Genomic DNA, 144179 nt, shown 5'->3' with positions numbered 1-144179 from the left:
AGTGCTTTTGCTAATGTTAGCTGCTAAAGGAGGATGTTGCTGCCCCCGCGGCTCCGTTCTTTGACTCAGGGCCGGTGTGCTTTGCTTCTGCTGAATGTGGTGCAGTCAGAGAGCCACTCCATGGATTTGGATGTGCCAGTTTTCCACACGGATTCCAGATAGACTTGACAAAAGAAACGTAAGGGGCCCCTAACTAACCAAAAACACCTAAACCTTGTATAAGAATGACCCTACTCTACAGCTAAAGAGGAAATTATTAAGAAGTGTCAGAATACACTTGAGTCAGGACTTTATGTACCCGAGTACAGTAATTTAAGGTTACATTTTTTGTGTTGAATTTACAGAACTCCGCAAGGAAGAGGTACATTTAGTTTCACTTGGATATATTCTTATGTGCTTTATTATTTTGCCTAAGCATAACAGAAGGGGGATCCAGCACAGCTCTCAGGGAAGTGTTTTTTGTGAATAAATAACCCCATTAGCATATAAAATCATTGTTTTGTTTTGCTTAACATCCTCCCATCAGAACCTGGATTCTAGATATTGTTGTATTACTGTCCTCCAGGTGTTTAACCTCCCTCACAACTAGCGTCACAGTGATTAAATTTATAATTACCACATCTGTATCTCTGGCCCTTGGTTTTCAATTTCAGAAAATGAATGTAGTAGAAACAGATAGTTTGGCATTTTGCAGCCCTGATTGATGGTCATTACATAGAAAATACCACCAGCGTTTCCAGGTAATCATTATGTCTCTTGGTGTTTGGTTTAATCTGATATTACCATGAAATTAAATAGAAACAGGTAGTTTAGCATTTTGCAACCCTGATTCATGGTTATTACAGAGAAATTACCATGGGTGTTTCCAGGTAACAAGTCTTAGTATTAAACATATCATTTGTGCAGTTTTACCTTAAAAAAAAGGGAATGTTTGGAACATAAGGGAAGAGGATTTTCAGCATTATAATATGGTAATTACCAATTCTGACTTCCAAGAATTTCCATGTGATTTTGAAAGTGTTACGCTGATAGTAGCTTACAATATTGTAAAAACATCAACCTATATTACCTCATTATTAACAGGTTATTACTGATATTAATGCCACCATATTATAATTTTTAATCCAAATATTTATTGCGGTAGATTTCAGTCCAATATTACCCAGATATACCCATTGTTAATACCAAGCTATTATCTGGTTATTACTTTGGTAATTACATGGTGTTACCTAACTATTACCTCATTATTACCACACTATTACCATGTTATTACTGTGCTGTATTGTGAAGTGCTACCTGTTGTTGTATGTAATGATTCTGCACAGTGTTTGTGGTGAGTTGAGGTACCTAAACAACTGCAATTCTCATCAGCAGGTGCAAAAAGGAAGAAGGAAAAACTGTGCAGAGCAGTGTGAATGGAGTTCCTCCTCTGCAGCACTAAATAACTGGAAGTGTTATTTGTGTTAACTGTCCGAAAGTCATGAATTTATTGGATGCGTATGCCCTCTGTGGAAAGAAGGGTTATTTTCTCATCAATAAACAAGACAAAAATCCTTTAAACAATCACACATTGAAGTTATTGGGGTTTTTCAGTGTAAAGCTGCCTGTAGGCTATAACAATAAATTTGCTGCACATGATGAATGCATATGCAATTTGTCAAACAAAATCAGCAACATTTATACTGTAGGACACAAAATTCTAAATTATGCAGACAATTTCAGAAGGGTAATTAGCCAAAGTGACTGTCGGTGAGGCAAATGTAACCAATGTGCTTCAGAGAACAGAATGAAATCTATGTCCTCAGTTTGGACACATTTTTATGATTAACATGCTTGACAATCCAACACCAATCTGCCTTATGCTCTTGAAAAAGAGAGCCAGCTCCTTGGAATGATTTCCTTTTCCCTACCAATCTTTAAAAAAAAAAACTAAATTATGTTAGCTAAAAAGGTTACATCCTGTGTCTTGCTGGTTGCAGCACATCTTTGAAGCTACATCACATTGATCATGTTTTAAGTGCAATAATGGCGATTCGCTGTTACATCAGTATTTGTTGAGGAGTGGTTTGAGCTGGATTGAATGAGGCGTTTTTGTCTTAAATGTTAGACAGGTAGATAGGAAGTTGTCCTGTGTTCTCAATGTCAAGCACTGGACACTGGAGCATGGAGAGACTGTGGAGGTTAAAGAGGCATTGAAGGGTACAGAGGCACATGGACCTGCTAACTCACATTTCTCCACATGCCTCAAAAATAGATTTTGCTGGGTTTTAAGGCTTGCACAATAGCATCTGTACATTTTATACCTTACAAACAAAGAGAAATCCAGCTTACAAACTACTCATACATATTTTATTCTTAAGGCAGTTTTCAAAATGAGAACTGTGTACAAATTAACAGTGGAATACAATGCTTTACATTACTGGTGGACAATTTGTTCATTTTACAAAATCTGCAACTTTTATTTAAAGGTGCAATATGCTGCTCAGTGTAGCTCCCATTAGCTAGGTAGCTCAGTTAGCAGTATGTCTAGCAGCCCAGACCGGGATGTGTTGGTGTTTTATGCTTGAGCTTTGGACTGGTTTGGGCTAGGGCTAACTGGTTAGCATGCTAGGTTGGTTAGCATGATATCTCTGCAACACAATACATGGATGTTATTGTGTTTTTTCACATTGTATTGATCATTTTAGTTAATTTAATGTTTTCAACTCAAATTCTGTTTAGTTGTAAAATCGACATATGCATATGTCACAGCATAAGCATATTCGCCCACCTTCCTACAGAACTACCGTTTTGTAGTTTGGGTACTTGTAATCTACCTTCGCTACAAACTGTCGAGAGAAGCTACAGTAGAAGCAAAAAAAGGGGGGGATTCTTAGTTTTACACACATTAAAAACAACTTAATAATTTCCAAAAGAGTCATGTTTTCTCCCGATGAGTGATACAACCACATACCAAACAAAAAAACAAAACTACAGCAGATGCTTTCACTGACACTCACCCTGGTTTCACTGTCTTTGCTGGCCAATATTTCTGCATTGGTTCTCCTACTCCTGCACTGATCCACCTACCATCTTATGAAAATAGTCCTTCACATCTGAGCATGAGTTGAGAGTATTATGGGCCTTAAGGCCATCTTTACCCCATACTCAAACGGTTTCATCATCTTAAATGGCTGCCAGATGATAAAATATGATATACATTCTTCAACTGCCTGAGTTTACTCACCAGACTGGAGTTTTCCAGTCCTCCTGTCCAACAGGTATCCCTTAGCACCTGCAGGACTCTGGATCTGATGTCAGCCTCCAGCTTTAATAAAATGCTTGGGGGATTAAACTTCAGTCTGATATTCACATAGGATGATTACAAACGCAGGGTCTTTATTTTCTGACTGTTAATTCTAATATTGTGAGATTTGGACCATGATGAGCGGTACTTGGAAAGACAAAAACCCGGTCCTTTTCATGTTTTGTGAAATGCTATAAGGTTTATAGGTTTGTATATTTCGGACGTCTTGAAACCATTAACACATGGTGCGGGAATGATCGGCATCTCCATTCAAAACAGCAACAGCAAAACAGAGTCAAACAATACAGTATGTGATCCTTATGTTGAAAAATCTCATCTGCTTTTACTTAAATAATATGTGGGAAACATTAGAGATACATTCGAGATCCTCAAGTGACTGATCTGCTGTCAGTGCCGACAAAGAGCTGTGGAGGTAACAAAATTGAATCCTCTTCGATGTCGGGAAGATTCAGTATTGCCCGCTTCATAGCTCAGTGATATGCATGTTTTCCATTGTAAACTCTTTACTTGCTGCTGTTTTTTTATTGCTCCTCTGAGCTTGATTATCACTTCAGAGACAGGAGACAGAATGGATAACTGTGCCATATCCTTGTAGTATTGTGAGCGCTGTTGACTCTTTGCCTCTCTGGCTTGAATGGAGGGACACACACCGGTCAGCAACTAACCAGAACAAGCTGTTTTCCATCTCCTCTGCCCAGGCCAGCACATCATTATTTTTGTTTGGATGCAGGCTGTGTCACATGTGTATCACTCTCTCTGGATGTTTCATCCCCACTATAGCCACCACTGCACTCTCTGCCCAGACAGTTCGCTATTTGTGATTAAATGCTCCCGTGACACAAAGGGGGGGTCATTTGGTATATGAATGTATCTGTGATCGCCACCATCAGATTTGTATTAATTGTGTTCAGGCTTGAGATATTTTTTACAGCGGATGCCTCATTTCTTTTGACGAACAGGCGTCGTGCTGACTCAAACAGTCGGTCTGAAAGGCTGGTGTGACCTGACATCAGACTGAAGAATTTGATGTCGGCAGCATCACCATTCAATTACAAAATCTGCATGAAATAACAATTACATCAAAGGGCGGATGGGAACATAAACAACACAGTTTTACCTTACAGGCAGAGGGACGGATCATTGGTTTGCGTCAAAAGCACATTTTTTTACAGTGAAACAGGGCGAAGTGGTTACAACAACAGAGAGATGTAAGGATCAGAGGGCTGTTTCAAGCAGCTTGGTCTATGAGATCCATGTGGGCAAAACCAAGTGAAAGCATATGGATCCTGTGAGGACAACGCATTGAAAAATGTTATGATTCTTCAGTCAAAACATCGTGGTAATGTCATGAGAGCAATTTCAGAATCATGCTGTGCCATGTCATGGTCAATAGTGAAGAAATTACAATTAATAAATGACAGGAAACAGGCAAAAAAGCTAAACAATAAGGCAATCCTGATTAAAAATACGATAGCAATCTGTTTTCCTCTTCGGCATAAAACTGAAATAATGAATGAACAAAAGGTTAGAGGAGCAATTTTACCAGGGGACACATTTTAACATCAAAATCATTTCATCTTAATCGTTATATGAATAATAAATAATCCTCCAGGCTTCATTCAACACGGCAGCATTTGATTATCTCTAAATCCAAAGTGCTCGACTGTGCATGTCACAAGAGGTTAAATGTCCCCGCTGAATGAGTCACATCCTCGTCACAAATTCATGACGTCGATGAGTCAGTCAACAACCGAGCACTGCTGGCAACAAAAGACGTCACTCGGGGAGTCAAAGGTCAAGAGAGGGGAATTAATAAGTGCAGGCTTGTATCAGAGATATGCAACCCGTGGCTCGACACTGTCAGCCAAAGATCAGCCCTTATAACGTCTGTTTATGGGCATGAATCACAGCACAGTGCCATATTATACACTACAGCCAGCTGGAGAGTCTGAAATATTCTTGAACAGAGAACAGATCAGTCATTTGAATGTGTTCGTGTGAGAGCCAAAGCTTGTCGGGTGATTTTTTAGGGTAATTAATGCTGCAACGAGCAACTGTGAGGGGATGAGAGTAAGAAAAGATGTAACACTTGGGAATCTATCTGCGTCTCAGTGTGTTCACTCCCTACCGAGACATTTTGCCCTGAGTTCAGTCCCTCAGATAACGATTCTCTCTAGGCTTTGTATCACTCAAAACACCTCAACCAATTGAATGCTTTACCACCTCTGGGGATTGTGCTAGCTGTCTAACCTTGTCCAATTTAAATTAATTAACTGGTGTTGTGATCCACTTGTTAAATTTGTTGCGAGAAGTGGGCTACTGTGTGTGTGTGAAAGTGGTGGACTTGGACCAACTTATGAAGTGAAGTCACTAGTAAAGGCAATATCCCAGACTCCTGCACAAAGCATGTGATTTTAAGAGTTGTTGAGTGGGGATAAACTTAACAAATGTTGTGAAACAGCTACAGCACATTGTAAATAATAAAAGCCAGCATTAAATACTTTGCATTACGATGTTTCTTTCCTTGTAAAAAAGTTTGTCACCTCGTCGCTGTAAAAGCCGTCAGTTTTTTGTGTCATCCCGTCTGCCTCCGTGTCTGAAGTGCGTCTAACCTCCCAGCAGATGCTTAAACACAGTTTTAACTGATTTCATCATTTACACCAAATTTATTTTGCAAGAATTTTTATTTTCAAATGCAGTCAACATTAATGTACGCTACTTCTAGTCGTCCCTGTAGAAAGTCACCAGACTCCCGTAAAAAAACACTCAATTTTGAGACTCGTCGCGTTAGGAGAAACTGTATACTTGTCTACAAACTGTCTACAACACATTTTTAACTATTTAGGCCTACTTGTTAATTCGGCAAATGTTATACATGAATGTATGTCTTTATTTATGTAACAAACATTGTATGTGTTTGTCCCGGTGATGTAGGTGTATATTTGCATATAGAGCGGGATTTGCATTTTTATTTAGGGTTGTGTTTCCGACCTCGCTATCTAGTCTCCACTAAAGCAGAAATATATCTGGCTCTTTAGCTGCTAAAAATCCACCATGTTGGTGCTGGGTAGGCCTACTGTGACTGTAAACAAGGTTGACGAGAGCCAGGTAACAGGAAGTGAAGCAAAATCAAAACAAAAACAATGAACTGAAAGACACTAAAATGCTCTTTAAAGCTGAGAGGAACTGCAGAGTCACAGCTTTTAAAAAATTACAAAAAGATTCAAAAGGTAACAAAAACATAAATGCTGAATTACTGGACAGTGTATTATAAATAGAGACAATACATTTGAGTGTTTTTTAAATCGAAAACTTTTGAAAACAGTTTTTTGAGACAGACGCAGTGTTGAGACGATAATACAGAATTTTAACACAGGCTGATGAGATGGCTGCATGTTTACATTAAAATCAGGTCTCATACAAACCATACCCAATTATAAGCAATCAGAATCCTACCATCTCCTGGGACTGCGTCTGTCTTGAAATCCCATTTGCGGCAGCGCAAATTGTCATTGCCTTCCACATACTGTCCATCTGCAACTTCTGCAGTGCAACGTTTTGGTCAGATTCCATGGAAAAACATCAATAGTAATTAGGGGTTACATCAGCGTGGGGTGGATGTCGTTCTCCTTCACATGGGAACCCAATTTATGGTCGAATTCTGAGGTTGACATCACAGAGAAAGTGAAGGCGCAGCTGTCACTCTTGTTCAGCCAGGACGGCATGGATGGAACAAGGAACACACAGGGAGGTACGTTCGTGAGGTTTCGCCATAGCGTTGTCTTGGGCTGCTGCCTGCGTACGTAATCATACCGGGAGGGCCGAGAAGAAGTTCAAGGCCCATTTTTAACACAGTGTGTGGGATCAGCCACTGTTGGCACGTCACTTTGTGGCAGGTCATTACGGTAAAACCAGGCTTTTCTTCTTGTTTTTACCTGCTTGCCTCGTAACACAAGTATAATATACAGAGGATGTAGCACATGGTTGCATATAGTTCAATGCAAAACAGGAAACAGAGCTATATACAGTTTATAATCTTGGGGATTTTGGGAATGGAGTTAAATGATAGGTTGCATTTCTGTATCGAGGAGGGAAGATGACACCAAAACCTCTCATGATATAGTGCCATGCAGTTTCCATTCATCCAAGCATCTTGAAAATCTGATGAGCCAAAGATGACACACAGATGTATCTTTACTACATCTGTGGAGGAAAATCATATGCTGAACTGTGGGGGTGTGGCAAGCTGTGTGTAGGTCAGTGTCCACACCAGTGATACTGTGATTATGACTGACCAGGGTAAATATTTTACATGGCAGAAATGGGAAATGGGGTGAATAAAAAAAAAGGAGGATAAAAACAACTCCAGTGAATGTGCAATTACATCAGTTCAATTACATACAATCATATTGTGTTGATGAAGGTTCTCAGTCATCCAGGTCATCATAATTCTAGGTGCTGTATCGTAGGCAACTGGACGTGTTTCAGTTTCTTGAAGACGTTTCACCTCTCATCGAAGAGGCTTCTTCAATTCCAACTAACTAGAGGGGAGTTTGCAGGCTTTAAACTTTGTGTGGGAGTGTTCTTACAGAGTCGTTAAGGATACCAGTGAGCTCTGAGTTTCAGAGTCGTTAGGGCCAATTGTGGGTCGTTGATCCAACCAGCCTTCATGTAGGTTGCTAGGGCTAGGTGAGCCCAGGTGTGAATGGTTGTTAAGCTGTCTGGGGAGAGAACTCAGTACTGTATTGTAGGTGGGTGATAAGTAATGTCGTAGGCCACCTCCTCTGTTTAAAGACAGTCGTTCCAGTTTGACATAGATGGATTCTTTTACTCTTCCTTTAAACCATCTTTCTTCTCTGGACTAGATGTTTACATTGTTGTCCTCAAAGGAAGGATTTTTCTTGACCTGTGTTGTGCCATTCGTTTATGGAGAGGTTGTTTTGTCATGTTTTCTTGTCTCTTTCACTTGTAATAGTCCGACGTCTTGTTAAAAACACACGGTTATGTTGGCACAGACACAACTGGAAATCTTCCCGATGTCCCCTTAGAAATATTCAGTGGTTTCACGCTTACAAATATTGAAAAGCAATCTCGAACTGTGGTCACTGGCTTGCCAACCCTGCCGCCTGTAACTCCACCACCATCCCCTCCACCTCCAGACTGCAAAAAAACTGTAAAAAATAAATAAATAAATAAATGATAATGCTATAGCAACTGGAGTGCCATAAAAATAGTGTGAAATACAGTAAATTTTGGTAATTGAAATACCTTTAAATATGGCTGAATGAAGAGTTCTGTTATTAGTTGGGTTTTATCATATAACTTTGAGTAAAAAAACAAACTTGTAGTTTGTATAGTATACAATCTATATTTAATCTATATTTAATGTAATAAAATGATATACGACCTGTAAAATATCAGATTTGCATTCTAAAAAATGTCATAATACTGTTCTACCCATCGTGGTTTTGGTTTTTGGTTAGTTATTTCCTGTTTTACTTAGTTGTTATATCCTCTTGTGTCTTTTTATCACCTTCTACCTGCTGCTCACCTGTGTTCTCAGTGTTCTGTTTCCCTCCTGCCTCACATCAGCCTCTTCAGCACTGTCCTGTTCCCAGTGTCTCTCCACCTGCACCTCATCCCCTCGTTAGTTTAGTTTGTATTTAAGCCTGTGTTGTCCCCTCTGTTTTTTTTTTGTGCTGGCGTCTGCATGGTGCCTGTTCTCCGGTCCTCGTGTGTTCCAAGTGTTCCTGATTTGTTCACTGTGGTTTCCTGGTTTGTCCTCAGTCTTTATATTACTTTAGTGTTTCCTTTGTCTGCCTTTTGGTGCCAGTTTTTGTCACCTGCCATTTTATAGTTCACACATTTGGATTTTTGGATACTGGACTTAAGCTCATAAAAGCTCACCTTATGTTTTCAAATTGCCTGCCACTGAATGCATTTGGGTCATTTTATGGAAATTGTGATGGTAACAAGTTATCGGCATACATTGATACATCAGTATCAATACTTCTTTTACTCTGATTTGTTGCTCATTTTATAAATATAATTACAGTATCAAACTTGAATGAAATAGTTTCATCTTCATAATTACATTTTTGGCCACAGGTGATATGTTTTGTTGAAATGTCAATATAGTACGTAGCCTATGACATGTACAAATGTGACATATTAGTTTTTCCAGGAGCCTTCACTGCCAACATTTTATCATGGCGTCTGGGCTGGAGATCACATAAGGACACATTCTTAATATAGCGTGCCAGTGCACAGCACGGTGCCATTCAGGGTCACACAATAATTTAAGGAATGAACAATCCACAGGCAAAAACAGCCTGGTAGTAATGGCTGGTGTTCATCTCCAAACATCTGTGAATTAACAACTTGGGGCTACAGCTCAGCATCCAGTTAAACAACAGCAAAGTAAAATACCGTCTTCATATCTTTCTCCAATTGATCTCAGAGTGAAGCGCTTCCTGTGGGACGTAAAAATGGAAGGCGATGGCGTGTCTCGCAGGCCGTCTGGTGAGTAATAGGAATGAATGATACACACTGAGTCACAATACCTGCCGCAACTGTGTACGCCTCCTGTTACTCTGTGCTACATACGCTCAGGGTAAAAAAAAAAATGCTTTAATTTTAAAAACATGTCTGTCAGAATATATACAGCAGTCGCACAGGATGGATTGGACACAAGGGAACGCCAATTTATGAGCGCAATGAAGCTAATGTGATAATAACGATTCCCGCTGCAATTTGAGGCCGAAGCGAGACAGTTTGTAAGTCAGGGATCAAGCATCTGTGGTTTCACATTTTCCTCTGTTGCTGTCTTTAATTTGTGACCTCACAGGTTAATCATCCTGCCAAGAGCTTTATTCTCAACTGATACTGTACCCTACTCTGCTGCTGCAGCTGGAGGGATCAGGAAACAGATCTAAATCTTAGCTGCAAATTCTCACAGACCTACAGCACTGGATTATTCCCTGGGTCCTACCTGTACTCTTAATCTTAACGACTGCTTGGCATGCAGATGCCGGAATGTGGTGAGGATCAATTAAGGGAAACTTGAGAGAGTTTTAGGAGAGGGAGGCGCACACAAATCAATGAGAAGTTCAAGGAAAGAAGCTATAAAACTAAATCATACAGTCTGTTAAAAATATTTTCACATTATCCTCTCAGCTGGCGGTAAAGACTGAGCTCTAAGAATATTTGAAAGCTGTATTTTTCTTTCCCCTCCATTATTGCATAAACCATTTTAGGATATCAGGCTCTGAACAGCGGCTCTGTTAAGATTATTACTGGGACTGTATGTCACCACAAAATCAATCCATCAATCACACTACACGTGTGTGTGGTCCCCTCTCGTGTAGCTACAGCATGTGAACGTGTGCGAGAGAGTAAATGTCAAAACTTCTTTTTTTTTTTAATTTGGAGAATGAAAAGAATCTCCTTTGATCTAAAAATAAGTTGCATTTTCATGTAGACCCTGTAAACAGTGAGCGAGTTGGAGGAAGTTTGAAGGCAAGCAGAAGACAGAGGAGGACAGGGTGGATAGACAAAGCACTGGGTTGAAAAGGCAGCGTGGCTCAGCTGTATTTAGCCATGTGTCAAACAGGGAATGTGAAGATGAGAAACAGCCTCCAGTGCAAAGTAACCCTGATGAATGGGTGGATAAACACACAAACACAAAGGCAAACACAAACAAAGTGGCAGTCAGACAGAGGGGACAGACAGGAGACGCAAAACAGATATCAGTGAGATTAATTCATGAACCAGAGTGAACGTGGACCTTAAAGATACATCATGTAACATTTCTATATGACAGAAACCATTGAAACTTTTCATATATATTTTGTTGAGCTGTGTGATTACATATCTGAACATTGTTCAAACCCAGAGAAATCCATGAGTAACTGAAAGTAATGGTCTGTTTCATTTTGTCGCCTGTTGCTAAAACTTCCAGGAAAACATCAGATGATACGCCAGAATGTGAGGAAGTAAGTCAATGAGCGTGACTAAAATGTGAACAAAGAGCGACTTTAGTCATGTCAAGATCGAGGTAACAGTGCCAGTGATTTCTGCACCAGCAGTGGTTTTACAGCCTGCCAAACAGATGACATGTAGGAGATCATGCAGCAAGTGGATGCCAGTAGAGCCAACAAACAGTGTCAGGCTCAATAAGTAACAATACCAATCAGTTACATAGATTGTGACATTGTTTTCCTCAGAGTTTCTGTAGTAATACAAATTACCCCATTTTAATTATCTAGTTCTAATTACCTCATTCTTCCAAGCAAACGGTTCCCATGCTGAAGGGCGGAGGGACATGTTACTGTTGCAAGGTCTAGGATGCCATTACAGATGGTGAGCCACATGAGTTTGATTTCCACTGGGGATAGGTAAGATATCACCATTCAAAAATCTTACTTTTTGTTCAAAAGGCTTTAATAGTTTCAGTTTGATGTCTTCACTTAAAGCTCTTGTAATCCTGATGAGAGAAGGGAGGAGTCGTTCACCATGCTGAAATGTTCATCTAGGTCGCCTTCGATTATTGCCATGCTCTTGCAGAGATTTAGGTTTAGCCCACTGTCACACATACGCAAAATCACCATTCGTGCACTTCCATTCTATGCGGGCAAAGGGGGACTGACCAGCGAAGTCACAGCCCACAACCAATAGCAAAGATGTGTGTGGTTGACCAAACAAACGGACTACAAACCAGTAAACTTAGTTCTGTGTGCCTCACATCCTGGACTGGCCGCATTCAGCACCGTCAGGCCACTTTTATTTGCCTGAGTTTGCGCATATTTGACCGCTGCCTTATGAAGACCAGTGATCTGTGAACTATTGTTGCCCCGTTTTTTGCCTGTCAGGAAACTATATGTGATTTAAGCGTATTAATACCACAATTGACATACATTAGCATTTTAATTTATTTTATTAGGCTTCCATGATTTATTTGTTTTTGTTATTTTCTTTTGGTTGAAGAACTTCATCTGACCTAAACATCACCCTTAGTGAGCCCATAAATGGAATTCAGCTTCATCCATTTTATTATTTACACATGTGATATTTCCTACTGAGACAAGCCAAGAATTCCTGTGTGAAAACACCTGACGCACATTTTAACATATCAAACACAGGCATAATTAATGAAGCTCACTCAGGAAGTCTATGGTCATGGGTACTCTTTTTATTCAGTTTTTCCTCTTTGCTGCTTCCAACGCAATCAGCCCAGGTTGTTCATACCTTTCAGTTTAACCGGTCAGCTTTTGTCACGCTCTCTGTGAGCCAAACATCTCGCTTCTGCCAAACTTTTAAAATTGTTCCTTCCTCTGCTGCTGTCAACTGTGTATGACAAATACGACCCACCTCTAGTGGCCAAATGGTTCCTTCCAGTGAGCTCAGTGGGATATTTCTATTCCCGTTGTGCACACTATGCCAAATAAATCCATGTAATTACTCTACTACTTACTAATTGCTTCTTTCAATTAGTCTCCCCTGATTGAAATAACATATCTAATAGCAGCATTGTATTGTGGTTACTGCTGCAACGGAGCTGTTAATAATGTTAATCGTTTCACCTGTGCTTTTCCTGCTTTGACTGTCAGTAAACTGAATTTCTTTTTGGAATGATAATGAATGTTCAGAGAGCTAGATGCCATGTATTAATCATGAGATGGACAGACTGTTGACACAGAAGAGGAGCAGATTGGGCTCATCATCAAGCTTTATTCTTGACTTCTAAAAGAAAGAATTATTGAAAAAGTTTAGAGACTAATCAACCGGCTGTTACAAAGCAACAACTGTTGTGCACCGGTTGATTTTTTTTTCCTGGAAAGATACCAGTGTGGAATGTTTACAAGATCAAATGAACTGGCTGGGTTATGTTGATTGCTAATACAAATTAGGAATGATAATAAATAACACAATGCACACTCGGGACTCAATAAACATTTCGAGCGCATGATCTTTTTTAAAGGTAAAAAAAAGGAAGAGCATCAAAATGGATAGCCATGTCATCCATATGAAAATGACATCAGCACACGTGCGAGAAGCTAAACTCCACGAGAACACGGAGTTAAAATAATGTTACTCCTCATCCGGTCCTGCCAACATGTGTCGACACCGTCAGCTCGCTTCAAAAGCCACCCGAGAACTCTAAATCTGTGATGTCATGACATGTGAAGTAATTTGATGATAGCAAATGAGCTTTATTTGATGGTGCTGTGCGTGTGTGCCCATTCCCCCCTCAGGTCGGGACTCTCTTTCATCACGGGAACATTATAACCATATTACATTTAAATTATCATGTTACAGTTAACTGAGCATGCAGAAAGCTTTCATTTCTTCATGTGACAACTGACTAATGGCTTGAATTTATTTTGAATCTATCATTGTAATCTGATAATGTATCGTAAGAAAGTTTGTGTCCGCTTTGAAAGCTTTTTTAACTTACTGTAATAATGTATTCATGTTACAGGGACAGGGACGCAACAGATATATATTACATAAAATATATTACAAAAATGCAACAGATGCAATATATTATAATTAAACCATCTAGCTGCAACTAATTAGCGGAGCCATGTGCCTCGTTACATAGAGCTCACATGTCCTAATTCTCATCTGCTGTTTCTTTTTCCATTCTTTCAGCACCTCGAGCTTTGAACTGGCGAGCTTTGCTTTGCCCTGGTTCAGCCAATTTCTCATCTTTCATGTAGGAAAGCCAAACAAGCTATACTCAAGAGGCGCTCTTACTCATAAGTCCAACTGGCGAGCATCTCCAGAGACACTGGACTGAACTGTCCTTGGAGTCTTTGTTAGGGGAAACCCTGAAACCCAAGTTCCATGAACAGATCCCTACGGTGAAGAGATTATCATACAGTCATGCTTGTCTGTGTTCTAGTTCTGTCCTCACTTGGAGAGTAGTGGACTAGAACATCTGCTATTCTTGCTCCTGTAGTGTATATGCAAAAAAACCCAAAGATCTAGCCTGAGGGTGATGATAAAGTGATTTGCATCCCATAAATGCTGAGGCCTAGCTTGCGAAGTTTGGCATGGTAGCATGTTGCTACCATGCCAACATTAGTATGGTAAAGTATCAGTACAGTTTGGTCATTGGCTTTGAGGTTATTGTTGCTACTGTTAAACAGGTAAAATGATGAAGCCATTGGTGGAAACAATTGGGAAGACACTGAGAGAAAATATCGCTAACTTTGATATCACTAGTGACACAAAAATGTAAGCAAAACAAAATTAAAGTCGGAGTGTCAGGCTGGATCCATCTTATTGTTATTATCTACTTTAATTGGATTCGGCTGTTTGTCCTCAGCTGCACTTTCCCCTTAGCTCTATGTGTGTGTATGAATGCAAGTCAACCAGAAAACCATTCATTTCTATGGGAACCTCCCTGGTAATGCATTTTCAAAGCTAAAAGTTTGACAGCATAATATTTGTAACATTGCTAGCATGCTAGCTGTGCAACATGCAAAGTGCATGCACAGTGGTTTATACATCTTTTAGTAAAACTGGCTAAAGCCTCCTCACTTAAAGCCGCTGTAAGTGCTGTCGTAGTTTTAGCTAACTTTCTGTCCGATTAGCAGTTAGCAGTCCCCTCCCCCCTCTCTATGTCTCCATGAACGCGTAATTGCCTGACATAGAAGCAAACGTGAGGATCCTCCTCGCTACGTGTTCACGAGCAGACAGGACCGCCTCTTTATGGAGTTCTCTGTCCTGATTGGATAAAGTGGGCAGGGATACCAGAAAATGTCTTTTCTCTTATACTGCATGAGCAGGAGGGGGAGAGACATGGGTTACTGACCAAATATTATTAAAGTGATTACTGTTGGAATATATTTAACACTTATTTTAATGAAAATCACATACAGCAGCTTTAATTGTTGCCTTGCATTTTCGGTCCTGCTTTTGTCTCGATAATGCTCCGTATAAAAAAATGATAAAATTAGCTACTCTCACGTGTTTGCGGTCACTTTTGTTTTAAGAAATGCATTCCCTTGCATTAGACAATATGTAGGGGCGTATGTCTGTAATCAGGGAGAATTTGGTTAGTGCAAAATTAGCATTGTAATACAGTATGTGTGTCTGCTTACACATGCTTGGAAAGTCAGGTATTCACCTAGTCATTACAGGTCTGTGCCAACTTTCATTGAAATTTAACCCTTTTATGGAGTTTAGGAGGTAAAAATGCTCTTTAATTATGTTCAAAGCACATTAATTTTCATAATCTGAGCCAGGCAGGCAGATTGACTGTCAAATAAGAGAACCTGGATTAATAGAACCATTTTGCATCTGAACAACATAATACAGCAGGTGTCTGTTTTTAGCCTGTAGCCCACCATTCAATTTCCCTTTTGGTCTTCCAAGGGAAAAAGTTTGGCCACCCCTGCTCTAGGTATTAGGCCAACGGACTGCTGGCCTATTCCACACCTCCATTCGTCATAGTCATAATATCATGCATAAAAACTCTGGTTGTAAGATTCAGCAAGTAAGGGATTTTTCATTTCCACCACACAGTTTCTTATCATTATTGTAATAATATAATAATGTGTCTCATAACTGATTATCTTGCAGATTACAGTGAGGCGATCCCTCTGGAGGGGCTGGGTTCACAGTTAGAATAACATTAGAGTTTGGGATGAAGGAATGTCTAGAAGAAAGTTCTCACAAGTGTAGAAATACAAACGCATGCATGTGTGTGTGCATTTGTGTGTTTATAACACAGGGTTCATTGCTATTTCCCCAAATATTTGCCTTGGGTGTAGGGCTGCTCGGTGGCTGGGTGTCGGGGTCGTGAGAGAGAGGGTGTGTCTGGAGCGAGTCGGTGGCTTTGAAAGGAGATCAGAGCGAGTTCTGGCCTAATTGCTGCCATGTTTACACCTACACATCTGGGCCACGCCGCCATCTGCTGAGTGACGGGAACACAGAGAATATAATGGGAACTGGTCAGCACGGACAAATTCATTCAGTCAAGGTTGAAAGCACATGTAGACAAAAAGGTTTAGCAGCAGCCAATGAACGTGGTAACACTGGAGGTGTTTAAAGATAGTTGACTTGGAATAAAGTGTACAGTTTTCATTTTAATATCACAATTATTGAACAAGGAAATGCTTCAGCTTTGGGTTTAAAAACAGTCCATTCTTACATGGAAGATGATCGGTCTGGATGACGACTATATATCCCTGTGCAGATGAACAGTTCAGGTAAGTTGACGGTCTCATTCAGGATTGTGTTGCCGCAATCTTTCAAGATCTTTGAACGGTGCTGGTTCGATGAACCTTTCCTTCAATCGGGATCTAGTGCCTTCCCTTTCCATCAACAATTCATTTTTTTAGCATCGACATATCAGTTTGTCCACCACTTTGGTCCTATACAATACAATTGAGATTGATTGCCATGAAATGTTGTACAGTCATTTGTGGTTTCAGGGTCCCCAGAGGATGAAACCGACTGCCTTTAGTGATCCCCTGGCCTCCTTTACTATCACCATGAAGTTGACTTTTTTGTCTTTTTGATAAATCTCTCAACAACTACAAGTTTGATTGTCGTGAAATTTAGTGAACACATTCGTACACCCTCATGAGGAATAGGGTTAGCACCATCATCAGGAAATTTTGTGGATGAAAAGAGGGTAGCGCCTGGACACTTACGCCATGCCACAGGAGTTTAATTAAACATTTTGATCCCACTTGGATTTTCATCAGGTCAGACAAGGCGGACAAGCTCTATGATGGCAGCTGTGGCTATAAATCCAAACTGTCCGGGGTTAATACCAAGTCCAAGTCCAGTCTCAAGTCTCTCCTGGTTGTAATGAGCGTGCTATCATCTGCTGCATGCCATCCGGTCTGCTTAGAACACTGCATAGTTATATCTGAGGAATTCAAAGCATGTACTGTGTTATCATCACTCCTTTATTTATTCACCTAGAGTACTATCAGCACTGATTAGTTGTTTGGTATATGATCACTTTAAACAGGCTACTACAATGCAATATGAAAAAAACACACAATGAAAGCTTTCCTTAAAATTAATAACTGTATTTTGCTTTGCAATATAAATACACAGCGACAGTAGCTGAATGCAAAACACTGTTGCTGCCAAATTATCTGAAAAAGTCAATAAACTGGTGATATTAAAACAGTTTTGTTGCTCTTGTAAGAGATACAGTATCTACCATTTGTGAAAATTGACACCTTTCTTTGTGTGACAAAAAATGATTCCTTGCATGAATATAAAACTCATGGTGAAATGTCATTGGAGTTATTGGCTATCTTCACTCCTTTTCTTACAGAACAGAACATTTTTGTGGATACAGTTGTCTGCGTTGTCACATCATCAGCTGACTTCTATTCCTGAAAGAAATGTTTGTGTTTTGGAATGAAACCCATTAAAACCATGCTTTTCTCTAAGATGTTTTGCTTGTTGTCAGTTCTAGGTTTACATGTCAGTAGCACACTGTACTAAAACTGTGTAGCAGGCGCTGGGGTTACTTTCACAGTGCCAAGTGACTGACTTATCCGGGTGTGTGTTCAGGTACCTGTTTGATGTGGTCGATCCAGCATCCTTTATATTCATTCCGCAAACGTTGCATTTTGGAGATTCTTTTATTTGCACCTTGTGTGTAGTTCCTATAGGTATATAGGAATATATAGGATAGGATATATATATTGATGTCATCTGTGGCCACGCACAGCACGCACCAGATGTGTAAGGTTATGCATGAGGGAATGACATTCAGCTAGTCAGACATTTTCTTGATGTTGATGCGCCACAAAATAACAAAATAAAGATCGTTCATGTGTCCTAAATCTCGAGTACGAGTCATGCCTCATGTCTTTTGGGTGAGTCTCAAGTCACTGAGTGTGCAGCTTAGGTGCGACTTGAGTTCAAGTCGAGTCCTCATATCTGGATAAAACACATCCAAAACATCCCAAACAATGACATAATCAGAAAAAAGGACGTATGAAAAAGTGCGTTTGGAACAACACTCATACAAGGTCATACATCAAAACATCAAACATACATCTTATACATAAATGTTTTATGAATAGGCCTGTCGGCCCATTGGTGTCCATCATGTGTAAATATGGGTGTTGTTTTCCATTTTTCAGTCTGACCCCTGATGAAGATCCAAGTGGGATCAAAACGTTGTCTTCATTAAACTTGTGTGGCACGGAGCAGTGTGCAAGCATTATCTTCTTTTCAAATCTACTCACTATCCCATCAACACCAGCTATACTTTATTCAGTTCTGATTATATAATGCTAACATGCTAACACACTGATAAGGATGAGTATAGCAAACATTACACCTGCTTAACAAAAGAACGTCGGCGTTGTCATTGTGAGCCACCAACTAGCTGTCAATGCCTTTCCAAGTTCTTATAAAGTAGCACTAACACAGTGACTGCTGACCTTTTCTTTAAGACGTTCTGGGACATCTGAGGCAGCCTAATAAATTTCCTTTAAGACGTACAGGTCCATGCTGACTCCCTGAGAAATACTCCTCATTTCTTTGGAATACTCTCCAGGAGGTTATCAACACTGAGTGAGCAATCATTGCCTCATTCCTTTATCACTTCTCACATCCCAAAAGCACATGATTATTTATTTTTTTTATGTCTTTTAGATCCAGTATACCTTTTTTTTTCTTGATGGAGTAATTTTCCAACAAACTCCTGTCGGAAAAACTAAAAAGAAATACGAGATATACGCTAGCGCGTTTTTGGCCCGATGAGCCGAAGCTGTGGGAAACTGCTCAGTGAAGAGCAGTGTTGTCATGCTGCCACCTCCACATTGTTATTTTGACACCCTTTTATTTCAGGGTGAAACCTAAGCCCTCACTTGGGGTATCATTTACTGCACAGCTGCCATACAGTTTTCAGGAAAATTAAAATTTATGTGAATTAATTTCCCAAATTATAGTGCAGCAGAAGTGGAGTCCCCTACTGCTTACTCATTTGTGAACCGCAGACAAGTGAATGTTTGGAGGCTTTGATTCAAGTTTCACTTTTTAAAGGAGTCTCAGTGGGGAGCCAAGGGGAAATGTCTGCCGGCCGCACCCACACTTCCTGCACGAGCTTGCCTCCATGGAGGACACGAACCCAAAACAGCTATCAGTATTAAGACACAGCTCCGTCTTATCAACACTTCTCCACAGGGAGATTAAAATAGTTTGTTCCTAAACGTCTATTATTATGCCTTAAATCACCCATGTCACCCATGATTAGGGAGAACAAACACTTGTCTTAATTACAAGCAGCCACAATATTCATCATTTAAACCATGATTCATTATTATTTATGGAACCAATGTGCCAAACACATTTGCTTTAGCTAAATCTTTACCAGACAGGGTACCACAGCTATTCACAATGTGTGTAAAAACCCAGCAGTACAACAATCAATTCCCTGTCACTGAAGAAAATAAAACTAGTTTTAAGCCTCTGCAATGAGTGGGTTGTTTTACAGTATCTCAATTTGAACCGGACTGTCACATTGAAGAGATCTGCACCCAGTCAGTGCTGTGAAGACCTTGCCTGCTGCAGGCGGCCATTGTTTCCTCCATTGTTCTCCCTGGTGACTTAAATAAAGAGAGTCTCCAAAGCCACACAGCTCTAAATATGTATTTCTGCTGTGCTAATTAGAGACTGTCTGTCGAGCGGGCACCGAGCCCAGGACGAGGAATGGCTAAATATACCAAAACAAAAACAAAGCTTCCAAACGGAAAATTATAAACATTTAGACAGAAAGTCATGGAAAAAACTGCAAATATAACTGGAAAGGTGACTTTTTGTGTGTGTTTGTTTTATTGAAGGAGGAGCGCGGCGGTGACAAGAGTCGGTGGTTTTTGGTCACAAGCCTTGAGAATGTGACTGCGGAGCTATTAGTGGCAGAAAGGTCACACTGTCAACGAAGCAGAGGAAGCAGTTTGGAGAGATTAGACACAGGAACAGTTGTTTTACAACGGCTCAATTTAGATGGTCAGATTGCAGATTTTGGCCGCGCTGCAACAATGTGACCTGATTTAATTAATTAAGCACGTTTTCAGTGGAAGTAAGTGCAACAAATAATTTGCACTGTAAAAATTGTGATCATGTGTATGATTTTAAAGAAGGATCAGTTTTTTGGTAACAGCAGAACAGTCTCTTCTCACCTTTGCTATAGCGAACATATTAGCAAACAGTTGCATATACACACATCCAGCAGATGCTTAGCAACATTATTTGGAGCTGTTTCTTGCCATCTGATTGAAAGTACAGTAAGTTCAGTATTCAGTGTGGTTTTAGCTCTTTTTTGGTCTCCATCAACTTCTGAGAGAAATATCTGCCTCTTTAACTGCTAAACATTTCACTGTCTCGATATGCTGTTTGCTAAGTACAGTATGTCTGCCTTGTGGTGTTGGGCAGTTGTGTTTATGATATGTATAACATATGTGTATGAGTTATTTTGCTGAAAACATGAGCGCGGTGAGACTAAAGCCAATCTTGTTTGTGGTGACCAGACCAGATATTTTAATGTAAGCCAAAACATGATATATTCCTAACCCTAACCAAACCTTACCAGATTATAATCACTGGACCAAAAGAAATGTGAAGTGTACAGTATCTATGGTTTGCAGAAATGTACAACGATGAGCGGAAAGACACTGCAGTCCGCCCTCTGGTGCTGTGCAGCTAGCGTACAGTGTTTATCACAGCTTTGTTTTCTGACAACAGCTGCCTGCTGCATGCTGGAATCAGGCTAATGAGAACCAAAACAGTTACTGTAAGTTGCAGGTCCTCGAACCAAAATAATAGGCTGAAAGACACTAAAACACACTGCAAAGCTGAGGGGAACTGCAGAGTTGGATGATGATCTGTGGGTTCATCTCTGTGACCTTTTCACATTGTATATCTTCATTTGATCTATTGGTGATATAAATATATTGATTCATGCACCTTTAAGGGTCCAGCGTGTAGGATTTAGTGCCATCTAGTGTTGAGGTTGCAGATCGAAAACCAGCTGAATACTCCTCCACTCACCCTCAATCCAAGTGTGAAGGAGAATCTATGGTGGCCTTCAGGTGACATAATAAAAGCAAGAGGCCCTCTCTAGAGTCAGTGTTTGGTTTGTCCGTTGTGGGCTACTGCAGGAACATGGCGGTGCAACATTGCAGACTCTGTGGAAGAGGACCTGCTTCCTCTGTAGATATAAAAGGCTCATTCTAAAGTAATGAAAACACAAAGATTTCTAGTTTTAGGTGATTATAAACTCAGAAAACATAATTATGGAGATCTCCCTAAATCCCACACACTGGACCTTTAAAGGCTGCTGAATCTAAATAGTGCTACTGAATGAAATGAGTTTAACATCCATATATTATTTTGCAGTGACCTGACATTACCGAACTATTCAAATGGAATTATTCTTGAGCTATCATGTATTATGAGATTTTACTATTCCTTTGTGCAGGATATACTCCTGTAAACCAGTGCCAGATTTAAATTCATATGACATGCCTCTGCGGAAAGTTGGCGCTGCTGCATAATAAAGACGTTCTTAGCAGGAGCGTACCAAAGCATGTCTGGGGTTGACAGATTGGTTCAACTAAATTGAATTTCCGAACAAATATATTATTCAAGTGAAAGCTCCACATTTCTAAATAAAATATCTGCAAACATCTGAAAGTCTTCTCACCTAAACAACAGCTATATGTGGATTTCTCTGCTACACCCAGAATCCAGCAACAGTCCTTGCATCTCAAACAGCAAAGGCATGTAAGTCTCCAGTTTGTCTCCTAAGGAATCTCGCTCACATTTCTCTCTGTGAGTAGCAGCACAAGGTAATGATCTCATTTAGTCCTGCAGTGTGATCTCAGCGGTGTCACGGTGTCAGTCGATTGCCATCACTTTCACCATCATTTCTCCAGTCCTCCTTAGCCCTGCCTCGCTCCCAGCGCGGACACATGCGCTCTGACTCAGCCTCCAGGAAGGTGAAATGTTCTACTGTTCACACATTTCCCCCTCGCTGACCTCAAATGGCTCCTCTATTCCCTCCCTGCAAAATAGCGTTCCTTGAGATCCTTCAGCACCGCCGCTCAACAGCAGATCTGACACATCTGGGAACTGAGAGCGGATTAAGTGCTCTGTGTCTACAAGTGTTTCTGAAAAGTGAGAGCGCGTCAAGAGTTTGAAGAATGGGAAGCGTGCCACAAGCCCCGACTGGCATGTTCGTTCTGTGGAAAAAAGCAACCAGCAAAAATTTGTAAGCATAACAGCATATTTATGAGCTTGACTAAACCGGAGTCAAGTGTCGATATCAAGCTGTGTTACTGGTTTGGTGAAGCTGCCATTGAAAGCTACTGTTTGACTAAAATAATATCAAATGTTGCTATAATAAATTGTCTGAATGGATGGGTGCTGGGCATTGTTAAATCTCTCATAAAAATTTACAATGCAAAAACAAAGTTGCATGGAGCGACAACATCTGCACACGGATAACAGGATGAAATAAAATAAAATAAGACGGATGGTTTGAATAGCAATGTAAATCGAACTTTCCTACTCCACCGTTTCCCCTCGTGTAGATAATGTCCGAGCTGATTAACTGCACACTCAGAATGAGTCAGTGTCCCTGAGGAGGATCTTCATCTTCCGGAATGCTGACGGAAAACAAAAAAAAGGAAGAAAAAGATGCAGCTCATCATCCTCAAACATGCAACTGAAATCCAAATGTTTTGTGACGAATGATTTGAGCGGTTTACACTTGTCCTTCTCAGTGTGAGCATTTCCACAGATGGACATCAAAGTGTTGGATGGAGATGAAGCGTAAGAGATGCAGTTGATTGAGCATGTCTACACTCTTACTTATCTTGAACTTCCCTCCGGCCAGCTGCTGAGCAGAGTCAGCACCGGCTGATCACACACAGCAGACAGAATGGAACTGTATACACACATAAAAGATAATATACTTTAAAACTGGCAACGCCTCATTAACAGACACTACATTCTTTCCATAACTCCTACATGCAACCCTGGACCCAAACACTTTACAGATTTTTTACAGTTGAATCCCAAAGGTGTTCTCATACAGGACCCCCAATCTGTCATTTTACTGAGTTTAGTGCTTCAATCACCCAAAGAGGAAACGATGGAATCATCTGCACTGTAAGTCCTGGTAGACCCATTATGTGCCTAATAAAAATGATGGAAGAAGCCAGAAAAAAGTAAGAATGTGGGAAGAACTGACAGATTTAAAGGTGCAATATAGTATATAAGAATTTTAGTTGAAAACATTCAAAAACAGACTGAAATTATCAACGAAATGTGGAAAAAATAACAGTTCTGATGTTATGTCAAAGACATCTACCCCGCGTACCGTGTTACAGAGATGTCTATTGAAGTTAGCATGCTAACCAGTCATACCCAGCCCGTCCTGTCTCATAATACCACTTTCTACCTCAAGGGGCGATAGTGAGTCACTGCAGCATCCAGTCTTCCCTCAGTCCTACATAAGAGGGTGAACAAGTAGCATTACCCCGAAAAGGCATATTCTAACCTCTTGTCAATCATGTTGAAGGTACTGCCCCCGGTTAGACCGTTTAAGGACAGGTTGTCAATGAATGGAGCAGTAAACGCATTGATAGCTAATTGCTCTTGGCAAGCGACCATTATTATCCCCATCAACACCTGCTCCCGTCAAGAAACCACATGCCGTGGCAAAGAAAAGAGGTGATAGAAATAGAAGCAGTGGTGGTCAGCTCCATGTAAAATGAGCCGAGTGCTCTGTACATCCCTTCTTGCTAATAAAAGGAGGGTAAGAGATTAGTGAACACTGGAGCTTCAGGGACTTTAGGTATTTTTTGACAACCATGGACCACAGAGTAGAATTGGCTATGGAAAATGAACCCTGCTAGTTTCCAACCAAGGCATGACAGCTCTGTTGACACACCAAAGAGTTTTGATCTTTGGAGTGTGTGATGGGATATCTTAAAGACATGGTATCTGACATCACTCCAACTTCCACAGGCGGTCAAAAAGCTACGGTATACCAAGTGGAAAACACCAACTGTGCTGTGTGTGTCAAGGCTTGTGTGCCCATTCTTCTTACACTGTGATGACTTTTTCTCCACACTAACTCAAGAATATGGACTAGACTTAGGAACACTCCCAATACAACTCTTGCCTTTGAGCTGTGGTTCAATTCCCAACCCCTGCAGTGTTCTTGAGCAAGATACTGAATTTGCTCCCATCTGTGTTATTGCCTATGAATGCTTATCACTCCAGATGAGCAGGCGGCACCTCGCATGATAGCCTTTAAAGGTGCAGTTGGTAACTTTGAGGAGAGAGAGGACTTAGCACTCCCCCTCCCTCTCCGCTGCACTCCTGCCCTGCCTCCAAAGTCTCTCCCCCAGAGGAGGCTGGCGTGTACGCGACGGCACGACTGAAGAGGCCAGGTAAACAACATGGCGCATGAATCGGTAGTAACGTAACATGAACTACACTCCACACAGTTTGAACAAGCTGCACCCAGCGTGAGATCCAGAAAGCAGCGGAAGATTTTACAATTTCACATTATGAAAACGGCCAAGTTGCCGAGGCTAGACATTACTGCTGGCCAACAAACGAGCAGAAATAAATCATGTCAACATGAAAAGTAATCTACAGCAATATGTATTCAGTAAAAACCCAGCACACACTGATTTCAGTAAGTTACTTCGATGTTTTTTTTATAACCGAAACTGTCGTGAATATTGCTAAATGGCCAGTAAACCACGTATGACAACATTTAGCTGTGAGAGCACAGAAACGTTCCACATAATTGAGAACAAAAACAAAACCAATAAGACTGCAAGGTCACTTCATTAAGATATTTTCTGCTACTTTCTAATAAAACAACGCCAACCAGTAACGTTAACCCATCGGAAACAAGCTAACGTTAGCCCGACTGTAACATCACAGTAACATCACATGCACTACGGAGTACTAGTGGAACAATTACAATTAGCTTTTCAGCCCCGCCGAAAATCATATCAAACATTATGTAAATCAAGCAGGGGTGAGTGAAATGAGCCGTATTTCATAGGCCTAATGATGAAGCCTAATCCTCTGTGAACACTTGAAGTTATGCCCATGCAGTCCTTGTTCTGTGGACTAAAATAAGAAGAGATTTTTGTCTTGTCGTGTCATTATAGGCTACATCATAGAAGGTATAGGTCTATTGTGTTTCATATGAATAATGAATGAATTATATCAGAATTTGATCCTTTGTCTGCCTGCTCATCCCTGTGTACAAGGCCAGTCGTTTATTTAAAAAGATCTCGGCTTTTTAATGGTTCTATTATATATAGTGGCCAGGTAATGAAGCAGCGTTCTTTTATATTTGATGACTTGATTTGAGTGTGATGTTTTGCATGCTTTTCTATCTTTTCTATCTCTATCAGATAAATGACAAATGGCATTGTGATAACACCAGGATTGCCACAGTAACGCAAGAGAAATCACCACAGGCAGCATATTGAAAGTGTCCAGTGACGTCTGTTTCTGTAAGCCCCATAGACGACCGCTGATGACGTACAGTATGAGGGTCGCAAAGAGTTGTCCCATGTCCTTGGGGAAGCTTTTCCACTACTACCCCTTTGAAACTCTGTTTTGAGGGGCACACAAAAATGAGGGGTTGGGGTAAAAAAAATTGAAATGTGATTGAGCTTTAGGCTTTACTAACCATATAGATTTATGAAGTTAAATGCCTGGGGAAGGGAAAAGATAAAGTAACTTTGCTTGAAAAGGTTGCTCTCAAGACGTAATCAGTCAGAGGCTTTGCATGTGTTTCCTTTGTACTGTAGGTATTGTATACAAGAAGTCTCCTGGCAGCTCATCTATTAATTATCTGTCCCAAAGGACCCAGTTCAGAAATAGAACCAAATCTGTTTCTATTGCAACCAGTGATGACATAATCTCACCAATAACTATGATTTTTCCTTCAACAAAAGCCTCTTGGGTCAGCAAAAGCCAACTCAGAGCTTTACAAACATTGTGTTCCGTTCAAAGTCAGTCAGACTTGGACAGATGGTACACATTTGTGTCGTATCAACTTTCGCAGACAATGATGTGCTGCTCCCTCCCCGAGCTAGAGAATAGAAATGCTGCCCATGTTTTATGGGGAACAAAGTATCATCCCCGAGTCAGAAACAGACTCCCTGTTTGCCATGGAGGGTGTAAAGCGTGTGAGCCTGACATGCAACGCTCCCTCAATTAGGGCTGGAAATTATTTCGTTGCCACACAAACTAGAAGCGCTTACGTCAGATGAGACTGAACTACCCTCTGTGTCTAACAGGATGTCATTGGTACACAAACACCACGTCGAGCCCAGAGCCAGGCAAAATTACCTCCGCTGGACCAAGAGTGTTTTTGTCTCTCCCCCCACCCTCTCCCCTTAGCAACCATTTGTCAGCCCCAACAGTCAGAATTAAAACCAACCCTGGCCTCATTTTGTATTTAAAGAAACGGATGCTGATCATGAAAGAAGACAAAATGTAAAATATCCTGCTCATTTGTGTCTGAGGGGAAAGGTCTGATAGTCAGACGGGCAGATGTACATGTGTTTTGTGTTTTAGTGCTGTTGTGAGTGCTCTATTTGGGGCTTAAAGAGGCAGTGGACCACAGCATGGAAACCCAAACAGTATACGCTGTGCAGTTAACCACATTCAATCTCACGGCACCGGTGAGCTAATGTACAGTGCATAGTTTGTGTAAGTGTGGGTGAACTCGTGAAAGCACACTGCTTGGAGGTAAATGTTTGATGGGGTAATGAAGCTTTGGATAAATGGAACAAAAACAGCTGGTGTTCTCCATCCGTCCCTTGTGATTCTAGTGGGCAAACACTGCGGTCTGTGTTTTTAAAGGAAAATACACATTTCATACAAGAGCAGTAGTTAATTCAAGGTATGCCTTACTATTCGCTATGATATAGGCCTCAATTCTGCCCTTAAAGTTTGGTTTTGTATCAGTACAACATCATAATCTTTTCTATAAAACACAACACAATATGAAGAATTAACCACAAAACAACTGAACTCAAAAGCCCTTTTCCAAAGTCATTAGCATCATTTTGCCCCATCACAAGGAAGTAATAATAATAATGTCCTCACTCGGTGTTCCAAGAACATCTGACTTCAGTGATCCTGTTCAGATCCGAACTGGATGGTAGGAACACAAGACACAGTGACCACAAGTGTCTTTGGGAGAAAACAAAGCACAGTGCTCTGCCCGTTCCATCAGTGTGCCAGACTACTCATTATTACATGACACCATGCTTATCTTTGAACTTGGCCTTCATTTTACAGATGGACATATAAACACCTGGAAAAATCCTCAAAACCGCCTCTATGTTAGTTTGTGCTACGAACTTGTCCCCAGGACCGCATTTTGCCATGTTGACACACGCACACACAGACACACACACAGACTCACAAAGTGAAACATTACCAGCTGACGCTGTCACGGCTGGTAACAATAATAAAATAATATGATCCTGTTTAGCATTAGTATGTCCTTACTTTGTTTTTCAAGAACTGAACTCAATGATCCTGTTCAGATCTGAACTAGATGATTGGAGCCCAGATAATGTGGCAACAAGTCTCTTTAGGAGGATACACAGCACAGAACTCAGGCTGATGGATCAGGCTGGAGCCAGACTCCAGTTTTATATGAGACAAATCAGCTACTTTCAGTACGAAAACAAGAGAACATGTGTACTTAAGGTGGAAAGGTTATGAGCGGCCCCTGTAGGGCTGCACGTGCCGTTCCTAAACCCAGCGGTTGAAAGTTGATCCGACTCCCTTCACTTGTGACGGGCGACAGCTTTCTACGCTGGGTGAGACAGTTGTTCGAGGTAACCGTCAGATCAACTGTGGGAGTTAGCGCTGAGTGCAGTGGTGTGCCGATGAGACACACTTCCTTAACCCCCAAGCCCCAACCATAACGGTTAATGATATGTGTCATTTGGGTAGACATCACCCAACCCTGGTCACCTTCATGATCCAAGTGAGGAGTGGCAACTTGTAGTCGAGGAAGTACAAGAGGATCATAGAGACACACTGCTGCCTGTAGTTTTCCTATAATGTTCCTTTTCTATGACCACTACTGTAAGTAGCACCTGTGCTGCTTAGAATACACATGATAGTTCTTTCTCATGATAGGATTAGATTTAGGGCCATCCCCCCTGTTGAAAGATTAAAAAAATCACCTGGTGTCTGAATCCATTAATACGTTTCCATGTAAAGTCCTAAATTATTAGTAACTACACCAGCTGGTTTCAAACAAGTGGTTTCGTAAATTGAGCTAATTAATCCTTAATTAATTTTAGGTAGTCACGTTTTTAGCAATGTGTAAATTGGTTGCAAGGATACGTCTGTAGTGCTCTGCAGTCAAAAGCAATCAACAGAAAGACATGGCGGCATCACGCACTGTAGCTTAACTTCAAACTGTAGTTTCATGTCGGAAGAATGATGCATTACACTGAACTGCTAATCCTTAAACCTAAATGTCGGTATGAATGAGTTTTCATGCAGAAATGTTGTGAGTTGATATTAACGCAGTTTAGAACGAGTAGAAAATATCAGATTATGCTAACCTAACTAGCATTGGGTCATTTAGCAACGTATTTGCATAGCGTTCTGGTATTTGAAGTATGTTGTTTTATATTTGTGAAATGTTATTAACTTTCTAGTTCACAACAATACTGAACATCATTTTATCAAGTACTGGGTCGGCTGTGTCGACCTCACTCCAAACCGTCTCCTCTGCAGTCTACGCTAAAATGGGTCGTGTTTTAGCTAACAAGCTAAAGATGCCACACAACAGTCAAACGAGGCACTTAGCAGAAATATTTAGTAACGAGTTTCTATCAAAGAGCTAGTATTTGTTGTGTAACATGTTTTCATTTAGTGATGCATAACTTTGAAAACACATACAAATAAATTAGCTTATTTGGAATTTACGAGGAGCAGATGGTGCGGCTTACTGAGGATTTCTCTGCCACGCTAACGAGAGGTGACTTTTTGATTTGAAACGAGTGACAAAGCCGGCGCCAGCAGTCATTACTGCAGGCATGTCCAACATGAATTTTGTCATGTAAACCTGAACGGTCAAAAGCTGTGTCTGTGATATGGTGTTTGCCGTTTCCCCAGTTTTTCTTATCTGTGAAAATGAGCATGTTTGTCAGGAATGAGTTTCTAATTCAATTATTGCAACAATGTAAGAAAAGGGCAAGCAACCTTCAGTGATGCTGAGCTGAAATGAACTGATCCGGTATCAAACGAGCATTTTTGTGTCCGCCACGCATCATTTAATTTACCGTCGTCATAATTTTAACCTCAGGACAAACTCTCCCAGGCTGTATTATTATAATTAGCTATCAAAATAAAATATTCAAAGGATGTTTTATAAAATCATAGCAGGGCCACATTACAGGCCAAGCGGTTCTATAATCTTCAGTAATCTTTGGTTGTATGGTTCAACATCCACCAGAGATTCCTCACCCCCTGTAGCTTCACGTCGTGACCTACCACCCCTGATTTTAGCGTTTCATGTAAATATAGTGTGTAATGACACACTGTCAGAGCACAGATGCTATTATGGCCTTCCTACCAAGCAGAGGTCATCCTTGCCACCCCGCCCAAAAGAGGGGCCGCCTCACCACCGTGGTTAAAGGCCCTGCTTTCACCCAGACCAAAATGACAGACGGGACTTTATCTTTACATTTCGACGAGGGTTTGCGGTGGAGAGCGCTGAGAATCCTATCTGAAACTTTACAAGGATGTAGCAGATACTCGCCGATTAGTGGAATTGTTTCAATTTTTTCTTCACAGGCTAAACCATCTGAGTCTTTGCCCTCTTTGGCTTGTGACTGCTGATCGTGGGTGCTGTAAACTGCCCAAATGTTACGATAGGTGAGATGGAGTCCAACATATCATTTGTATACGATTATGAGAAGCGGGGAGAGAGCGTTTGGTGCAGAGGCATGCATCTAATACATTCCACCTTTGAGCCAGTCCATAAAAGACATTTACAAAAGCCTCCCTTTGAAAGTTCAGATGTTGGTCGGCTGTTTATGCACTGCAGAAAAGAGGCCTGCTCATTGTTACTGTCAAGTACAACAGTTCAGTTATATCACAACCGTTCCAAATGTATTTATTATTACAAGCCACACGTCAAAATACATGCTGCCAACTGGTTTCATTTAGCAGCAGAGTGTATTATTTGGATAACACGAAAAGTTTTCTTCAACTGCACACAAAGCTGTTTCCATCACTTTCACAAATTGTTTAGAAAGCGACATATTGGAAGCAGTTGCACCAAAAAATGGGCACGTCGCGCACACTGCAGCACACATCTTGATCTCTATACTTTAAAAATGTTTCCAAATAACACAAAGAAATAGCCAAAAGTACAAACTGTGTAATGTTCGTGATTTTATCAGAAGATGATCCAGATGGCTGCGTTACATCAAAAGCATAGGACTCTCTGGTGTCCAGATACTGTCAGGACACATTTGCACTGTACTCTGCTCTTCAAAAGCCCAGCGTGTGTCACAGGGGAAACATCGCTCTGTTCATTTATTAGTCCCACTTTGAAGTCCTTCTTACCTTTCTCCTAAACTCCACTGATGGGTTGAGTTCAGTGCTTCAGACAAATTAAAAGCAAAGACCTTGAGGCACGGGGCCATGCTAGTCTAGCTAGTCCGTCTTTTGCCTCCACTGTAAACGTTTCATTAGCGAGCTGATTATTCTTTCCCCACAGGCTTAAACCTGCGTGAAGAGTGATTGACCATCAGGCAGCAAACACAGTACACAGTGAGGGTAAGCAATGAGAGGGCTGTCAAAACTACATCAACAACAACTAGTGTGCTTGTTTGTGGGTTGTCAAATGAACATGTGAGAAATGACTGACACATGGAGAAAATAAGCAAAACCACAATAAGTCCTCTTAGGTTTACATTTCACAAGATGGCACTTTACACTTGTTTATGTTTTCTTGTATGCAGTCAGTGTGTGGTTAAAAATGTGCAGGAGACCCCAGAAGAAGAATGACATGCCGGTAATACTTAGTGGGTTGAGGTGATTGGATGATTTTCCAGTAAGATGAACCAGCACAGAAAAGAAAAAGATGAGTATGGGAATAAACAATAGTTGTTAAAACAGTAATTGTAAAGCTAATCTGTAAGTGTAAACGTTTAAATTAAAGTCATTTGGATGTGATAGATCCTAATTCTACCACATTACACATGCATTAAAGCTGCAGTAATCAATGTTTTTACATCATCAATGGATCAAATCACTGTGTTCAGTGTTAAAGGGGTCTATCATAGTGATAAGCCCACAAAGAATTACTTCCATTTCTGAAGTTCCCCTCAGCTCTACAGAGCGTTTGGTGTCTTTTGGCTTGTTTTTTTGGTTTTATTGCTGGCAACTTTATTGTTTTTCGAGCCTGCAGCTATTTTTAATAAAAAAAGCTCTGATAAACTGACTATATGCCAACTATCCAGCACCAAACAGCACTAGTGGAGCATTTCGAAAGATAAAGGGCCAAACATTTCTCTCAGGCATTAGTGGACTGAAGAAGAGTTCAAATGACGTTGAATACGTGTCCAGAAACACAAAGTTCAAATGCATGCTAACGTTGCTTTGTATGTGCCGGATCTGTACTCGGGCAACAGTCTTCTAACGTTAGCCATGAGAACCTTGTAAAGTGATAATATCTTACAACAATGTTGTGTTTACAGCTTGTGTTGCTGTTTTTTTTTACATGTTAACACTAACTGAAATTATTAAACGCAAAATAAAACCCAGCTCTATTAAGCTTTTATCCCCTCTTGCAACACCTACAGATAAAATTGTGAACTTTGTAAACACATTATAAAATGGTTCTGTTAAAATGAGTGGACATTCATGGACCCAGAGGATAAACCCTGATGAGCCTACCATAGATAACTGCGTGTACATGCTTTATAACAGAATCCAAGATTACAGAATACAGAAAGATTATGACATTTGTTTTGCTTTACACTTTTCATGCTCCCCAGAAGAACTCTGTCAAGTTTGATGATCAGCCTAAATTCTGAAGGCACTATGCAAGATAAGTAACTCATGTCCGACGGTTCTTAACGGCCGTTTAGCTTCAACTTTGCTGTAAATTATCATGATCCAAACAGGATCAACCTCTACCAAATTTGGGTATTTTGGACCACCCCTCTTACAGGTTTGCTGAGACATTTGAGAGCACATTCGTAGTGCTTTGGAGGATTTTTTGGATTCTATGACTCTCTGAGGTCAAACTTAAAATGTTTTGCCCCTTCTAAGATTATCATAGCTGTCAGTATTTACCCAATCCATCTAATTCTGCCACATTGTGAGGAACGCTGCAGCCTCAAGAGGTTAGCATGCTTTACACTTTTATTCTTGGGTTTTCCCTGCACTAACGAGCTGTCAGAGTGGTGGAGCAGTTATGGATGCCATCGTTTCTCGCCAGTGTCTCCTAATGGAGGCCTGGGCAGATCGCCAACTCCTGACAGGCAGTTTTCAATATCATTTAGGTAATAGTTACCTAGGATTCATTATTCTCAGGAACGTGCAATAAAAGGACACGGGGCTCCAACAATGGCCCTGATTGAATCCATGGCTCTCCATATCAAAATTTTAGATGGCAAAAGATGGACAAGAAGTTTAACAAGGAACGACAGTTTCTGATGGAAGCACTGATAAAATGGAAAGGTCTTAAAACTTTACAATAGGACAAAAGTTCATACAGTGGCCATGATGTAAAATTCTATTATTTTTCCGCAGTTGTACGATTTTACATCTTTAGATCAAAGTGCTTTTGTAACTGAGATAAGTTCTTCTGTTTGGCCTTCAGAATGCACAGGGTGAGCAGCTGGCCAAGAAATCAAAAGTGAATGTAATAAATGTGTTCAACAAGTTGTAAAAGTTGTCTTGGAACTGTAAAATTCCCAGACTTCATCAGAAGACTTATCAAATGTGCAGACTTTGCCAGTCCGGTATACATTTCTCTTGATCCCATGACCAGCTGTAACCCCCTGGGTAGCGTTTTGCTGGCAAAATAACACAGTAAAATACAAACAAATTCAAAGTAATGCAAATCACCAAACATAAAGTTTTCACCAATTCTAGTTTATTTTCCTTAAAAACCAAAGGTCCATTATATTAGTACAATACGGGCCAGTTCATGTCAAACTAAATAAAGATTAGAGCAGGGCTAAACACAGTCAATCAAAAGTAACAGCACAGAAAGGCAGACAGTCATAAATTCAACCAAATAATCCCCACAGTATCCACCTCTTACCTCAGAGGAAATGAAATTATGTGCGTTATGTTGATTCTAAAGTAGATTTTCACCACAGAGAGCAGATGAAGTTATTTTCCCCTTGCAACAGAATGAAGTTCCCTGATCCAGAGGTACTGTAACAGTCTTTTAGCTGGGGGACACAGGGACATGGAGCCCATCTGGATACTGCTTCCTGATTGGATGGTCAACAAAGTGTCTTTTCCTGGCTGTTCTCCACTGATTGGATGAATGGAGAGGAAAAGGAGCGAGTTTGGAGCTCAGGGCGACCAGAAGTTGGCTCTGGAAGAGGAGAGAGGTTCAATAAGTCAACTTCCACAGTGGATGGCAGATGAGGAGGAAAAGTAGAGCTGGATGGAGATGGTGTTTTATGTATTTTATTATTGACTGTTCGCATTTTATTAACCCATGCCAACATCTTAATGGTCATTACTCAGGACAACACTGACAAAGTGATCTTTGGTGCAAAGGCTCAGAGACAGAAAACTGCAGCTCAGCTCAGCTCTCTGTCTCTGTTGAGAGAAAGTGAAGCCAGAAATCTGGGTGTAATCATCGATGGTTATCTAAATTTTAAAACCGCATCAATCATTTCACAAGATCAGCTTTCTCTCAAAACTGAGAGGCCTTCTATCAAAATCACACTTGCAGAAATTAATCCATGCATTCATAACAGAGATTAGACTACTGTAATGGTGTGTTCACGGCCCACCCAAGTTCAATGAATTCAAAATGTGGCTGCATGCTTTGTCACCAGAACTAAAAAGTCAGAACACATTACACCTGCTCTTAGATCTCTGCATCGACTCCCTGTCAAAACTAGAAACGACTTTAAGATTCTGCTCACGGCCTACAAAGCCTCGCACTTCATTATATAAGAGACATGCTATTTAAATACAAAACGGCAAGAACTCTCCGGTCCACAGGCAGTGGTCTCTTAACCATCACCACCTGATGATATGCATATTTATCCACTGCACTTGCACTTCTATAAATGTATTGTCACTTCATTTAAAGCACTTTGTGTTGCCACGTGTATGAAATGTGCTTTATAAAGTATAAAGTTTCGCTTGACTTGACAATTCAAAAGAGATTTCATAAGAGTCTGAAACACTGACTGTGCCATCTCAAAGGATTATTCAACACCTCTGCACCCAATGAAAGACAATAACAAGCCTCCAGAGTGAGATAGCAGTATGAGGTTACACAATCTAATGGGGCATATCCGTGACATGTTGGCCCTGTTAACACTTGGCACTAAAAATCAGTCTTGGGTGGTCTGATTACAAGTCGGCAGCTCTAAATGCAGGTGTGAATCCACCCAAAACAGATGCTGTGGAATCCTCTGAACACTCAGGCTTTACATTCAGAGGCTATAGCATAGGTGAAGCATGTAAACATAAACACATCCCCTCTAGGCTCACTGAAGGCTTTATAGGTTTGAGTGATATATGAAAACTTTATTAGGGCTCATGTCACTGTGAAGAACTGATCGAGGGTGGCAACAAAAAATTTGATCATTTACCTGACAAATCTATATAAAAAAAGTGATCATAACTTGCTTTTTTTCTGCCAACGGTTTACTGTCAGAGGACAAAAACAAACAAACCAAAAATAAAGCCACAACAGCTCTAGATCCTCGGCTTGAGTCATTACCCAGTCACACTCCAGTTACACCTGAGCAAGGTATCTAGCCAACATTAATTCCAATCTGCATTTAGGTGGAAAGCTAGCTTAGCTGATCTTATATTTTGCAGAAGTAAGATGGACAGGTATGTTAGACATGTAGGTTCATGTTAAATCAAAACACTGGTAACAGCCTTGTTTCCACTGTGAACTTGTAGTCCCAGAAACTACTTTTAAAAAGGAAGCAAAAAATCCCTTCAGTCTGTTGTTGTTGGTGGTGGTGGCTGCGACTACACAACAACAATGATATTGATCTTTGTTAGTCCATCCGGAGGTCCCTGCAGTTCCTTCAAAGTTTCCTCGTCCAAGAGGAAAGTTCCTGCAGTGTAAATCTGGCTGAAGTTTGTAACTGATATGGACTCAATTATGACATAATGATGGTTTAAATATGTACTCTTCAGTTTATTTTGCGTTATTTGACAACATGTTGCAGAATCCTGAATCATTATTATATTATTCACTGCAGGCGGCTGAACAGAAAGTCAATGTCAGTAAATTTTTTTAAAGCATTTACAGTTTTAAGTCTATATACAAGTGCAAAAGTGCATTATCTTCGATATATAGAGTGTGTATTACCCTGTGATGTGTGAATAAGATTAAACTATATGTCTGATGGAGGTTACATTAAACTCAAGTAACACAGTCTGTAGGAAAAGAAAACACAAAATGCGATTAAATTGTCTCTCTAATGATGACTGTTACTGATGGCAGGTTATATTTTTCATGTCTTCACACCTTCATTACTGGAATATATAATGCAGATTACAGGGGAATTGTTGACAGGCCTTAATATACATTAGGTGTTTGGAAATTACACAATGTCTCTCCTTCAATTTCCTTCAAGGGAAGGTGTCACATCTTTCCTACCTGACAGGGGCTCAGTAGTTGATCATCCTCTTGATTGCATCAAAGCACTTCCACTTGTCTGGGATGTAGAAGGGTTCAAAGATGTGAGGGAAGGGGGTGTCGTAACCACAGACCCTACTGATGGGAGCCTCCAGGTTAAGGAAGCACTCCTCCTGTAAGGATAAAGAAAAACGCAGAAAAGGACAAACAGTCATTATAGGTTGAATGCTCTCAGTTCTCAAACGTCATTTACTGAACAGGGAAGCCACGCTAACATGTTTGGACTGCGAAAGCCCTGATCCTTAAATTTTTGATACTTTTATAAAAACAGACGGCTTCACATAGACTGCTGCCTGTCAGTATGTTCAGACAAGATATGATTTATTGGAGGAAACAAGTACAAAACTGTTTCTTCAGAACAGATTAAACAACATGTCAAATCAATTCTATTTTTAATGCCAAATATGATTTATATGCTTAAAGCCCAAATGGTTCATTCAGGGTTATCAGTGCAGGCCAGTGTTCAGGCAATCTGAGTTCAAAACAAGCCGTGACTTGTGTCTCTATGTTGGCTTGTGACCTCTTCCCATGGAGACAAAGCAGAATGAAGTTGGCCAAAACACTCCAAATGGGACAAACCCCCTGATGAGTTAAATGAACACACTTGGACGCGTGCACACAGATTTGCAGAAACAGACCTGAAGTACCCTCTTTCAGATTAAATGGACCTGCAAACAACTCAAGCAACCAAAACAAAAGCACCCCTCGTTGACACCAAGGAAGTTGCAACAGCACCCCCTTTGTGCACTGCCTGCAGGCACAGAATGGATTTTGACCTGGATTTTGTGACACCGACAGCATCACCATCCATGTAATCACACAATACCAATGTGCCAACTGGCTGCCATGAAGCATTTTGGCGTTTGGCAGGGCAGGACTTGTATGTTTCACACTATGTTTTTCATTTCTTATAAAACCTCTGGCAGAGTCCAGGAGGAATGTCAGACTTGATGAGGAGCCTTTTGTGCTTTGGTACTTTTACAGCCTGTAAAAATGCAACACAACAAGACTGTGAGGCTTTATTTAGGCACAGTGGTGCTGTGAGATAAATGGGAATGTCAGCATGCTAACACGCTCACAATGACAATGCTGATGTTGATGTTTGGTAGGTATAATGTTTGCCATACGCACCATCTTAGTTTGTGTGTTAGCATGCTGACATTAGTCAATTCCTCATTCACCAAAGTAATCCTTTCAGTAGATGTTGAGATGTTTCACTATGAAGTGAAAAATGAGAACTTTTGGTGGCAAAAGATGTAAAGTCAGAGAATCAACAAAGTTATTAGGATTAATTCTCTGGGCATTGTGACAATCTGTACCAAATTTCATGAAAATCCAGTTTTTGAGACATGTCAGTGGTTAGCTTGTGAGGGAGCTGGATGCGCAAGATGACGGATCTCGTAAAGACATTTTGCCAGGCATCGTTCAGCCGCTGGGTGTTTTTTTTTTTTTACGTGTTTCCCCCAGTTTCCACCTGTTAATCTAAACATGTATTTGCCAACTATTTATAATCATATTGATACTAATATTAAGCCTTGTGATTGAGATCCTGACCCACCATGCATCGTGGAAAGTTTTTTGCTCTACATTACATCACATTATCGCCATCAGTCAATAGCGGCCCTGTTTGGCTCTCACTCGCGGAGTGATGCTATTTTCCGGGAGGAAGTTCACAGTAATTACAACAACACAATTGTTGAAGGTGACAGGGACATGGTGAGTTTAAAGTTTTTGCTCGAAAATTACATCACATCATCACCCGAGTAAACAATGGGGGCCGCCTGGCTCTTGCTGCCTGGGACAGACGCTGTTTTCTGGGCTGAAATGTGTCGAAAATTCGGCAGGACAGACAGGGTGACAGTATAAATTTGGTACTTTTTTCCTCAAGTAAGACGCCAAAGACACAACCTGCTACCACATGACTGTTGTTTGGTCTTGTAACGTTGCTTTGTGGGTTGAAGTCAGGGACATTTCTTCTTTATTTGATGAGTGAAGGATCTGTTTAGTTGTCAGACTGTAAACGCCATCAGACCATCACACCCCTGTCACGCACTGCCCGCTTACCCTTTAACACAGACGCTGTTTCACCTCTGTTACTACCTACGCTGGTGGATCAGAGGCCGAACGAAACTGAGCCCCCGTTTCACCTCTAACTTTCAAACAGACGGCCAGGCAGAATATTGGCACAAAATACCCACCATGAAATGGCAGTGGGAATGGGGCTTCAGATTAGTTGAAGTTGGCCTGTGATGGGGGGTGATGGACAGATGGTTCATCCAATCACATGCCAATTATTATTCTGAAAGTGCCTGCCCTTGCCAGGTTAGAAAAGTAGTGTACAAAAATCAACCAACATTGCCATCAATAGCACCACGTCTTTAGCATGGCTAAAATATCAAGCACATAATAGTAAGACCACCATTTAACAGAGTGCTCAAATTGTTGCCCTTTTGCACACATAATGATGACTAAAACAAGGTTAAAATCGGTCAAATCATCATTCAAATCCTAAAAGCCACAAAAAGCCAGTGAAAAAAGGCCAGCCCAGTAGTCTCGAGGTCTTTCATTTTGGTGCCAGAGAGAATGAAACCCAAAAAAACTGTTGCTCTACGCTGCTGGCACTGTTATCTGACTGGCAGCTTGACTCCTTTCCCCCACCCGCTTGCAGTCTGCTCCACCCGCATAATTAACTGTGATTAGCTTTAATGAATGTACACTGAATGGAGACAACTAGTTCAACAAACCCTCCTTTCCTCTTCACTGCTCTGTTTCCCCTTTCCTTGTGGACTTCAGAACAACCTGAGAGATAGAGATTCTCTCCAACAGGCTGCGGCACATCCTGACAACAGACACTTGTACTACTGATGACGTGAAAGCCAAATCTTGGCTTTATCCATTTTTTTCTCCTTTTTTTCCTTAAGCAGATTGCATTCATGTGCTGACAAATGTCCATGGCCTTAGGGTCTATGAAGCTCATTCAAAGTCAGTTGCGTATCAAAAAATGTGTATGTGAGCAGAGAAAAAAAGAGGTTCTGAATTGTGAAAAGCTCATTCTTTGAAAACATGAAGGTTTAACTGAAGGGTTTAACTTACAGTATGCTGTGGACTGCTGGCATGTACTGAGGTTCTGCTCACATAGCCTCTAGCGAGCTACACCATGACTATGTCAAAGGTTTCTTTGGGTCATGATCTTCAGCAGTGGATAGTGATTGAAAGACTGAGTACGCTCACGAGGTCACAAAAAACTTTCAGTCTTGTTTTAACAATCGTTTAAACACCATTAATGCATGCCACCTAGCTTACAAAGGTAACTGGTGTTTTCTTGGCCAAAGTTCAGTCTCATCTACTGAAAACATACAAACTTGGGAATGTTGAAGTTGGACAGGAGTGTACATGAATAGATGAAGCCTGGAGCAAAGCTGTATATGGATGTCATCCTCTTTGATTTGACAGGCAGTTGAAAGGCCCAGGCATTACACTAACAGATCAACACATGATCACAGCATCTCTAAAAGTTTGCTTCTGTGCAGGCTTGACTTTTTTTTATGGCATTCATTTGACAGCATGATGGTGATGGTGAACATTTCTGCAGGAGAACAAAGAGGAAAAAATCCTTCCAATGACCCCAAATAATGTGAAATGGTCTTGCTTTCTTTTTATCTCAGCGTATTTTTGAAAGTGACAATGTGATTATCCATGTCCAGAGATTACAACCTCAAAGATCTATTCTCTGCCCAACTACAGACAACCAGTCAGACAGTACCAGGGAGTTTGCTCTTTTGTCTGGATCACATCTGTAATCTCCTCTAAATACATTTACTGGAAGTGGGAGAAAAAGTACAGCAGTCTGCCTGCCTGCCACCACAGCTGGACGGAAAATGGCCACACAACTCAGATTTCATTCAAATCAGTGTTTATCTTTCAAGAAGTGCATCATTATATGTAATATCCTTGAATGTCAGAATGAAAATATGTCAAACAGGGAGTGCCAAAACGCCTGCATCCTGCAGTGGCACAGGATTCCAAAATACTTCTCAGCAGGGGCTCAGAGTCGCAGATGATAGTGTCTCCTGTCACACAAGAACCAGTTTGTCAGAAACACCCGCAGATTGGGGGTTGTAGTCAGACAGGGGTAGGAAAGTGCCAATAACACTTGCTATATCAGCTAAGAAAGAAAACGCCAGGCCTCCAAACCAGCTTGATTTCAAACTGAGAATAGACTGAAACAGGATTTAATTCTTCAACATGTTTTTAAACCTCTCAAAATGATGTTAAGATCAAACAGCACTCATCACCACCTCGCGACCTCTCCAATTTAATGTAGGCCTACCTGTGCCGTTGTTTTGTACAGACTTGTAAGTGCACCTGGTTGTTGCGATGTCATTATGTTAATGTTAATTTTGATTGGCTACACAATTAACAATGAGTTTCATCCACAAGACGCTCAACTGCTGTTATGACAACGAAATTACTAACAAAACGAGAGGGGTGTTTTTTGGCCGATTCTATCAAACACGCTGCTGAAAGCAGATAGCACTGCTGGGAGGGAGAAAACAGAAAGGACAAAGAAACAGAGGTAATGCAAGCCAGTGTGTGTTCATTAAGGTGGGTGATTAAAACAACTCTATGTAATGTAGGCTAACTCTTAAAGCCATTCTGAAGAAAGATGAGTTTCATTCGCAGGTCGTTAATTTACTACTAAGAGAAATCGAACATTTCCTACAGCTGCAGCTTCACATTAAAAGCATTTAACTGGTGAAACATGAGTTGACTTTTATTTTGAAGTAGGCTAATCACAGGAAATGCTATGTTTTCAGCTAGCACCACTATGTTTAATCAAAAATGCATCTACAGAGCAAAACAACAGCCATTTTTGACATTTTTTGACAGCAGATCAGGGAGCAGTTTTATACCTTTGGGAGTAATGGCACAAGACAGAGCAGTTAGATGGAGTGCTGCAGACGACAGGCTTCACCAACAACTTCTCAGGTAACCAACTCCTTTTCCCTTATTAACGTTATGAAGTTCCCTATTGGCATTGGGTTTTATTCCCAAATATTGCTGAATAGGAGGTTTTGCTTTTGACAACAAATCCTCTGCCATCGTCTTGTCCGTCAACTGTCCTTACTCTCACCATGTTGAAAGTTAAATGTGTCTCCAGCTACTCTGTGCTGTGACACTGCTGTTGGTCCTGCTGCTGCACGGAGTCTGGACTCCTGTGGGAGATTGTAATCGCAGCGTCCGTCGTCCAACTAAGTATTGATTTTTTAAAATAGCAAAAACATATAGGGTTTGGTGGCCAAGTAATGTTATTAGTGTATATCCAACCACAGTGTAACAGAGGGAACATTGAGTACCGCGGCATGCCTAATTGATTTGATTTCATGTTCATCTTGAGGATCATAACTTTAGCATTAATGAAGCTATCTCTCCAATTGTCATGCAGTCAGTAATCTTTTCTGACGTGTGATGAGCTCTTATTGGCGTGATAGTGCCATTAGAATGAAGTGTTTTTTCACATTCAGATGTGTTTCAAGGCCATTTTTGCAGAACATGAAGTCCAGACAAAAGATCTGCATTTCTCTATCTTAGACATTCAGTATGTTACAAGACTTTGAGTGAAAATGACATTGAACTCAACAGATAAAATGCCATCGACTTGCATTAGCAATTTTAGTTTCGAAGTTAAGAAATGACTACACAACACCCTGCAGTTATATGAAGGTAAGACATTGCTAATGAGTCAATCAGGCTTGAGGCTACTGAGCAACTGATGGGAACAAGCATTAGCAGACCACCATTATATAACCTCCATAACCCCCTTCCCCAAGGTGGTGGTACCTGTATCCAATTCTCCAGTCTTTTAAAGGAGTCCTCGTATATAAATACTGTCCTTTGAAGGAAGTTTAGTGTATCCCCGATGGAGAAGGACTTTAACAGTTAAGCATGAGGCCCCAGGCCTCGAACCTACTCTGCTTCTCATTTAGACAAGCCTGACAGGCAACCTGTAGTCTGATTCTGATTCAGAGGGCATTTATGGCAGAAAACATGCAAGTCTTTATCTTAAGCTAACACTAACTTGGCCAGAGTGGAGTCGGTAGTCTTTGAACCATGTCCTAGATCAGTACCACAACTCAGTGGGGCGTGCTGGGTTGGATGTTGGTTTAAATTACACACAAATAATGGAAAGTGCTACCAGTGAAATTAGAACCAGCCAATCCAAGGGCACCACAGACAACTCTGAGACCCGCTGAGTTACAGAGCTATATGATTCAATGCAGTGTGATTATATGGCTGTGTGCAAAAAAACTGTAGTTAAGGAGTCTTTAGTTACAAAACCACCATTTTTAATATTGTGCTGTACATTGAGTACGTTATCGGCACTTTTTTCTAATTGTTCTCAGCAGGCAAGGCTTTCTGTAAAACACGAATGGAAAAAATCTTCTCTAAAAGCAAATTGTCAGCTAAAGTGTGTACTTTTTGGAATCTGAATCAACTACAGTCGAGCTTGGACTTGTTGGACTCACCATTTCGCTCTGTGCATCCCTGAGGTCCATGAAGCATTGTCTTCAGCCACATCTTATTCTGCTCTTTCCTAGCAGCCTAACACTTGAAAAAAGGCCAGCCGATGACACATTATTAAATCACTAAGGCAGAAGCCAAAGCTTGACAAAGGAAATTTGCCAAGTCTCACCAAACTCTCCTCTGTTCTTTCACCAACAGAGAAAATCAAATCCATAAATGGATTTTTCATGGATGGATTGTATCTGAAGCAATCATCTACAGATGCAATGAAAGTACACTAGTACCTAGAATATGACAGCTAAACTGACAGTTTATCTGTTTGTCCCTTTACTTGGTGCCTGGGATGGGTGCACTAGTTAACAAGGATGTGTGGTATAAATAAGATCCACACTGCTGTGGATTGGTATGAATCTGATATCCTGAAACCTGAGATGCTATTGTAGTTGATGAGGACCCGTGACTCAGAATCTCCGTGCTGACAGCTGTACTTTTACCAGCGTCATTTCCCATGATCAAAGCCGATTAGGAATGCACGATCAACTTATTCTTAGCATTTTCTTTCATTTGTTCTCCGAGTTAGCAACATGAGCTGCGTCAAACCAGGCATTCATGACTTGACCTAAAGCTGCGTTGCACCAGAGGTTCCCAACGTAGGTGCCTTCAGGGAAGGTTAAGGGTGGCACAAGATTTATCATATTATTCTTCTTTCAATGAGTTTTTATAAATGTTTCACCACATTCAAATCTGCTTCATTCACATTGACTAAGTGTTTAAACTAGTACATCTCAACCCTCAACAAAGTCTAACAGTACTGAATCCAAGCCCACCACACAAAACAAAAAAAACATTAATAAAGCTTCTCATTTTCCACTTTGTTGACACTAAATTAAAAAGGTGTGGATTCTAGGTCTGAAACAATTAGTCTATCAACAAACAATTATCAAAACAGTTGCCAGTTAAGTAACTTTTTAACCAGTGAGTTCAATAGATAGGACTTCTCCATCGCAAGGATTTGCTTTTCCTTGTCCTATGTGATCTTAATGAATATCTTTGGGTTTAGCACTGTGGGTTTGCTAGAACATGTGAACATCACCTTGAGCATTTTTCACTATTTTCTGACATTTTACAGCCGAAATGATTAATTGATTATTGGTCACAATCATATTCTATGTTGTGCTGTCTGTATCAAGACAAAAGATTCAATAAATGTTTTCTTCTTCCTTCAGAGCGGTGAGACAAAATCCTGACCATGATATTCTCCTGGGAGAGAAACTGATGATTCCCTTTTTCTCTCCAGAAACGTGCAACCCTTAAGAGCAGCCCACACCACATCCCAGTTATTTTCTGGCAAGTCACTGAAATTGCAACCTCACTCTACTATCTGGAAAGAGTTAAAACAACGCTCCACCCAAAGTGTCATCTCCTTGGGTATCAACCACTCACCCCCTGTGGAATTGAAAGATGTTTTTAACTGCTTGATTCAGTTTGGTCCTTTGCAAAAAGTGGCAACTGTAGTCAGCATGAATTCACAGTGGTTACAATGGATTCCAATGATGACCCAGTTTCATGGTGAAGGAAAAACAATCAAAACAACCACAAAATCCCCTCGAACCACTCAAGCAGCCAAATCCACTTCTCCTCTGTCCATCAATATGCTTATTATATACCAAACTATACCAACTTTGATCTGAATCTTCACTCACTAAGAGGACTAGCTGAAGGGGTGCTGTGGGCCATCATACATTTTATTTGTGAGGAAGCTATAACAAGCATATCCCTTTCTCTTTGAAGAAGGAATATGTGTAATATAATGTAGTGTGATGGAGGCCCGTAGGTCAAGCTGCATCCCTTTAAAACACAACTATCAACAAGTTTATGGTTTTCTTTCCAGTGAGTGTATCCAAATAGCCTGAGGCCACATGAAAACTGCAGATCAATGCAATCAGTGAACACACCAACAACTTACATCACCCGTACACAATGTGGAAACATGGAAATGAGGGGGATGACTCACTGACCATTTAAGCCCTCCCTGACAGGGGGAGAGAGCAACATCTGACCGACAGTAAACGAGCAGAGGATCGATTGGTTTTACTCCTTCAGCTCTGAGTTCATGCACATTAACAAGAAACCAGCTCCAGGTAACACACACAGAGTCGTGTACAATTAGCCCAATGACCTTTGAGGAGGTGGGTACAAATGGGAGAGTTGTCATTGTTGAAACACAAATTGTTCACTGAGTGCAGAGTGGTACTCACTGCTAAGAGCTTCACCCCACATACCGAAGATAATTATCTCACCACGCACAAATAGATGTAATTAGTATGATGGGAAGGGGATAACTTCTCATTTACTCATGCATCACACTTCTATGTCTCTGGCATGCCTTGCTTACAGTGTCCAGGCCTTTGGTATTGCCAGTAACCAGCAATATTTCATAAACCTTATATGGGTAGTTAGACCCACTGTATCAACAATCTCAACACAACTGTTGAGACTGAAGCTGCTCCGTTTAAGAAACTAATTACTCCTCAAGAATTCGTTTGATCCATTGGCTGTTTTTGCTTAGTTTTAACTCCCTTTTGTTTAGAGGCTTTTAGCAAGGTCTCTTACTTTGCAGAAAAGGTTGGGATTCACAGAAATTTTGGATGCCAGTGATACAATACATTTCATAGGACATTGTTTATGACAAAATGTAATAATGCTATTTAAAATAGTTATTTTTTTTGCATGCATGTCTACAGGTTTACAGGCAAATGTCTGCCTATGAACGGAGGCAGGGAAAGTAATAGTGTTTGAGGGATAAAAGAACCATGTTAATGAGAAAATCTGAGCTTTAGTGCCGTCACACGCTGCTACTTTTTCATCATTTAAATTTCCCTTTTATTTAGAAAGTCCTTCCAATAATCAGACTACAGCAGTCTACAAAATAAAAGCTGCAACTCTTCAATACATAAACATTACGAAACAATATTAATATTGTGTTGACATAGCAGCTTTAAGTAAAGGCATCTATCGACTCTGCTGCACACACCTCTCTCAGAGTTGGACTGCAATGTTGACAGGGTCTCCTCAGATCTTGGCTGATTAGCTGGGCTTGCTGTAACAGTTATTATTTATTGCTGCAGACATAAGCTTCATTAGCTTTTTTTAATTTTAAAATCACTCGCAGATGATCTCTGCCTCCCTCTGACATGCCTTTTACATTAGTAACATTAGCCTAATGTCCGCCAACAATTCAAAGCATTGCAACCTAACTTTATTGTCCAGCTGAGGCCTGACAATCAACAATCAACAAGAGCTGCAGTCTCTCGATTATGCTCTGTCTCTGGATCAATGCAGAATCTTCCACATCTGCATCGATGCATGTTATAATCGAGAAATTTCCCACGCCTCTACTATTTAGACCTGGACACAGTGGTGCCGCTCATCCCAGCTTCCAAGTTTGCCTTGTGGCCACCTGCGGTAATGCAGCTAAAAACTCCGCTGCGGCCCAAAAGGCATTTTCCCCATAGGTCGCCATTATAAATGAGCAAGCTATAAAACCGCTAACAGTACACCTTAAACTGCGAATCAGATACATTTTGATGCTTTCTTTTTCAGGAAAAAGGCTCCAGCACACTGTCCACTTCACTTGCAATTAAGTTTATTCGTTCAGGTCATCTGTTACATTATGACAGTGACAGCCAGAGATTATGACGGGAAAGGTTGGAATGACATGCAGAAAAGGCCACAGGTTGGATTTGAATGGTGGGCTGCTGAGGCGTGGACGCAGCTTCTGTTTATGAGGTGCATGCTCTACCAACCAGCATACACCTGTCCCTTTCACCTCACATACCGCATCACATCTGTCCCTCTGTACCTCCCAGTTTTAAAACCACTGCTGTGGGCCATTTAATAAAAGGCCATTTTAGCTTTATTACACAGTTGGGGTTTTATTGACAAAACCATTGCCACCTATTAAGACCAATACCTTTGAAGAACACAACCTACCCCAGGGAGCTACAGATACTAATAAAAGCTCATCAAATACAGTATGTTCTCATACACAGAAAGCACAAACTCACCTGTACTGTGGAGCTGATTTCACCAGCAAAGCCTCCGGTTATTGGAGCCTCATGACTGATGAGCAAACGTCCGGTTTTCACCACTGACTGAAAGACAAAAAGACATACAGATGATCACAGAAGGTTCAGCATTCACTTGATCATTGTACTTGATCATCTCAGTGTATTCTTGTATGTGCAGCCAAGGCTTAATGTAATACACATTTTAAAGAGGTCTGAAGATGAACTCATAATTACTGGTGGGATAATGGGAGGGGCACCAAAGACTTTAGAAACATGCACTCAACCCGTGTGAAGAAACACTGCAGGGGTGAAACCTAAACTACTGGAGGTGCCATGGTGGTGCCGTACGTGGGCCGGGAGACGGGTGTTACCAACTAAAAAGTGGTTCACATACTGCCTGCTGTGGTATGCTATATCTGCTTACTACCCTCAGACTGCATGTGTGTCTGGCTGCGTCACTTTGTGTGTGTGTGTGTGCGTGTATAAAATGGATATGACACAACAGTATGAGCTGGAGGGCTGATTTAGGCTGGTACATGGGGCCAATGGGACAATCATGGACATTAGAGGTCTCGGACTCCCAGGCATTTGCATTTGGGTTTTCTATAACCTGACATTACTGCAGAAGGATGCCTCTACTCCACCCGTTATCTACCACAGCATGAAACCAATACTATACTATAATCTCATCCACTTGCCACTGGTCCAGACCAAAGCTATGTCTGTTCTCTGCAACTTCAGCAAACCTTTCTGCTCCTCTACCCAGTTGTTGTATTTCTGCTCATTTCCACCAATAAATGGGGCACAACACCTCTGAAACTCAACTCAGAATCATTACCAAAAGGGATGTGCATGTTTTCGCCTGCATTATTTTGAGAATGTAAAATTATTCACGGTAATCTATGTATAATTTCTAATATCTATCCATCTATTTTACTCCACTTATACAGGGTCGGGTTGCAGTGGCAGCAGGCTAAGCAGGGTATTCCAGACGTCACTCTCCCAAACAACGATGTAGTTCGTCCTGGGGAATCCCAAGGCAATCCCAGGCAAGATGCGATATGTAATCTCTCCTGTGAGTTCTGGGTCTGCCCCGGGGTCTGCTCCAAAGGGATGTGCCAAGTGGCTGAGCCAAGCCACCGTACAGAGGAAAATAATTTCAGCTGCCTATATCCACTAGTATTTTTTTAATTTCTAATGATAAGACTAGAGAAAAATAAAAGATCCTACAGATATAATGGATATATTCTGACTTGTTGACGTACTGACCTCATACCGTAATGCACAACAACAACAAGTGTGGCTGAAAGCAAGTAACATAGCTACCAGCTCCACGGTGGAGGAGTTTGTTCCAAAAAGGAGCAACTTTAATAGTGTGGATGCTGTTTGGTTACAAAAGATCAGATGCACAACAAACCATGGTAATATAAGAAGTTCAAGATGACTGTAACAACAAAATGGGGCATTAATACAAACTTATTTTATCACCTGAAGCAGAAACACCCAATTAAACCGGGAGAACCAAAAATCCCTTGAAGAGTCCCCAATGCTGTTGTGCATTCTAATCCAAATATATTTTTTACAATTTTGTCATATTGTTAAAATATCCTTATCACAGAAACACTCTGAAATACTGTTATATTATTTTAGAGACCAATATATGTGCGGAGGAGAATCCTCGTGCACTGGATTTCAACTGATACAAAACCACTATACAAAATGCACCCTTTCTTTAAACAAAAGGGGCTAAATATGAGACACCTCCTCCTCAAAGCCACAAACCGAGCCACCAGCCACCGTAACAAAATAACCCACTGCAAATAAGAATCATATGTCCATATGGCAATGTAAATTAGGCCTGACATCCTTTCCCTCAGACAGGACCGTGTAGTATCAAACACAGGGGCATTCTCGGGCTTCGTGCAGATGCTCAACGGGCTAATGTTTACATTGCTGAGGTCCTGGGTTTGGCTGTGAAGCATTAAATAACTGTGGCCAACTGTACCACTATCATAAACTAGTACTGGGGGCTAAATGAGTCGGCACTTTGTTACAGTAGGACACCAATATTTGATGAGATGCCAATAATGCCAATAATCTTCCTGGTGGGGCACTTTTGAGATATTTAGAAGCTGTAATGCAAAGATTCTTTAAAGATTTTAGTGTAGAAAAGCTGAACGTAATGCTCAGTCAGAGGCCATCTTCATCCAGTTGAGTTGAATGAGTTCAGTGTGCAAAAATCACTGATTACATGACACCATCTTCAGGAATGTGGAAGTTAATAACAACACTGGAAGACAATAACAACAGTTGGCAATCTGCACAGTGAGGAGGAATCAAGCGAGGGGTTGAGAGGAGGGCGATGTCTTGATATGACATGTTGCTGTGAGCTTCACTTAGCGCCATGACTCATACAGGTGCGGTGCTGCCCAATCTTCTACCCCACCCTGATTCTGAACCCATTCCTCATTTTACACAGACACACACACATGCACACATTCTTAACATAACTTCCAATGTACACTGTGACACCAGCATCACCCTGATATCCCTGCTGGTCACCTCTCTGAGGGGAGACCCATCATAGTACTCTGACTGCATCAGGAGTGCATTCTTCAGATGCTTTTGACACAAAAGGAGGCTGCCACTGTTTTTACAATATCATGGGATAGAATTTCAGGCTCTGGGGCCTGGGGAAAACTCATGACCCAGTTAATAGACTTGTGATAAAACTCTGCAGCATAAACACAAGTGACAGTCCCTGGCATAGAGTCCACTAGCTTGCATGAAGTGGTTTAGTAGGCTATTCTAGAAGTAGTGCTGCATGCCAGGGTATAATATGACAATATGTTTAAAAAAAAAAAAAGGCAAAATGCGGTAATGTCTGGGACAGCAAAGTGGCAAAAGTGCCCGAGTACAGTAGGTAATGGAGTTCAAATGAGATGAAGTCACTGCATTTCAGTCACAGGCAGAAAAAACACAACACTACACACTGGTACAGTACCTTACAAAGAATGACATTTTCTTATTGTACCGTCTCAAAAATCAATTTGTGTGAAAGAAAAACACAAGCCGTTTTATATTTGTATCTGCTTCAATGTATTTAAGCTTTTGGCATTGGAATAACGTTGCTTTAGTTTTAGACTTTATTGCGAAGCACAATTGTATATCTCAATATTTTGAAATCTTCTCAAAGGCATTTCATAAATGCTAGGACTGGGCAACAGAATCAAATATCATAATACTTTTGACCAAATACCTTAATATCAATACTGCGACAATATAGTAGAAATAACTGTTGGCACTTGGCAAGTACTAGAACAAGTGGAACATTCTGAATATTTCATCACTTTACTGTAATGCAGCCTTTAAAACAGGAAGAAACAACACTTTTGACGTGGATATAGAAATATACAAATTCAGGAGATATACAGTCCTGATAATAACTCACAGTCTAATTCACAGTCTATACAAAAGGGAAAATTACTTGGCAGCCACCTTGGCACTGCCCCAGGGCAGTCATTTTGGGCTAAAAAGACCAGGTCAATACCTAAGTGATGGGGAGAGAGCCAGAACTGCACTTGATGTAAAAGCTACATGCATAGAATCCTCAGTATATCAGATTTAAAATAAAGTTGGTTAAAAAATCTGCTAAAAAAGCTTGGTGACTTTGAGTGCAGCTCATCCCACCAGAGCACTTGGACATAAGCAAGTTTAATGTCCAATCTTTGCATAACCTCACCTTGCTTGGTAATCCTGTGTATTAGCGTGATATCCTTCTCTTCCACTATTAGTCCATCTGCAGCCACACCGATTCAGTTAAAACTGCCCTGAATCTCAACCGTGCGCTCCCGTCAATGGAACAACGCGTTTGGCTGATATCGTTCCCGGTTTGTCTGCTATAACGCAGCAAATTGGCTTTTTAGGGGATGGGGCGGGATATCAGTTTCTGACTTTTCTATTCAGAATGCCTTCAGTGGTCGGTTTCCTCTTTTAATGTCTCTCAGAAAATGGCTTCTGTTGTCATATTGCTCCTACTCATGGCTGGCCTCACACCTCAACTGTCAAACTCATTCGACTCACCTCACTGCCGGAGGTTCAATTACACCGTTTCAAGAGACAAGAAAACAACCACCAACACAGAGTCCTTTTTACATCTCTGACAGGACGCTTTGACAGCACTCTAACTTCTACATAGTAATTGTGGCCATAGCCTTTAACCCAGATGCTTCCGGTTGTTGGATGGGTTTTCAGGAGAGAGAACTATCCACTCTCATTGTGCGGTTTGACCCTTTTCTCAAAAGTCATCCAGCCATCTTATTTGCCCATGACAGCCACCTTTCATGTTGGGAAAATTGTAACTCAGAACGGGGGCAAGCCATTACATTTGAGACAGCGGTGGAGCCACAGGAAGTGCATTCGTAACTGCAAGATGATCAGTTAGATGGATTCAAGGGAAAGAAATGATATGCCCTGAGTGAGGACAGGACAGTTATATATGTTATGAATCTTTTGAGACAACCTCAAGAGGACATGCTGGCAGGTAGGTCAGTGTTAGGGTTTTTACATAACGGACTCGTACCTGATGAGCTCATTACTGAGTGGCTCATCTCCTCTGAATCAAATAGCATTCTCTTACCAAAATATGAGCATTGAGAAGAGGTTGATTACAGGGAATGGCAAACTATGCAGCAATATATAAGTAGATATAACTGACAGTGGACAAGTGTAGACAATCTACAAAGAGACTCCAAAAAATGGAAGGTGAGGATAGAACCTTGAACTGTCCTGGAAGCGTCAGGCTGAAACACGTCCTTAATATGGGTTCAGTTTAAAAAATGGGTCTTTTCCATACACATGTGCTGGCTTGGCTGGACTCAGTTGTACTTGGCGCGTCAGCCCAGGGCTGCAGGGATCTGCTTCTCCAATAAAACAGGGCTACCGGTTTTAAGGTGTTTCTTTAACTAAAGATGCACTTTTCTTGAGTCAAATACGTTTAAAAGCAGTAGGTTGATCTATGGCTGTGCCTAGAGGTCAGATGAGCAGCTATAAATACTCTTCCTCCCTGCAGTATTATTAAAGCATCGCTGCTAACAAAGCTCCATGAATTCAGCAATAAGTACATTTAATTTCCTATAAATTCCTCACAGTTAAAGTGTAAACTGAATTTAAAAACCCAAAGATTTAGTTCAGAAGCCACAAAAGTACTGTGAGCTGAACACACAGAGACTTTAAAAAAAACATCTTCCTCTCTGGGCTCTACCAACGACATTGTCATAACCCAGGCCTGTCTGAGGGGGATAAAGGGGATAGTCACGGATTGGTTACGGTCACAAGACGTCAATGCAACTTGCTTAGAGGCGGATCAGGCGCGCTTCAGTCCTACTCTGTAGAGGTTTCATCTTGAGCGTACAACTTGGCGCAGTTAAATTGGTTATGGAAACTCAAATCAGCAAGGCCAAAAGTGCCAATGGAAAAGCCATAATAGATCCTGTCCGGCTAGTAAGGCAGAGCTCTTTCAAAAACTAGCCAACGTCAAAAGGAGTTTTTACTTTTAAATAATAGCTGTGGGGTAATGAGTGATGACAAATGGATTTCCCTGAAAATACCGAATTGGGAAACTGATGAAATAAGTGCAAATGAGAAAGTGGAGTTGTGCAATTCCAGCAAATAAGAAGAGATTTGTGTTGCAATATATCTTATGGTTTGTGTAATTCTATTTTGATTTCTTCTCTGATTCCTCCACTTTACTGTAGAATATTCTTGGACTAAGTCAAGCATCAATTTTGAATGTTTCCTTACACTGTCTAGCTTCTGAGAGAAGCCAATAATCTCCAAGGAAGTCAGGCTATAAATTAGTCAACTTATCATTTACTACTTAAATTTTCCCAGACAATAATTACATGACAAAACAAGCATACACGCCCGGAGCCCCGCTTGATTTAAGTTCCAGCTAGGACACTTTGGCATCACCTCAGGGACACCAGTTTATGTTTGCCAACATAAGTCTGAGTAGATAAACTTCCTGAATAAATAAACCTGAATGGCTACTCAGGTCAAAGATTCAATCTGGTAGGAAAATACAGTATTTGGGGCCAGACTTAAGCAGCTGGCTACCATTCACACCGACATTAGATTGTACCCTTCACCAAGTTAATGGAATATTTGAGGTCAATTACTGTTCTGTATTTATCAAGCCAGCATCTCACTTCTGTAAGCTGCTGCCTTGGTACATCCGCCACCCTGCTGTGGCCGGGCTCCGAGTCAAAACGAGGTCTCCTGGTTGGTGGCGGCTGGTGGTAGTTGGGCTGGGCGACAGCTCTGGTGGCTGCAGCTTTACTACTCATTGTGCTCCAGGGCTGTCATTAGATGCCGAAGTCGTTCCGCTGGCTGCAGGGGAAATGTCATGTTTACTGCCATTCCCATACACACCCAAACCTAATGAGCAGCATGGAGCTCGTCCTCCGGCTCCTCGCTACAATCCGTCTCTTCCTTCTTGACTTCATCGATCCTCTGTGCTGCAGTTCATCTCATCTTCGTCATCCTCACCCCCTCCATCCATCCCTTCCTCAAACCATCCATTTACCCTTCTCTGCTTTCATGAAGCCTGCGCACTCAGTCCCAGCGCTCCCCACTATGCGGCCTTACCACTCAGAGGCTGGCGGCCAATGACCTGGCATGGCCTCAGAGGCTAGGGTCAGCGCTGTCACTCTCCCATGGCATATACACTCAGACAAATAAGCAGATGGGGGCCCCACAAAGGCATGTGCACGCAAGCCACACAGCTACATATGCACGTGGATATAGTGTGTGCCAGTACACACCCCACACGTGCAGACACACACAGCTTTTAATACGCCGTTGATTCAGGATTGATTGATTTACATTTTTTGACAGTGAGTTCCTTTCACAAGTTGCCTCCGGCTGCCGATGTCATTGTGGAATTTGAGGTGTCACCTCATTGAAAAGGTTACATTCATTTAGGGGTTTGAAGAGATTTAGAAAAACAGTGGCATCTTTGCAAAGTATATATTTATACAGTGTACAGTTATGACAGAGCACTAACTCATTCGAAAAGGACAGTGTACAGACCATGGGGATGAGAAGTGAATAAAAACAGTCCATACTTGAAGCTAAACTGGGCTGCGGTTTCACTGGTGCAGAATCACATAATGTGCTTTCGAAGGTTCAAAACACATGCAAGTCTTTCCAGAACAAGTTGCCAACACTTATTTGTTGGATCTGTATTTTTACGCCACTAAACTGGTTCGAGAATGATTTAAAAATAGGGGTGATGACAAAAACAAAATCTGCTGTGCTTGTACACACACACAAACACATGCTGGACTGTAAGTGACTCCCAGTCTTCCCACATAGTATTCCTCTTCTTCCCTCGGGCCGTCCATCAAATTGCGACAGGAAGAGAAAGTTTAGTTCTGTGCCGCCACCGAGGAGTCGTCCTTGCCGCTGGATCCGCTGGCTTCGCTCCCTTCTGCCGACCCTGTAATTGTGCGGCCACCGCAGGGTCCTAACTCATGCGCCACCATGTGATCTCCGTGACAAATGAGAGTCGGGACAAGGCTTGACTACTTGCTGGGGCCTTTAAAGTGGAACTCTGCGATTAGCGGAGAGGGGTGAGCGCTCGGCGAACTTGAGGCCCTGTTAAGTCACAGCGCTGAGAGGGAGGCAGGGTGGGAGGAAACACAAACACTCACTCACTCTTTCGGTGCCATACACTCGCTCGCTTGCCCGCTCTCTCTCACGACAGAGAGGGAAAGTGAGAACCAGTCAGAGAGAGGGAGGGTGAGAGAGCATGAGAATGAAAGAGCAGGGGAGAAAGTGTAGAACAGCCTCGGCGCTGGGCGGAGGGCCAAGCCATCCTCCAGAGGAGCCAGGACGCCAGAGGAGACCTCAGACAGAAATAACTCCAAACATCCCATAAAGACCCATTAAAACCAATTCATCTCAATTACTCTCTGACACACACACACACACACACACACACACACACACACACACACACACACACACACACACACACACACACACACACACACACACACACACACACACACACACACACACACACACACACACACACACACTCTCTACCTTTCTGCCTTGCAACCACGCTGTACCGCCGACTGTGCACCAGTGTGTACAAACAGACACACTACTACTACTGTACACACACCAACTTGATGACAGCTCTTTGTGAGCATCCCGCAGATTACTGCATATATGAGCAGACAGTAAGCTCATAAATATCAATCAACGTCTTTTATTGGTCCTGTAAAATGGTGTATAACATAACAAAAGATTGGTTTCTGGGGATGTAACATCTTCAGAATTTCTTGGAAGGAGGATTTTTACTCAGCAGGATAACCTGTATAAAGTGGAAGTATTAGGAATGTAAAGTAAATAAGACTGACCAAGACCAAGGATGGAAACCAAGGAAAATATACAAAGTAGGTCACAGCTGGCCACTGCACGGTTATAAAGTTGTTTTGTGCACTTAAAAAAACCTTTCTCAGGTATCTGCATTTAAAGTCACATCCTTCACAGTGTAAAAGCCAAAGTTACATAAAAAAAGTCATGGCAAGAGAGTGTGAGAAAGGAACAATAGCAAGGAGTCAAACCAGCAGCTGCGGAAGAGCAGAGCTCAGAGAGGAGACGCAGATGCAGATGCTGCAGTCTCAACTGGGTTGTAATAAAATTAAGGATAACTTCATTATGGCTTATGGTTAAGGTTAGCATTATTATACTGACATAGACTAAAAAAATCTAGCCTAATCACTTTCATGCACTAAGTGACCCAAATCAAACACCAACAATGTTGCTTGACCCACACACGAATGCTGTGTTCGGCCAAAATGCTCACCGAGGGCCCTCCAGTAGTGACGTCTCAGTTCACTTCTTCCTTCAGGGTAGCAGGCATGACCTTTTTGATGTTTATAACCATTTATGAGCACTAATTTAATTTAAAGCTGCAGTGGGACAAAGGTTGAGTATTTTAATAATCAGTTAATAGTCTAGGTTCTCTGACTACAGTATCTTCAATGTGATAACTGTGATAATTGTGATAATAGTTTAATTGACTATTTTTGGGTTATGTACTGTTTGTACTGTAAATAATCTGTCGCAATAATGTCGCATTGAGTTTTGGAGTAAGTTTCATTGAGATCGTTTCTGTTTTCTTAAGTTTTTATATTTTATTTTATAGACTAAACAATTAATTGAGGAAATAATCAGCCAATCATTCAACAATTAAAAGTTATGGGTTGAAGAACTAGTCTAATTTATTCTCAGACCTGTCGAATCCAGGTTGTAATTTTTTTATTAACTATCAAACTGTTCTGTGGCTGTGTTCTGCAACTTGTAACTTTAAATGTGTGCGTTTCCTTGTAAAATATAAAAACCTACTAGTGAAGCCAATTTTCTTTCCCTAAAGGAAATTTATAAAGTTGATAACAGTGTTGTCAGAGGACTAAAGTTCATGAAAAAAATTCTACTGTGATGAATATAGTTTGAATGCTATTCCATACTGTATAATTTTCACTTCATAAACTGCTTTCATTTTGCAGTGTTCGCATTTGGATGACTCCCAAATAAAGACATTTGCCACAATTACATTGTGCCTCATAAATGAAAAGCAAATGTGTCCTGACCACATAGGGTAATCATAACACAGTGTGGGATAATAAATAAAAAGTGTTCATTCCACTGGCTTAGGTTTATACAAACAGAGACAATGACAATGATCAAAGTAAATGCTATACAAACAGTGGTGTCTAACTGTTGCAGTATCATCACAAGACGCTACCACCATTTAATTAAACCACCTTAAAGTCACCACAAGATAGATAATACAATATGAGGAAGTTATGAAAAAGAAGACTAAGACAAACCCCCTGCTGCAGCACTTCATAAACCTCCACAACAGGAAACTTGTTTAATAGGTCCCAGTACCCGTGACATTCCTACAGGAGCATGGATATGACGGCATCTGGCTCCCATCAATGCTGCACAATATGAGAAATATCCGCCATGTCCCAGATCTATTGTCAGTTTTACAAGCAGTGTCTTAGCCTTTTTTCCGTAAGTCAATGTGACCAATTTCTCACCATCGTATTTATAGTAATCTTGATGTTTTTAGTGTCATTGTTCATATAAAGTATGTAAAAAAAAGAAAAAAAGAAAAAGAATTGTAGATTTTTTTATTGTTTATCTTGAATTTGGTGAAAAGTTTAAGGTCCTAAGTTTAAAGGCAAGAAAACTGAGCCTTAATCATTGCCATTCAACAACTGGTTTAAACTAAACTCAATTCATAGAAGCTTAGGTAAGGAAATCCTTTCACTGACATCACTGATATATAAAGTGTGTACTAATTAGGCCAAAATCATAATAACTAAAAAGAAGCCGAAGATGAAGTTGTTTTTATTTTCCTGTGGTGGTGCCCCCAACATTAAAGTTGATACTAGCTGACAATGCCAGTCGTGTCATTTGATTGGTGCAATGCCTGTGTGGGCAGGCAATAAAAATAGTTTTCAAAAATCACTTCAATTCCAACCACCAAACAGGTAGTTAACCAGCTGTGGGGGCTAACACTGTCAGCTGTAAATCCCATCTGTTGTTTGAGCACTCACTATGTTACTCTCTGACCATACCTTATACTTTGTGCCCTGATTCATATCACAGTATGACATACAGTGTAGAGCCTGACCAATAGAGAGGTTGGCGAATGTATGTATACACCGATATTGGTCTATCACAGGTATATCGGTATTGGTGTGTGTTTTCCGAGCTGAGCAGATATGACAACATAATGCAGAAAAAGATGCTTGGGGTAATTTATAATCATTAAATCTCCAGTGAAGTTTACTGTTTCAGTGCACCGATGTAATTTTGGACAATAAAAATTGTATTGTTATACTGTAAAATATTTCGCCTCCATTACATGCGTTTGTCGTAACTGCATTTGAGGGCTCATAGCCAAAAGCATGCATATAGTGAGCCTAGCTGGCTATCTCCCACCACCACTAAGGCTGACAGCACATCTCCTAGCAACACCAGCTCTAAAACATAAATCACAACATGTCATAAAAACCCAGTTACACTAAAGAGTCCAAAAATTATATTTTGCTTTTTTGGAAAAATGTATGTACTTTTAATGTACTTGAACTTTAAAAACCTCAGCAACTTTAGTATGAAAGACCTCAGAGTGTTGGCCAAACTGTGAACTCTGACGTGCAGTCAAAAAAGTTAAAAAATGAACACAGTTAATCCAAGCTGAGGAACAATACATGGAAAGTCTAAAAAATACAAGAAACAATTGAGTTTGAATAATTGTTAACAAATCCTAATCATGTTTGAAAGGGAATTCGAAAACATTGCAAGAAAAAAAAACACATCAGTAAATGTGTTTTCGATTAAATATTAGGAGCCGTTTTGAAAAAAGAAAAACATAAAAACCTCTATTTGAGATTGATGAAACCCTTTTATTAGTTTTTGGTAAGGTTTCAATTTATGTCAATAACTCGATGATTTATAAGTGACTTTTAAAGGATCTGGAGAATCCCTGGGCAACGGACTATCTGGTGGTGTGTGTTGCATCTCAGAGGACCTCTTGGATGTCACTGTGCCCTTGTGACTTCAGACACTCTGCCTTTTCCACTCAGTCCTGCTATCGGCCTTCAGGCTGACCTCAATGATCTCAATCTGCCCACACCTCAGGCCAAGGCTCCTTAACAAAACCGTCCTCTCCAGTGGAAAACTGACGACCTGGCCCAAAAACAGCAATGAGCGATCCAATCTAAAGTGCCTTTTGCTTTTAGAGGGCTCGTTTCATAACACTCACTGCCATCACCATCTTTGTCATTATCATATGGTGCAGAACTGGTGTTTACTGACAATCACTGCATGGGATGGATGGAGCAGAAAGGTATGATTTCACATTTCATTTTGATTTTCTCGCCCATTTGTCTCTAGTAATTAATCTCATCTGTTTAGCAAGTGATTATCACAGATGAACAGCTCAGTCTGTCTAAAATCCAACAGAACAACCATGGCTCACACTCACAATGTGTCTTATCTCTCAGAATCCATCCGAGCCATGAGCCTATATGATTTTTCAGTGTGTCCAAGTGTGGATTTGGCCACATTTCTCCGGTGAGTGACACTGGGAAGAATTTGAGAAATCTCCAGTGCCTAGCTGCGGAATGTAAGCAGTAGCTATGGCCAGGAGGAAGAATGGAAAAGAAGTCAGTAGCAGACAGTCAAGTGGGGGGTGGAGGGGGACTGAAGGAGACACAGAGGGGAGATTACAATACCTTCAACATTTTTGGTAAACCGCAAATGGCCTTCGTTAATTTACACTTCTTATCCAGATAAATAACCCAAATACTGTAAACTGAAGTGCTGGTCAAGGATTAATTCCTTTTGCAGTGTTGCATTACGCCATACTTTTCACCAGCGACGCCACCAGAGAGACAGAGGAGCTGGACCCAACGTCGAAAAACAACCATGAGTAATTTTCCACTGATATAACCACCAGAACACTGCTGCAGCACCACACACGACAGAATTATGACACACATGAACCCCCCACCCCCCAACCCCGCTCCTAACTCGCTCTCTCTTGCCCCACATGTTTTCTTTTACCCCACAAAGCCCCACTGGTTCAGTCCACAGAGCGCAGTGTTAACATTGTAATTACAGACGTGGGCTACAATAATAATGTGGAGAGTGGGGCCCAAACCTCTGGCCACTTTCTTCCTGTGCCATTTACTTCTACTTTGATTGTTTCCAGTGTGTGTGTGTGTGTGTGTGTGTGTGTGTGTGTGTGTCTGTAACAGTGGGCCAAAGATATTCGGAGTGTTGTGGTGGGCCAGTGAGCAAATACTGGCTGAGACCCCTCAACTGAAAGGGAAACACAGGCATGAGCCCGGCCTGTCTGCATGCTAATCGCTAGCAGGCGTCCGCCCCATCCCGTGGCCTGGCTCCAGACCTCAGATTCAGATAAAGTCAGAGTCTGCTCACCACCGCGCTGGGTGTCAAATCTGGCCTGGTCTCAAAGCAAGGGCAAAATCCACTAACTGGATCTTAATAATCTGTAGGATCACGATAATATTCCAAGACATTTTGTTGTAATTATCTCAAAAGACTTGATATAACAAAGCTGATTGAATGTACAGCGAGTTCATCAAAAGTTTTACATCTGCTGTTCCAAACACAGTGTCTGGTATGTTTTTCCTGGGAACAATCCACTGGCACACATCAGGGGTTCCCGTCCTTTAAAAAAAAAAACCACTTTCCAGCACATTTCCAACTTCCTGCAGACTAATAATGTTCTGTGTGTGGGATTCTCATTTGACATGTTAATAGCTAACCTTGAGAACAGTTGTTAGATGCTCAGACAGTATGGCCAATCACCGGTGGGTGTCATGAGATCCTACACACCGGTAAGTGCTTCACTTTATGACACTACTTGTTCTTTTTTCTCTTCCTGTCTCTCGGTCTCTTAATGGCTTTAAATTACATGTTTCTACATAAAGTGAATACACATATTGCTATCTTAAAAAGGTGCACTATGTAGTTTTGTGGAATCATTTTTAATCTGAAGAGATAGATCTTCATTGACTGTTTTGTATGCCCAAACATACTAAATAAACACACTCCTTCATTTTCATGACTGAATAAACAAACTGAACTTAAGAGGACAACACAATTTCATACTGGTTTTACTTTATTTATTTATTTTATATGTGTGTATATATATATGTGTGTATATATATATATATGTGTGTATATATATATATATATATATATACGTGTGTGTGTGTTTATATTTGGCGGACCCTGCCACCTTTCTTGCTTCAAACAGGTTTCTGGGTACCTAAGTTTGCTCTGAGAACAGCTTGTTTATTCACTTATGGAAAAAATAAATATATTAATGTGTATTATTACCTCATAAATATTGTAAATATTAAAATTCTGGGTTTGAATTTCTTCTCCAAAGCGACATAGTGCCCCTTTAAATATATGTAGTACTGAATCAATAAAACCACTAAATTGGAATAACAAATTATACAATGTCCATATCCTACTATATTAGCTACTATGTTATATGACATGTATATCTCTAAAGCAGTGGTTTTCAAACCTACATTTATGCTCGTCATTTCATGTGTCTTGTATCTGAACAAAATCCAAATGAGATTTCAGACACTTTCATTTAGACTTACATTTCCTCCAGTCTGCTGCACACTGGCAGTTCAGTTGCAACAATAACATTTTAGCCACCATTAGCTCACAAATATGTGTGACCGAACACAAACACATGAATGAATCATATTTATGAACTAGGGGCTTGACATAAGTTTAATCGCCTCCACAGGCCTGAACTCACGCTGCTCTCTCACCCACGCACATCATTCAGGGGCTGAACTGATCATGGAACAGATAAACGCTACTTCAGCTCAGTGCGCCTTGTATCTGATCGTATATGTAGAAGCGGTTGGAAAAGCTTTTCCTTGTTCCTTGACAGAAAACAATGTTCCAGTGCAACTTTAGATGCCATCATCACAAGGCCAAAGGAGAAAGTCTGTTTTTCTTTAATACATCCATAGTCTGCGTGGACATTTCCACAGACTGCTGACTGACATAATTATGCTAATTCACTATGAAAATTGCATATGCGTCTTTGAGAGACCAATGCATCAACACCTTTTGAACATCTGGCTGGAATGCGTCTCACGCCACCGTCGGAGTTCAATCAGTCTTAAATGCTTCTTGGATTCACAGACTCTAAGCTTTTTACATTTCCTAAAATAATTACTCATCATAATTTCTGTTTCATTTCCAAAAAAGTTTAAAAAGCCAATTTATTATCTTTTTTATATTATGGATTCAGATGTAACATTAAAATGATACTAAACTGAGTGAAACCTTATCTTACATTAAAATGTTTGAAAGTTCTTTAATTAATTATAGGTTCAAGTTAAAACAATTTATTCTGTCATTTGTATGTTTAAATCACATTATTACTTTTTGCTGTTCTCGGTTCATTTACACAGCCTCCACAGCATGTGCCATTACTGCTGTCCAGATGGTTTTGCAGCTAATTTTTTCCTGTAGCCTTGCTCTTATTTGAATAACACTATTTTAAAAAACAGTGGAAACAAGCCATTCTTGATAATCGCACCAGTCCTAGACACAGGCGGGTCCTGGATCATCATCTGGAAGCCACCTGTTAGTTGCTGTGATTTGCTGTTCTACAACATTATCATCCTGACAAGCTCAAGGCTCTTTCTAGTCGGGAAATGGAGCAAAAGGGATGCGCCATAATTTCTACTTTATGTTCTTCCATTGGCATTCATGGAAATGCAGAGCTCAGAGGAAGCTGCTGCTGGATCAAGGACGAGAAGTGAGTGAGTTCAGACATTGCCCAATCAGTGAATAAGTTTCAAGGTTGGGCTACAGCATCACTATTGTGGTGACAACTTAAATGAAACCTGCTGTGCCATGTTCACAAGCACCAGGCAAAACTGGATCAAGCAACTGAACCAGGATTTGCCAGCAGACTTGTTTCAACGGATTTCCATGTGGCCGTTCAGAAACCTGGCTTTATTGGACGGGCTCTTTACATTTTCATAATTCAATATTATTGTAGCTGAAACACAAGGATAATGAGGCTGCACTGAGCAGTAGATGTCAAAGCAGACGTCTTAAGTGGTTGACAGGGAACTTGTCCAGACCTTGTAAAATATAAATTTGTCACTTTTCTCTGGCTTCTGTACAATCAAAATATAAAAATACCATTTTTTTCCCCCACTGACTACCTGACAAAAATAAATCCTTCTAGTTGTGGAATCATTAATAAGCTGACATCATCATCATTTACTCTGTAACTGAGCTCAGGGTCTCCTGTGAACGGAGCTAAACTCTCTATTTTTATTATGGAGTTATTAAAAACGTTACTACCAGATGTGGCAGAACAATCCTGGGTCAAAATTGGGGATTATTGGGGGAGGAAAGCTGATCAGCAAATTGAAAGCTCAGTTAACCACAATAATTCTGACACTCCAACATTTTGACATTAGATCAAATTTTCCAAAACATTTTCAGGGGAGGCTGAGAGGAGAGTGGTCTTGTTTGGTTTTCCCCACAGAAAGCAACAGCCAGACTACTTTATCAGTCATAAATATTCAAGTTATGGTTTAAACCTTCAGAGTCTGTTTTTATTCATTATCAAAAGATTGTTTCCATCTGAGGAAGCCAGGGTCAGTTTTGCATAAATACAGACGATTAAATGGTTTTTGTAAGTATCATCTTTTTAATAGTTATGTTCCATATTAATGTGTGGTCGCAATTTGGAAGACTTTCCATCAGTCCGTGGTGCACTGCTCTGCTAATGTCATGGCAACTTCAATTGATTATTCAGCCCATATAATTATGGTAGGTGGTATTAAAAACAATAACAGCCACAGCCGTCAAGATTAGAACAACAGTGGAACTTGAAATTGAGCAGAAAAACACTGGTGGCTCCCTGAGTCCATTTGCTTTTGTGTCTTTTTCCACCTCAGCACATGACAAACACATCTGAGCGCACTGTGTCCTGCCTGACTCCCGCCTGCTTCCAAACGTTGTATTTACCTGCCGTCTTTGGCTCGGGACACACATTACAGCTTGAAACCATTAAGTGAGAGTGAGGGGGTGAGCAGAGCCTTGATAAGGAGGTCTTATCTGTACAGTGAGTCAACAGACGCCAGAGCACTCAGAACACGCAGGCATTGCAACCTGCATCACTTCCAAGAATCAGAACAGATGCTGCTGCACATTCCTCCTCCTCAGCCCCCCCTCACATCTCTACCTCCGCCATCAACCATTAAATTCTGCCTTTGTATGTGACCCGGACACACATGTATTTATATGTTGTCAGGCTTGAGATATTGGTGCACTTGTGCGCTGCAGGTCCTTAAGTGACTCCTCCTGCCTGTGTTTTGGAGGGTTGAACAGGTTCAGCCAAATTGGTTGCATCACTACGAGGGCTGAGCTCCAGGCAGCACTGCAGTCACAGAGACTTTGGGCCAAGAGACATCTATCAAGGGAGGAAGTTTACACACATTTAAGAGAAGACAATGAGCTGGAGTAAGCCATTAGCAGGCCAACCAGGGACCGGCAGGCCACCTCAAGTCCTGAAAACACAGAGTCGCCAAATATTTGATAGTTATATCAAAATGTAATGACAAGCACTTTGGCACGACTTTTCACAACTTGTCTGATGAGATTAGAAAACTGCTTTGACGTGTTGCAATTCTGACAGGTTTAAACAAAAGCTGCACCTCACAGACAGAGCGGTTATTGTTTCAAAATATTAGGCTTGGAAATGCCTCTCGAATTCCTTTCTGGTCATCAGGAATCGGGCTGTATGCAGAAAGTTAAACTGTTATGAGACTGTTACGAGTATGAATAATAAGATGCTTCTGTCCCCATTGAACTTAAGTTTCCCGTTTGGTTGCATCCCACATGTTCACTGTGGTGCTGTGGTGCTGTGGTACAGGGTAGAGTCGGTCTGTGTTTATGCACCGCTCACTGCTTTGGGAACACTCTGTGCTGTCACCAATTGTATGTAATTGAAAACAGATCCAATTATACATCAATTTTAATGCATGAATTCACATTATTCAAACCTGTCTTCTTTGCATGGAAAGTTTTCATGAAAGGTCTCCATGCTGCACAAAGTTCACAGGGTCTACCCACCAGCCTACACCCTGCCAGACAGGTGCATGCTGAGTAAACAAGGCCACACACGAAGGATATGAGGCGGACAGCTGAGATATGAATTATGCTGGACAGGACACTCGTGTATTTAAGAGAGAATCGGAGGAATAAAACAAAGTTTTTTGATCCACCTTGAGGTGTGTGAGCCTTTCATACTCAGAAGACAGATTTTGGATGGATGGATGACTTTTATGGGAGCAGATGGGGACTTGCAAACTGACAGGCTAGCAGAGACTTGTTAAGAGGACATGCCCTGACTGACTAACTCCCTGTGGTTGAAATGAACAAAAATCTGTGGGATGCGTCCAATAATACTGAGAGAGTGAGGAAGGCAGAGATAATAGGGAGAAAAATTACAGACTGAGCTTCATGCTCAGCCAGTAACTAAGAGATACCAACACAACAGAGGCTTTAAAAACAGACTCTTTTCACTAGAGGATATTGCCACTCCTTGCAGTGACAGCCTCTTGGCCCACTACATTTTGTACAGTTAGTGAAATATCAGTGTTGTGGTTGAGTTGGCTCTTTTTAATACATCAATCAGAAAAAGGAAAATAACACTTTCAACTCTTTATTGTAAGGTTGGTAATGCACGACGTTCTGTTTATAGCTCACTATACTATACTTAGCTCAGGAGGGATAATGGCTGTCACATTTTATTCATAACTCCAAATTTTGTTAAAAATAAGGAAAAAATGTGCATTTGCATTGTAATCCAACAGACGCTCTTAAAATCCAGCTTGATCTATTGTGTGCCCTGTTGATCCATCAGTAAACTAAGCCGATAACTAAAAGTGGAGGAGGACACTGGGCAAGCAAAGCTGTCCTGACTGGAAAAATCAAAACACTGAAGCATCTGAGAGGCAGTGTGTGAAAGTATTCTGGGTTCTAAACTGTAGATGGGAAAATAACCAACAATAATAAAGCTGTTTCCTGACTTTGTAAAAAGCAGCTGCCTTACTCATCATCAACAACAACAACCTGCTAGCTGCAACCTAAGTAAGCGAGCGGAGGCACCAGAAACTATACAAGCTTGTCCAACTTCTTTCTGGTCACCACACTCATCCTCACGACCCCTGTCAGAAATAAATAGCATTACACTCTATGGAATATATCTGGATAAATTCTAATCAATTCCATGTTAAGTTGCATCAAATTCAAACTGACTTTATGAAAAAGTGACGGTCCTAGAAAGAATAAAGGTTTGAAACAATCCGATTTGTTCACAAGCCTCTGGCAAAAGCATTGTTTGACTTCACATTATGGACATTATTATTAATGTATTAATTTATTAATTAATTTATATTTCTTTGTCTCAGTGACCAATCAAAGCGTTTTACAAAACAAGTCAGCATTCACCCATTCACATACACATTCATACACTGGTGGCGGAGGCTACCATGCGAGGCGCCACCTGCTCATCAGGAGCGAGAACCATTCATACACAAACTCACATACCGATGAAAGCAATTTGGGTTTCAGTATCTTGCCTAAGGATGTTTCGACATGTAGACTGCAGGGGCAGGAATCAAACCACCAACCCTCCTATTGATGGACGACCTCTCTACCTCCTGAGACACAGCCGCCCCAGGCTTGTGGAAAGCATAGACAGACTTTGGACCCCTCATGTCGGGCATTCCTAAGTATTCTGACTTCATCTTGGCCACATCGGCAAATTGATGCTGCAGCTTGTTCTTTGACAGGTCTGTTTAGAAGCCAGCAATCACAAATTCAAGAAGTTACAGTAGGTGAAGAAAAAACGAGGGGGAAAAAAAGGAGGCCATTGCGTGCACAAGCTGCTGCCCAACAGGACCCGTGTATGGTGCCGTCTCCGTCTGTGTGACTGTATTACTGACCAGCCTTGGCGAGCCACTCCGATTCTATGCTGGCCAGCTATGGAATCTGGAAAACCTGAAAATGAGGCTGAATCAGCAAAGATGGAGTAATACAATAATGAGAGCTGAGATTTCTTAAATACTGCTGACAGGCCAATTCGAAGCCAAGACAAAAAAAAATGTTGATCCATGTAAGAACGCGCCGAAATGTTGGCTAATTGGCCGTCTAAACAACAATAAAAGCCGCTTCACAATCAGGAGTTAGGCAGACCACTCAGTAAGGAATCAAAAGCTTACGTGTGGCATGTGCTCCTAACATGAGCATCTTTCTGACAACTACATCTCCACACGTACTCTGGCCGAGTAGGACAGGGAGACTTTCCACAGCGTACTGTGTCATCTGAGCCACTGGTCTGGCAGAGGTAAACCAGCCATTTTGTTTATCCCTTAAAGAACAACTATTACATTTACTGGACCGCACTGGACAGCGGGACAACATAAAATACACTCACTTTTTCTCTACTTTTACAGCAAATTCTGCCCATGATTTCCTTTGTCAACGAGAGGGTTGAATATATTTAGATCCAAGTATAGCTGATGGCTGCCAGAATGGATCCCTCAGGAAACAGAAAGATGGCATGTTCGTCCAGAGCGCTGCCTTAATGATCTCTCATGCTTAAAGACACATCATTCTTCATTTATTTTATACATCCATGCTCAAAAACAACACAGGCTACATATAAATCAGCTCACCACACACACACATGCACACACGCACACACCCTTGACTAAAAAGATATGCGAGGTAAATGTGACTCACAGGAAATTTTAATTGGCTGCCAGAAGCCGGATGTGCGTCTGCGGCCTATCTCACTGTCTGCACACACACCGCATCTGACGGCCAGTTAATAAGCACTACAAAAGGCCAGCTTTACCGAGATGTGTGCAAGCCGGAAAAGCTGGACACCAGGTGTACAATCTTTTGAATTAAGAAGTTGACACAATGTCATGGCTACTCCCTCTCCAAAGCTAAGAATAGCACTGCTCCCAAGACTCTATTCATCAGAGAAGAAGAGACTTTGTAAAAAGAAAAGTGGTTGAGTTGATGGAGTCTTTTGTAAAGTAAAAAAACATGTCAAGTAATGTGAGGTATAAAGACGACACCATGTCACAGGACTACACTGGGATAACATCATACGCAACGATGAGTATACACTGTTCAGTCAAAGGCACTGAAGCTCAGTGGTCGGTCAGTCTGTAGGGACTTGGCTTGGGGACTGGAGGGTGGCCAGTTATAGACCCGCTCAGACCAGTCAGTACAGAGTGTGGACTGGTAACAGGAGAGGTGCGAGTTCACCGTCTGGGCACTACTGATGTGCAAGGCACTGAAAACCCTAACTGCTTGGGGCTCCTAATATGGGGCAGCTGCTTCTGCCTGACACCTCTCCATACATTAATGCATGTGTAGAGGTCCTGTTAGTGTATGTGTGCATGTGTGTTTATTTTGGGCTGTGTGTGTGAAAAAAAACTGAATTTCCCTGAAAAGGGATAAATAAAGTATGTCTTCCCCTTGATCATTTCTTTTTGATACAATGGTCTGCTGGCAGTCGTATGGATGGTGAAGGTATTCCCTTACTGCAGCTCCCCCCCTTTGCAACCCACAGGACCCAAATCAGCCACAACAATAAAACTACCAACACCAAACAGCCACAACATTTCATCTGAATATCAACATCCTGACATTCACTTTTTCCTCCTTCTGTGAGAATTTGCTGCTTTTCTCTGTTTTTACATCATTGTAAATTGAGTATCTTTGGGTTTGACAGATGACAATTCTGTTACAAAAATAATCATTATTTGCAGCACTAAAATGGTGCTGTATATAAATATTCCACTTGAACTAGTTGTGCATGGGTGGGTCGCCGAGTGACGAAACTCTTAATGTCTGAGCTGCAGCCACAGAAGCAGCTGTGCAGCATCCAGCAGTTAGGGCACCACTGTGCAGGGTTATTGAGGACATGAAGGGCCATGTTTCTCATTTCAGGCATTGGCTACTGCTTCATTGTTGCAGAAACCTTCAAGGCAAACATGTATTTTGATTTCCTACGGATCTTAAGAGGAAATTTAAATTCCAGCAGTAGTGCAAATTAAACTTTTGCTGTGTGCATGGCTGCAAGAGACTGTACAAGCAAGCAATTAGTGTGCATTCGCTGGTCGTGTCCATTTTTAAGTATATCTTTGAGACAGGTGCTTTAACAATAATAATAATAATAATAATTTTTGTCAATGACAGAATTTAATCAGCTTGATAATATTTGTTGGTATACACTCAATCTAAGGCTTGAACTAACAATTGTTGATCTGCCAACTACATTCCCAGATCAATGATTTGTTTAACTTAAAGGAATATATTCACAATTACCATTCTCAAATTCCTGGAGCCCAAGGTGAAATCTTCAATATGCTGGTTTCAACAATATCAAACAGAGGAAATCAGCTATTCCTCCCATTCAAGAAGCACGAAGCAGAGAAACATTTATTTAGAATTTATACAGCTAACCAATTACATGTCTACACACAAGGTTATTTCAGCATTAGGCCTTGAGCACCTTTTTTGAATTAAAAAGAATAGGACAGAATATTGAATTGATGCTTTGTGCATCAAACCGGTGCTGATTATACCTTTTATTTAAGTTGACGAGTCTCAGCAGCTTAAAAGCTCCTTAGTTCTCCCATTTGTTTTCATTCTGACTTAATGCACATATTTCCTATGCGCATCAGATTAATTAAAAGATAAAACAAAAGCCCTTTAATGTGTATTCCTATGCATTATTCTAAGTGATAAGAATCATGAATTGGCCTGGAAATCATTCTTTGCCTTCACTAAGATATGATAAGAGCTTGATTCGAAGACTTTCTGTGCTCAGCCAGCAGCAAAGAAAAGGGTTTCAGTGGAAGAAATAAAACACTTTAGGAATACCAGCGTAATGCAACAGTGACTTAACTGTCGGATATGACAACATGAATAGGATCTGTGTGTGTTTGGGGACTGTGGGGAAATTGGTTTATGAGGTTTGTTTTTATAATCAACTGATATTTAAGGGCATTTGGTTAGAGGAAACGACAAGGAGAGATGTTGTTGACAAGCTCAAGGTGGCAGGCCTGGCATCAGGCTCACTAAGCAGCACATAAACACTCTATTCAATTTCATGGCAGTTGTTTTAATGGGGCACTACTACCACATTCTCTTGAGAAGTCCCCTCTATGAACAAACAATCTGTAACTGACTACTGCTCACTTCGAGCTGCAAGTTCTGCCAGCACAACACTACAGTCTCTGCCATCAGTTCCAATTGAGTCCCTATTAAATTACTACCCTCCTACCACAATTTCATCCTGTGCCTCAACTGTTGGCTATAAGATATGCTTGGCGGCAGGAACAGCGTGGTGCTCACTGTCAAAGTTGAATGTTTCACCAGAGGGGCATGAAAAATTGGTTGATAATTATGCAAAATGAAAATGTATCTGGTGGTTTAGCTGCAAAAATCAGCTGCGTTGACCCAAGAAGACAGCATGTGATATATGCAAGGCAACAGCAGCAGAGAGGAGAGGATGCATTTACACTGTCAAGCTACTACAGATCTGCTTTAACACACAGCTTTTCATTTCCAAAGAGCTTTTGAAAAAACATCAGGCTATTTCTTGGTGGCCTCCTGGTGATTTAGTCTGCTGTCACAGCCCAGTGGCAACCAGGAAAGTCTCCTTTGGTGCCTTTATTCCCCAGACTGTTGTGCTCCTTCCCCGATTTCAAAATAAATAAAGATGGAAAACACTCCTTTCTCCAAGCCCTCCCATACAAAACATTTTGTTTTGGTGGGTGCCGTCGCCTGTCATAGGCTGAGGCGACATAAACTAGTAGTCAAGTCTTACCAGCTGTGGAAGGAATCCTGTTTATCAAGCACCAAAGACAACAAACACACAGTCCAGAGGAACATTTCCTCAGCACCACAATAAACATCTACAGCAGGAGGGTGATTCCAGTGAACTACAGCTCTTCAATGGCAACATCATCTATGCCAAATAATGATCTAAATGATGGAAGTGTAATCACATGGGAATGCAGAACATGGCCACACAGTCTGTGAACACAGAATAAAGCAGAGACATAAACAGACTATGATAAAAAGGAACTTATTTTAGAACATTGGTTAACCAGAAAGCAACGCCACGAAAAGAAATAAAATACTTTTTAAAGTAGAGAGCTAGAGGGAGTGTGAGAATTTCCTTTTACTTGATGCTGCTCAGTTTTGAGGTGCAGCATTGCTCAGGCCGCTGTGTTTGTGGTTGTTTTTACCTTACAAACGGTTTCGACATCCCAGGGCAGGATGGTCTGTAGGTCGATGAGCTCGCAGGAGACTCCCAGTTTCTCTTGAGCCATGTTGGCCACTTCCCTCATCACATGGATCTAAACAGAAAAAGAGAGAAAGAATGCCTTTAAATCTTATGAGTTGATGCTGTTTACAGTTTGGCTAGGGTTTCATAGCTGCTACAACAAAAACTCCTAACCTAGATTTGCAGCGCACATGTTTAAGTTCTAATATGCTTTTTAAAAAATCTGGGGCAAATGACACTGATGGTTTTCAGCATTTATCTGAGCGGTGAATACAATTTCAAAGCTGTTGCAAAATGTCTGAAAAACAAACAAATTATCAATAACAAGCAGAATTGCAGCCAAATTACTCTAATTATCTACGCCACAATAATGACACTACATTAGACATAAAGATATTGAGATATAGCAGACTGTAGTATCAGTTATAACATAAACTGCATACGGTACAGAGGTACAAAGATTTTTCAGTTTTTAATAAAAACAGACACATTTGCTCTGGATTTGGTCTTTCAACAAAACAAAAAGTGTATTCCTTTATTCCCCCAGAAAGTGTGATTTACTAGAATTGGTTCACAGCCTTTATGAGGTATATTACACATGTAACTTTTAACATACAAAAAAAAGAAAAAAAAAATCTACACTCACTGGATAAACTTGTATTTTGCAACTTCTTTTAAAGAGCTTGTAACCACAGCAGGAGGTTAAAAAAACGACAATAAAGAATCGATTTTATTACACTTTCTTTGAGGGACAAACAGCCTCTCACATATCAGTGCCCAATAAACAGAGAGACGAAAACAGCAATTTAATTCTCGAAACATTGCGTGCAAGTCATTCCTATTAATTCATCATTTGTGTAATAAAGTACTTGAGTTCACAGAGTCCGTGTTTACTGGCAGTCACTGTTGGCTGCTTTAAATAAGAAATGCTATGATAAATCTGAATCATCACAACTAGACGACTTGTCAACAGTCGAGCCAGATTGAAAGATATAGGCCCTGGACTCAAGTTAACAAATAAGCTCAATAACTCTAAGTATTTATTATGGAAAGATGCTGCCATTACATTATACGCAGCAGATAAAGTGGATCTTTCTGAGGGAGGAAACATTTAGAGGCTGTTGAGAAGAGGGGAAAACCCTTTTCTTTTTGGGGAAACTGAGGATTGGGCACTCTTCCTTTTACTCCACTCTGTGCAGGTTGGTTTTCTTTACTCCTATTTGTACAGGCCTGACGGGCGAGGGGAGTAATGACGAGGGAAAGAAGTAGGGCTGTAACGATTCATCGAGTTACTCGAGTTACTCGATTACAAAAATTGGTCGAGGCAAAAACTCTGCCTCGAAGCGTCGTTAAATTCCTATGACGCACAGGGATCTTGAATGTTCCACACGGACCGTTGTTAATACTGCGTAAAGTGCCGTACACGGACACGGAGAGCCCTCTCCGTCGCCGGAGAGCCGGAGAGCCTGACGGAGAGCCTCTCCGTACTCTCCGGGCGCGGAGTGTCCGTCACTCCGTCGCGGGGAAACGGAGACGGCAAGGGCTGTGATTGGTCCTCTAAACTCACGTCCTCACGCTGGTTCTCCAGCAGCCCGGGGGGGATTGCATTGCGTATCCGCCACCACGACGGAGAACTGCGAAGGCTCGAGATGACATGCCAGAGCAGAACCAGTTTGTGCGCGTTTAAAAAACGTAGATATGATATCTGCTTTACAGACAGTTGAGACCGACGTGACATGTTCTCTCTCTCTGTCTGTCTGTAAGTGTGTGTGCACATGTGTTTGTTTACGTCGGTCCGGAGCTCCTCCCTTCGTAAAACAGAGCGGAGGAGAATTGTAGATGCGCGACGATGAAGAAATTATTAATTAAACGAACACGGTCCGGACCGGTTCTATAGGAAAAGTGACCTTAAATGACTTCTGTTGTGATTTGGTGCTGTGTATAACATAAAATTATATATAACACAGCATGCGTGCACACACATAGGTTGCTAGGTTACCATAGCAAATAGGCCTATCCCAGAGATTATATATTATTTGTTAGTAGGTGGTTAGAAGGTGCAATCCCTTTTTGTAATGTTGTATAAGACAACACTAAGGCAAAATGGCCGTTACTATTTAAGTTTGTATTGATTCATAGTGTTACATGTTATACATGTTTTACAGTAAGTTGAAACTGTATTGTTATTTAAGGAGGAGTTGGAGTTGGAGGTGTAAGAAATACCTCTGTTTTTTAAAGAAATAAAAGCCAAATGGTTGATCATTTTACAGCCACATCATTTTCGTCATGCATTATTTGTTTTGGTTGTTTAAAAATGCAGTATATATATATATATATATACGATTAATCGATTAATCGATCGATAAAGTGCTAGATTAATCGATTCCAAAAAGAATCGATAGCTACAGCCCTAGAAAGAAGAGCCACGCTTTCCACTGCTTTACTGGATCCTCGTTCTTCTCTGTCCACCCTTCAACAGTAATACTGGCTTTGATGGAGAAGTTTTCCTACAATGCCCTCAGACCCCCCTCCCATGCTCCGGGTACATTTCGACCTGGATAAGCTGGTTAAAGTGGCTGCGTACAATCGAAGATGGGGATGACTCCTGGTGAGTTACAGGCACCTTGATACCAAGATACAGAAAATAAAATCTCTTGGATGAAAAGAAAGACAACAATGTAAGCAGCATATGCTGTCTGTAGTGTTATCACATGGAGAGCCTCGACGATGTGGAAATGTCTGGGCAAATAAAGCCACAGACTGAGAGACCCTGCTGGGGAAGAGGGGGCTTCTGTTGGACTTAAAGTTAATCCACTGCTCCGTCTGTGGCTTTAAACATGATTTAGCGGAGACGACACCAGGCTCCTTTTTTCCCCTGTGGCCATGGAAAATGATCCAAAGATAGATGACAATTTTAAACTGCTCAGGTCACACAGAGTCTGTCAGTGATGCACAGGGCCGCCTACCTGTGTCCCCCAGGCAACCAGGGTGACATCACTTCCTTCCTGTAGGATCTCGGCCTGCGAGAGTGGGACGGTGTAGGCCTCCACGGGAACCTGCTCCACTGAGGAAACACACAAATTTTCAATAACAAATTAATATTCGCTCAGTGCTTACGTGCAAACACATTACATGCAAGCTCACATGCGAAATAAACCACGGCCCATTCTGAACACATTCATTAATCATTTCGCTGTGAACCCTGTGGTTTTCATGAGAATTATTCACAAACTGACCGGACCTCTAAATAATACACTAGATGACAAACTGGTGAAATGACAAGACCGGCAAAGAACACAAACTCCTACTCTAGAACATTTCATCTGGCCCATTTCAAATGCCTCTTCGTGCTTTTTTCCAGAACCTCATCTCTCACCAGAGACAGAGTGTGCTTTTATCAGCACAATCTAATGCATGACCTAACTATAGCTTTTGCCAGCTACAAGCCTATAACCCTGATTAATCCTGACAACAAAACATTGGTGGGATGGGATATCAGTCAGAAAAGGGGCCACGAAAACAGAACATCATTCCAAAAAGGGGGCCTCGCAGCCAGCCTCTCTTTGAACCAAAGTCCAAGACAAAGTGCATGTAAGTATATGGTTTGAATAATAGTTAATAATGCCTTGGAAAGCTGAAGCACAGCTATGGAAATCATTACAACGCAGAAACTTATCATAAAGTCAAACTGCCATCACTTTTAAACACGCTGCTTATTAGCAATATTTATACTGTCCAGACACAACATATAATCACCAAATGTAGTACTTTAAATATTTTTGAATCATTTACCATTACTGCTTTGGCTGCAAAACACCCCGTGCACAAAGTGTGAGTTGATTCTGGGGGAACCAAACTGCTGAAAGCATTCCTACATGGCAACGCATGAAGTCAAAATTACAATTAGGCAAAGTAATTATACTCTGGGGAGACACTGGGTTTGAGACCTTTCTGGAAACCTTGAATGACTTCCATGATCCTTTCAAGCCGTAAAGGAAAGAAAAATTGCCCATCCGAGCGACTGACTATGTTAAAACAACATGAAGGGTTTGGGTGAATCATATGCAACTCCTGGTTTCGGCTTCCAGACGAGACAGAAAATAGGCCGTTTGAGTGGAATAATAGCATTTTGCAGCACGTTAAAATTGAATTATGAAAACTGGGTTATGGTTTAATAAGTGGAATCTCAGGCCTCACAAAACAGTACGGCCTCAATGAGACAAACGTGTGGTTTATATCCTAAGAGGGGCGGGTGCAATTAAAAATATGACCTCATAATCCAGGCAGAGACCATTAGAGGCATGTGGCCCTGGCATGAGAGCTCTGCCCCTTTAACATATCATAATAACTCCTTAAACGCTACCAGTACTTCTAAAAGCTCCTGTGTGAGACGGATGAGGGATCTGTCACACAGCTTTCAAAACTGATCATGAGTTAATGTTGTCAGTAAGGACTTCCTCTGACAGATATGTCTCTTTATCAATGTTTACTGATCCATATCTCATCATATATCTTGGCTTCAGTCCATCTAGAAATGCTGCAAGACACGACATGGCAGGCAAGGCCTCCCTCACATACAGCCTACAGCAATATGTTTGATATACCATCTCATCACTCTCCAAGGGGCCAATAAAACACGATCCGTATCAGCTGAGCACATAAAACTTCTGCCGAGAACACACACCTGCACTTGGCTGCCCTGATGAACCACATCAAACTGAGAAGTCATTCTTGCATTAAATTTCACACCCAATAACAATGATCACATGATCACAATTGGACCAATCAAGTGTCAGTTAGTTCTTTCACAGCCACTGAATCTTACGCGTCGTTGATAGATTATAAGGCCTCCACCACTGTGAGCTATTAAAGGCATTAACAATGACGGAAATGAGCTATACATTACCAGAGGACAGCTCACCCCAAGTTCAAAAACATATTTTCCCTCCTACCTGTAGTGCTATTTATCCATCTAGATTGTTTTGGTGAGAGTTGCAGAGTTTTGGAGCAATCTGCCATAGAACCTACTACCATCTACCTTGAATATAATGGAAGGACTGGTACTCAGCTTGTGGTGCTGAAAGCACCAGTAAAATACATTTGTAAAACTCAACAGCAATGACTCTCTCCAGAAACCATGTAGCCTGCATCTACTCATAGATGGGCGGCTCGCTAACAAAGCTAGTTTTTGCTACAGCCCAGTCAAGGAAGACAACTTGAATTTTTACATCCTGCACTGTCACGAGCACGAACATCCATGAGTAGATGCAAGTAAACAAGTCAAAGTTTTGTTTTTTGGTGCACAAGTTGAGTTCTTTTTTTCTTTTCCTTTTTAAAAGATGTGCAACAGATTTTAGCTGTCTTTAAAGTTGTAAATTTTGTTGCACTTTAATACAAATTAAGAAAAACATTCAAGAAACAATGCTGGAGTCGCTGAGTGGTTTAAATATCAGACTGCACTATAACATTATAAATGTTTCAGACAACAATCACTAACCGAGTGCAATAGTTGATACACTTTGTGTGGGCTATAATATTTCACAATCTCTTTTGGCTCTTATCAAATAAAGAAAACTAATAAAACTTGCGAAAACGAGAAGTCTCTCTTTGAGGCTGGTAGTACCAATGTGTTCTGGGTCTGTCTTTCATTAATATAATGAGCTCAAACATCATCTTCAAGCCTCCAACACTGTGTAAATCATGGATTTCACATTATTATCATCCAACTAAGAAAGCACTGTTTTGCAACAGCTGCCAACAACTGTTAAGGGTTTATTAGGACTTTTCTGGACATCTTTTGCACAGCCGCCTGCTTAAAGCTTACTGGCCTTATGTTTAACCACAGGGGAGGGAGAGAGGATTCAGCTCGGCACTATCAACACTTCACAGCCCATTTAGACGGTCTCCCTCACACTTGTGGTCCTGCTGGTCTCACATTGTTTGCAGTCAGTCATATTGTTTGTTTGTCTTTCCTCACGTCTACAAGGGAGAACATTTGCTTTCAATAAAGACACGAGGCAAACGGATCAAGGGCCACCGAGGCATGATGCTGGAGGAAGATGAACATCGGGGGGGACAAACGCACAAACCTAACACGTGCTAATTATACGTCAACTTCAGATTGAGATTTCCATAGAATCCAGCTCACCTGCTGCTCTGTACAGGATCTTGGGCTCGAAGAATATGCAGGGGTTCTGGTCGGCGATGCAGGAGAGAAGCAGCCCCTTGGCCTGCACTGGACTACGAGGTATTACAACCTGAGGACAACATGATATACTTTATTAGAACCAGCATTTATGTTAAGACATCTTTCACTTCGACTACTGAAAAATCATCCAATTCTTATTTAAAGCTGCAATGTTTAGTCGACTGATCAGTGAGTCAACTGAACGAAAACTATTTTGATAAATAGTTTTAAGTCATTTTTCAAGCAAAAATGCCCAATAATGTGTTGGTTACAGCTTCTTAAATGGGAGGTTTTGCTGATTCTCTTTGTCTTTTACGATGAGTCTTTGGGTTTTGGACTCTAAAGAAGCAATTCGAAGACACCACTTTGGACTCTGGAAATTGTGATGAGAACTGTTCACATTTTTGACATTTTATAGACTAAATAATAAATCGATTAATCATTAAAGTTGCACCTCTTTTCTGACTTTTATAAAAAAAAAACTAATATTTTAACTTGTGATCACATCTCATTTCAAAGTGTGTAATGCAGAATGGCCCCAGAGGAAGACAGTGACAACATCAAAACAGGCCAACATGCCTTGAACTGGACCCAGTCCACCTTAACTGTTGGTAATGACAATTTTAAAGAACTTTTTAAACTACACAGTAAACAAAAGTGATTAAAGACGCTTCATATCAACTGCTTAAGTTATCTCTTCTTCTCTGTGGCATTTTAGTTCTGTCAGATCTTATATCTCTTAATGGTATTTAGATCAGAATTAGAGTATCCTGGCAACACTGAGCCAAAGCTGAATCAAGCCTGTCAGGCTGTGTGTTGGGTCCGACCCCCAGATGGAGCTCGCAGAGCTGATAGTTTAAACAAAGATTAACATCCATCAGCCTGACCTTTGCAGGCAGACAACATGTTTATTGCTCTCAGCGACGCTCACTCACAGTGGATGAACTGTAGCTGTAAGCCATACAGTCATTCCCAGTCTGTAGCGTGTGAGAAACTTTGACGATGATGATGATTATATGTATGCTAAGTTTATAAAAAAGAAAAGCAGGGAGGGATGTTGTATCTTGACATTTAAACAGACTTGTTTACTTTGAGCACATGCTATACCACCATCTGTGTCTGAGAGAATCATTTTTCTCCTCAGGTCCGTTTCATACACACACTTCAAGTATCAGGCTCTCTCCTGCTTTTTTACAAGCCTGAAGCGTGCAGGTTGTTTAGTGTACACTACTACATCTGTATGACTGGACAGCTATTTGCTACAGTTGTCACTACACTTCCCCAACTGATTTGTATCAGTTTTTCTTATTCAAGTGCCTCTTGTTTGCTTATATCATACTGAATGGGGCAGCTGCTGAACACGACAATCAATCCTCCTGTTTGTACTTTTACTCAGTTGAGTTGCGGCAGGAATTGATTTAGCTTCCTTTCATGAATGGAATCAACACGAGTGATTGGCTGTCTTCAAGTGGTCTCTCCAGTGTCAGAGAAACGTACACTTACTAAAAGTTGTTGGGCCTTCTTTAAAAGTTTAATCTATAACAACTAAGAACACCCTGTCATGCCCCCAGTGTTTGTAAGACCTTTTATGGGGATGTTGAGAGTACTATAGTAAAAACTGCTTCACTGCTACTGCCTCAGTAGAGTGTAGTTCTATGGTTCAAATATTTTTTAGTAAAATAGTAAATCTTATGTTTTGCTTTGATTAAGAGACACATAGTGGCTAAAAAAAGTACACACTGTATTAAGAATTAAACAGTAGTTCAATCTTTGCCTTTAATGTTTGTTGAGCCCATTCTTAAAACAATAAACATGTCAGGATCTTTTTTCCTGCATTGTTTTTCAGATAATGTAAAAAAAAGGGTAACTTAAAAGTACATCTGGGGCCTTGTAACCGATACAAATCATTAAATGTAAGGGGGAAGCCTCCACCGTGATTGATTTTGATAGCAACTACAGAAGCAGTGAAGTTGAGCAAAAAAGGTTTCAGGTTCTCATCCTTGGAAACATATGGAAAGGTTATAATGCATCCATTTTATATGCTATTAGTCAGATTATTTTATTGACCCCATAAATATTGCAATAGACCCCAAACAATGTTTAAAAAAGCAGATACTACACTCTGCATGTGGATCATCTTTACAGAGCACTCACAGAAACTACAGCATCTACCAACAGCATATACTGTCACAGCTTTCTTATCCATTTAAGTGTTTCTATGTCACAAGAGTCAAACAATTTGCTACCGATATAACTCAGCTAGCTACCTTTAGTGTGAGTCGGCCGTTTTTTCCCTTCTCCATAACGAATTGATTTAGCTGTGACCTTACGTCATTATGTAGAATAACAAACTTAATAACCAAAATGTCTGTAGAAGAAGCTAAAACTAGCTAATGACCGCCACAGCTATCCCACAAGCTAGCTTTCACCTGATATGGCCCTCTTACTATAGCTGTGTGTAGGCTGTCTTTCTATAGCTGAGTGCAGAAACCACAGAGGCAAATGACGGATATTGTATTATTGGACTTAGTTTTAAGGTTGGTTTTAAAGTTACCACTAATCTAAAACTAGTGGTAATTATATAATTCTATGACAAAATGGTCTTTTGTATAGCAAAAAATATGTAAAAGTATAAGTATATAAATTTATGCTTTAATTTCAACCATATTAACATGTAGTGGCTGCATTTTACCTTTGCAGGGCAGAACTGACAGTGCTTTGCCAGTGTCATCAGATCAGAGTGCCTTTAAATATATTTGGGAGCAGAATTGCACATACAAAAATAAAGGGGAACAAATCCAAGTCAACATCTGCAATAAACTCCATGGCTGACCTTGATGCCAGGGCAGTGGGCGAAGAAAGCCTCAGGGCTTTGCGAGTGGTAAAGCGATCCGTGGCCGACACACCCCCACGGAGCCCGAATGGTGAGGTTGCCGCAGTCGAACAGGTTGCCAGAACGGTAGCGGTACTTGGCTGCTTCATTGACTATCTGCGAAGAGACCAATATGATTTAGGATAACACAACCACACATTATTAGTTGACAAGAAGATGAGACGCTTTCATTCGGTTTTAATAAATAATATTTTAAAAAAAGACCACACCAGTGGACACTTTGTCTAAGATTCATGTGATGAGCCATTCTTTCTGCTATTCCCCTTAGAGTTTTTAAAAACCCTATTTTATTTTTAACGAGCAAAATTGCCTCAGGTTTCTGGTTTCTTTTACCTCCTTCTACAGTTTCTGATACTGGGCTTCCTCCAAAAAGGTGTCCCAAGTTTTCCTCCCTAAAACTCAGGTGGGCTGTTAATTCAGTTTTTATGTCTCTCTCAGGTCAGTTTGGACCGAATCATTTTAAGCGAGAGCCCAGAAGGAGAGAGATGAAGCCCACTCAAGGCCGACAACAGATTTAATCTACTGTTGCTCTGTGCCTCAGCAGGAGTCTCTTAGAAAACTGGCTCTATAATCACATATTCGCTTTCATGTTGCCTTGACATAGCAGGGACTCACATCCATCTTTTGGAGGGCAAGAACACACAGAATGACACTCATGTCAACATGTATGCATGGTGAAACAGCCGTGCCGTCCACTGTCCCGCTCTGCCCGTCAATGCCACATTAATCTTCCACAGAAAAAACTCACAGGAGGAGGACATGTCTCTTGTCAGGCTGCTTTTGTTTAACAGATTGTTGAATTCAAAACATAGGTCCGTTTATCAACGCTTTCATGTCGGAAAATAAATAAAAAAATCACAAACATTAGCGGCTGCCTGGCCAGCAAAGGGAACTTATTTGTTTCCTGTCTTTGCTAAGTGTTTTCTGAATGTTGTATTTTATTTGTATGTATATAAATGTATCACTTTACGCAAATAATCCTGCATAGCATATTATCTTTATAGTAGTAGGAGGATCATATAAATGCCATTAACCATGTTCATGTGTATTGACTTAGATAATGATGTTCAGGTTCAGTGACCACACTTTTTGTGCGTGTGTGCAACACTGGTGGTGTGCACTCTTAGTTGCATACCAGGCAAGTGTACAGAGTAAAGCCAGCTCTACGTTCCTGCATTCCTTGCAGTAATATGTAGCAGTGATTTCAAACTATAGTAACTTAATTTACATGAGTTCACACATGAATTAAACCTTTTTTTTTTTAGAAACATCTGCCGGTTTTTTTCAACCTGCTTTCACTCACGCTTTTCACTTTCACAACAGACTTGAAATGTAATAACAGCGTTGAAAAGAAAATAAGGTAATTTTTATGGTTTTTTCCACCCGTGTTGTTTTTCTTTTACTTCGAACTCCATTTCTGATTAATGTGCTTTGATTTTTACTATTACAGTTGTCATCATGTTTTGGCTGATGCAAGCAGGAAGTGGAATGTTGCCATGGAGCCACCGAGATAGCCACGGTACTCATTAGGGTCTATTTTTGATGCAGAAGAAAAGGCTTTAATTTGATGATTGTGGGGCATAAATTGATGTTATTATGAGCTCTTTTAAAGATAATTTCTTTAAGAGAGATAACAGAAACACAGCCATCATTGGAAAGAGTAAGATGTGCTGATTCTAACACTAACTGTATGATGTCAGTGCATCCTGGTTATCCTTTGTTATGACAGTGACAAGAAGGCTTTTTGATGCAAAAGGCAGGTTTTGGGATCTACGTCAGCGTACTTTCCTTCATTCCAACCTGCTGTCTCTTTAACCAAACACCTACAGAGTGCCAGTGATTCTCCTGCTAGGAGAGGGTCCACCTGGACAACGTAACATTAAACCAGCAGAAGAGGCCTATAAATGACAGTTTGAGATGAGGTGTTTCTCGCAAAGTATAAATATATTTAGGGACTTCTTGTCTGTGCAACATCCACAGCTATTGTCTAACACTGTCATTATTAGTCATTAATGATGACAGTGTGACTTACCTGTAGTGCTGCAACAATTAGTCAATTAACCCATGTTTTGGTCATTTTTTTAAGCAAAAATGCCAGAAAAGTTTTGATTGAAGTTGTGAGAATTTGAATGTGAAGAATATTTTGAGTATTTGGACTGTTGATCAGACAAAACAAGACATGAAAAGATGTCAACTTGGGCTCTAAGAAATTGAAATATGCATTTTTTACTATTTGACATTTTATAAACAAAAGGATAGATGACAGTTATTGACAGACTGGCTGATAATGACAGTATGCATCAGTTGCAGCCCTAGTTACCTGGTCAAAGGCAGGGTAGATGTAGTCGGCAAACTGGATCTCAGCAATGGCTGTGGCACCAGCAACTGCTACGCCGATACCAAATCCCACAATCCCTTGCTCACAAAGGGGAGTGTTGAAGACTCGGTCCTTTCCTGGGGAGACGGGAGAAGAGAGGGGGGAAAAAAATAAGCTGCAGTACTAGCAGAAGAAGGCAACTGGAGGCCACTGGGTGAGGGAGCTAATCAATTTTTCACAGAAAGAAAAGTGAAGAAAAGTGTGTTTAAAGTGTGACAGCCACTATGTTTGCAGGGAACTCTGAACAGCCCACTGTGTTTAATTATTTATTTGGGACCACTGACCACAAATGTAGAGGGTGTGTGAGGAACAGCAGGGTTGTTCTGATAACAGAGCGAGGCCCACGCAACACTCTTGAGTGATGAGATTGCAAAGAATACCCTCTCTTAAAATGCCATGCAGTCCTAAAATAAATGAAGCGACAAGCTGATGACTCCTCCTCAGCTGGTGCTAACCAAGCCTGCCATCCGCACACAACCCCCACGGAGTAAAAATACAAGAAAAAAAGAGAACTATTTTCCACTCTCCACCCTGTAATCTGAAAAGGAGCCGCAAGGCTAAATTTGGGTCGTAAGTGTTATTTTTGCTCTCTTCTTTGTGTATTTGCCAATCCGGTCTTTTTCTGTTTTGTTGGGAAGTGTGCTTCTCACCAGTGAAACTGCCCTCATGTGCCCTGATGTGCCCCGCTCTGCTCACAGAGTTCAATTAGCAACCACAGCGCCACAAACCCTCACAGGAATGAACAATGAAGTGATCAAAATTTAGTGCCAGTCAGCTCAGACTGAAGCCAACCTCAAATATGCAGCTCCATGTGAAAGTGACATATGTGACAACTAACATGTGTGTGTGTGTGTTTCTGTGTGTCATCAAAGCACTGTAAGTCAACAAATGACAACCAAGTGATGGTAAAATAACTCAATGTGTGACTATCAAAGGCATCGTTGTGTTGTTTGTGCCTCAGTTGTTCACACAAGTCTCGAATACATATTCAAATAGACAACAGCTTTTATAGTCTGACACTGAGGGTGAAAAAGGCAACACATGCACACATCAGCAAGCGGGAGAGCTAGTCAGAGCATAGAGTCAATGTGTGCTGCTGTTTTCAGAGAAAAGGCAATCAGAAGTAGCCAGCAGCCAGCGGTGGGAGAGCTGGATCACCGAGGTGAACGCATCCTCCTCGTAAAAAGCCATTCATACGCTGCTGGCCCTGCATTAACCCCTGTTCTGTATAATGGCTGTGGGTGGCAGAAGTGTGCACCATGCCTTTCAGTAGTGAGAGGGATAAAAACGGCTTTGCGCTCGTCATCGTACACAAGGATGAGATGGAAAATAATGATCCCTCTCCAAAAGGTCAACATTTCTGACGTCAATGAAAACAAAAGGCAAAGCCAGCTACTGTAGGCTGGACCTGAGATTCCTCGCTGGTGAAAATAAAGAATAACCCGAAAAAAATTACACAAAAGAAGAAAGAGAATTAACTGACATGTAGCTATTTTACATTACTTTATAAAATGACGAACAAGAAAAGAATTACGTGAGTCAGTGCAGTTTCCTTACTGAGAATTTAGCCGAGGACAAACTGGGCTGTTCGATTCTATTTGAAGAAAAATATGAGCTTACAAATTGTTTTTTCCAGGATTTGTTATCAATAAATCTGGGGGAAACTGGTTACAACCACCAACTTTTCTTCTTCTAAATCTTGGCCATGCCCATATTCTACAGCATTTTATAAAGAAAGAAAGCTTGATGATATTACCATGTCTTTGGTTATTTCTGTCCCCAAACACATCTATCTTTATTGTATGACTGTCAACTACAGAATCAAACTGGAGCTGCCAACTTCCTTTGAATGGAAAATCCTCACTGACTAATACTGGGGAGAAACATAAATTACTAGTGTAATAAACTGCAGATGCGCTTTGTGGGTCAAACATCAAAGTAAGCATTTTTCATGGAAGACATTTTGAGACGTTAGAGTAAGAAAGCACAGGTGTAAATAATAAAAATCAATGATGGCTGAACTCCATTTGGCCACTTCATTTTCGTGGTCCTGGGACTGAGCATGCCACACGCCTCACTGTCACAGTGTCATGGCTTACTGGGACACTTGAGGAGAAAAAAAGCCATTGTTAATGTTATTGGTAACACCTGTGCCTTTCCCACTTAGACAAGTCAAAATAGGCTCATTCGAGATCAGCCAGTCCCGCGCCGAATCGCTCAGTAGCGATCGCTGCACAATGCATGCCGATTAGATTTGTGTCTGACTTGATCCTGACTTGCTCCGACATCATGCACACGTGTGCAACACAAATCTCAAAGGGTCAAGGCGACTGTAGTTTTTGCAGACAGGTGATGAAGTTGCTCTCCACTTAGAGCAAACGCCTGGCTGTCGACTGATCTAACAACTGATTGGTTTGCTGAAATAGAGAGATTGTGATCTTATTTGTCTGACTGAAGACATGCTGTGTGGCTGATGTGGAGACTAAATAGCCCACATTCATATTCCAAACACACAAAAAATAACTGTTATATATTATACATTATATTAATATTGGAGTAATTTAAATCAGGCTGTAAACGTATTAAACAACACAAAAACTTGTGGTAAGTGGGATGTGAGGATTCAGATGTGAAGCGCTGACAGTAGAAATATTTGACAGATCACTTATGAAGACTATTCTCTTGTATTTCTTGTTTGACTACTATCGTTTTTCATGTATTAATGTAGTCTGAGAGAGACATGTCTGCTTAGACGATTTATAAACAGCAGCAAACTGATAGGAAGCTGATTTATGTGAGAATTTATATAAAATGGAGGTTGATAAATGTGTCTGATAAAATTTTAATCAATTGGAATAAGATCTAACGGGATGTGAGTGTTTCTGTGAATTCCTTTACAGACTGAAGGCTGCTGGAAAACTGTCCGACTTGATCGCAGCTTTTTGGCACTTCCCCCTGCTGCTGCCGCCCGGTCTCGTCCACTTTCCAGCCAAGGCGCAGATCATCCCGAACAAGCCTAATATCTGCTGTACCCCCCTGCTTGCCCAACAGACTCTGTTCATGACAGACATTGTAACTTGTCAAATGAGGGCTCCATTTCATTAAGTGTCCTTGTGCGCCATGGCAGTGACTGAGCATGCACAATACCAGATTCCTGGTAGCTCACCTAAATGGAATGCAGCCATTTAATGTTATAAATTGCACATGTGCTTTTCCTGCTTTGACAAGTCAAAATGTCTGCTGAGGAGAGGGTATTATCAGCTGGGATCTGCTCCATCTGCTATATTAGATATATATTGTGTATTACGTTATTGCCTAAAAATATCACAATTGTATTTTATACATCGCCCAGGCCGATAATAAATTACTGGCTGATGGCTAACACATGAAAAATTTCTGATGAGGATTCCTGAAACCCTGAAAGACTTGCGAGCATGAATTTGATATTTCACAGTTCAAAAATGAACGTATTCTGGTTCAATGATTTGGCAACACAGTTTTTAAAATAACCGCCAAGATATCTTTGGCATTCCTGCATTGCAGTTTCTTGCTACTGGTCAGCTGACATACATCCCAATTCTGATATATCTGTAATAGGCCGATATCTGCCACGACAGCTTCCCGCTGGAAAGACTGGATCCATGGAGAACAGGGCAGTATCAGTTTAAACTTTCTGCCATATGTTATTCAGTGATTCACCCTTCAAAAAACTACATTCATACACACATTTTAGGACACCTAACAAGATATCAGTGAGGTGAAATGTCTGCTCAGCCACAGTCTGTTCATCCTGCTGCCGTTTGACAGAAGATACAGAAGTATCCGCTGCCTACCACCAGACAAAAAAACATTTCTACCGTCACTGCAGAAAAAGCACACGTGTTGCTAATGACATATGTGTCCCAGTTTGTCAGCAACAATACCAGGGCCAACCTAATGCAGCCTCCAATTACCTTATTAATTACACCTCTGCTTTGTCTGTTATTAATTAATAACCCCTGTGTTTTCTCTGCTATCACCTGTCAAACTTTCTGCCCGCTGTTACTGTAGCTGAACTATTAACCTGAAGAAGTGAAATGCACTATGTCATATTAAAGCTAAATTTGAGCATCAGAGTAAGAAGAGCAGACTACTAACCAAACTTACAGCCGTGAGCGTCAACATGCTATATCAGCTTGCTGTATCAGGTTTGTAAGGCTACCCTGCTACAATGGACACATGAGTGCAAACAGATCCTTCTGGTCCTCTAGGTGAACAGTGAACAGTAATGTGACCTTGCGAGAGAGGAGGTGGTGAAACTCTCACAGTGCTCTGCTGCCATCTAGTGGCAAAATCACGTAAAGCAGACAGAAGAACAGGTTACTTTTTTTTTTTTTTTTTAAATCTAACTTGGCAGTGGAGGCCTTTGAATGAGAAGAATGAAAGTGTATTAAAGCATCTTACCGTATTTGTCTCTCAGACCCACTGTGCACCGGAATACTCCACCGAAGGCAACATCTTCCCCAAAGATGACTGCAGAGCAACACACAGAACAGTCAGTGGTAAATCTGCATGCTTTTTAAAGATTCTATGTTCTGGCCTGCAAGAATAGAATAAGGACGAATATGTCATTCCAAATATTTTAAAAGTTACAGCATGAGATAGGAGAAAAAGAAAGTTGTGATCATTCTTCACATTGCACCAGTCATACCTACAGCTCTCTGAAAGAGAACTGATAAGGCTGCATTTCAACATTCATAAAAGGACATGACTAACATCAAGGACCCATTACTATGAGGATGCAACTCAACATTAACACAACATTGCATTAAGTACCACAGCTGGCTATGTCCACCTTGCTGTGTAGGCGAAACAGACTTTAAATACATTAACAGGAAATTTAAATCTTTTAAATGTGAAATGTTTTGTTGACTGTAGAGTTTTCACATATTTTCAGGTATTAAATCCCATTTCCTGTTTTAGCATCCTACCTGCTGTCGGATCACTGGCCAGAGTGTTGTCCAAGGCACTTGTAACTGACTGGAACAAGTTCATCTTCTGGGTAGGACCTAAAAGGTTTAAAGATAAGGAGAATCAATGTTTAAACAAGGACTTGCCACAAGCAACAATGCATTATTGTGCATTTAGATTAGTAACCACACCAGTTACTGCTGGGAAGAAACCACATAAAGGAAACTTGGCAGTGATTCAATTAATTTAAGCAATGTGACACCCACTTCTTTGTTACTGAAAAGGAATACATGATACTATGAGTTTCTCATTGCTGGATCCAGTGTATATGTCGGGGACCGTCACACTATGGCATATAATACAGATATCATTCTCTTGTGTGATTAGGTCACAACAAGAGCCGTGTCATCCTGCACCAACCGTGTACAGTGCACCATTCAGTGCTTTCATTTCAACAAAATGTCGACCTTGTGGATAAACTTGTTTGGCATAAAAGTCCATCGGCAGCAATGTGAAACAAAATGAAACTTTACAGTTATCTTTTAAGTTTGAACACAGTGGTGCTGATAATTGGGTCACTTATAGGCTGAGACCTCAAGAATTAAGCCTGCGTCATTTTTACCTGGGAGTCAGGCTGACTCGCAATAGCAGCATTAATTAATTAAAACAGTTTGGTGTTAGCTGTGATTAACCAGGCTTACTCCTTACAAAGGGCAGCAGATATCAAAATGACTAGAAATCAGCTGACACACTGTTAAAGTCCCCGTTACTTGTCATTGCTTTGTCACTTGATGATGAGGATGTTTGAACTTCACTGAAAAGCATGATGGAAATGCAAACACTAGACACTAGAAGGAAGTTTTCACATTGATCAGCTGAAGGGGGGAAAGTTTCTCTGTGCTCACCTTAAATCTCAGTTAACACAATAAGGTAACAGCAGGGTTTTGTGACATCACAGCTACTTTGGAGCCAATCATGGTCCAATATGACACTAAAGTGCAATATTGAAACTTTTAAAGCCTTACAAAGTACAGTGCATCAACTGGAGCTACATGTTTCAGTGAAGCAGGAGACATTTTGTGCCTAAAGGTTTGATTTTTTAATTGGACATTTGAGTAAACAAGTTGTAGATTTTTTACAATGAGGGAGAATGAGTAGATGTAAAATAAAGACTTTTCAACAAAGTACTCGAGCTTTCTGGTGAAAAACATTTCAACACACATTATTATTAATATTTTTTGTTATTCCAAGCACAACATTTCTACATGTCCTTAGTGGGACCTTTGAATATCTAGGTACAAGACGTCCAACCTGAGCAGACTGTGCAGTTCAATGACTGACATAGGACAATGAATGGAAAGGACACAAAAAATACACGCGGTTCATTTCTAATAACCGTAAACACTTCTCAATGTCTTTTTCGCAGCTAACTTATGCTAAATTTCACTGCCTTGCAAGTCTCTTCTGTTAACGCAGCTAACGTTAGCCGGCTAGCCTGCCACTCACCATATTGTGTCGGTACGGGGTCAGGCTGGAAGGTAAAGTGCGATGCATGTCTCCGTTGTGTCTTTGTGCGGGAGTTGCAGCTCGGCGACAACTTCAGCAGAGTGACGCCAAACGAGCTCTGAGTCCCGGTGGCGATGCCGGAGAGGGAAAGTTTCGAGTTTGCACCTCGGATGAAGAATCGTGTAGCAGCCGCCATCACTGTTGTTATGGCTGACCAGGAAGGGCAAGAGGAACCACAGCGTGAAGATCGTCTATAAAACGAGGACGGCCTCACTCAGTGGAGAGAAACTGGGTCTTTGCTAGCCTATACAGCTAAAGTTCCGTCCCACTACTGAGACTGGGTTTTTCTATCAGAGTCCTAAATCACTTAACTTGCATATTGGTTAATATTTCAGCAACAATTATTTTTGTTTGCATTCAACAATAAGATCCCGTGTGTTTCCCAACAATATATTTGTTAATATGCGTTTGTGCTGAAGAAGTATGACAGTAGATACGTAGACAAACACCCTTACATCTTGTAGAAAGACGGTTAAAAAGGTGAAACGGGCTAGCTTAAGAAAGGAAAGCAACGACGGCTCTCTGTGGTAACCGGGAATAGTGTCAGAGTGAGACCTCTCTGTCTTTCTCTCCATGCCAACCTCCATGAGCAGATACAGGGCTGTGATTGGTTAAAAAGGAGGGCGGTGCGCCTGGTGGAGAGGTCTGACCATGCGAGGCTACAGTCAGTGACAGTGACAAGTGACAGTATATTCAGTGACCGTCATATAGGTGATTCTTTTCTCTTCCTAGGATACAAGGAAAAATAAAGAATAAGCAATGAATGAGAAGGTGTGTCCAAACTTTTGACTTGTCCCTGCACTTCTGTTCTGTGGACTCCATCTTTACTAACTTGTAGGCTAACCTTTTCACCTTATCCTACAGTACTTGATTGCCATGGATGAACAGCACTTGGGTTTATATCATAGGCCTATTTGAAGAGCTTTTAACATGTCATTTCACATGCAGATTTGATCAGCAGTTTGGGGCTTTGAAGTTGGCTTTGCAACCCCATATCCATTTTGTTGGTGCATATAGTTCATGTTCCTCTATTTCAAATTTATTACGAAAAAAATTAAGTGGATTTTACAGATGTCACACTGCTGAACACTAGTTTGTCTCAGCTTACCTTGTGGAAAACAGAACTATAACAATTAATAGGAAAACCATATTTTATCAAACTACTTCTTCAAAGTAGCCACCTTTTGCTTTGATGACAGCTTTGCACACTTCTGGCAGTCTCTCAATCAGATTCATGATATAGTCACCTGGAATGGTTTTCAATTAACAGGTGTGCCTTGTCGAAAGTTAATTTGTATAATTTCTTGCCTTCTTAATGTGTTTGAGACTATCAGTTGTATTGTGTACAAGAAGAAGAGGGGTGTTTGGGCCAAGAAACACAAGGAATGGACATTAGACCAGTGGAAATCTGTACTTTGGTCTGATGTGTCCAAATTTGAGATTTTTGGTTCCATCCGCCATGTCTTTGTGAGAGGCAGAAAGGGTGAGCGGATGGTTCCTACATGTGTGGTTCCCACTGTAAAGCATGGAGGAGGTGTGATGGTGTGGGGGTGCTTTGCTGATAACACTGTTGGTGATCCAGGCTTTGTAATGGCTATCTGACCAAGAAGGAGAGTGATGGAGTGCTGCGTCAGACGACCTGGCCTCCACAATCACCCAACCTAAACTCAATTGAGATGGTTTGGGATAAGTTGGACCGCAGAGTGAAGGCAAAGCAGCCAACAAGTGCTCAGCACCTCTGGGAACTCCTTCAAGACTGTTGGAAAACCAACTACCTCATGAATCTGATTGATAGAATGCCAAGAGTGTACAAAACTATCATCAAAGCAAAAGGTGGCTACTTTGAAGAATATAAAATATAAATCATATTCTGGTTTGTTTAACACTTTTTTGTTTACTGCATAATGCCATGTGTTCCTTCATAGTTTGGATGTCTTCAGTATTGATCTACAATGTAAAAATAAAGAAAAACCATTGAACGAGAAGGTGTGTCCAAACTTATCTGGTAGTACTTTCTTGAAGTTGCAGCATATTTTAATGAACATACTGTTGCTTAACTTACTTAACTGGATATTTCACATCATCCTCCAGCCCACTGAATCCTTCTGTCCATATTAAAGGAAGAATCTCTTAGTGATATTCGATTCGTTCAATTCAATTCACATTAATTTTGAGTTACTACATGTGTATCTCTAAAAAGACAAGATGAGGTGGTTGTTGAGTGGTTGTAAAAAGATGTGGGGCACAGGCCAGCATGTTAACAGCCATCACTACAATGACACACTCTAATCTTTAATGGAAATAGATTTATTATGCCAGAATACACTTAACCAAATGAACTTCAAATCCATCTATGTGGACTTGACGTACGAGTCGATCTTCAAATCTGTCTTTGTGAACTTGATGTTTGTGTCAATTTTCGAGGACTTCATGTTGGAGTCGATATTCGTGGACTCGACGCTCAAGTCAATCTTTGTAGATTCGACATTTGAGTTGCTCTGTAGACTCGCTAGTGGAGTTGACAGTGGAACAACCTTTTGATTTCTCATTATCTCGAGATAATGCTCTTTTTCTTGAACCCAAATTATAGGCCTAAATCACATTCATTAATGCAAATGGGGAAACTTTAATTTTGTTATTAAATCATATTTTTTTAACCCATTTTTCATGTAATTATTTATTAGTATTTTTTTATTGTTGCAATCTGTGTAGAATGTACTGCAATTGTTCCTACTTGGATTGGCTTCATGAGATTGAAGTTTTAAAAAAAGAAAATATCCTGACCATGTTTTTCTCACTGTTTAGTTGAGTACTTCTCTTCTCAAAGACGTACTAATAAACATACCTTGTCAGTTACCCGTTCTTAATATCAGCTGAGACAAACAAACCAACAACTCCTAAGGTTACAGTGCGTTTATTTGACGATGCTGTATACTTACATCTGTTATCTTACATAGGTGAAAATGAGGCAGAGGAAACAAACAAACATAAAAATACAGAGCTGTTAGTTCTATTTCTAAAGAAAATATTGTTATTATACTGAAGTGGTTATGAGGAGTAAAAAAAAAAAAAAAAAAAAAAAAAAAAGGGGGAAAATATCCACATCACATTTCCAACAATTAAGTTGATGACTTTGCACACTCAGCAACATCCAGCTTCCTGCCGCTGCTGCACATTTTTGCCAGGTTCTGTGATGAGAAGAAAGCAGAGTTAATATTTATGAATCCTCTTGAACGCGATAAAGTTTCTACAAAATAAAATCTTACATTGGCAGCTCGGATGATGCTGCTTGGAGACTGGAGGGCTGCGAGGTCTGTTAGGATCTTCTGGAGATCTCTGTTAGATGGACGTTCTGAAACGGACGAAATGTGGTCAGGTCTGTCACATGGTGAACAGCCAAGGTGGCTTCTCCATAGACTTTAATGAGTGTGTGTGTGAGAACATACCTGGCTCAGGTGATGCTTGTGGCTTCAGCTGCAGGTATGGGTGCTCCAGCAGCTCTGCAATAGAGACTCTCTCTCTGGGGTTTCGTACCAGACAACTCTGGAACAACAAGGCAATAAAAACAGTTTATGTGTATATAACATCCCTTTAGAACACTTTAAAGTTAGCCATTGTTTTATTCTATGGATTTGTTGTTAAAAAAGGTGCAATATGCAAGAATACATACTCAAAACTGACAGGGGGCAGCGTATGACCAGAGTAACGGCTAACTGCTGGTAACTTCAGCTGCCATTGGCTAGTGAGCATATTTAGCAGTTCATCTAGTTGTCCAGACTGGGAGCTGGTGTTTACACAACTAGCACAGGAATGTTGTACTGGAATGGACTGTAGCTAGCTGGTTATCATGCTAATTTCAGTAGATACATGTGCAACAAAATACATAGATGTCATAACATCGAAACTGTTATTTTTCACAATCTGTTGATACATTTTAATCTCAAATTATTACATACTGCACCTTTAAATATGTATCAAAATTTTAGATAAACCTGTTCTATACAGGAGTCAACTGTAAAACAGAATATGCTCTCAGTGAACTCAATCATGCTAAATTGTATTAGAAAAACAGCTGTTTGGTAGTGTTTTATTAAAACACCCTTGTACTTTATATTTTCATAGTTTTATAACACTCACATACAGTGGATGTCATTGGGATTCTCTGACAACGGTCAGCAAAAAGAAACTTGGATGTGAAAGTGATAAGCCTCATTGATGAATTGAGTAGAAATCTAAATAACTGACCTGCACCTCTTCCAAAGTAATTAACTTCTTCGTATTACTCTGTGTCTATATATTTTAAAGGGAAGGCAAGTGTATTTATGCAGCACCGTTCATCCATCAGTCCAACAAAAAAGTTTAATTGTCAAAATGAGCTACTTTACAATGATTTCAAATGCCCTTTTAAACTCTAAATTCATCTTTTGCGTTCAAATCATAATAATTTAGCCTGGTTGTGGTCTCTCACCTTCAACACATGCAGTAAATCTTTCTCTGAGATGTCAGGAAATTCAATCTTATGAGAAGGATCGATGATGGCGTGCAGCTTGGCAATCTGATTGGTGATGCTTTGGAATGGAGTTTTCCCGTAAGTCATGCAGTACAGGATGCATCCAAGGGACCACACGTCACCTTTGGTGCTGATCTTTAGGAGAGGGAAAAAAAAGGTAAACGTTTTCACCAATGTACTCAAACAGAAATCATTGCGTAGAATATTTAATGAGTCAGTGGGAGTACCTTTGAGCGTGCTTTTCCTGCCTGGGATGAAGTGTCTTTGATGGCTTCAGGGGGCATGTAGTTCAGCGTTCCAACCTGTGCGCGTCAAACAGCCATGTATAAGTGGGTTAAGTCCTTTCCACATGGACATGTGTACATCTGATACAGCTGTATTATCTTTACAATAAAATTATTTTAATAATCAATTAATCGTTCCTGTCATTTTCTTCAAGCAAAATGTCAAACATTTGCTGGCTCCAGCTTCTTAAATGAGAGGATTTTCTGCTTTTCTTTCTCATCTATGATAGTAAATGAAAAGTCTTTGGGTTACTGACTGATGTTTGGACAGGAAAGTAATTTCACAGTGTCACTTTGGACTTTGGCAAATTGTGATGAGCATTTTATGAAAAGTAAATAATTATTTGATTAAATAAAATAATCAGCCCCAATATTGACATTTTGGTTGTTACTCATCCGTGAGAATAAACTGTGCAGACAGAGTAAACAATTCCAACAATTTACATTGACCAGCTGCAGTTGGTGTCGGCATGACAAGTCTTACTTGTGAATCCTTCATAATGCTCGTCACATCTGGTTGGATTCTGTTTGCGATGCCGAAGTCAATTAACTTCAGTGAAGCGTTCACAATTACAAAATTTGCTGGTTTCAGGTCACTGTGGACAATCCCTGCACAGAAGACATGCGTGGAATTGTTAGAAATGAAGATCATTTTAGTGTGCCATTTAGTAAACAATACTGACAGAAGGAGTGAGAGCTATAAAGAAAGAACCATGTTTGTGGATGGTTTGGACGGCCTCCAGCATGTTCTTCCAGTAGAACTTCCTCTCCAGCGGATTCACAGTTTTGCGGTTTCGCAACCAAGTGTTCAGATCCAAGTTTCCACACTCCATTAGCATGTAGATGTAGCTGTTGGTTATTTCACTGCAAACAAATAAACATGCATCATGGTATCTCTGACTGAAATTTTAACTAAAAATATACCTCAAGAGCTATCACACCTTAAAAAGAACAAAATAGATTCAAATTTCCTGTGCAATGCACTGTTATATTGTGTTTGGACAAGTCATGTACTTACTAATCGTAGAGCTTGATAATTTGATCGCTGTACTGCTGTAAGTGGTTCAGATGTTCAATCTCATTTTTGTAACTTTCTATCGTCTGAGCATCAGCCTCCTCAAGGTCGACATATTTCACAGCAAACAGCTGCTTTTTGTGATCGAGGACCTGGTAGACCTGAAAGACACAGAACACAACGGCCATTCATTAACGCAGCAACAACGACAAAAGAAAAGTTTAGGAATGCTGGAACATGTATGATATGAAATCCCTACTAATGTTTTACCTTGCTGGATCCACCACGTCCAATCATCTTGAGTATGAAGAACTGCTTTCCCTTAATGGTAATGGATTCATTTGACAACGAAGTGACGGAAGGCTAAAATGAGATTTAGACAGAGGTATAGCACATTGTTAGAGTTTAAAAATTATTTCTGTGTAGATCATTTCAAAACAAAAAATGGCCTTTCTGCATTTTCTACTGCAATACAAGCTACACTGCTCTCTACATGTCCAGATACAAATGCAATAGAAATGCAATTCCAAGTAACTTACTGACACTGAAGTTAGTGTGGCCGAATCAGTTCAGACAGATGTTTGGTGTCATAGGAAAACTTGTTTATGGACACATGTAACACTCCAAGTCTAAAAAATGAATGTAGTCTATCAGATAACAGCAAAAGGTAGGACATGACCAAGCTGTACCTGTGGAGTTTGGAAACCCTGTGCTTGGTTTAGTGGTGTAAAGGGCTGCTGGACGGGTCCGGCTCTGTGTGCTGCCACTGCAGAGGAAGACACTTCAGGTCCTCTCTTAACAACAGGAGTGATAAAGCTGACGAGAAAAAAGATGGAGTAAGTGTGAATGGGCAAATGTTACAATAGTACAAACAACAAACAAGTGAGCTATATAGATAATACCTGTTGCCAGAGGGGATCCTGTAGCTGTTTGGTGTCTGACAGACTGTTTGTGGGTTCAGTCTGGACGGAAGATGGAAAGACGGAGTGGGGAGTGACTCGTGCACACGAGGTACAGGTCTGGGGTCAGGGGGTGTTGTGCGTTTATCCTAAGCAGAAAATCATTATGGGATGATTTGATCAGTATGACAGTAAGGCTTTGAGACTAAAACAGAATTTGATGCAATTAATAAATGATTTGTAATCATAAACAAACCTTTTTTTTTTTTAAAACAAAAATGGTATTATATCAGACTGAAATCAGCAAATTAAGATAAAACGATCATGTTGTCTAATCTTCAGATATTCCTTCACTTGGTAAAATGTTGTCATAATGACGACACCACTTACAAAAAATGCAAATTTAGGATTGTACATTTTTTAGGAAACATGTTAAATATTTGCTCATCATGCTTTGCATCCTGTGAAATGTATAACAGTATGTAAAGAAAGTCATCAGACCTCTGGAGAAACATGCCGGTTGACGAGTGTTGGTATCTTCCACTCTGATGGGGGCTCCTTGCTGGCAGGTTTGGGCGGTTCCACTGACCGTCTCACAGGGACTCGAGCAGGAAGCTGAAGTTCCTGGTTTCCCCCATAGCTAGGCACACTTACTGGAACACCTGTTTGGAAATCTACAACAACAACAGTGTTTTGTCTTTTACAAATAAATAAGTCTGTTACATTCAAGCTCTTGCCAAACAAGTTCAAACAAAGCTGATAAGCCTCCGTCACCACTTGGGAAATCTCTCTGCATTTCACAGCATAAGATTTTAAATCTGAAGTCTGTATGTCAAGTATATTTTATGTCATATAATGAAATAATAATGGCGAAATAAATGAAATAATGAAAGATTCTTCAGTGTATCTGTACCTGTGGGGTGTTCCTCTTCCCTGGTGGGCAAAAGCTGTTTCTCTCCAGCCTTCAGGTTACTTATAGCCACCTCCAGGAGATCTGCTGGCCTGGCATTCAACGCCTGGGCTTTGTGCAGAATTGATGTCGCTTTCATCACATTACCTTGAAAGGAAAGGAAGAAGAAAAATGAGAATTTAGCTATATTTTAGAGGTAGACCTGCTAGACAAGTATTCCCTTCATTGACAAATTAGAAGTTGTAAAGCCTTGTAAAACCAGCTGCTATAGAGCAGAGTTCACTGACCAAACAAAAATACTCTCCTTGTTACGTACTCCCACACCACTGAACAACCCCTCTACTAATCGTCAGAATTTGGTCTGAATAAAAAAGCATTAGGACACTGGCACATCTGTATCTGCTATTAATTTTAGAGTTCTTAACATGAATGTTGCCAAAAGTAAATGTAGTCTATAAAATACACATTTATAAGTGTGTAAATGTGTGCATTTGGTCTGTGCCAGACAATTCCATGTATCAGACATATGGAAACTGATGGAAATAAATATAAAAGCCATTGTACCCTGAGAAACCTCAAACTGGGCATGTGCAACGTGGACAAAGGCAAAGGCTTTACAGTTGGATCTTGCAACTATGAAGTGGTCTTGGGCTTCATCTGGGTCTTCGATCCTTCAAAGGAAAAAATAAACAAACAAAAAAAACAATGTTATAATCAAAAAGTTTCAGACAAAGCTTTAATATCAAAATGCAACAAAGTGGTAGTATTTTCCTCCACACTCACCCCTTTAGTTCTGCATATCTGACCAGTATTCTGGCATAGCTGGCGTTCTTGCTGTACTGTCTTATTGGCAGCCTGGAGAAGATTTTAGAATAACAGTCCTTGAGCTTGTTAAGGAGGTTGATGTCTGTGTGCGGGTTGCCTCTTTTCTCCAGGTTCAGCAGATAAGACCAACATGACTCAGGGGAATTGCCATTGACAATCTGGTCAAAGTTGTATGTTACATCTGTCAGGGAGAAACTTCATGTCATCAAAATAGTAATAAGAACAGCAGCAACAGTTCACAAAGCTGTAACGGTTTCTTCACTACTACAACTGCAGGGCATTCGCTATAGCATTTTGTCAGGGTGATAAAGTACCTTCCAGTTTCAAGGGGCCCCTTGTATGCAGGAGTGTGGTGGTGGAGTCTGCAGCTGCCTGGTCCTCCCAAGGACAATGCTCTGGGCTGACAGCTGGTGGCTGAGAACAACAATACAACATAAATGTATTACACTCCTCTCTTCAACTCCATCAGAGCACTGACAATAAAAACACTGACTGTTCATTCTGACATTGCTCAAGTTCCTTTATACCCTTTATACTCACTTTGTGATCTCCATCAACATTTCTCTTTGTGGATGACAGCCCGAACACTGGGTTCATGTTTGAGCCAGATGTTTGCCTAAGAAAATGTTAAACAAGGTAAGTATCAACAACATTTGAAATGAATTATTGCACTTTTGATTGAAATGTTCAACAATTTGCATGCCAAATGAACAGAAATGTAACAAATCACTAAACTGCATTCCTTGGTCACACTACACGACTTTTAAAGCCATCAGATTGCTATACTGTTCACACTACACAACTTTCTGTGTTCTATCAAGAATCACGAAGTTGCAGTGGTTTGCACAGTATGTGACTGATCAGCGAGGGTCACATTTTACAAGATCTTTCATGCGAGAAGTGACACAAGAAATGAGCGGTCAAATTGTTTGTGTACCGATTTACCAAGGAAGGAATGGAACATGGGTGAGAGAGTTGGTTGCAAACACATCTTTTTATAATGAAATGCACAGCTGATGCTTGTGGTTATGCAAGGACGACAAGGATACTGAAAAGCTTATGTTTATGCAAATATACTCTGATAGAATCTGTAGTTATTGTGCCTCCTCCATACAAACTGATGCATAAGACTGGGTTCAAAGATGACATCAGAGGAGAGTCTGCTCTTATTGTCTGCAGATCTTAGCGGCTAGCTGACCCATCTTGAATGCGACCAGATACAGTATTTAGCCTGCTTGATATCCTTCAGCTGTGTGCGAGGCATCAGCGAGCTCTCGGATCAAGTCTTTGAACACATTGCACACAGCAATCGTAGCTCACGGAAGCAAGCGCTGACTTGCCTCTGACCTGCTGCTTTTGTTTTTGATCTCTAAAATCCATTAGTGTGAACACATTATAGTGGTGTCATTATACATGATCTATTTTCCATTACTATGTACTTTTTCAGATTTAATTTGGCAACAAAAATGTTTTCATTATAGCTTTGGTCAGGACTTAAATTATTCACATTTGAAAATAAATTTTGTGTTGGTATAAAAGATTACCTCGACAAACTGGAGTGAACTGATGCATCACTTCTCTTCATGTAATCATCATCATCATGTTCTGGGATAGAGAAAGGTACTATGGGAACTCTCCCTGGCTGCAACAGAAAAGAAGGACTATTTGGTAATCAATTCTTGCAATCTTTGAAAAAAAGAAAAAAAAAAAGGGAATTGTTACAACACAAGAAGAATAAATCTAACTCTCACCATGCCAACTGCTCTCTTGCGTTGAGATCCAGATCTCCAGCCTGGTAACAGGTCATCTGATGATGCTGCAGGGGGCTCAGTCCTGCAGAACAGAGATCAACACAAGATGTCACTTTATTTAAATCAAATAGCAGCCTTATTAACCATTGAAAACTCTGTTGTTTTGTTCTTACCCTGAACCAAAAATACTGGAGAGCTGCAAGTCACCTGTCCCATCTGATATTCTGTTGACCTTTTGGAATGTGGAGCCTTTTCTGACAGATTCGTGCACATTACTGTTCGACACAACTGGCAGAAAGAAAACACAGCAAAATGTGAAAGTAAGATGACGAAACACTAATATAACTTTTGATAATATTGCATTGAGAACACAAACTCTGATTTTCTGAATCTAGCTATGCAATGTAATGGAATAAAACATTAATAAATACTCACATGGTACGTTTTCCTTATCCTCTGCACAGGACTGTTTTGTTTTCCCCGCCTGCATGCTCTGCAAAGTCGCCTCCAGCAGTTCCTTTGGTTTGGCACCCAGTTCAATTGCATTCTGTAATATGTAAATGGCTCTCTTTGTGTTGCCTGGTGAGATGATAAAGCAGAAACTGAAATACCCCAGATAACGCGTCATAAGAATACATGACTAAGACCAACAAAAAGCTCTTTTCTCTACCTTGAGAATGTTCAAACTGTGCATGTGCAATGTGAACAAATGCAAAGTTCTGGCTGTGAGATCTCGCCACGTTGAAGTTGGCTTCTGCCTCATTGACATCTTGAATTCTAATAAAAGGAAAAAAAGAAGTTGTACCATTTTTTGAAGAGCACATCAAAATGTTTTAGATCTGTCATACTTTATCTACTAATGAACACAGAATTAAAACTAGAACAAAGGTCTTTGATATCCTTGCAATAACTGTGGTTACTCACACTTTTAGCTCTGCAAATCTGACCAACATCCTGGCATAGCTCTCATTCTCACAGTACTTCCCCAGTGGCATATTGGAGAATACTCGGGTATAAAAGTCAACAAGTCTGGTGAGGTGGTTTCGATCCAGGTGAGGGTCCCCCTTCTTCTCCAGGTCCACCAAATATGACAGGCATGATTCAGGTGAATTGGTGTGGATAACCTGGTTAATATTGTCCGTGTCATCTGTAACGAGTGCAAGGCAACAGGATCACTTTATGAAGTGTGGACATACAATACTGATGCGTATGGATGTTACAGTGTCACACCATTACCTTCATTGAGATACTTTTTTATTTTGTTAAGTTTTTGAAAAATCATGGCAAGCTGCTGCTTTCTGTCAGTGTGCTCCTCTTCCTCCATCTGAAATTGTGGGGTAGATACATTACATTAGTCCAGACAAGGTTATGCACATATTCTGAAATGAAAATATACACCAAGAACACCACATTCTGTTAAAATAATGACGATTTAATAATTCCTTACTCAGTATGACATTGTGCATTACTCATAAGCATGACTTTTAAAATTCCTTACGAGACCCTATGCCAAACCGGTGACGTTATAAGGGACATTTAACATACAAGGTAAGATGTGTTGAAAGACAACTATACAATTTCTATTGTATCGACTAGCTGACAGCTTTGTCGAGCATTTGTTTACATGTCGACAATAAAACTATTGCCATAACGTTCTTGAAGCTACAAGGTAAGTTGTGTACAATTGCTGCAAGGCAACAAATAGTTTCAGTGATATATTCAAGACTCAAGACTGGACACCGCCCTTCTTTTACTAAATAATTTCCTCTTTCGTGTTTACAGTCTGAGTTAGCTCAGCTAGCTAGTAGCTAACGTAAGCTGACATTTTGTTAACGGCACTGTTAACGATAACTAGGTTAGCGAGCTGGCTCCCCTGTGCTTCACGCACGCTCAGAGATAGTCAAGCATGTATAAGGCAAGGTATAAGGCCATCTTCAATAACATTAAAACAAGACATTCCGTTTCAAAATAACCTCACCGTGTTTTCGCTGTCATTAATCCCTTTTCACTCTGATGGGGAAGGAAAAAAGGTTCAACATCAACTGCCAGTTTTCAAATATGCCACTTCCGCCCATGTCGTGTGTTGATTGGATAGTTTGTGGTGACGACAGGGGTTCGTCGGGCTCTTCCTCGTTGCTGGTCTTTAAGGGCGGTTTGCATCCAAGATATGACATTACCGCCCTCTACTGGATTTAAATAAGACTCAATTGTTATGGCTGCTCTCAATTTAAAAAGAAAAGTTCCTCCCCACTCCTCATCCCACTTTCTCGTAAAACTAACTAACTCGATCTAGGCTCTGCGAGGGCCTGAACACATCTCTCAACAAAGCCTGCATTTCTTCTCCAGTAATTCCCACAATATATACAGTATATTATAGCGTTCCACCTCAGCAGCACATAATCACACACAAACACACACTAATGTCCTCATTTGTCCCAGATTACAGGTGCACTATGTAGTTTCGACAAAATCTTCATTGACAGATTTATGCAAACTAAATAAACAAACTCTCCAGTGTTTCATGACTGAATAAAGTGAATAAACAAACTGACCTTACAAGGACAACAGATATTTGGGAGTAAATCAGCTGATATGCACACATTTTTTGCAGTAATCCCTGAAATGTTCTACAAGCTATGTAATGGAGGCAGGATATTTTATAGTTTAACAATATTGTTATTGTCTAAAATGGTATCAATGCACTGAAAAAGCAAACATCACTGCGAACTTGAAATTTATAAATCCCCCAAGCAGCTTTATCAGCATTATGTTCTGTTAAAACAAAAATATTTCATATCAGCCGATAACAGACAACATATTGGCTACACATACACCAATACTGACATATCTGTGATAGGCCAATAATATCGGCCAACCAATATAACAAAAACAGAGACCGATGAATCCTGGTAACTGGTACATGAATAAGGCAGTATGAGATTAAAAAAAAACTGCCATACTTCAATCCAGGAGTCTCCAAGCATACTACTGAAGTATTCTGCAGAAAAGATGGACACAGAATTAAAAACACTTGACGCCTTTCCACTTGCATGTGTTGTGATTGTTAGTTCAGATCATAAACTGTACATTAATGTATAACACATGTATAGGAAATATTAAAATAAAAATACAATACAAATACTTGTTTCAGAAGACACAAGAGTCAAGGTTCACAATAGCTCAGTGGGAATTACAAGTATTGTTGCTCCCTCAGTTTCCGACAGTACTTGAACGCAGCAGCACCACGCTGTACTTCCCTGTTCCTGCTCCTCCCAGCTCAAAGATGGCAGCCATGGGACAGAGATGAGAGACGACACCAATTTAGGAGTTTTGACATGAAACAGCATTGGGGCGTAACGTTACAGCTGTTCTCTGCATGTTTTTGACATGACAACGATATAATTTGTCACTGCCCAATGTGTCGCCCTACGAAGACAGCTAAAGGATTCAGAAATGGGATGTTTTCCTGTAGGCTAAGCTAGCAAGCAACGGTTAGCAAATAAATGAACTTGTCTCTTCTGCCATACAAGAAGCAAGCAGCTGCTCTGCATACGGTGTACTGACATCTTGCAAGGTGGGTGTCTCTTTGTATGGTAGCTTAAAAAGCAAAAGGCTAATGTGAAGACATAATTTAATTGCGTTAATTTAGCAAAAAATATTGGTGGGACTTGCATAATATCTAGTGCTAGCTAACCTTAGCTCGATGTTTCTTCTGTGGTGGAAATGGCGTTGTAAACACAGGTGTAACGTTACATCTGTCAGTATAGTTGGATTTATTGGGGTTAACCTATGTTCATTCTGTTGCTAAAATACAGTATATTGGCCTTGTGGATTAGATTACCCACAATAAGGGTGGCATTTTAGTAGGAGGCCGGTGCCATGGCTCTCCTGATTCTGGATAACATGACTTAACGTTGGTACGCTGTGTTCATAACATCCTCCTTTTTAAAGATTGACTCTCGGCCAGCTCTACTCAGTCTGATGCTGCCCTGCATACACATTGGTCTACTGGATGCCTTGGTGTTCATCCTGGTGCTCTGGAGCAAAACAAGACACATGTGCATCATTGTAAATCCAAATGCTAATATTTTCTCTTTTCTTTCCCACCAGCTCAGTTTCATCATGGCCATCACTCAGTTCCGTCTTTTCAAGATCTGCACATGTCTAGCCAGCTTACTTTCTTTCTTCAAAAGGTTGATATGCAGGTGAGCACAACTGAACGCTTAACAAAGATGAAACATATCCCTGATAGTTGCTGTTCTCTTTGATGAACATCTTGTCAGTGACATCATAAATCATAAATACATTTGGAAAAAATGAAGAAAAAAAAATAAGTTCACTCAAAAAAGAAAATGTGGTCATTATCTACTCACCTAGATGCTAATGGAAAGGCAAGTGAGGTTTCATTGTCCACAAAAATTCTGAAGCTTCACGGCAAAACAGCGTGGAAGCATTCTCCTGAACAACTGAAGTAGATGTGACTTGTTTTAAACTGTAAAAAACATAACAATCGACAAAACATAAAATAGCTCCATACAGCTTGTTTGGCACAATCCAAGTCTCTTGAAGCCCTGAGATCCCATACTGATTTGAAAAGATGTTATTTACATCATTTCCTAAGCTGAATATTCACTGTAGCTGCTATTCTAAAAGCGTGCACCCCATCTGAAGTGGGTGCAAGAGCTCAACCTTGCCTCAAGTGTGTAAATGACGTGTATTACGCTGGACAAGCTGCATGTTTTATGCTCAAGCTTTTTGTTTTTATCTGTTGTTTTCTTGCATAACTTCCCCTTTCCCGGGTTGAGTAAATGGTAGATAAAGTTGCATTTCTATAGTGCTTTTCCAGTTTACTGACAGCTCAAGGTATTTCATAATGCTTGTTACATCACACATTCATACACTGATGGCAGAGGCTGCAATGAAAGCTGGAGAAATCGAACCAGCAACCTTTCTTTTAGTGGAGGACCCGCCTTACCTCCTGAGCTACAGCTGCCCCAGCTAGATAATTACTGAATTTTAATATCTGGATGAACTTATCCTTTAATACCTTTTGAGAATTTGACAGGATACACTGGTAAAGTTTGTACATGTCTGATCCAAAGCTTTTTATATAACTGAGTTTGCAGTGCTTATTCATCATACTGCACTAAAGGCAGGTTTTCCTCGCCACTGTCGCCAAGTGCTTGGTCACTGGGGGGACTTTGGGTGTCTGTGAATTAAAGAGTATGGTCTAGACCTGCTTTAATTGAAAGGTGTCATGAGATAACTTGTGTTTTGATTTGGCTCTTTATAAATAAAATGGCTTGACGTGACTTGACTACCACAATGGCCTTGTACATGTTGGTGGAAGATAAAACCTGATCAGTACTTTGTGGATCACATGCCTGCCAATTTACCACCAGAATCTATGATTCAGAAAGGGTCTCAATTCATGGTCTCTATGATGCTAGAAGACAATCAAACTGGCATCGGATCGATCCCTCAACGCTAAACAGATCTTTTGTGTTAATGATCAGTTATTGCTGTTTACAACATTAAATTGACTTGTTATTTCATTGTGATACTCTGCAGGAGTGGTAGGGGTCGCAAGCTCAGTGGTGATCAAATAACTCTCCCGACAACAGTGGATTTTTCATCATCTGTACCAAAAAAGGTCAGTATTGTGTCAATTCACTGCACCTGCCCTGAGAAGTTCAGATCCTAGCGTTCAATATTTGGAAAGGCAAAGTACAGATATAATCATTGGACTAAACTTGCATGTATTTGCTTATTCAGATAAACTAAACAAACACCTGCTTTCAGTTCCATGTGCACAAATAAAAAGACTTTAAATTGTATTTTATTGTCTTGTCTGCACAGCCAGAGATTGAAGAATGGAGCTCTTGGGATGAAGATGCTCCTACGAGTATCAAGATTGAAGGTGGTAATGGAAACGTTTCTCCTTCACCCAATGATGTCGACGAAGAGCCCGACTACTTCAAAGACATGGCTCCCACCATCAGGAAAACACAGAAGGTATGTCCACAGACATGGAGCAGATCCAGGGTCTCTTTAGATGTCAGTTTTATCCCTGCACATTCAACACAGACATTAGTCCTTGATGTGTTTGCTGTAACTTATCACAAAGATGAGAAAATTAGGGGTTAGCTGTGTAGCAATGCAGAGTTTCTCCCAGGAAATTCTATAGCCAAGGGGGGGTGACCCCACTTCACACATCTTGTTATCAATTTAGTTACTAGGTGACAGCACAAACAGTAGGGGCACTCCCAAAATATGTGGCATTTGCTGTTTGAAATAATGCACATGCTCTTTTTTCCTAAATGTTGATGTTTCTTTTCTTAAAAGTGTATTAATTTTTATTTTGTGAGCAGCAGAGTTGTTCTTTGTTTCAGCCGAAGTCGCCCACCTCACCTGTAAAACACCAAAATCTTATTTACATTTTTGTATCTTGTTAGTTACCAAGCTGGTCACCACTATATCCACTGGTTCGAGCTTTTTTCTATGACTTACAAAAGCCAGGAAGTGGAGCACAGGGACAGAACCTCTGAGATGATGTGTGCAGCTACTGCTCACAGCTGTCGGTTGAGAGCATCAGAGCCAAAGCAGCGTGTTTTTTTTTAAATTAATTTATTTTATTGTCAATTGGACACAAAAAGCACCCATACCAATAATCAGAGTTACATTCCCTATCAGGAACATCTTGATATGACAGCAAATAACCACATTTTAAAAAACAAACAAATTGCCCTAAATGATGGTCATCAATTAAAAAAAAAGGCAACGTATTGTTTAACATATCTTTATGAAGTAAATGTTTAACACAATGTAATGGCTGTAGAATAATGACACCATCAGTGCTAAGCTTGGTTCCCTATAAACCTTGCTTTCACCATGCAATTTTGTCTGCCACCGAGCATGAATAATCCTGGGAGAATGAAGGCTGACTGGTGATCCAGTCAGACTGGCCGCCTTGCACCATTTCTATCTGCTTTCATGTGTCCAATTTTAGAATAAATGAATGGATAAACTGACAACTTATCCTGTCCTGTTGGTAGCTGCTGCTAGGAAAACATAAAGCAATCCAGATGTCCTTGAGACACTGATGACCATAATAATACCACTTGAAAACACTGGAAAGTTTCCTGTTTCCACTTGAACTAAATTATAGACTTCATGATAATATGGTCTTTAGCATAATGCACTTTACTTGCATTTTCTGTTTATCTAAAATATCACGTAAGATTAATATATAAAAGCTCGGTCAAATCTCCAATGTAAAAAGATCATGTAAATGCATCATAGCATGATGTAATGGACAAAATGTTGTATCTGAATAGTTAATGATGAATGTTTTCAAATTGTATGATAAAATGATTAAATCCATGCCTATAATGGGATTGTAATGCGTCACAAAGTGCTTTGGTTAAAGTTTGCGCCCCTGTTTCTCTGGTTTCTGTGTTGCAGATATTGCTGAAGAAAAGGGAGCCTTTGAACTACCCAGTGCCTGATGGCTCAGCAGGTTTCTCCAGCAGACTGGCAGCCTCTCAGGATATGATGACCTTCAGTCCACCCTCAGTAAGTTACAGCTTGATAACATCTGAAGCGTCAGGCAGCTCTTCGGCTCCTCACAAAATCACGACTTTTGTTTGAAAAGCTTAAGACCAAGTAGAGTTTCTACTGCAGAGGTGTATAAAATGAAATGCATCTCAGTCTAAATACATGGCCGTGTAATTTGTACAGTAATTGAAAAGATCAGCAAATTACAAAGCAAACCCAGAAAGTACAGGCTGAAAATGGATAAGATTGAAATAGACCATGTTTAGGGGCCCCAGTCTTAGTCTAATAATGCAGACTATGTAAGTTATATATTTATCAGGTGTTGTTAAAAATATTAACAACACACCCACATTATCAGTCAAAATGACGAAGTGAGCCTGCAACAAAGATACATTTTGGTGTCATTTCTGGATGATTTTTAGTAGGGGTCGACCAATATGGTATCCCGGTGTCAAAGTTGAGAATGACGAGTGCTGGAATGTAACTAACTATAATTCACTCAAATACTGTACTTGAGTGTTTCCATTTTCTGCTGCTTATCACTTCCACTCCACTAAATTCACTTGATAACTTAAGTTACTAGTAACTTTGTAGATTCAGATTATTCAGTGTTGACAGGCTATTACTTTCGACATGTATCCAATCAGATAGTGTTGTGGGCGGGACATTGAGTGAGACCAAGCCCAGAGCCAAAGTAATGCATTTTTAAATTCATTGATTTTATTAGCAATCGGACACAAAAAACGCTCATACTGACAATTGGAGAAATGCTTGATCAGCCTGGATAATCGGTCTACCCCTAATTTTCAGGCTATAGTTAGTGGCAAATCAAACCTTTTTTGAATAATAATTAATATACACATTTAATTGACCAGAAATGTTAAAAAAAAAAAAAAAAAAAAACTCTTAAGAGAACTCTTTATTTTCATGAGAAAACAGCTTGTGACAGTCTTCAGACTGTGCAGTCATGTCAACATTGCAGTAAGGGAGTAATTAACTAAAGAAGAAAAAATATTATGGATGGATTGTACGGTGTCCTCCATACCATACAAAACTAAAGGGTTACATCCAAAATAATTATCTTCTGAAGAGAAATTCTTGTTTTATTTCAAAACTGTCCTTTTGTTCAGGCTGAACTGGGAGAAATGGACACCTGGCAAGGGGACGCAAATGCCTGGGAGGACGAGTCTGATGCTGCCTGGGAAGCAGAGGAGGTGCTCAGGTAATATTCGAGAACACCTCTGTGCCTGTATACAGTACAAAGATGTGCATTAAGACCAGTTTTCCATATTTATCAGTCCAGTCAAGGAGTGTAGATCCACATTATGGCCAGCAGATGACAGTGTATGCCATTGTATAAATGCATCAGAGCAAGAAACAAGATTCTGTTTTCACTCCCAGCTGACCTAGCTTCCATTGATGTGTGCTGTAATGACATTGCTGGCAATCATGTGTTTACCTTGCCTTTTATTTTACAGACAACAGAAGATGGCTGAGAGAGAAAAGCGGTCCATGGAGCAGCAGAGGAAGAAGATGGAGAAGGATGCTCAGAGGATGATGAAGAAGGAGCAGAAGATTGCCGTCAAGCTCTCGTAACATTTTTAGAAATGCTCACTTTTGAGCCAAAGGGATTGGGTTGGGGCAAAGACACTAAATCATTCGTTACTCTGTCTTTAAAGTCATCAGACCGGCCAGGATTATCGCCCTTCATTACTTATCTGTTCACAAACTGTCCTCCTTCTCCACCTTGTTTCCACCAGCAGCCATTTTAGTCCGTTTTCCAGCTGCAGCAGTGTAAAATACATAAGGCACCTGGTGTACTCACTGATCATGAGGCAAGGTCATTTTGGTCTTCGAGGAAGAGCTGTATTGATATGGTCCAGATCACCTTAGGTTAAAGGTTAGATGCAGCATTAGATTCTGATTAAAAATGTCAGCTAGTGTAGAAAAATGTTCTGTTTTGGTTTTTCCCAGGAGCATTTGTAAATAAACTGGTACCTGTGCTACCTTTTTTTTGAATCTCAAATAGGGAGTACAATTCCTATTCTTTGTCATATTTATAACCTTGAAAGACAAAGGAGTGTAATTAACTTAAAGCATCACTGTATACCAGTGACATCCCTCTGCTTCATTTGATTCTTGTGTTTTTATATTTATGTCGTTATGATGTTGTCTGAAAACTTGATTTTCTTTTTTTCTAATGAATGTTGCTTGATATTTCACATTATCTCCCTTTGCTGTGCAGCCCTTACTACACTGGAAGTCTGCAGTTGAAAAAGTTCAATGTGATCATAGATAAATGACCATAGACTAGAATCTAGCCCAACTATAAATGTTAGCTGTGGGTTCCTATGGTAATCTCATGGCTACTAATAGATCTGCTATATGTTCTCCTCCCTTGTCACCTTTCATATCGAAGGAAAATATCCAGTTATCACAGCATTTTTTAATTTGTTTCTTTTTGTTTTGCCCCAGGGGGAGGGAATGTTCTTCTGCTCTTAAATAGTTGATACACTCACTGTTCAGGCGCTGTCTTCATAAAACATGGATCACCATCAGCACAGTAATTTCAAACCGGTTATGTTGCCCCGATAAGATTAAAAATAAATTCTTGCTTCTTTTCTCATCAAGCTTAACAGATGAAGTTAATGGTTTTGACTGAGCATCCTGTTTTGCATTGCTATAATGAAATTACCAGGCAGTGTTGAAAACATCGGTACCAGTGCCAATGGGCAAGCTGTTGTCATGGAAACGTTGGCAGGTGAAGAAGGTCTCTTATAAATTTAAATGTGCAGACATGATACAAAATGTCTCTGGTCTGTAATGGCTGAAATTGACTCAGGTGGAGGTGAGAGAGGCACATTTATATGCTAAATGTTACAAATGGAAAAGCTTTGCTGCTTCTAAAGAAATACTGGGTACATTTTACACAGTAATGATTTATTGACACACTCATGAGGTGATGATTCTGTTAAAACATGAATGATATAATGAGCTAAGTGCATGATCAGCGTTAAGACTTTAATTCAAAGCAGGTGCCTGTTTTTTCAAGGTAATTCAGCGAATCTATGTGGATCAGTGTTTTCTTTGGAAAGGCTGTTTTCCCCTTGGTTTTCATTGAGAAACGGTGCATGCTGTTCTGTTCTGTCATTTTGCACATTTAAGTTTTCCAAAAATGAATCGCAGAGAACCCCTTTGTTTCTCATCCATTTCCTGTCATTGATGTGTAAGACCTCGTGTTATGGGAATGGTCGTGGTTGAGCACGAATGACTTCAAAAGCTTGATCAGTTCTGAAGGTTTGGCAGATTGTATGCCTGCTGTATTAGTCCTACACAGGTTTTTAATAAAATGATTTGATTCATACCTCTAGAGGCGATGAACTTTGGTCATGAGTCTGCTGCCTGATGTTTCATTTGGGAAACACTATCTGAATATCGTTACAGATGGATGACCCCCTAACCCTAACCCTACCCCATGCTCATGGTGTTGCTCTAGTTGCTCTCCCTAAACCTAACCAAGTGTTTGAGTTCGCTAAACCTAACCGAGTGTTTGACTTCCCTAAACCTAAAACTTAAACTTGAACTGACAAATGAACTTACAAACCCTGGTCTCCTGGGTAAGCGTCCTGTACTTTCAGCCACAAGAGCTTGCTTAAAATGTGGGCATTGTTGCTTTTTCATAAGTAGAAATGATGATCCTGGTACAACATTAATTATTATGTTCCAGGGACAACACCAACATGAGTCACAAAGCTATGACATCACAGCAGCGTGATGGTCTTGAAACATTATAATCTTGTAGGAGCAACACCAATACAGCTATATCAGATTGACCCATGTAAGCACAGCCTCACAGAGCTGCTACAATATATCACAACATTATAATGTCTGAGACTGAGGCGGCCTTTAACCTGGATTGACGGACGGCTGTCATCACTCATCTGACCTCCATCACGATGACGTCGCTCCCATCTGTCTGGGGACGCTGCCTGCCAAAACCTCTCAGAGACCGACCCACTTTCATAACGCACGTCATCGGTCTTCAGAAAGGGAACAAGCTATTTGGGGGAACAATTGTCCTGAAGGGCTCGAGAATGAAATTACTGATTTTAAGAGAGCGGCGTGTTCTCAGCTGCTGTGACTTACCTCTGCTGCGCACTCATTTCAATCCAGTATCCTCAGAATAGTGTTAGGGATTACAGCATCTGATGATTCGGGCTGATGCCTTATGAACTGAGAGGTCGTGGTTATGCAACTTAAGATACATCACCATATGGCAGAGTGGAAAATGGAGTAATCACGGCCAAGTGTTAGTTCATTTAAACTTAATCAGCTTTTTCTTTCATTTTCCTTGAATATTGGTAGATGTTGTGTAATGACTGAAGAAAGTATTTGCGGTTCTGCATCTGCTCTGGCACTGACCCAGTTTTAACTGGTGTGAGGGCACAGACGGCATTTTACAGCTTCTGAGAGATCCCAGTAAAGTGGATCTAATGCACTTTACATTGTCAGACCCACAACCCAAGGGATGTCTGAAAATACAGTCCGGGAAAGCTTTTACGTAAGATGAGCTGTCATGAGAACACCGCTTGGTTGCACTTGGGCTCATATTTTCCCCCTTTTATTAATTTATGTGAACATCTTGTGCAAATGAACAAACATGGGCTCCCCCAGTCTTTAGAGAAGTCTTACATAAGGCAAACTTTAACAACTGTGTTCAGTCATTTCCTCCGATGAAAAGACAAGACAAGTCACAACACATGGCCAGAATTTATCATGCTTTAATAATAAAGATACAAGGACATTTGTAAACCAGTATTGCACATAGCTCAGGCACATAACAAGTGTTGCTTTGAAGCGTCAACTTATTTCTATGACACAATACACAGGCTGTACCAAATAAAGCTCTACTCCCGGGGGGGGAAAGAAAAATATATACTTCTTCACAAAACAATAACAGTGAACTCACATTAAAGCTTTGGCTGAAGGTTTAAGGTTTCTTTTGGAACAATAACTCAAAAACAGTTGAACTTTCAGAACCCATCAAACGGAAACTAACATTCGATCTCTCACCTCCTAAAAATCTCATCCTGACAAAAAGAACTTTTTATTTTTCTCAAACACAAGGACAACTAGGGACACCACCGGACAATGATAACACATAACCATCTACCCGGATGAACACCTTATACATGTAAATGATAAATAAATATATAAATAACCCAAGTTAAAAATAATCCCTTTCATGTCACCATTTTGCTTCGACTCATGGTAACTGCACAGTGCAAAGTAACAGTGTTGGAACCAAAATAACTGCATTAATGTCATCAAGTGTTTAACAAAAAAAACGCGACAAATCTCACAAATACTGTTGAAAAGATGCTTAAGTGCTTAGTTCAAGGTTAGGCATGTGCATGCGGGGTGAAAGCCTTTACGCATCTGGCCTGTGTGCGACGTGACGAAGAGAGTGCAATCCCATGATGCAACAGCCCCTGATAAGAGCAGCAATGTTGTACACCGGAGCGCTTCCGTCCACACCGTGCCGCGAGTACAGCCAGGCTACAGTGGGTAGCACCGGGGCTGCCACTGCGACCAGATCCACCAGGAAGTTGTTGCTCCAGTAACGCTTGCCGACCACATCCAGTCCTGGTGACAGACAAGGTTCCTCGTCACAGACTCCAAAGTCCAGCTCCTCCATGAACCGTCGGCTCTCCGTATGATCTGAGCAGCTCATGCCGGAATCAGTGGAGGTGTCGGGGCTCTCTGGGGGAGCAGGTTTGGGCATGCTGGGTTGGGGAGGTGTCGTGCTGGGGGGATGATTGGCAATGGTGGAAGTGGAAGAGGACAGGTGTGGGAGGTCCAGAAGACTGCTGGAGTCTGACAGAACTGTGTCCCCCGTTGTTGCCCCATGGATCTTCAGCAGCTGGAGGAGCAGTGCCTGCAGGTCTGGAGACATGGCCATTATGTCGGTCTGGATTCCTTTTTCTTCTGAATTCTGCTGGGAGGGTGTGCTCGAGGAGATGGTGACGGTGGAGGAAGCTGTATCTGTTACAGCTGGTGGGGGTTCAGCAGATTCATCACTCAGCTGGGCCTCTGACAGTGCAGACACCCCAGGCCCAGCCTCAGTCCCTGCCCTCAGCTTACCACTACAGTCCTGACTGAAATCCATCGCAGTGGACATGAAGACCTGCTCCAAAATGTCCGCTCTGTTGGCCATCTCATCGTTTAGCAGCAGCCCGCTGTCCGCCATCGCCTCTGCCCCTTGCTCCCCCATCTCCATCCCACCCTCTTCCTCCACCACCATCTTTTTCCCGCCACTATCAGGGCTGTCACAGATGAAGTCCAGGGTGTTTTCGTCTTGGAGGTTGTTGCCACTCTGAGCAAGCTCCATGCTCTGCAGCAGGGACTCCAACTTCCTGTTCTGGATGTTGATGTCGATGAAATACTTCTGTATTCCCTTATCCTTCTCCATCAGGCTGCTCTTCATCGTTTCCACCACCTGACGCAGCTGCTTGATTTCTTTGCGAGCCTCTTTGAGGGACAGCTGAGCCTCCACCCTGTGACACTCCTCCTCAATCCAGTCCTCCCTCATTCTGCTGAGCTGGGCCTTGAGCTCCTCAATCTCGGTTTCTCTGATGAAGAGGGAGAAAAATGTCCAGGGTTACTTAAGGAATGGTTTGACAATTTTGAAAATATGCTTATGCTCATTTCTTGCTGAAATTTAGATAAGATCAATACCACTCTCATGTACACTTGATAATAAATATGGGGCTGCGAAGAAGAAGAAGAGAAAGTAGTGGGTATGACAAAGAAAAACTTTTTTTTTTTTTTTTAAATGAACTTATTTTATGTTTTAAGACAGCACATTTTGACCTCTTTTGGGGAACTTTAAGAAGTAGACTGTTGCCAGGCTAGTCGTTTCCCTTTGTTTCAAGTTTTTATGCTAAGCTAACTGGCTATAACTTCAAATATAACAGACATATGCGAGTGGTATCAATCTCAGCTGACTGGGCAAGAAAACAATTAATTGTGTAATGTGCTGCTAAATCTTAACCAACCTGTCGTGGACTTTGTTGTCAGACTCCATCAGTTTGGTCTTCAGGTGTCTGATGGACACTTCCTTCTGCTGTAGCGGGGTGAGATACTGCTCGGGGTTCGGGGGTCTGATTCCATGGTTGTCGCCACAGGAGTGGTAGCGGCCCAGGTTCGCTCTTCTGTTGGCCAAAAAGATGAGCTTGCTGGTTAAAGACCAGGTTTTACCACTTTACAAATCAACATTATCCATCAGTCGCAACTAGACATTTGGAAGCAACAGCAGAAAACAAACCAATTTGACGGTTAGAAGTAAAACCGCTCCCTGCAGACGATAATTTGTCTGAGAGAGTGCTGTCAGGGCAGATGCTCTCTGAAGCCTGGAATTACTGTCTGACACAGGATTACTGGCATGTGGCCTAGAGGCAAAAAACCTTAAACTGCTGGTTTATCTAAATAGAAGCAAAGTCTGCAAGGAGAGAAATTACCTTACTAGATAAAACCTTAATCTAAAAGCTAATTGCATTAGCATTCAAATGCCTCCTGCATGTCCTATGATCAGTGTTTTATCATGCTCAAAGAGAACTGATAAAAAGGATTTGTGTTTTTGCTGTACAGGATGAGTGGGTGGATTTGGACAATATGCAAAGCAGCATGTAAGCCCCCCTCTTCCACCAGCACCATATCCTAGCAACCTGGGATACTCGAGGCTTTGATGCGAGCGCTCTGCATCCAGCCAGAAATAGAAACAGCCCAGCAGAAGGTAGCACGAGAGAGGAAAAGATGTCACATGACACTTAGCCAGGCAGCGGAGAAGTCTTAAAGTGACAAACTCGGAGGGTTGTAGTGCATTCATGGAAGCTGTAAACACCAGATAAAGAGGGCAGATTCTGCTACTGTATGAAAACTCAAAAGGCTGTGGGTTGAAGGTTTGTCTGTTATACTGCTGAGAAAGGATTTTTAGGTCAATCCCTATTCAGGGTGGAGCTGCCAACAACCATAAAGCCTGAGAAAACCTTCCAAGTAATACGGAGCCTGGAGCGCCATGTCAGAAATTCACGGTGGTCCCAAACACTTTTGAGCTTCAGGCTCTTCAGCTCAACACATCAATACTGCCTTTCTGAAATATTTATGACCCCGTTCTCTCCTCCAAACCGTGGTGCGCTCACCCTAATCCAGTTACAAGTCGGCTGCCGTCAGTAGGGTCACTGTCTGGGTAGCATATTCAGACATTTGCTATATTAAACCTTCAGTAATCCAAACTATAGCCAAATCATGACCGATATAATCCCGGGCGGGTGCAAGAGAGGAAATGACAAAATAGTCTGAGCTTAATCCAGACGCCCACTCACTCATCGTTATGCTGCACACTGCCTGAGCTGCAGTCCAAATCTCTCATGTCTCAACAAAACAGACTCGCCTCAAGCAGAAAAGGTTGGATTTGTAACGACTCCAAGTGGAGAAATGTGGAAAGGTTAGACATGACCAGGAGAGCACACAACTCATCATGAACAAGAACTTTAATAAGCCACAGTCGGTGTTCGGTGATTATCAATAATGCACGATATGAAAGCCATGTTTTTGTACCTGGAGGTGGGGCTGGAGTTGCAGCTGCTGCTGTTGGTGGAGGAGGACGCAGCTCTGGGAGGAGTCCTGTAGGGAGCGTAAAGCTCTGCATCGCGGTTGGCTGTGGGGCTCCCGGCTGGTTTGAACACTGGAAGCGGTCTGATGTGGGGTACGCGACTTAAAAAGGAAGAAAAGAAATGTTTTCTTGTTAATAAAGATGAGGTAATGTAAAGGGCTGCAGACAACTCGGATTTCTCACTTTTCCCTTAGAGTTTGGCACGAGTTGTTGACCTGTTTCAAATTCAAACTGTGGAGAGATAACGCTCTTGGAGAATTGAATCACTGCAATGTAACTTCAAAGATGGAAGATTAACACCATTTTGTTATTAGGCATGCTGGGGAAAAACAGATTTGGTGAAAAGATTGTAACTCCAAGATTTCTCTTTGTTAAAAAGATTATTTGATGGACAGGATGTCTTTAATATTTGAGGACATGTTTGAAGTGTGTTAATTAAAACAAGGTTATTTTGGTTTGAGACCATCAAAATTCCCCAGGTTTATATCAAAATTGTAGGAAAAACATGGGAACAATTTCATAAAAATGCTAAAATTGCGAGCTGAAGTGTGACCCCAGATGTGAACACCATACCTGCGTGAAGGAGCTTTCTTTGCAGCTGAGCTGACGCCCCCCCTGGGCTTCAGGCTGCCTGTGCTGCTGGAGGAGCTGAAGTCTGCCTCACTACCTGCGGGGAGAAGCATCACCGCGTTAGCATACTTGAAAGGCGATGTATCAACGTCTCTTTTGTGAATGAAAAGTTGAATTCATAATAAAATGGATGCTGTGAAAAACCTCTCTTAGTCTGGTATGACTAGGTGTTTATGGAGGCTAATGTTAGCAAACACTAGCGAGACACTGAGTCAGATTGCTGACTTAAACGTCTCTCAACTTGTGCTAGTGTGACACCATTTACTACACAACAAGTAGTAAAACACATTGTAGTAACCTCTCCAGGAAACATGTTCAGTGTTTCCTGCTTTCACTCACTGTCAGATAAAGCCAAAGTCTCGCTTTAAGCCTGGAACATCAACATTTAGCTCAACATGAACACCATTTGTCTTTCTGTGTCATCACTGAAAACATTCAGGTCCTGTGTTTTTTACCCATGGCCTGCACCTTCTCCTATTCAGACCTGTTAGGATGGTGCAAAATAAAGCAGGCCTATCATGTTACTGACTCTGTACGCAGGATCTCCATTAAGTCCCTGATGGAGAGACCAACCACATATCACAGCGGGAATCAGATGTTCTCAACAGCTTTTGGATGGGCCACACCCCATGATCTACATCCTTCAGACTAATGTGAGTTGGAGCTGGGCATACAGATAAAGCGTGTGATTACAAATGACATTAACAGTCACAATTAGCCAATAACATCCAGTTGTTATGTGTAACGCAATCTGCTTTGCTCAAATGTCAGCACAGAAGCTGAAGCTAGAACTGCATTGTTATTGTTTAAGCAGAGAAAAACAGGTCACTAAATATTGTTTTGAAATTATTTTTTAAAAGTCGTACCTGAGTAGCATCTTTTTCCATCAAACAAAACCATATTATTGTGTCCAGTGATTACTGTGTCAAACAAAACTGTTCAAAACTAAGTGAACCTCCACCTCTTGGTGAGACAAGTGAGGGTCTGTGCACATTCAAGCAGTGTAGTAACCTCCTGCTAATCAGCCTAATTGGCTAAGCTCCCAAACCTGTGCCTCAACCAATCAGCTTTCTTCCCCATGTTGAGTCATGATCGAGCAGTTTTTTTTGCTCTTTCCTCAGACTAAAAGAGAGGAAATTTAATGCAGAGTTAGACTGGAGTGTGCTGTTTGTAGAATATGTGATAAAAGAGAGCTCAGATGCAGAGATGACGGTTCACTCCAGTTATTATTATTCTCCTTGGGCAAGCAGCTGCTTCCCTGCCAGTGTTTGTTCCAGTCAACATTACAGGGAATCTGCTGGCTGCTGACATGTGACGAATACACAGTTATTGTACTTTGGTCTTTGGGGAGCCACTGGCATGCATGAGTATAAACATGCAGTGTGCTGTATACGGTCTGTGCATGTACAAAGAGAAAAGTTAAGGTGGAGTCAACACACGAGTCAGAATATTTTCATTAGAGGTGAATATTTTAATTGTTGATTCTCATCCTGTTCTATATGCAAAAGAAAAAACAACACATTTTTTTATCTTTATCTCTGTATTCTTCTTTACCTCTGGCTTTCATGGCCGACCTCTGCTCCCTCTTGTGCCTCGGGGTGCTCCGTGGTTCGCCGCTCCACTCGGCCATCACCCTCACCCTCTTCACTTTGGCCTTGCGCTCGGGGAGTATCGGCGAGCCGTGGGCACTCTGCTCGGAGCCTGACGGGGTTTTGGAGGGGGACACAGACTGACTAGAGGGGCAGCCGGTGTCATCTATTGTAAACAGGCACACAGACAGTAATAGCCAAGAACAGGCGGGCAGCGTGGGGCAGGCAGCGAACACAAGCAGGCAGTCAGAGCTCAAGGTTCAGCCCGGGTGTTATCTGACAGATAGCACGGCAGCTTTCACCATGGCTCGTCACTTTCATAAAGTAGTTTACACACACACACACACACACACATGCACACTTACTGTACACACACAGAGACGTTCTTTGCTTGGTAGTTTCTGCCTTTCATTTGCTCTGTTTGTTAAGTAGGCCAATTTATGTATGAAATAAACATAACCGAGTTTTTGGTATCGAGGATGAATAATTCAGCATGCTGAGATAAAAAGAAAGAATGAAACATCCAGTGGTGTGATGTAATTAAATTGCTCGAGGAGGTACTTGGGTTTACTGGACTATTTCCATTTGCTGCCACTTTGTACTATTAGAATTAATATACTCTACTACATCTAGTGGTCAGTTTGTAGATTAACATTCTGCGTAGTGCGCAAGTCTGCAAAATCTTAATTTTACCAAGAAACTGAGAGTCATAAAAGTTGTATTTTCTTAAAACAAGTTAAAATAAAATCTGACAGTGTGACAAGATCATAAAGAGTTTTATGAATTTTCTAGAACAAGTTGACTCTTGATTTTAAAGCAGTAATCCCTAATTTTGTCTATATGATGATCATCATGTAAAATAGGTCAAATCAGCTCCACTTTCTAACATTAAAATACTACTTGCAAGTTAAAGGGGCACTGTGCACATTTTTTAAAGGGGCCATAGACAGAGACCGATCTCTTCATACAAGGAATAGCAGTTTGCAAGAGCTATCGTGAGTTATGGTGGGGGGAGAACAAAAAGAGCAGTCCTACAGTTCAAGAACATACGACTGACCAAATTTTTTCCATTTGTAATCAAAAAGTTACGTAGTGCACCTTTAATGCAAATTGACAAAATGTTAAATTACTTCTCGTACTTTTGATACTTGAATAATATTTGTCTGATAATACTTTAGTCACTCACTGATGATCGCGTTTGCTTCCGCAGGTCATACAAACACATCAGTATTAAAGTGAGACAGTGTAATGTGTTAAAAACTCTTTGTAGTCTGTTTTAATGCAGGAATTTTACTTGTACTGAAGTATTTTCACACTTGATATTTTTACTTGAGTAAAGGATCTAAACACTTCTGACATCAACCAACCACAAACACTACGACACAATCATGCACCTGACAGCCTGAAAATGGTGCTCTGAGTTTTGTAGCCAGCCGTCCTCAGACTGGAGTTGAACTTCTTACCAGAGCAAAAGCTGTTGGTGCTGATGGTCCTTTTGGAGTGGTCAGAGCTCATGTCACACTCCTTCCCCTCCTCCTCTGAGAAAGGTGAGTCGGACAGAGGCGAGCCTTTGTCCTTTGGTCGGAAGGGATGGAGGACCAGACGTGGGATGCGGCTGCGGGGGCTTCCTTTCTCAGGTGACTTCTTTTCCTGTTCAAAGCAACATCTGTCAGAGCTGCGGGCAGGGATGTAGCCACCTACCTCAACATGCAGAAATATTTCACTAGTGGCAATAAAAAGACTCACCTCATATTCTTGGAACGGTCCCATTGTGCTTCACGTAGCGTTTTCCCCTGATGAGTGAAAAAGAGGAGAAAAATCAGGTGAGTCATTTTTTCTGTGGACTGTGCATGTCGCAGCGTTTTGACGTGGCGCTCAAACCCTTTGCTAACAAGGGCCCTCTGTGTGAACTCTGTTGCGCCACTAAGTCCCACCCACCACACACACACACACACACACACGCACACGCACACGCACACACACACACACATCCTGCCTGGTACAGATGGCACTATAAGCCCAGAGCCAGCCATGACCGTCACACACTGAATTTATGACCTTATGAAACTAATTCTATGCGTCACCACCAAAAATAAACATTTTAAAATCCGATTTTGTTAAGTCCAGAAACAATGAAAGAGGAAAATGAATTTAAGAGCAAAAACAAGTAAAAAGAATGAGCAGGGTTGCTCAAAAAGAGGCTTTTAGGCCAAATTCAGCTTGTCAATCTTTTTTTTTTTTTTCATATAATATATATTCATTTGCAACATTCAATTTTTTGTGAGGTAGCCTAAAAATGCACTTTAAAAATGTTGGATCCTGAGTTCTGAATTATTTGTCATAGTATAATATAATCATAAGAATACAGAACCATAGGTCATTACTTGAAGTTATGAAGTTATACTTTTTGCCCTGAAAACTGAAAGCGGCTTAAGCACAGCATTGTTTTGAGTTAAATGCTGATGTCAGCATGCTCACAGTGATAATGGTAATATGTTCATGTTAGTCAGGTATATGTTTAACATGTTAGTTTAGCATATTAGCATGCTAACATTTGCCAATCAGCAAGTACAGCAGAGGCTGGCTAAAGTCAAATTCATATTGTTGATAGAGGAAAAGTCAGGGGATCACCAAAATCATTAGGATGCATCGTCTGGGAACCATGAATGTCTGTACAAACGTTCATAGGAATCCATCAAGTACTTGTTGAGATGTATTATTGAATAAGTGAACACAAAATTAGAGAATCACCGATGTTAAAGGAGTGTTTCCTCAATTGTTTTACTTGGAATATCTAAACTAAAATTTCACGACAATCAAAAGTTGGGTTAGGTGATATTTTACTCTGATTCACAAATTTCAACCTCCCGGTGCCACTGGAGGAGAAGTAAGGGGATCAGCAAAGTCTTTAGGATTCATCCACTGGGGACCATGAATGTCTGTACAAAATTTCATAGGAATCCATCAGGTTCTTGTTGAGAATGGTCATTGAATCAGTGAAAACTTTGGCCTGCTGGATCACCATTGTGATTTGAATGTATCCTCAAGGGACCTTGAATATCTAAATCAAATTTCATTCCAATCCATTCAAGCATGGCCATGATATTCTACTCTAAAACACGAATTTAAACCTCATGGTGCAGCTGGGCGAGACGGGGATCAGTCTTTCGGGTTCATCCTCTGGGGACTATGAATGTCTGTACAAAATTTCATGGCAATTCATCTAATAATGATTTTTCAGTCTGGACTGAAGTCGCGGGCCGGCCAACAGACAGATGTTACAAAGCTACCAGCGTAGCTATAAACAGTAAAAAAGATAAAAGAAACCCTACAAAAGGAACAGATTTAAAATAACTCAATGAACTCGTCTGCTTGTGATTTCAAAAGAGTCGAGAGTTGTGAGAGTGCACACAGACACAGCTATCACTCTTTTCATATTCTGGTTTTTCATCAAAGTCATCCCAGATTAAGACGATCAGATGAAGCGCAGGAAAAGATGAAAGGTGTCAGACTTCAGTAATGCTAAGCAGAACTTCACCAGCTCTCCTTATCAGCCGTCTGTGCCAGGACTGCTGGGCTGCCTGCCAAAAACTGCAAAGTGCTTCTATCACTGAGATATAATAGACAGTGGAGTGATATTCTAAAAGTAGAGACCAAAGTAGAAATTAACTGTTGCGTAATGCTGAAGTCGTTCGGTTTGTACATGCACATTTAGACAAGGAAGATCATTTATTGATGCTTTAAAGCTAAATAATGCAGAATTTCTCGCACGCTTGAATAAACTTTATACAATCACTTCACTTCTCTTTCGCCTGTTGAGTTCTTCCCTAAGGGGGGCAGTTGCGTAAGCGCGTACATGTTTTTCCTTTTTTTTCACTGGGAATGATGTAATTGACCCCAAGGCCTGTGAGCTGCTGTCACATCGGTGAATCTGAACCTGTCTCTTCTCGCTTCATCCAGATGTTATCTTTTTTTAAATTTTATTTGGGCTGGATAGATGTCAGTGTTGCTTTGATCATTGACTAGATTGACTTGCATAAGGACTTTTATGTTGTTGGTGATTTTTATATGCATACACCTATTAGTCCCCACTTTATTCTTCATCATTCTTTACCTTTATTTGTTCATCTTTTGTTGTCCTTGTTCATAGCTGTATGTCTATTCCTTTGTCTATTCCTTGATTGTGCACGCATAGGCCTACTTTTTGATTCTTCCCAAACAATCCGCCTTCAATAACAGAACGATATCACCATTGCATGACCTAATATAAGCCACACTCCCTGTATTAGCTGCCCAGACTAGTGAAAAAATCCTCTTGCTTCAAACCTCCAAAGCCCAAAGAGGATTGCAAAAATAGAGCAGAGTGTTGTGGGAATCAAATCCACCTCCTTTTATCGGGCACAAAAATAGATTTTGTTCCGTTCTTGGTGGCCCTCACCACCTTGCCTTCAGTTTCACTTTCATTCTCAGGCATCCACAGTGTTATCATATTGAAGGGATGTGCAGCCTGCCTGGCATCAAGCAGGGCAGAGCAACCAAAGCCGTGCCCTAGCAACAGTCTTAGCGACGGAGGAAAAAAACGCTGCATGAACAACTCCGGCTAGATGGGACCAATTATGTGTAAATCTGCACAGAGTGTCGGCTTCTGCTGCTCATCCTGAGACGCCGTCCTTCACTGAGAGAATGTGCCGAGGTGATGTGGGGGTGTTCGCCATTCAGCTGCCGAGTGTTTCTCTCAGCCTGAATGAACGCTCTGTCCTTGAGTCAGTGAATGAGAGCTCAGGAAGCTTCAGTATATATATTACTGACTTACAATCCAGCTGTTTGTAGCATATGATTATGGTATATTGTGGAGTTTATAAGGAATGTTTTGCTTTTTGGTCTTTAACAGATTTTGTTATGAGGAGTGAAATGGACCAATTCTTTTCAACCTAAACCAAAGAAAACAAACAGTGAAGACTACAAATGTGTAAGCCATAAAGTCACGATGATGGATGTTTAAAAATATCTTCTGACAACCCATTAATGATTAATGCAGAATAACAGAGCTAAAAAAGAACTGAGACAAAAGGAATAGGGGGATAAATAATTAATGAACAGGGTGTGGTTAACAGGAGAGATGGTGTAAAAGTTTTGTGCACAGGAAGTGAATTTGTTAAATGAATGTGCTGGGTGATATATCCTTAAAACAATATCAGGATATTTTAGGCTATGTTGCGATACATCATCACCATTGCCATGTTCTTAAGAAATAAAACAGGTTAAGTTTTGATCATTTTATCAAATGTGCTAATCTTTAACTCATCTCAGGTGTTAACATTAAATATTTTTATTATAAATATATTTCTGGTATCGATTATGCAATGATATTGTAGGGATGACGCAGCACTTTCGCAAAATATGAGCACAATGAGATTTTTTAAAAATAAATAATCATCAGTAATGCTGATATAGCATCTGATCGCAACCATCTCACCAGAGTAACCGCTAACTGCTGCTAGCTGTAGCTGCCATTAGGTAGTTAGCTCAGTTAGCCGTTCAGCTAGCGGTCTGGACTGGGACTTCGGAGCAGTGGGGGAGTGCTGGTGTTAACACTGCTAGCACATTAGCCTTGGACCGTGATGGACCTGGGCTAGCTGGTTAGCATGCTAGCTTCAGTAGATATCTCTGCAACAAGACGTAGACATCATAACATCAAAACTGTTGTTTCTTCACATTCTGTTGATAATTTGTGTTTATTCTTTGATGTTGTTTGATGATCAACAAAAAATCTTACATATTGCACCTTTAAAACCAGGAGAAGACAGCACTAATGCTATATCATGATATAGGCTAACAGTATCCAAAATATATAGTCTCATATCATGATAATGATATAATATTGATACATTGCCCAGCCCTAAATTAATGCAGCTACAAGCAAACCGAATGAAGGCGATGCAGGAGGGTGGTCGAATCACAACATGAAGAGTTAAGAGTCAGTTCAGCTGCCATTCAAACAGTGTTGTCGATCATCTCATGTTGTTAATTCCAGTGCAACACTATCTTCCTTCATTAGTGATCACAATGACCCAAAACTGCATGACACCAACCCTGTGAGGCGTTTAGATACAGATGCCTGCCCCTGCACGCTCTGCTACCTGTGCATACTGTAGTTTAATCTCAACCGTCCTGAACTAGCTCTCGTAAAGCAGGATTACACATTCGCTCCTCCGCCCCGCATCCTCTGCTTGACTCCAGACAGTGTTGATTGGTTACCTGCTGAGCGACAGGCTAAGCATTATCTAAGTTGCAAACACAGGATTTTCAGCTCTCTTAAGCGTGGCCAACCGCCAAACTAGCAGCGTAAGGCAGTAGATGCACAGGGGAAGGAAGAGTTGATGAAGCTGTGAGTGAGATGCTGAGATAATGTGACTGGTAAACAAGTCTGTAAGCCTCTACTGGAGCTATTTCCCTTATCCAGATGGTCGAAAACAGCACGGCGTGGGCGTGAATAATAAATTCCCTTAATCCATCCGTCCCGGTCTATGTGCTCTCTCATGTTGATGTCAAGCTGTTTATTCTAATTTCATAAGAACCCTGTGATGCACTCAGTACATTTGCTCTGTTGACGTGATTGTTAATGAGATGTCAAGTTGTGTCATTTCAGTGATGAAGACGCTTGATGCACACTGATGAACTCCTAATTGGCGGTTGTGCGTAGAGTTGTGATGATGTGTTCATGGCACGATAACCCTTTCAGAAAATATCACACTTTTGTTATTTTTTAGGGTGCCCTTCCAGTGGACAAAAGGTGATGAAGTGCCATTTAGGGTGCCCCACCACATCCAGCTGGTGCCATATTTTCTTTTTTGCCCCTGCCCGTCAGACATCCTGAGTCCGCCACTGGCGCTTCATAAACAAACTTAGACTGTATGATAACTGTGATTGTATTGTTTCAACCCTTGTTGTACCGTTTTCGAAGGATGTGAGCTTAACTTAGCATCTGTCCAAACGCTCCATGCTTTTTATTATTATGCCACGCAGATAATAATTGTACTCCGAAACGAAAAGATTAAATTCTGAGTAGTGCGTCACACACAACACTTGTCCTAAGCTCGTCGACCTTTAAACACACTGCATCGTCAACATTGCATGATGTCATTACTGAGTCACTTTCACTTTCAGTAATCCTTCCAGGGAAAATGAAACCAATTCCAGCATTCAGAAGCTGTTTCCTGTTGCTGTTTGAGATGTTTAATAGGCTTGTACCACAGAGAATAACACAGCTGACTGATGTGTTAAGCCCTAATAGAATTATTCTTTGTATTAAAGCACCATATGGTTCCTTTATTGTGCTAAAAACCTTTTAAAATGCTTGAAACTCTCATTATAGTGGATGAAACAAGTTAAGAGAACATCAGCCATTAAATGGAGCCACTGCTCCTTCAAAATGCCCTCCCTCCCTCATGTGTTTACATCTCTACATGCCTCCCTTTGTTTTCCACACCTCACTTCAAAGCCATTTTCATTATTTCTAAAGGCTTTTTGAGATCTCCCTGCCCCTACACCCCCAGACAATGACAGCATCTTCTCCCACACTGCCTCCAGATCTGTTGTTTCATATTTTTTATACAGATGTATCCAGAAATGGAGGGTTTGTTTTTGTTTCATGTGGCGCCCCCACAGCTGCTGGGGGATGTTTTCCCTCAGCCCCCATAGAATGAAAACATGCAACCAGATGGATGGGATGTAAACACCCAACTTCAGACCTAACGTGTCCACATCTCACCCAGCATCACCCAAAAACACTCATGATAAGGGATGACTTGACAAAAGACTGGCTGCTGAACTTGTAAACATCTCCTCCTCAGCATCACCTGCTCCCATCCTGACATTATTTTTCATTGTTTTTATTATTATTTTTTTTTTAAGAATTGCTTTTTTAAATGAAAGGACAATAAATGAAAGTCTTGCCTGGATGTGTGATGGTGGTCCCCCGTCAGAAGGATGCGCGTCAGTCGGTGAAGCACAAAGGGTCGTTCCGCTGCTGCTGCTGCTGCTGCTGCTGGTGCTCTGCCGGTGCCAGCCTCCGCTCTGCTGTGGAGGAGAGAGAGCTGTGTGCACGCTGAGCTGAGGACACACACGATTGGACAAGGAGCGAGACCACTGACAGTGCACGCACAATATGACTACCGTCCCAAGTGTGTTACATAACGCATGAGGCATGACTTAACCGTTGACTGCCCTCCATCATATAGGACCATAGGCTGCAGGCAGCCTGGTGTATAATATGTAGGCTACATGCGCTGATGATGTCACTTTAAACTGAGTGTTGTCCTTTTGCTTAAGCGTGCCATTTCAACACATGGAATATTCCTCGATGCATTATTCATAAGTAAGAGTGCTCATCGCCAAAATACATGTTGAATTTGAGCATTTTTATTCAGAATCGGAAAAAATGCTCCATAAATGATGCCTCAGAGTTCTCGCATGGATTTGTGGAATATGATATTTCCTCAAGGCCATGACGGCGCCGGCTAAAAATGCACAACATGATAGGAGGCGTGTGTGTATGTGTGTGTGTGTGTGTGTGATGTGCATGAAGCCGAATACAGCGTGTTGACTTCCTCTCACTGTATGAGCGAGTTTGCTCTCCATGGTGCTGAAATCAGCGAGGTAGGCGCTGCTCAAGTCCCAATTTATGTCTTTCCATATGCAGGTTCGGTCAGGTAAAAATATCATCATGTTTGCCTGAGCACCTGCTACTGAATTAACCATATAGAGACATCAGTGCAGCTATTTCAGCCAAGAGGACTCAAATGTTGTCATGTATCTTTATGAAATAACTTGTAGGTCATGTGTTCATGCTGTCTTGCCAGCGGTGCACAGGTGTTCATCATTACAAGTGTGTCTGGTTGGGTGGGGAGGATGCTCCTGACACTGGGTGGTACTGGATGAAGTGAAAGCATGTGACTTATGGGAAGCAGTTTGTCTTCTTATCACTGAGGCCCTCTGCTGGAACAGTAATAAAACTAAATGGCTTGACGGTAAAATCACCATCACTGTGACCTGATTTACTAGTGCAGTTTGTTGTGCTGTGCCATTCATAAGCTCCTTACCTCCAACCAATCATCCAAACTTTTATTTTCATTTATGATAACTCACAACAAACAGGCTCAATCCGACAAAAAAATAAATTAAGTAATCCAAATCTCCAGATGCCCCAAGATCTCAAATTGATTTGAAAAGACATCATTTACATCCTTGATGTACCATGAACCCACTTCAGACAGAGTGCAACACTTTTAGCTTAGTGACTACAGTAAAGAAGACTTTGACTTTGAATGTAAATATACAACATCTTTCCAAATCTATTTGGGATCTCAAGGAGACTTGGATCATGCCGGATGACCTGTATGGACCTTTATGTTTTTTTACATTTTAAAACAAGCCTCCAGCTACTTAAACTGTTGGGGAGAATGCTGCAATGCTGTTTTGCTGTGAAGCTCCAGAAATATTTTTTGCAGTGCAAAACTTCACCTGACTTTATCGGCATGCGATAAGTAGATAATGACTCAAATGTCATTTTTGGGTGAACCTTTCCTTTAAGCTCCACACATCAATGTGAAACACATGTCTATCATTTTTTTTTCTTAATGCAAATCAACTTTTAAATGTTTTCACAAACTACATTAACATTTCTTTGTTCCTTATCTGCATTATTGTGCCTTGTTTCAGTGTAAACAGATATGTTGACCTTGAGGTTATTCTACAATACAGGATTAGAAAAAAATAATGCAAGACTGCAACATGGTAAATAACAGACTCTGGAAGACTATTTATTTATTTTTTATTTGATATGGCAAGGGTTACTCCCTTTAAAGAGTCATTATTTTGATATGGGGACACATCCCTCCATCCTAATCATCTCCTAAACACAGCATGACACAGTTTAAAGCAACCACTTTAAAGCAACATTATGTAGAAATTGTGAAGAATTTGGCGCGATTTGGCGCCTTCCACAGTTTATACAGAGGCCTACAAATAGCCTAAATACAAATCCCAGCTGTTGCTTTTAAGGTAAAAAAGTTACATAATGTTGATTTAATCTTTGGATATGGTGGCATGTGTACCTGGCAGATGCATTCAGGTAACAAGGAGATAACGTTTTTTTCCCTTGAGTTTTCTTCTGAACATTTTTGAATTGTGAGATGAGCCCTGGTGTCTCTGACCTCCTTAGCTGCAATGCTAAACACAAGAAAGAAAAAAATCGTAAGGAATTATATGCTCTCTTCGAATTGAATGAAATAAATGAATTCATCTGATGTTGTTGTGAATATGTACTGTCACTATGTTTATATACTACTTAAAGTGTCGGTTTTCTTAACAGACATGTCTCTGTCTTCTGCCCAGGAACAGCAGATGTAAATTAGTGGAACAGTGAAGAAGCTGCGAACTGTCCCTGTCAAATAAGCAGACAAATAAATGAATTATTTATTATCATTTGAGATGCCAAACCCTTAACCCGTTTTTTATAACACTGAAATGTTTGCAATGCTGCAAAAACAAAAAACAGACATTTAAGTCCACATCTGAAAGCTGATCAGGACTGAAAAATGTCTTTAAAATCAGTTTAAGACCACTTAAACAAAGAAACACTGGTCTGTACTGTGCGGTGTGAACTGTTAAATAAGGTGTTATATAGCCTGATTTTCCCAGATGACGTGAATGCAGCATTTGTCCTCATTTCTATATATACGGGAGTGCTTGAGTTGTAACAAGTAGCAATGACCACTAGAGGTCACTGGTGTTATTTACAATGTGTTTGATGCAGTTGAATGGCTCCCCATGAGGGCTGAATGTTTTGGGTTTCCTGTGATCTCTCTCTCTCTCTCTTTCTCTCTCGATCTCTCTCTCTCTCTCTCACACACACACACACACACACACACACACCATTTAAATGCACGACACCTCTGCCTTCATCTTATTTAACCATGCTTCTGTTTTCTGAGATCTAATTCTCTCCTCTTCAAATGTCCTCCCCCTCAACACTGAATCAAATATTAAATTTCATCCTCTTTTTATTATGATTTATTCCACACAATTTGAAAATCTTTCACTAAATAGCGTGTGAAACTGCAAATTCATGACGATTATTAAAAACTTTATGATCACCTTGCCACACAGTGTCTTCAGACTATCTCTGTGTAAAATCTAATCTAATCTAATCTGATCTGACATGTCCTTGGAAGCTTTCAGGCTCTCATAGACTTTGTGATAAGGAGGACTATGACTCTGTTTTAGTTTTTTTTCTGAAAACTTGACCAACATCTAAAAAAGTAACTGAGGAAGGAGCAAAATTCACAATAGTTTCATTTTATTGTAATTTAATTCACTGGCTCACATCAGAATTTCAGCTCTAAAGCAGAGCCTTATTCTCCACGGACACTGTTGACGGTTCAGTAATCGGCTGCTAAACCACCACCAACTCAAACTTCCCCACATGGACTCTCGTGTCTGTGTCTTGTGGCGGTCCGTTGCCTCTATAGTGTGCGTCTGCTCGGAGGTCTGTGACATGAAATTGTTTGGGAAGCCCTGCGCTGAGCGACCATGTGGGCGTGTTTCTCTCGGCCCAACAGTCTCCGCTCTTGTGTGGAGTCCAGAGCGCAAAACGCACTTCTTCTGGTGCGACCGGGGAGCGCAAAAGTAGCAGCTCTCCGACCCTGACGCGCACACCATCTCCGACTCCGGCTGCCCCCCGAATCCAACTCCAACTGAGCGGGAAAAAACAAGAGAGTTTCCTCACATCTCCCGGTGACTCCTCCAGCCATGGACGCATCCCGACTCGTAACGCTATACCTGGGCCTGCTGCTTGTTTTCCTTGGGAATATACCGTGTTTCCAGTCTGCTGCTATCATCTCTCCCTCTGCGCCGAGGAGAAGCAGGGGAGCCAGGATCTCTCATCAGGACGGACAAAGGTCATCCAAATTCCTAAAAGACATTTTCGCGTCCTCGCATCCTACCGCGGGCCACCACAAAGAAGAGCTAAAGGACGCTATTGTGCCGCATGAATACATGCTCTCCATATACAGGACATACTCGGCTGCAGAGAAGCTCGGACTAAACGCGAGCTTTTTCCGCTCCTCTAAATCTGCCAACACCATAACAAGTTTTGTGGACAGAGGAACAGGTTGGTTTCAGTCCGCTGCCAGCTCCATCAGCTCGGTCTTGCATAATTCTGTGGCAACTGTTTTTCCTCAACTGACTGCTCTAATATTCTTCTCTTGCACAGGAGTTAATTAAAAGTGGCTAAAAACTGCGGAAAATGTACTTTTACGCACGTTTTAAATCAGGCAAGAAAACCACGCAAATGCACTTTTACGCGCACAAAATATCAATCAATCATAAGAATAAGTGTTTAAAATAGAAAAGTCTTGAAAGCTGCAGGATTATGTGTTGCTCGCGAGCGGTTTCGTGGTTGTTTTTGGCGCACAGCCGCTGAATCGTGCAACTTTTTCCCCGAGTATTAAGTTATATTACACTTAAATTAACCTCAGGGTTACACGACAGTAAAACACTAATTAAGGCTCTCTCTAAATGAAGGCTGTAAATCACTGTCAGCGCAGGCTGCAAACTATTCTGCTCCCAACCACCACGTGAAAACAGAGCAAACTTTTTTTCCCCCTCAGCACTCAGCGGCTGATTCATTTTGGATTTGTTTTCATTCATCTCCAAACGCACACGAGTTAAAAAATAAACCCGATTATTTAAATCACAAAATGAGATTCACCTCAAGAAAATCCAACACACATTAAAAAAGTTCAGTCTGTTGCCATTGTGGTGCCCAGTTTGGCCCGCTTGTGCTGACAAAGGGGAGCTGTGGGGGCCACGGCAGAGCGGGTCGGTGTGAGAAGCAGGTGTTTGGGTCAGTTAACATGTGTAACCAAGTGATTCGACCAGCCCGCGAGGACAAACACAATCTGATAAACACAAACACATCCAACACACACACGGGGACATAAGCCGAGTTAATCTTTGCAGGAGAAATAAAAGCTATCTTTGTTTGCCTTCCCTCCTGCATGAAAAACTCCCGAGCACTCAGCTCTCGGACGCGGAGTGCGCGCTGCAAAAAATATCCATCCCAAGACCAGAGTCGGCTGCTTCAATCGTAGACTCGTCTGCCTACGAAGTGAGGGGGCAGCTGCGCTTATTTCAAGTGTGAATCGACTTTTATTTCAAGATTTAAGTTCAGCGAAATGTAATGTTTTAAAAGGTAATTTCAAGGTTGGACACATTCTCCTAGAAACGCACCGAGCTGCGAGGAGGAGAAGCGCTGCGCTCTCACACATTTGCTCGTTTCCACACAAGCCAGCGGGCTTTTAAGAATGAAACATGGAGCTAAACGGCTCGCCCGTGTCACCATTTCTTGCAGTGTGAGCTGATTTGATAGGAAAAACGCCTCACTTTCTCCTGTGATTTTGATGTGATGTGTCACTGGCTCTGACCCCGAGCTGGACCCTCTGAGAGCTGCTTGGCATCGAACGGCTGATTGGAGTATTTGAACTCGGTGATCTAATTGAGTGTTCATGTCATAACATATCAAACACTGTCTATTCTCCCATAATGACCCAGCTCGGCCGCGGTGGGCACATCACCAAAAAACGAAGAGGGGAGAAAAGAGGAAAAAAAAATAAAAAAAAATGAAAGAGCACTTCCTCCGCTGTGAAGTGGCTCGTATTTTTACTGCGGAACCTCCCTTTGCGACCGCCACTTTAATTACGGAAAATTATTTTTCTTCCCGTTCTTTCAGCTCATGCGCCTTTGGTTTCTTTTGGGATTCGTCCCAGCGTCCCCTAAGTGTTGCATTGCATTAACCTGCAGAATGAACCTCAGCTGGGAGTTTTCTCCTCCATCAGAAGGGGGAAATACACGCGGGGGCAGCTTTTTTTTTTTTTTTTTTTTTTTGACGCGTTAAGTAACAGGTTTCGCGTCTTTTACGCATTATTCATCCGCGCAGAGACAGCTTTACTGAGTGCACCCGTGATCTACGGCTTCTTTGGCGTTCACACTTTTGTAGGTAAATGAAATTCGCTTATAAAACCAGGCGGGGTGTTTCCTGGAGGTCAGAAAAGGCAAGATCAGAAAAGAATAACCCGAATCTGAAAATTACTTTTGGCACTTGGGGTAACTCATTAAAGCGCAGATGGTGCAGCCCGGCCTCCCTCTCTCTCTCTCTCCCTCCCTCTCTCTCCAAACAGAGGCATAGATGACAAAAACATGTTTTGCATTTGTTCGAATACAAGCAACAAGGTCAAGCAAAAGTGCACAGGATGCCGGGTTTTTTAAAGCGAGCAGTAAAAAAAAAATCCACCGCACTCTCCGCCAATTATCCACCGTCAAGCATCTTACGCGTAATGGAAAAAATTGGGGCTTTTTACATAATAATGAAATTAAGAAAACTTTTCTCAATTCCTTTTTTTTTTTTTTTTTTTTTTTTAACTGTCAACACGAATATCTCTCAATCTCTCCAGCAGTGTTTTCAGTCAGTCAGTCGGTCGGTCCGTGCAGGCGCGTTTTAAGGCGGAATGTTGTCGTTGGCAGGATGAGATGAAATATAAGAGGGGAAGTGCTTTAATGAGGAAGCTGGGAATTCAGAACTGTTAATTATTTGGTGAACTTGTATTCGATTTGTTTGAGGTCTTATAAAAAAAAAGAAAAGAAAAAAGAGCCCTAATGCAGACCATACGCGCAAAGTCACTGAAACACACAGCACAAGGTTTCAATCTGCTTTTTTTACTGTTTGACTCGGCAGGGTTCACGGAGGGAAACTGACAACTACATTCAAATATCTCCCCGGAACAGGGTTTTGCAAATGATATCACAGGGGTGTTTGCATGGAGGCACGTCGCTTTTATTTTTTAAAAACACGTCGGGATATTGGTGGAGACAGGCAACCGAGGAAACACGCTTCTATTTATTTATTTATTTTCATCACGAAACATCGATCTTAATTCCGCTTTGAAGTTTAAAACGGTGGATTATTAAATAATAAGAACATAATATATATTAAAATAGACCGTGTTTGTTCATTTATTCCAACGCTTTTTGAGATTTTTCTTGACTTTAACGTGAAACTCTGCGCCACATTCTGCTTTTACGCACACCACTGACAGCCGCTGCGGGAAAAGTGTCGACAAAATGCAGGAAATACAACAATTATTGCACTCTTATTTGCCGTTTTCATAACAAAAAAAAGATATAAACGGAAAATAATACAAAATAACTTCATATGGTGGGTTTTTGGGGCGTAAAACCGAGAAACATTCCGCTGTATCTGCACTTTAATACGCCGAAAACTGCAGCTTGATGTGCGTGATAACATGTGCTGAGCATAAATCACTCTGATCCAAAATAGATTAAAAAAAGCACCGTGAGAGGCTGAATTCCTTGTTTGTTAAACGCAGACTCGTAACGTGCTCTGTTAACGCCTTCTCCCGCATTGTTATGTCCCCGTCCCATTGGTCGGAGTATTTGCAGGCCTCCTGGGTCTCCAGCAGGGAATAATGCATTAATTGTGTATTGTTCAGTTGAGTGTACAGTATGTCGCCCTTGGTCCGTTGTGTCTGGCAGCACCCAGGGGCCTTCACATCACTAGGCCCCTTGTTTTTTCCCCCCACTTTCTTTTCTTTCTTTGCCTTTACAACCCTGCAAGAGTTCTAAACCAAACTGCAAACTGAGAAAAAAACAAAAAGAAAAAAAACGCATTTTCTGATGTTCCGACTGCAGCTCGGATTTAAGAGGGAAAAGTTTACTTCCACTCTGTCAGGGAGCTGGAAATGAATAATCAGTCTGTCATCGGGTGAAATGAAAGCAGAAGTATTTTCATTAAAACACGCTGGCTTTGATTAGAATCTGGTATTAATTACATTTTCGCCAGATTTGAGTGGATTGTTGTCACTGGAAAAAAAAAAGAGCTCATGTTTGGCTGTGTGGCGGCAGGTGATTGGTGGGAAACATACAAGCCAGATCAGAATCGTCCTGTACACGAGGGGAAGATTGTTTCCTTTAGATTGCAAAAATGTTCACTTCTGCATGAAGTCAAATTAGGAAACTACAGTTTCAGGGAGGAAGACTTGGGAGGTTTTGGCCTTCTGCATTACATTTGATATCATTATGAGGAGGAGTGTGTTAGAATTGAATGAAATCAGAGGGAATCAGGGAAAACAGACATAAAAAGTGGCTTCATGTGTTTATGAATCGACGCTGGATTAGCAGCAAACCTCTCACCAATACTACACGTGGTGTTTTTTCCCAAACTTGAGGACTTGTCAGCTGCGGTTTGTTTCAGGCAGGTTCAGGGTGGACATTTGAAAAACAAGAAAGAGAGAGAGGGAGAGAGAGGGAGAGAAGGCCTCTGTGGGAGAATGTGAGTCCCCCCCTCCCTCCCTCCATCCCTCTGAACACTGTACACCCTAAGTGAATCTGACTGCAATTATTTTCTTCTTTTATCCTTGCAGACGATCTTTTGCACTCTCCTCTGCGAAGACAAAAGTATCTGTTTGATGTCTCAACCCTTTCAGACAAAGAGGAGCTGGTCGGGGCGGAATTAAGGATATTTAGGAGAGCGCCCGGGGATTTGCAGACTTCCCTGCAGACGGCGGGTCTGTACGACATCCAGGTCTACCCCTGCCGCTCCGACAGACTGCTGGACTCCAGGTCTCTGGACCCGCTGGACTCCACCAAGGCCGGCTGGGAGGTTCTGGACGTGTGGGAAATGTTTAAAGCACACCAGCACCATTATCACCACCCCCACCATCATCACCATCACTTCCACGGCAACCAGCAGCTCTGCTTCCAGCTGCGCGTCACTCTCGGCAAGTCGGACACCGAGGTGGACCTGAGGCAGCTGGGGCTGGACAGGAGCGGCCGGCCCCAGCGGGAGAAGGCCATCCTGGTGGCCTACACCCGCTCCAAGAAGAGGGAGAACCTGTTCAACGAGATGAAGGAGAAGATCAAGTCGCGGAGGTCGGTGGGGGAGAGGGAGGAGGAGGCGGTGGTGAAGGTGAAGCCAGCGGAGGAGGGGGCGTCGCTGCGGGGGGTGAAAGGAGAGGGGCCCCGGCGGCGGCGGAGGACCGCGCTGAGCAACCGGCACGGGAAGAGGCACGGGAAGAAATCCAAATCCAGGTGCAGCAAAAAGGCGCTGCACGTGAATTTCAAAGAGCTGGGCTGGGACGACTGGATCATCGCGCCCCTGGATTACGAGGCGTACCACTGCGAGGGGGTGTGCGACTTCCCCCTCAGGTCGCACCTCGAGCCGACCAACCACGCCATCATACAGACGCTCATGAACTCCATGGACCCGAACAGCACCCCGCCCAGCTGCTGCGTCCCCACCAAACTCAGCCCCATCAGCATCCTGTACATAGACTCAGGCAATAACGTGGTGTACAAACAGTACGAGGACATGGTGGTGGAGCAGTGCGGGTGCAGGTAGCGGCCCTTGTCATAAAAAAAACAAATAAATAAAAAAAAAACACTTCAAAAGACAGAAAAATCAAAGATAAGTCTTGATGGGTCCCAGGTCTGAAATGCTTTGACGCATGACGCGCCGTACTCAAAAGGGATGCACGCAAAGGCGATATCTGCTATTTATTCAGACTCAGTACAGTCACAATAACTCACACTCTCTGCCTTAAAGTGTTGCGCCTTCGTTCCCATCCGTGCAACAAGTCACCGCTCATCAAACAGGCTTTTGTTTCCCAGAGAGCGAGACGTGTCCATATGGCACAAGGGATGGGTACAAGGCGAGATGGGAGCCCATTGAGTCCGACCGTGCACCTGTTCGTGCCGAGGCCAGAGGACAGTGGGCTCTGCCTGTCAGCGCTTTGTTGCAGCTCTGCCGTGTGATCCTGCCAGCCAGGCCCCGGACTCTTTTGGGTATGTGCATCCAGGCCGTAATTGCCACTGTCCAGCTGGAGTCATTACAGGCCCGAGCAAGTGCCTGTTTTTCTAAAAAGGGGGGTGAATGTCTAATCTACCACACACACACACACACACACACACACACACACTGAGAGAGACTGGTCTGAGGAGAGGAGATAAGATGGTGGTGGGAATGCCTTCATGAGATTTTTTTTTTTTTTTGCCTTACTGGAGACCAGTGGAGAGGCGCTGGGAGAGGCGACGCGCCGCCTTTGTGGACAGAAAGGACACAAAACCAGACTTGTGCCTGACTGGGGCCCTGTTGTATAAAACAAAAAAAAAGAAATAAATGAAAGCACACATAACTGAAGCGAACTTTTTGCTCAAAAGTCTGCATCTTTACGAAATGCACTTCCACAACTGACTGTCTGCGCCAAGGACGTGCGGTCAGCAGAGTCTATGAGGACGAAAATTTTCGACAAAAGACTCGCAAACGAGACGATATTTAAATGCACATTAGCTTTGAATGCACTGCTGTTCGTTTTTTTTTTTTTTTTTTTTTTCTCGAGCTGTAAATATTTGTACAGTTGAAAAACTCTACAAAGTGCAACGAATGAAGAAATGAGAAAACGGCATTTCTTTGTAAATATACAAAATGCACTCAAATCGGTATAATTTCTATTCTATAATTATTTTATTATTTGTGATGTACAGAGTTTCATGATAATCATATATTTCTTACATTGATAAGAGTAATTTAAGGTGTATTCGATATTGTTCTTTTTTTTTGCAGAGGGTGGAAAATACCATTATTAATGTCTACCTCATAATTGCATATAGGATCCGAGTTTTGAGGTGCATTCAGTTAGAGTGTAAAGAGCTTTTACAATGATATATAAGATCATTTATATACATATATTACTGGATAATATTCCACACCATTACTGTACAAATAAAATTCAAAACAAAGTCTGCTACTTCTGATGATTAATGAAACCTTTTCTGCATCCATGTCATTCATTTTAAAGGAGCACTGTGCAAGTTTTAAAGGGGCGTTAAACAAAAAAACATACAAACCCAGATCTGTTGATGTAAGGAATAGCCATTTGCAAGAGCAAACATGAGTTTTAGATGTGGTTTAAAGCCACATGTTTACATTTTTATTTGTAAACATTAGAGCAAAACAGGCTGTATGTTAAGTTATGATTACAAAATGAGCGGTCCTACAGCTCAAGAATACACGACTGGTTTCATAGTGCACCTTGAAGTGTTTTCAAGTTTGAGTCTGATTTCCCTAAAAAACACAAAAATCCACTTACATCACTGCAGGACATTTCTTTATGAGCGGTCAATAATTTATTGTTTTTTAAAAAATAAATGTTTGGAAGTGGAAGTTAAAAAAGTAATGATGTTACTGGGATTTTTAAAAATAACGTAGGGCCTGAATATCTTCCAATGGTCTAATTCTCAAACCTACAACCATGAATACTTAAAAAATATTATGTTCTTCCTTTCTGGATGATTAAAGGGCATCTCCACCAATTTTACACATTAAGTGTGTTAAGTGTTTGCAGGTTTTTGGGTGTACTGTTGCATGGGTGAACAAGAGTAATTAAAAGTCTTTTGTGGCTCTAGAGGAAGCTGTATATTATCTGATCAATTGCCTCCAGTGAAGTCACTTAGTGTCTAAGTTGCATTGTGGGTAATGTAGGCACCAGGTTTTGAAAAGAAAGAAGAATGTTGAATAAAAAAAGTTGATATTTCTGGTTCTGCTCAATCGATTTTGATGATTTGTTTTTAAGCTGTCCAAAATGAGTCCAACAGTGAGTACAACACTTGACCAGTTTGGTGCCTACATTACCCACAATGCAACTTAGCCACTGCGTGACAGCACTTACTTATCAGATTACATACAGCTTCCCGGGAGTCACAATATGCTTTTTAATACTTTCTTTTGCATATGCTACTACTCTCCAAGACCTGTGAACACACTTTAATATGTACATTTGGTGAAGGTACCCTTTAGAGATCCCCTCCACACATGTGTTAAGGCACACATAAAATGTAAGGGTGTGTCTGTGTTTTTTTTTTAAAATGACCACATTCAGATATTTAAAATGTCACCTATTCCTTCTCCTTCATTAAAAAGTCCAGAATATATGAATATTCAAATATTTTTAATTTCACAAGTTTAACTGCTGGACTCAATATGTCTCCTACTCACTGTAAAGTCAGTTCTCAATCTATGTGCACCAGAGGCTTTAAGAGTCCACATCACACTTGTGAAGCTGAATACTGAACCAGAGTGTCTTTTTGTGATGTCACAAATCATGCTGGTAGGCCCGCCTCTTAAAGGAGACGTTTGCCCAATAAATGAAAATGCACTCATTATCTACTCGTTCCCATGCTGATAGAGAGTTGGGTGAGGTTTGTGGTCTGCAAAACATTTCTGGAGCTTCACAGCAGAACAGTGTTGCAGCATTCTCCTAAACAGCTGAAGTAGATGGAGACTTGATTTAGAACGTAAAAACAACAGAAAAAAACAACAACCTAAACTGGCTCCTTACAGCTGGTCCAGTGTGATGCAAGTCTCCCAAACACGAAGAGATCTCAAATTGATTTGAAAAGACTTTATTTACACCCCTTTGAAAGCCAAAATCTTTGCTGTAGCTGCTAAGCTAAAAGTGTTAGCATTCGTAAGTGAGTGCACCAGCTTTGAGGGTGTAAATAATATATTTTCAAACCAATTTGGGCTCTCTTGGCTTCCAGAGACATATATTACACTGAAAAAGCTGCATGGAGCCGTCTTATTTAGTTTTTTTTCTGTGTTTTTACATGAACAACAAATCCCCATCTACTTCAGCTGTTTGGGAGAATGCAGCAACACTGTTTTGCTGTGAAGCTCCAGAAATGTTTTGTTGACTACGACACTATGACACACCTGACTTTCCATCGGCATGGGGGTGAGTTGTTACCAAATTTAAATTTTTGGGTGAACTTCTCCTTTAAAATAAGATTTCCAGTGATCACAGAGATAATTTCCACTTTGAGGAATGGGTAACAGCCCTCTAGTGATAAATGGTGCTCATACATCATTCTACACAGTGAAGCTCTAACATTTATCTTAGGAACAAGAAGAAAAACATGTTTTTGAGTGGAGAGGGACTTTAAATATGCTCATTTTGCACACACAGCTTAAAAAGACAAGGTGGTTTGGTTTAAGGTGGTTTTACATGGTTTAAGATACTACAAAATTACTTTTTGAGGATAAAAATACTACATTATGGCACTTTAAGACTATTCCATGTAGTTAAAGAGGCTTTCTAAGCTTAAGTTAAAGGTGCACTATGTCACTTTTTTGGCAACAAAACTGTAGGACATCTAGATGTGCTGTCTTTGTTCTCACTTCACATTAACTCATAATACACACTGTGGTTACAAATACCAATGTAAACATATGGCTTTAAAGTGCATGGAAAACTCATTCACTTGCAAACTGCGAATCCGACCTCCTTGTTTGTTTTCAGGCCTGTAAAAAAAAAGTTACACAGTGCACCTTTAAAGAAAAAATCAAAATCAACATAATCCCCCATTAAGATGTACATATGGAGCACATACACCTGTGCCTTCAGGTATGCTCGCTAATCTTTTCTTCCCCTTTGTTAACACTCTCTCATCACAGACAACATATGTCATTACGCAGTGACTGGTTGGCATGGAACCATATGGTGACCATCCAGGCAGAAGGAAATCCACAGACCGACTGTCACTGATATGGCACTGAATGTACGAACCCCAGCTATTTCCCAATGAATTAGCCCGCCTGGGTCAAGTTTACTTAACACTTTAATGTTTCCCAATCTGCGGATGAAAAAGTTTGAAAGAAGGGATTGCTTCCATATAGGCTATCGACCTTGGCCTGGAAACAATTAGGAAATTGCTTTGAAATGTTATATGTTGTCCAGGCTCTTGTACAGTATCATGTCACTCCCCACATGTTTGCTAGGGGGAAACAGAGGATGCTAAGTGCACTCTTTAGCGGCCGCCGCAAATGACTGACACAACAACCATTCCCCTGAGTATAACCAAATGGCCCTCCAGGCTAGATGTCTGGATCGCCGGGGTGCTACTAGCGGCCATGCTATCCCTGCTGCCTTGAATTATGGGATGCACCGACTTGAGTCTTTGCAGCTGATTCTGGATTAGAAATACCGTAACATTGCACAATCAAGTCTAAATTTCTGAGCAACTTTATGCAACCTCGTGGGATAAACCTTTACTTTTTGATTTATATTTATTTGACAAGTTCCTCGGTCTGGTGGGCACTGGCCTGGAGGTGAGACTGAATGTTAGGGGAACAGTTAAATGGTGATGAAAGGGAAAGGAATGCTTTGTTTACCCGCTTCAATCCCTCACTCCCAAGTTAAATGTTCCTATAAAGTTCTTCATCACAACCAGCTTATTGTCCCTCCGCTCCACGCTGAGGCAGAGAGAGCAAAAAAAAAAAAAAAAAAAAAGGAAAAGTTGTGTTTATTTGAAACCAGGCTCTAATATATTAGTCTAAGCAAACCGAAATTGGCAAAGAGACGGCTCCTTTTCATCAGAAAACACAAATAGTCCTGACACCCCACATCTGTGCGTGGAGGCTCCTCTTTGGAGATCCGTAAGGCTGCATAACTGAAGATCTACAAGGTGTTGCTCTGAGTGGAAAGCCCGGGAGCCTCTCCAAGATAAAAAAAAACGTCTTGGCTCGTATGGAGACATAAATGTTCCTCATACTTAACCTCTGCGTTATCAGTGATGTCCTCATCAGCGACAGGAAAGGCATTAATCACGCTGATCTCTCGGACAGCGAGGACCTCTTAGCAGAGCAGAAATTTGTTTAACGGGCATTTAGGAGCATTAGAAAATTTATTGTGAGGGCTTAGATCTCGTGCTTTGATTTGTTGAATGGATGCGATTTTAAATGTGGAAAAGGGAAGAGAGAAAAAAGGAGTCTGCACGCTGCCAAGGCCTGACTTTTAAACTGCTACTGATAAAACCCAGCAACAACTTATTTATTTTTCACTGACTGTTTCTCTCCTCGCAGTATTATTATTTTTTTCTTTTTGCCTCTAGAGGGGTCCCTCCTTCTCTGGTTTCCTCTAGTTCCCACCATTATGGTTCGCAGACACTGCACTTCCCTCCGTAATAAAGCTTGACACCTTTCTCCGGCCAAGAACACAGGCCAGAGCAAAGGTGGTGCTTTCGCTGCGCTAAACAGCCGCAGAATAAAAACACAATGTCTCACAGTGCGTGAGCCTTTACGCGCTACGTGAAGGTGTGTGTCTTTGTACTTGTGTGTGTGAGTGGACAGAAGGGCAGCAGCGTACACAGATGGACAGATGAGTGGTGCAGGGGAGCAGCAGATGCCTGAAGTGACCCCTCCTGCCGCCTTTCATTGAACCACTGGCTTCGACACAAAGGCAGGGGCGGCCCCGAACATTAAATACACTTGCTTGTGCCTTAATGCCAGAGGTCACTCCTTTTTTCCCTCCTGTTATCTATTATTTTTAAAACTTATTTCAACAGAAGTGTTTGGAAGAACTTTGCCGAAAGGGAGCCAAAAATTGTATTAAAAAAAAAAAAAGTTTCATTTGGTTGCACTCGGCAGCTGCTTTTTAAGCAGAGGCGGATAATAAACCCCCGGGCAGAGCAGCTAAAGTGTAACAAAAGACCAGGGTGCTTCTTCTAACGGTGCATCTGCCCGTCTCTTCATCCCTCCCTCCTGTCAGACCATACGGTAACAGGAAGTGAGCAGACACCTCCAATTCACCACAGATAACCTGCTAATTGCATTAAACTCACTCCCAACTGGGCTTTTGAAATGGTCAGGAGGAAGCTAATGCTAATGTAGCTCATTTCAGCTGCAGTGGAGACTAATGTGTGTGCATGGTTTTTGGGGAAACATGTTTGCATGAATGCTTTAATAACTCAAAAAAGGGCAAAAAACTAATGTCAGCTTGATAGATCTGCTTCGAATACCTGTCCAGCGAAGCCCGCTTTTGTTCTGTTTATTTTCTAAAGGAATGTCTGAGGGCGCCCTTTCACCCCTCCTCATCCATTCACTGCCCCTGGTCTATGTTACAGATGGTGACCTGCGTTCCTCGCCATCCCTGATTAACAAGCACACCTTCTGATTCTCCCGCAGACCTCCGCAGAAAGGAAGCTCGTCCTTTTGTGTGCTCGCAGTTCATCTTTTCTTTTTTTCTCCCCTCTTCCCGTTGAGTATCTCTGTGTGTTTGTGCGAGGGTCTGAATGAGCTCGAGTCAAAAGTAAATTTACTCAGTTAACTCTGACAATGCTCTTGTTTGGGAGCAAGGCAAGGACATGACCTCGCTGCCAATTCACATCCGCAGAGGCTTGTGGAGAGGAGAGGAGAGGAGAGGAGAGGAGAGGAGAGGGAGGGACGTTGACCAAGCCGGGGGCCGGACAATGGCATTCAGTGGTCTGGTAGCTTGGCCTGCGGACAAATTAGACTGAAAATGAATGCTCTGAATTGCAATGTCAAAGGGAAAGACGGGAATTAAATAGCAAAGCAGCACCAGAGTAGAACAGCATAGCTAAAAATCCCTGATGGCACAGTTCTTCTCTCCTGATCCGTGCTCGATCAATGCTGATCAGCTCTTTCTCTCCGATACATTAAACATACCCAAATTTAAAAAGGGACCTGGGTGGCAAAAAGAAGGTTCTGGTTGTGCATTGTAAAACGAGACATGTAGGCAAACAAACATGGGTCAGGGGCAATGAGGCAGCAAGACAAGGATCTGACTTTGGGAGGGAGGGGTGGAGGGTGATGGCGGGGGGTGCGGGAGGACTTGATGGACAACTCCACAACTCGGCAGAGGCAGAGCTTTCACTTAAAAATGGTGCCTGGCCTATCTCAAAAGGTCAGAGCCCAGAGCACTAACACACTACATTAATCATGAGAGGCTGCGGCTTACCTGTCTAGCGTTTCAGCCGTGCCGTACAGTTAACCTCAATTATGCTTGATTACGAGGTGTGGAAGACGCCGGGCCCGCGCTGCGAAAGATCAGGCATCAATAATGCAATCTCAGATTAGATGTGCCTGTCTGTCACCGTGCAGGACGGACACAGTCGGGGTCAATGAGCAGGTAAAAGCGGAGGTTGCTGCAATGCGATTCACTGGAATGAAGCAGCAACATATGCATCGATGCCGACATATGCATATGAGGCACAGACACGTACACTAAAGCATTATGTGGTGTACCAAAGGGAGCTAAAGGCTTCATGCTGTCCCAGCCCCCTTCTTGGTAATTGCCCCATTATGTGTTGGTGGTGGATGGAGCCATTACAGATGTTTTATGACGGGGCCATTTTCATTTTGTCTTCCCAATGAGGGACAGATTTATGGTGCGAGGCAGTCTTCCATTCAGGGGTAAAAAAAACTCTCACCACCACATTCCCTAATACACAAACACAGACACACACACACACACACACACACACACACACACACACACACACACACACTAGCATGCTTAAAATGCATGAAATGAATTATCTTTCATATGACTGTCACAATTGAGAGCCTGACCTGCCCAGCAGTGCCCACAGCTGAGAGGGAAGCTGTTGGCAGCAGCTTATGACATGAATAAATGTTTGATGGCCCCGTGGAACAAGGCACACTTCCAGGACGGTCGTCACTCTGTTCCCCAAGGAGGGGGTGGGTGGGTGGGTAGGGGGGAGATCTCCTCAAAGAGCCCCCGGTCTGTGGGGAAGCAGCAGGCCTCGAGTAAAACCAAGCCTGACACTTTCTCACCGACTGTTATCCTGCTAAAAGGAACCGTCGTAAAGAGCAAAGCAAACAGCAGTTAGCTTTTCAGAATTAATCTCTTTTAGCTCGCAGAAGAAGTGTTTGAAGTGCTGAAGACTGCTTGGCCGCGCGGTTTCTTTCCAGAGGCTGTTTTGGTGTGGTTCCCCAGAGTTCCCGTTTGGAAATCAAATCTTTAGCTCGGTAGCTTTCATGCCAAGAAAAATATTGGTCATAAATTGGTGCCTGAATAGGCAGTCTAATTACAGGGCTGCGGTCTGAAAATTTACCCTGCAACTCATGGCTACAATTATTAAGGTTAACAATAGGGACAGTGGGGGGGGGGGGGGGGGAGCTTCAAAGAGCTCAACTCATTCGTTCGGAAATCGGAGTAGGTCCCTGTCCGTGTCAGAAATAGTTTTCCTTTCGTGCACAAACTGTGGAAAGTTGTCAGGTACAAGTCTTTTAACAAACAAGGTCAGCAGAGGAACACTCGTTATTAATCATTTACCAGGGGAGCACAAAGAGAGCTGGAGAGACTAGATAGCCCAGAGGACCCAAGCGGTTTGTGACTGAAACACTGCCTCATCATGTTACACACACCGGCCACTGGGACATTTCTGACACCTCTGACCTGCCCGTCGATGATTGATCTTCTCATTGTGATCACCTTGTCCTCTCATTCCTGAATGTGTCACCGTTTGAGTTTTACCGCTCCAAACGGCCACTTTCTACCACAGCTGTTTGAACTCCACCTGGATGGAAACGTCGGAGTTGAATGAATGATGAATGGCTGACTATGTACCAGGTTAGTTTCTGTCAATTCTCTCGGATGCCGCTCTTTATTCAGCGCAGCATAAATCCTCCCGCTCCAGCGTGAGGAATGGAGTGAGGTTTGTTTGACCAGATGTAACTTTATCAGGGACTCTATTCTTGTGTCTCTCACATCTCTTAGCTCAGGCACAAAAAAGTGAGCTCTCACACAATAT

At 41.2% G+C, this 144179-nt stretch overlaps 5 protein-coding genes across 7 annotated transcripts; 2 read left to right on the top strand and 3 right to left on the bottom strand.

Annotated features, from left to right (window-relative positions):
- Nucleotides 1-33472: 33472 nt before the first annotated feature.
- bckdhb (branched chain keto acid dehydrogenase E1 subunit beta) lies at nt 33473-89004 on the bottom strand. The gene is made up of 11 exons (XM_084357970.1): nt 88770-89004; nt 87284-87361; nt 86757-86825; nt 82257-82390; nt 79877-80032; nt 77005-77113; nt 73823-73920; nt 70819-70929; nt 46847-46933; nt 36216-36367; nt 33473-33947 (listed from the first exon to the last, which is right to left on the bottom strand). Exons 1-10 carry the CDS (start codon nt 88963-88965, stop codon nt 36227-36229), a joined length of 1179 nt encoding a protein of 392 aa, XP_084214096.1. The 5' UTR covers nt 88966-89004; the 3' UTR covers nt 33473-33947; nt 36216-36226.
- A 2723-nt stretch (nt 89005-91727) lies between these two features.
- On the bottom strand, nt 91728-101111 carry ttk (ttk protein kinase). The gene is made up of 25 exons (XM_084357540.1): nt 101002-101111; nt 100260-100347; nt 99948-100170; nt 99694-99800; nt 99459-99602; nt 99197-99311; nt 99024-99105; nt 98817-98914; nt 97813-97888; nt 97587-97686; nt 97231-97453; nt 97012-97118; nt 96451-96594; nt 96039-96211; nt 95541-95686; nt 95328-95454; nt 94909-95001; nt 94642-94799; nt 94336-94487; nt 94108-94232; nt 93567-93641; nt 93298-93474; nt 92276-92372; nt 92096-92181; nt 91728-92017 (listed from the first exon to the last, which is right to left on the bottom strand). Exons 2-25 carry the CDS (start codon nt 100345-100347, stop codon nt 91949-91951), a joined length of 2985 nt encoding a protein of 994 aa, XP_084213666.1. The 5' UTR covers nt 101002-101111; the 3' UTR covers nt 91728-91948.
- A 1183-nt stretch (nt 101112-102294) lies between these two features.
- On the top strand, nt 102295-109966 carry ebag9 (estrogen receptor binding site associated antigen 9). Its single transcript, XM_084356536.1, has 7 exons — nt 102295-102597; nt 103134-103228; nt 104595-104676; nt 104883-105038; nt 106488-106598; nt 107711-107802; nt 108059-109966. The coding sequence occupies exons 2-7, from the start codon at nt 103146-103148 to the stop codon at nt 108174-108176; spliced, it is 642 nt and encodes a 213-aa protein (XP_084212662.1). The 5' UTR covers nt 102295-102597; nt 103134-103145; the 3' UTR covers nt 108177-109966.
- A 1379-nt stretch (nt 109967-111345) lies between these two features.
- On the bottom strand, nt 111346-125565 carry sybu (syntabulin (syntaxin-interacting)). 3 transcript variants are annotated; one of them, XM_084357253.1, is made up of 8 exons: nt 125430-125565; nt 119220-119266; nt 118937-119123; nt 117439-117639; nt 115828-115921; nt 115200-115355; nt 113639-113794; nt 111346-113212 (listed from the first exon to the last, which is right to left on the bottom strand). In XM_084357253.1, exons 2-8 carry the CDS (start codon nt 119241-119243, stop codon nt 112012-112014), a joined length of 2019 nt encoding a protein of 672 aa, XP_084213379.1. In that variant the 5' UTR covers nt 119244-119266; nt 125430-125565; the 3' UTR covers nt 111346-112011. The 3 variants fall into 3 exon arrangements, with proteins under 3 accessions (XP_084213379.1, XP_084213380.1, XP_084213381.1); XM_084357254.1 differs by having other exon boundaries at nt 117439-117585; XM_084357255.1 differs by lacking the exons at nt 117439-117639; nt 118937-119123; nt 119220-119266; nt 125430-125565 and adding an exon at nt 116751-116884.
- A 3607-nt stretch (nt 125566-129172) lies between these two features.
- Nucleotides 129173-136349, top strand: gdf6a (growth differentiation factor 6a). Its single transcript, XM_084356573.1, has 2 exons — nt 129173-129645; nt 133973-136349. The coding sequence occupies exons 1-2, from the start codon at nt 129285-129287 to the stop codon at nt 134947-134949; spliced, it is 1338 nt and encodes a 445-aa protein (XP_084212699.1). The 5' UTR covers nt 129173-129284; the 3' UTR covers nt 134950-136349.
- Nucleotides 136350-144179: the final 7830 nt, after the last annotated feature.

The sequence above is a fragment of the Pagrus pagrus genome (assembly GCF_965226575.1).
Source record: "Pagrus pagrus genome assembly, chromosome: 7".
NCBI lineage: Eukaryota > Metazoa > Chordata > Actinopteri > Spariformes > Sparidae > Pagrus > Pagrus pagrus.
The sequence above is the reverse complement of the archived record's forward strand: the minus strand, read 5'-3'. Positions and strand labels throughout refer to the sequence as shown.

Coding starts and splice junctions, on each gene's coding strand:
- bckdhb (XM_084357970.1), bottom strand. CDS start 88,965: ATGGCGGCTGCTACACGATTCTTCATCCGAGGTGCAAACTCGAAACTT. Junction 77,114..79,876: donor CCCACTGCCCTGGCATCAAG/GTCAGCCATGGA, acceptor TGTTGTCCTCAG/GTTGTAATACCTCGTAGTCC. Junction 70,930..73,822: donor TGGTTGCCTGGGGGACACAG/GTAGGCGGCCCT, acceptor TTTTCTGTTTAG/ATCCATGTGATGAGGGAAGT.
- ttk (XM_084357540.1), bottom strand. CDS start 100,347: ATGGAGGAAGAGGAGCACACTGACAGAAAGCAGCAGCTTGCCATGATT. Junction 99,603..99,693: donor ACAGTTTGAACATTCTCAAG/GTAGAGAAAAGA, acceptor TCATCTCACCAG/GCAACACAAAGAGAGCCATT. Junction 94,488..94,641: donor ATTATCAAGCTCTACGATTA/GTAAGTACATGA, acceptor ATTTGTTTGCAG/TGAAATAACCAACAGCTACA.
- ebag9 (XM_084356536.1), top strand. CDS start 103,146: ATGGCCATCACTCAGTTCCGTCTTTTCAAGATCTGCACATGTCTAGCC. Junction 104,677..104,882: donor CATCATCTGTACCAAAAAAG/GTCAGTATTGTG, acceptor TTGTCTGCACAG/CCAGAGATTGAAGAATGGAG. Junction 107,803..108,058: donor GAAGCAGAGGAGGTGCTCAG/GTAATATTCGAG, acceptor TTTATTTTACAG/ACAACAGAAGATGGCTGAGA.
- sybu (XM_084357253.1), bottom strand. CDS start 119,243: ATGGGACCGTTCCAAGAATATGAG. Junction 117,640..118,936: donor CACCAACAGCTTTTGCTCTG/GTAAGAAGTTCA, acceptor TGTTTACAATAG/ATGACACCGGCTGCCCCTCT. Junction 115,922..117,438: donor GTCGGCCATGAAAGCCAGAG/GTAAAGAAGAAT, acceptor TTCTCCCCGCAG/GTAGTGAGGCAGACTTCAGC.
- gdf6a (XM_084356573.1), top strand. CDS start 129,285: ATGGACGCATCCCGACTCGTAACGCTATACCTGGGCCTGCTGCTTGTT. Junction 129,646..133,972: donor TTTTGTGGACAGAGGAACAG/GTTGGTTTCAGT, acceptor TTATCCTTGCAG/ACGATCTTTTGCACTCTCCT.